At 44.7% G+C, this 144,179-nt stretch overlaps 1 protein-coding gene across 1 annotated transcript; it reads left to right on the forward strand.

Moving 5' to 3' along the window:
- The first annotated feature begins 8,668 nt into the window (after window positions 1-8,668).
- On the forward strand, window positions 8,669-114,516 carry Znf608 (zinc finger protein 608). Its single transcript, XM_042674480.1, has 9 exons — window positions 8,669-9,322; window positions 10,352-11,454; window positions 55,245-55,500; window positions 104,873-104,960; window positions 105,409-107,863; window positions 109,703-110,120; window positions 110,689-110,861; window positions 111,954-112,107; window positions 114,431-114,516. Exons 2-9 carry the CDS (start codon window positions 10,531-10,533, stop codon window positions 114,514-114,516), a joined length of 4,554 nt encoding a protein of 1,517 aa, XP_042530414.1. The 5' UTR covers window positions 8,669-9,322; window positions 10,352-10,530.
- The last annotated feature ends 29,663 nt before the right edge of the window (window positions 114,517-144,179 follow it).

Consider the following 144,179-nt stretch of genomic DNA (forward strand, 5'->3'; position numbering starts at 1 on the left):
ATTAAAAAAAAAAATAAAAGGGAAAATGGAAGGAAGGAAAAAAGAGAGGGAGAGAGGGAGGGGGAAAAAGAGGGAAGAGGAAGGGGGAAGAGAACGAGGGAGGGAGGGAGGGAGGAAGGGAGGGAGGGAGGGAGGAAGGAAGGAAGGAAGGAAGGAAGGAAGGAAGGAAGGAAGGAAGCGAGGAAGGGAGGGAGGGAGGGAGGGAGGAAGGGAGGAAGGGAGGAAGGAAGGAAGGAAGGAAGGAAGGAAGGGAGGAAGGAAGGGAGGAAGGAAGGGAGGGAGGAAGGGAGGGAGGGAGGGAGGGAGGGAGGAAGGGAGGAAGGAAGGAAGGAAGGAAGGAAGGAAGGAAGGAAAGAAGGGAGGGAGGGAGGGAGGGAGGGGGAAAAAGAGGGAAGAGGAAGGGGGAAGAGAGCGAGGAAGGGAGGGAGGGAGGGAGGGAGGAAGGAAGGGAGGGAGGGAGGGAGGGAGGGAGGGAGGAGGAGGGAGGAGGAGACAAGATGAGGGGAAGGGAGGAGAAAGGAGGGAAGATAAAAACAGGAGGGGAAGGGAAGGCCTGAAGAGAAAGGGAGGAATGAAGGGACAGAGAGACAGAGACTGAGAGACAGAGAGAGACAAAGACAGAAGGACAGACACTGAGACACAGAGAGAGAGAGAGAGAGAGAGAGAGAGAGAGAGAGAGAGAGAGAGAGAGGAAGAGAGGGAGGGAGAGAGAAAGGGCAGGAGGGCCATACACAAGAGGCACACAGTGTGTCCTGCTGCGTTTTGCTCTTTTCCTAGTTAGTAATGTTATATTTTGTTACCATTGTTTTAAATTCAAAGAAAGCAACATTCTCTCTGTAAGTTTTAAATTTGGCTTTAGGAGCATTGCTTCCACAGACCATCTTTCTGGAAATGAGAAGATGGCTGTAATGCAGATTAAGCAAAAGCATTTTGTCGTCTTTCCCAGTGACCAATTCCTTGGCTAGCTAACAGACCAGCCATTCAGAAGCAATTTTCTTCAGGCTGAAATTATGTGCTGACCGTAGCAGATCACTTCCCATAATAACCCTTCCCCCACCCAGCGCTAAATACAATCTGTCTCCTACTCACTGTAATAACGTGCAAATGACTGTAATTTTGCCGACAAGAAACAGCCCAAAGTGAAACGTGTCTAAACAGAGGTCGATTTGAAAAATCAGGGCTATTACCTAAATCTGTAAAATACATATTGTAATAAAACCAGCAACAGCAATCTCCAATAAGTACTTTTAAAAAAAAATGTAGCGTGTGTTTTGATCTTCTTTATGCACCCAGTTTCCACAAGCATAAAAGAAAAATTCCTTTTCTAAAAATGATTTCATTACATACGATGTACATTGCCTTCCTTTGCTCACTCATCTGCAGACCTTGTAGGGTACCCCTTCAGAGAGAGTAGCCGCCCTGTGCCTCAAGAGCTTGAGCCAAGCTAAGGAGTAATTTCAGACACTTAACAGTGACTTGTAGTGAAGTTCCCTCAATGGTATCTTGCAATATTTTGCTAGGTTCTTTAGAAGAGAAAGACAGAGTGGACAGTCAGCCTGCTTTTGCTTTTTTATTATTTTAAGGTGTAGGATTAGGAGAAGGAATTAGAAATTGTGTAACCATATGAGAGAAGTACTACTTTCTTCCGTTTTCCCCCCTTCCTCCCTCCCTTCCTACCCTCCCTCCCTTCCCTCCCTCCCACCTTCCTTTCTTCCTTCCTTCCTTCCTTCTTTTATTTTTTGTTGTATAATGCTGGGCATCAAACCCATGCTAGATATTCATTCTACAGCTGAGCTGCATGCCCTCAGCCCTCTATTTCAGAACCATTAGATGAAAGTAGTGTTTGTGGTGTATCATTTCTCTTTGAGTTTTACGAATTTATTTCTGTGTTTGTTTATTTTTTTGCCAGTGCTGGAGTTTGGACTCAGGGTCTGGTGTTTCTTGGCTGGCTGGCTTACCTAGCTCTCTGACAATTGAGCCATGTCAGTCTTCCTAGTTAATTGGAGATGGGGTAGTGTAGACTTCTCTGCTCAGGCTGGCTATGAACTGGCTTCTCTGGATCTCACTCTCCAGAGTAGCTAGGATTACAAGCATGAACCTGTTTTTGTTCGTTTGATTGTTTGTTTTAGGGTAGAAGATTGGGCTATGGAATTATGTGATTATATTAGGGAGAACTCTCATCTTTTTATTTCTTTCTTTTTAGATACTCATGTTCTTTCCCTCTCTCCACTTTCTTCCACCCTTTTTCTCTCTCTTTCAGTGGTGGTGATAGTGGTGAGCTCATCAGTGCTCATCTTTTAAGAACATTGTTCAACTCTTTTCAATGATAATAATCCCAAAGTGGATAGGATTAAACTTGAATTCGATTGAGTACTCAATTGTGTGGGGGCAGAGAGAGCCTTTCCCTAGAAGCTCTTTAGTAAGTTAAAGTTAAGATACTACCTGTAAGGTCTAAAGAATGGAGACCTAGCATTGGTGTGGGTGTTTGATAGATCACCCAGTTTACATTCCCTAGAAACCCGCAGGTCACCTAGGGGAAGCCCGCAGGCAAAGCAACACCCAACAATCCCATGCAGATAAGGATCTTTATCCCTCCCTGGGCCTCCAGTAGTTTCTCCTTATCCCTAAAGTAAGTTCCTTTTGCTAGAATTCAAGCCTATTTCCTCATAGGATTTAATTTTCATAACCTTTACACAAGTGTTTTCCTTTGATCTTGAGCACGTTGCAAGAGTTGCTGCTGGCCTACATTGAAAAAGCCAGGCCCAGGTACAGACGTGCCTCCAAATACACACAACTTACGAAATCATTTCTGCTCATCATGGGACCCTCTAATGGCGGGAGGCGGGGGCAGGGAGGGTCTCTACTTGAGGCCAGCCAGGAGTATACAGCAAGACCCTGTCTCAATCACCTCTCCCCCAAAGATTTTAATTGCTTATTAATATATTCCAAATCAGAAGAAACAGTCACAAGTTACTGCCTGGATTCATAAGTTGCTACTTGAAGTTCTTGTTTTGATCAACCTTGTATTCTGCTCTTAAAAAGGAAGGGAAAAAGCTAGGAATGTGGCTTAGTGGTAGCGTGCTTGCCTAGCATGCATGAAGCCCTACGTTCAATTCTTAAATACCACATAAAAAGAAAAAGCTGGAAGTAGAGCTCTGGCTCAAGTGGTAGAGTGCTAGCCTTGAGCAAAAGAAGCTCAGGGATAGACAGTGTCTAGCCCCAGAGTTCAAACTCCAAGACTGGCAAAAGAAAAAGAAAGAAAGAAAAGAAAAACCTGATTTCTTCTGGGTGTTTTGTTTTTTTCCTGTCATGAATGAAGTTCTTGGGGGGGAAACAAAGGCAAGAAATCTTTACTACCAGGATTTTTCTACTCACCTGTTAAAAATGTAGTATGTGCAGGGCAGAGATAATTTTAGGGCACGCAGAATGGGTAACAGTAGTCATTTGAGATAGGGTGACACTCCTGAAGCTCTTTACGTGTCCTCTTCATGTTATCTTCATATTTTTCCTACCCTGCCCACCTCCACCGGACTATTGTATTTCTGATTAAGACGCTAAAATATTAGATGGTAAAGTACACATATTACCCAAACTTGGTAGTTCATGCTTGTAATCGTGGCTACTGGGGAGGTAGGAAGCTGAAGGCTCTTGAATTCCAGGCCAGAAAGGCAAAAATAATGGGGCTCTAAATAAAAACAAAGACAAAACAAAACAAAAATCAAACATACCCCTTCAAAACTCAAAAGGGCTGGAGGCGTGGTTCTAGTGCTAAAGCCCACCCCAAGTGCCAGAACTTGGGGTTCACTTGCCCATTTGGGGTGGGGGTAGGGAAGTAAACAGATTAAAATATAGTGTACCAGCATCATCAAATATATTCATATGCACTTGTATGGAGACAAGTATATTTCCCATTATGAAGAGCAACTTTTTGTTTCTATAAAAAAACTTGAGCTTCCTAATTCTGTGAGGGAAGTAACTGATTTTCAAAGCTTTTAGTTAATTATCTTACTTTCAGTCACCAATTAGCTGAGAGTTCTGTGATACCTCTTGATTGGTCCCCTTGTCAAACAATAGAAAACAAACACAAGCAAAGCCAGCACAACAACACTACTGCATTCAAAAGTTTCCTGGAAGAATTTGGGAGTCAAGAGATGGGGGTGGGGTGTAAATGGAGTGTGGAAATGTTAGAACGGAAGGAAATGCTTTCATTTACCAACATGGTTCAGCTACGGAGTGGAATTGGGCGTCAATCTGTCAGTGATGTTTATCAAAAGGTTTAAAGTTTAAAATTAGTTGTTGAAGTGAGGCTAGCTTAGATAATTGGAATATTAGGAAGCTTGAACTTTGGTTTGAGTGAGACTGAATAAATCTGTGCTGCAGATCCGAGATTGTGCTTTTACTCAGGGCGTATATCCAAGAGGCTGTACCCTTCCCCAGTGTAAACTAGTCTAAATTCTCTTTGAAGTCCTGTTGTCTTGAGAGCTAACCATTGATTTCCCCCCTCCCTCCCAATCTAATATAACATATGGAGTAAGAATGGCTGGCAGAGGTTGAAATGGAGATGACACCCCAGGGACACAGGAAGTACTCCAGGGTGCCCTGCTTTTTGAAGAAGTTCTCTTCTAAAAGAAGAGGAATTTAGAGAGAAAATCACCATATGGGGCTGTGCTACTATCTTCAACCATACACAACTGTAAAATCTGCACATTCAAAAATAGAAAACATCAAAGGGAAAAGGGGGGGGGGGGACCAAGTGGGTTTTAGGCATCTCCTTTGCCCCAGTTGAGTTGTTAATGTACAGCTTCAATTTGAGCACAAATGGATTTAGGGAGATCTATCAAGGTCTATTACAGGTTGTATTCCTCTGGCTTACACAACCCAGTAAAAGACTGAAACTACTATTTGTAACTATTTGCAACACAACATCATATCTTGTTCATAGTAAACGCCCGAACACAACTCAATAACCAATACTTAAAACAGGTGACATATTTTCATTGAACAATTACATCATATGCCATCTTCTGCTAGCTCTAATCTACTTTATACACCCACAACTCAGTAAAGACACATTCTCCTATTGCAATGGTCCTAGGCAAATTATCATCACAGTAGCACTAGACCCTTAAAACCTGGTGTCAAAATGACTTCGATCAAATTCATAGCACCGGTTAGTTCTAAAATGGCCACATACGGTTCCTAAAAGTAATAGAAAGTAGCAATGAAAAACTAAAAAATCAAATGTGTCCTAAAGGTTTAATATGTAAATGCTTGGTTGAAATGCATTAGCAATTTACTTCCCATTAACCTTTTATACAGGAATCCCATTAACTTGGTTTACATTCATCCTATAATACATTGTAAAATATGTTCAGCGTTGGTGGATTACAGATGTAGCATTTAGAGGATTTAGATGCTACTGGTTCGCCCCATAGGGTTAAAAGCGTGGGGGCAAAGGGGAATTCTGACAACCCAGACGGTTTAAGATTGAAGACTGGGTTGTGTAAAAGGGTTAATCTTTCTAGTATATTTTATCTTTCCAGAAATCGATACTTTTTTTTTTTTTAAATGAGGCTAGCCCGAGGTGTTAATATGGTTGGCTTGGCGGTGGACTCTTATTTTGGGGGGGGGGGGGTGGATGGGGGCGAGGTGTATAAGACCAGGTGAGAAGGTTTGTCGCTAGTTGAAGGGGAGAACCATTTCAGCAGTGTTGGTTAAAATGTTGCCAGCGTTCATACTTGAGTCTGGAAACAAAAGGGTTACTTGTTTCCCCACGGCCGCCTTTGCCCCCCAGATCCATTTTTCTTATTTAATCCGAGAATTAAAAAGATACAAAGGAGAGAGAGAAGACAGACAGACAGAGACAGAGAGACAGAGACAGACAGAGGGAAAACTGCAGTAAGGGCAAAGAGCTGGGGGCGGGGTGGAAAGCAGAAGCTGCAACCCCGAAAATCGTTCCTGGGCCCAGGGGAGGGGCTGGCCCGGGCTCGCCGCGGCCTCCCGCCCGCGCCCAGCGATCGCCCACGGTCTTCCCCCTCGGATAACACAATCCAACTTGTCTTTACCGACAGCCTCTCTCCGCAGCCTGTTTGAGATTTGTTTGAATAAATACGTGTTTGATGGGAATGATGGAGTCATTGAAACCGACGCACCAAGTTTCCCCCTTTCCTTCCCTTTCCTTTTTTTTTTTTACCGCGGGAAGTTCCTCAAGCCCCCCCCCCCCACTCCCCCCAAATCTGGTTGGAAAATAAAACGCTTTGTCTCCACAACCACCCCCCACCGCACCCCTGCCCGCGCGCAGTGTGTGTTTTAGACGTGTGGAGATCTCAGCCCCCTCCAGTAGCCCAGAGAAAGCAGCCAGCCAATCAGAGAGCCCGGTTTCATAAAAGCTGCTCCCTGATTGGCCAGCTGCGAAAGGGCATTGGGAACAAAGAAAAGTCCCTTTCAGGTACAGAGGCTGACAGCGCGTCTGCTACACTCCCCTGTGTGTGTGTGTGTGTGTGTGTGTGTGTGTGTGTGTGTGTTTCAGTTCTGATTTCAGTGTTGCAGAACAAGCTTGAGTGTGTGTATGTGTGTGTGTGTGTGTGTGCACCAGGGGGATTTTCATTTCGTTTTTTTTTCTTTTTGTAAAAAAGATACACAGGACGGTCTGTGGCATTTGATGGTCCATCTTCTTTAATAATAAACAAAAAATTGAAGAGATTAGAATTTTCAAAATAAAGCGGCTGCAACCACACACACCCAGTGCAGTTAGAAGGAAAAGGTCACCTCGATGCAATACAGACCGTAAGTACGGTTGCGTGGTGTGTCTCTCCAGCACGGAGCGGGGACTTCCTGCCGGGGAACGTGCGAATTTTATGCATTGAAATGAGGAACTCGTTATAGGGTTTGGCTCCCCCTCCCCCTTCTCTCTCTTCCTGTTAGAACAACCCAAGAAGGGTGAATTATTCAGTGGAGGGTGAAGCATTTGTAACTTCTTCACACCAATGAAGCTTGACTGGGCGCTTGGGGGTCACTTAAAGTAAATTACCTTCGGGGCTCTAACCCAAATGGGAAGTGGCACGGTTACCCCCCCCTCCCCCGTTCTCCAGTGCACCTTAAGCCCCCCCGTCCTCTCCTAAACTAGCTGGGCAGACCCCCCCCTCCCCTTTTCCCAGCCTGGGAAATGGGACAAGGACACAACCAGCCGATGTCTGTCTCCTGTCACATCCTAGTGCCTAATAATTTAATATTAGCCACCCCTTCCATGGCATGGCTATCATGATCATTTCCCACCTTCTTTTTAAAAAGAAAAAAATGAAAGCCAGCAGCAAAGACACCATGAAGAAGGGGTTGGTGGGGGGGGGGGGAGAGCCCCACCAAACCGCCACCAAACCCGCACACAGTAACCACGGTGCGTTGATTGCAGGACCTCGGTCGGGAGCTGGAGCACAATGTTTTTCTTTGTTTAGTGGTCCCTAAAACCCCAGTGGGTAACCTGGTGTCCTCCTCCCCTCCTCCCCACCCACCCCTCCTTCCACCCACCCCCTTTCCAGGCGGCCGATGGGGGTCCCTCTGGGGAAGACGCAACAAATTGCGGGGGGAAGTTGAGGAAAGGTTTATAAGGTGTTTCCTGCCAACATCTGCTCTGCCCTCGCGCTGCTTGCATTTCACTCCTTCCCAACTTCCGAGACGCTGGGTCTCAGAGATATTTCACATTCATAACTTGTAGCTAGCTTCCCCCCTCAACCCGACTCTCCTGCGGGGGGGGGGGGTGGAGGGGGGAGGGGAGACCTTCAGCGTTTGGGTTTTTTTTTTTTAAAGACCAGATCAGTATTTTCTTGATACGCCTGTCACCATTTTTGTTCTCACGACAACCAATTGAGCCCTTGATCCTCACGTGATGCGAAAGGGTGGCACTGTAACAAAATTGCTCCTTTCAGATGGTTGGTGGTTGCTAACTCGCCCATCCCCCTCCCCCTCTCCACCTCCCTCCCTCCCCCCACCCCACCCCACACCCCCCCTCCCCACCCGCCCCGACATTTCCAGCAAAGCGACTCTGCACTTCCAATCCATCAACAATTCATTACTGCTTTTAGCTTCCAAACGCCAGCTAATTAAAAATACTAAGCCAAGCTCTAGGGCCATCTGACTAAGGGGCGGGGTGGGGGGGTGGACGGGGAGGGGAGGAGGAAGGTGGGGGGGGGGAATAAATAGAACGGAGACGCACCGTGGGCTGCGTGCGCGGAGGGGGGAGATTTGTCCTGGAAAAGGTCGTTTTTGTTGGTTTTTTTTTGTTGTTGTTTTTAATCTTTTTTTTTTTTACTCTAATTATCGAATTACCACATGACGGATTGGCTTGCGCGACAGAGGATTTTTAACCCCCACCCCAGGGACTCTCCTAAGAACTCCAGTTCCTTTTTTCTTGAAACAACATAAAACAGGAAAACATCACATCCTCCGCGTCCCACCCCACCGCCCCCGACCCGCGCCGACGCGGCCAGAGCCGCTCAGCAGCCCGCAGCCCTCGCCCCTCGCCTCCACACCTTTCCCCTCCTCGCCTGGCACCCCGTCTTTCCCCCCTCTCCCCGCCTGATTCTTCCTCCTCCTCCTCCTCTTTTCTCCTCCTCTTCCTCCTCCTCCGCCCCCACCCCCACTTTCGTCCTCTCCCTCCTCGTCCTCTCTCCCTCCTCCTATTCTTCCTCCTCCTGGTCTCTCAAGTTAGTTGGAGAAATCAAATCTGTCAGGACGGGCGGAAAAATGCCACTTCCCGACTAACAGGCGGAATCCAGCCCAGATTTTCAATCCTTTCTTCTTCTTCTTTCTTCCCTTTCACTAATTTATCGCGGTGTTAGCACATTCTGTCTTGTTACTAGCGGACGCCTGTAGGTTTGCTACATGGGATCATTACTTACTGATCACGGTGACTGAAGTCTGGAACTGAAGGCGGAATGAGAAGTTGGGAAAACTTTTTTCTCTAAGCTCTCTCGCTCGCTTATTTTTTTTCCTTTTTTTTTTTTTTAAACACCCTATTATTCTCGATGCTTGTTAAGAAGGAAAAAAACCTTTGGGGCTTCAGTTGTGAACGTGAAACATTATCTTCCAGCTGTACAGTGACACATTTTTTTAAGGAGAAAAGGACTCCTGATCCGTGTGCCGAAAGAGGGGGTGGGGACGTGGAATAATGTTATCCAGGGATTACTCTGGCTGAGATGTGTTATTCGGTTTCTTCCTTCTTGATCATTTGGTGTTTAAGTAAAATGAGGCACAGGCTTGTTTGCTGAGTGGAGTGGGAAATGCATTTTGATTTGCTGGCCTAATTAAAAATGATAAAGGATTAAAGGTAAGCAATGGCTCTGTGTGTGTGTATTTATATGTGTATATATATTTTTTTCTTGACAATCCACTGTTAAAAAGGGGCTGATCCCTTTAAAAACCATTTTAACTGCTCTTTGTCAAACACACAATCATTTGCGGTCAGGGAGGCCACGTTGGCTCAGATCACTTAAAGTGTATGTCTTAATCAGTTTCCCTGTAGTGAGTAGCGGCGTATTTAACAGACTGAGCAATTCTGGAACCTGGGGATAGGGGAGAATTGTTTAGGTGATTTTTTTTCCCACAAAAGGCAGATATTTAATCTTTTATGCAACACTGTCTTTTTAGTAAATGATCTTAAAGGCATGTATGTGTGTTTTTCAAAAATGTATAAAGCTATGGAGGGAAAGATAAGACAGGAGATATGAATGTACATGGGATTACTGGTGGCTTTTTTTTTTTTTCTGTTCCTTACTGGGAACAAAAACCAGATTGCCCAATTTGTTGTTGTTGTTGTTTTTTAAGGCACTAAAATTAGAATTTAGTAACATTCTGAAAACTAGACACAGAGAACTTCCAGGGTCTAGTCTTTTAAATCGCCGGAACTAAGACATGCTTAGGGATATTTATTCTGTGTTCCTCTTGTCTGAGTTGTTCAGGTTGTGTTCCTGAGGTTGAGCTAACCCATGTGTCAGACAAAAATTTTAAACTTAAAGACAACAGCTTCCCCCCCCCCCAAAAGCCAACAAACAGAAACCTTTTGGACTGCAATCTGGTCCTTAAGGATGATTTAATGCTTTTTTAAAAGTGATTCTCCTTCCCCCCCCCCCCCCCTAAGATTTTTAGTTACTTGTGAGGTGCTGTCTATCATATGCATCTTTTTTGGGGTGGTGGGGGTGGTGGTGATTTTCCTTTAAAACCTCACATTAGACTGTGGAGACAATAATACATCATCCACTCTACTCCCATGGACTCCCCAATATTATTAAGTGCTTTTTAATTGTTGATGTGGCAATACCCAGACAAGAAACATTCGACTTTTCCGCCCCCTTCACAGGAAAAAAGGTTGCACCTGGGCTGACGGGCGTCTTTGTGGAGCAGGAAAATAAAGAAGCTTGGAAGAATTCTGGTGATTACCCTTTTCTTTAAGAGCAGTCCCAGAGGAGCTAAACGAATGTCCCCTCATCTCCCAAGGAAAGTTCATCGGATTCTTATTCGAGAGAGTTCGTCTTCAGGATGTCAGTGAACATTTCTACGGCAGGTAAAGGTGTGGATCCAAATACCGTTGATACTTACGACAGTGGCGATGATTGGGAAATCGGGGTTGGCAATCTAATCATTGATTTGGACGCCGATCTGGAGAAAGACAGACAGAAATTTGAGATGAATAATTCCACCAACACCACTAGCAGCAGCAGCAGCAGCAGCAGCAGCTCTAAGGATTGCGGAGGTCCGGCCTCCAGCGCCGAGGGCCTCAAGTTCGCTTCCGTGCACCCCTCGGCCGCGCAGGGGAGTTCCCACAAAGAGCCCAGCAAATCCAAAGTGAAAAGGAGTAAAACTTCCAAGGATGCTAATAAATCTCTCCCTTCGGCCGCCTTGTACGGGATTCCCGAGATCAGCAGCGCTGGCAAGAGGCAGGAAGTCCAAGGGCGCCCTGGAGAGGCGGCTGGCATGAATTCCGCCCTGGGTCAAAGTGTGAGCGGCGGCGGCGGCGGGGGCGGCGGCGGCGGGGGCGGGGGCGGCGGCGGCGGGAACCCCCACGGCCACGGCCCGGGCCCCGCCGCCGCCCCCGCCGCCGCCCCCGCCGCCCCCGCCGCCGGCCCCTGCGGGAAGAGCAAGGACGAGAAGCCGGGCAAGGGCCCGAGCAGCCGGGGCGCCAAGCGCGACAAGGAGGCGGGCAAGTCCCGCAAGGACCGGCACGACCCCCTGCCGGCGCACGCGGGCGGCGGCGGCGCCCCGGCCGCCCCGGGGGCTCACCTGTACGGCTTCGGGGCCAAGGGCCACGGGGGCGGCGCGAGCCCCTTCCACGCCGGGGCCGCCGGGGAGGCGGTGGGCAAAGGCGCCCCGGACGCGGGCGTCGTGGGAAACTCTCTGTTGGTCAAGAAGGAAGAGGAGGAGGAGGAGGGCCACCGGCGCATCAAGAAGCTGAAGACCGACAAGGTAGGAGCACCGCGCAGCCGCCCGGCTGGGATGCCCTCCCCCCCTCCTCCTCCCTCTTTCGGGGTGCACCTCGTGGGGGTGTCCCCCTGGGGGGGGGCACTCGGTGCTTCTTGGCTCTCCGTGGGCGGGGATGGCCAGGCTGTGCGCTCTCGCCCGCTCGCCGCTGCCCGGGGTGGGGGGGCTCCCGCTGCCCCCCGCCTGCGGGCCTGGGCGGCTCGGGTGGCTGCTGCTGCGCGGTGGGAGCCGAGCAGTCACCGCACCTTGGGGCCCTGCTGCAGGTGGTCGCCTGGCTTAGGCTGCCAGCTTTTTTCCTAGGAAAGCTGCTTACACCCCCCCCCCCCCCCCGCTGGACTCCTGTTCTGCTTTCTCTCCCCCCCCCCCTCCCTCCCCCCACCCCAGGAGAACTGTTTTCCGTGGTCATTTACTTGTGGGCATTATTGCTAGTAATTAACGTGTTCCTGGGAGGCAGGGTTCAGCTTCCTTCCCTCTGAGGGGAGGAGGGTCCAGGGTTTTCATCACTTTTATTGTGTCCTTACTTTCTCCAAAATTTGTTTCTTCAAAGGATCCCCCTTGGATGGCTTCCTATTTATGAGAGGTGCTTGGTGTGCTGGATCGCTAGTTTCACCACTGTAGCAGAATCGGGATAGGTTTGGTGGCGGCTAGAACTTTGGGGTTCCTCGCCTACTTTTTAGCTGGAGATGCTAAGCACGTTATCACTTGGGTATCTAAGCCTTCACTGGGGACCCAGGCAGCTTTGGTTGGATTGATGCTCCTGAAATGTGAAGCCACATCTAGAGGAGTGGGAACCGAGGGGAACTGCGTGCTGGATAGTTGGTTTAGGCCATTTGGATCCTTCTTGGTCTTGGATCCATCTTTGTCATTGTCTTGAAGTCTGCAGTTAAGGCATTGACTTGGAGAAACTGTCCTCAGTGTTGTGCGGATCAGGGTTGACGGCCTGGGTCTTGCTGGTCTGGAATGGATTATTCTGTTATTGAATAAAATCTGAGAACAGAAGGTTTTGTATCTACCAGTGAAGTGGGGTTGTGAGTGATATTTTTGTAAAAGTCTTTATAGATTAAGTCTACAGGTTGTGTCTTAGAAAAGCAGTAGTTTGTTTTTGTTTTTTAAAATCATGTGTATTGTGGTGTGGTTGTTTGGAAATATGCTTACACATTGATTTGCTTTTTGGTCTTTCTGACTTGATCAGAATTTGGACCATCTGGATGATGGTTTTTGGGTAAAGTGATTCCATTCTCTATTCCAATCCTCTTAACTTTGATCAGAATTTACATTGGAGTCTAATAATAAAGTTTTGATTATAAAAGTTAGTTCAGGGATGTAAAGATTAAAGGTAAGCGTGCCAAACTTGTAGACCACCACCAAACACTTATAATCCATACTTCCTTAAGTATTTCACGTCACTGAATTTAAATGAACTATTAAAAAAATCGCAGTATTCGAGTCTGAGTGTAAATATGTAGTTTCACATCATTCCTACTAAAAGGCATTTTGAAATCTTATTACTTAGTACAGTCGGGCATTTACCTCTGTTGCCAATAGTCTTCAAATTGCAGTTCTAATCTGCTTTAACTATCTCCATGAATTGCCGTAATCCAGTGCTCACAATGGCTGTGGTTAAGGAGTCAGAGAGATTTGATTGGATTCTCCGGCTGCTCGGAATGTGGGAGGTACTGCCCTTTTGCATTCCCTTTCGCCTTTTAATCTTCCAGCCAAATGTTCACATTCAACAATTTTGTTTAGCTGGCAATCGGAACATTGCAGGATCTCAAAGGCTGCTGTCATGGCAACTGAGACTAGAGCGTGGTGTCGGCTCTCCAGTGTGTGTGTGTGTGTGTGTGTGTGTGTGTGTGCGCGCTTTTTTGCTTTCCAGTCACAGGGAAAACTGGATGAAGAATGGGAGAATTAAATTATTTATGTAGGTGTGACTCCTCTTCAGCTGAAGCAGTAGACACGGGATAAGTGACCTAAACGAAGAGCAAACAAGTTATGCTTGGTCTTGGGCCGGAGAGGAGAGATCCCATTGCTTTTAGCTTTACTTCTGGCTCTGTGTGAGGAGGAGACTGCGTCTCTAACCTTAGCCACCCTGATGTCCCGAGGTCTCCCCGGGATGGAGGCTAGAGGCCAGAGGCCGGGATCTTGCTGTCTGGGCCATTTGTGTCAAGCTGATGTTAGCTCGGAGATCTCAAAAGAGGATTTCTCAAGTCTTTCCTCCTCCCCATCCCTCCACCCCAGGAGGACTAAAGAATGCTTCCATTCTTGGCACACCAAGATGGTACTCCTGGCACACTTACCAACCGGGGGAAGTAACTGGTAATTTTACCAATGGCTGTGTCCAATTAGTCTTCAATTTAGAAAATACTTTCTAAGGATATGAAGATACCTATTTAGAAAGTAAAGATTTAGCAGGCCAAGCTTCGCCTGATACAATGTTTCAAATCTGAAGCATCTTTGGGGCAAATTTTTTCTTTTTTACATTTTATGAAACATTGTAATTTCAGCTTCCCTTGAGTATCTGGGCTTGCAAAGAGTAATGGCCTTCAGAGTAGAGATGATTAATTTTCAGCAATCAGATGTGTCTTTTAAGAGGCTCACATGTGAAAACCAAAGGAGAGTATATACATATGCTTTATTTCTTTTCTGGTTGGAAGGCTCACAGGAGATTCATAAGACTGGCTGTCACCGGTTAATTTTCACAGCATGCTTAAATGTCTATTTTTGGTCTGTTTACTTTGTTTCCTCACTACACAAAGTCATGTAGAACATGATCCATTGGACCTTATGAAACCTAATTAAATCAATGAGTGTTCTACTCTTTTATGTGAAAACCACAACTATGCTGTAAAAGTCGCCACTCCCTTAATACGTGAACAAAATCAAAACATGCCATAATTCTAAGAGGGTTGAGCTATATTTCTATAGCTCATTTTGTGGTTAAGCCACAGTGACATGTCTGAATAAGTAGATTTGACGGGATGGCTTTGGGTTGTTAAAACCTGCCTCTTCACCTTCCCTTCCCCTCCTTTAAAAACAAAACAAAACATAATAGTAGTCTACTGAAGCTCCTCTTTAAGTCCCCTGTTAGCCATCTTACACTTTGGACTTATTAAGGGAACACTCAGCTGAGTTAGTTATACTGAATACCATACATGGGATCATTTGACCACTGGAAAATTCCAAAGTACATAGAAAAATGTTAAATACTTAAACAAAATGAACACAGGTCACATGGTTGTGTCCTTAGGGTTCCTTTCAGTACATATTCTGAGAAGAGGATTATTTCTGTAATATCATGCAGTTTTCTTGTTAAGATGATCCTTGTCATTCCTAAAAGTGATATCTACCATTCCTTTAGAAACCGTTTTACACGTCACTAGGGAATTCTAGTGCATTTTCTAAATGAGTGTGAGCAGTTTAAGAACATGTTTTGATTAATGAGTTTTGTGGGTGATATCTTTCCTTTTGTTGTTGTTCTTTTGGCAAATATAGGGCTCTTTAGGAGCTCTGCCTAGTGAGGACAGTTTGTCTACAGTGAAAAGAAAAGGCAGGAAGGCCACTTGCTATAATTAAAGAACAAAGTCCATTGTTGGATAGTACAGTGTTTTGAAAGCTACATAAGGGATTTAGCTGTTACAAACAACTGTGACTAAGAGTGGTTTTCAGTCAGCCTGGATGCATCTCCTTACATTGATCTCAGGTTTCCCAGAGGGTGACAGAGAGCTATTTGAGGTGGGCTTGGGGAAAGGCTAGGCTGTCCCCTTGCAAGCTTTCTGGGAGAGCCCTTGTAGCTTGGAGGATTTGTATGGTGAGGTCCATCATAGAGTTCCAGGTTTAGCATTTGAAAACTGTTAGCTTTACTAGAGGGATTTAAAAATACGCACAATTGCTCAAGATGGAGCTAGAAAAATGATTAGCAACTTTAATAACTTTGAAGTCTGGGCAACAAAATCAGGTTTGGGGGGGGGGGGAAATGATTGTCTAAATGTCGTGAGGTTAAGAACGCTCTTCAAGTGAAATTGCTTAGCTCCAAGATGGTTTTAATTAGAGTGTTATAAAGACTTATTTTTTCCTAAGCAGCATTTTACAGTTAGTAAATGAAATGTATGCGAAAGTGCAAAGCAGAAATCTCCCTAACCACAGAGGTGTTCAATAACCAGACTCAAACAACATGGAAAGTACCATCTGTTCTTCGTTTCCAGCATGAAAACACAGGGATTGAATGGCTGAGATTTGCTCCAGTTTTGATGGTGTCTGTGGGCTTTTTTTTTTTTTTAATTTAAAAAAGTTCACCTGGTACTTCACAGAAACTTGAAATTGCAGTAATATGAGCAACACTGTGAAAACACATGTTCCTACATTCATTTTAACCAGTTCCACTTTTACTTAAAAGACTTCCAGAAGCTCAGTTATTGACCACCTTATAACGGCTATCCAGTTCCCACAGGCATGGACCAAGAGAAGGTCAGTTTTTCAAAGATCTTGACTATTTAGTCACCACCTGAATTATTCTGTCAATTTTCCTCCTGGAGGCAAGAAGGTAGTGTGTGTGTGTGTGTGTGTGTGTGTGTGTGTGTGTGTGTGTGTGTGTGTGTTGGGGGGAGTGGGGGGGAGGAGGCCAGGGGAGGCTTCCCTGGTTAATCCAATAGTGATAGTGCTGTGGGCTGGTGTTTACAGTATAAAAAACAAGTTCTTGTTTGGAGATGTAATCTAGGATGGCTGATAAGAAGCGTGGAGTTCTTTTCCGAATAACTTTTGAGTCCTGGACTTTCTAGATGCTTAAGATCCTTATGACTTTTAGACATTCAGAGGCTTACTTCTAGATTTAGTACATGGAACCTTGGGTAAAACACTATCTGGCCTTTGTTTGAGGTCTTTTATTGAAGCTAATGACTGGGCTTGTGCCTCCCTGAGATAAATGACATTATCTCTGAGTGGGCTGACAGGAAACAGACATGTTAATGGTGAAGCTGCGGGGAGGATCTACTCTGGCCCTGACAAAAGAGTGGAGAGGGGACCCCTGGTTGTGGTCATTAACACATAATGCATTCCTGTTCCTCCTAAGAGGCCCTTGATAATTGGAAAGCTATTTTAGCCACAAGCACTTAAATCATAAATCTACTAGTCCTACACAGTTCCTTTACATTCTTAAAAGTGGCAAAGTTCTATGTTTTTGTTAATAAGTGTGTGATCTGGCTCTTGGACTCAGTTAAACCTGGTTCATACTGGGAGGAGTTACAGATAAAACTATTTTTATCATTCAACATCTCTCAGCCATGCCCGCGCTTTAATAAGGTGGAAAAAGGTGTCTCCAATGCATGAGAAGTCATTTTTTTATATATTTGAAGATGTCTCATGGGAGACGGATAAAATCTTTAAATATATATATATATATATATATATATATATATATAAGCTGAGGAAAAAAAAAAGATTTTGCCAGTGATTTGAATGTGATGAAACCTGCCTTTTGAAGTATATGTTTAAAAAAGTCCCGGGTATAATTGAGTTTCAATGCAGTTTAAACTGCTTCTTGAACGAGGATAATTGCCATGTTGAACACACTCTAGAGGTGTAGGAGAGGTTGCAGGATCATGTTATTTTATTCTTTAATATTAAGCACTGGAAGTTTTCATAGTAATTATTGTAGCACAACATAATTTTGATTGCCAGCACTCTGAACTTGCCAGCGATCTGAACATCAAGGGTTTTGCTTGAATACTGAGCAGTTGATTTCTAAGTTACTTGTATCATGGTTGGGTGTAAGGATGGAAACTAGAACTAATGAAATATTGGGTTATCCTTGTTCGCAAGATCATAGTGGAAATAGTTTTTGTAACCTAGGTTTGTTGTCAATACCATGTAGCATTACATAGGAAGAGAGGAGGTGAAATCTTACCCTCAGTAATGAAGGAGATCAGCATTAGGGAGTAATTATTAATACAGAGACCATACGGTGACCCCTGACTGGTATTGCACCTATGTGTATATGCATGTTAAAATTGTATATTTTGGAGGAGATATTGGTTGGCCATATATATAAATATATACATATTTATTTATTTTTAAGATCACCTCTGGAATCATTCCACTCTGTTAAAGCTTAAATGGGGTCTCCTCTCTGTGGCCAATTCGGTCTCCTTGCTGAAGTTTCACTAGTGACTACTTGCTTTCTGTTGCAAGTCCTTTTTAATTTAAGCTTAGGTTTTGGCAACTAGAACAAAGCCTTTCTAACTGAATGCAAGGTTGTTAAACTTCTCAGGGTTGGTTGACTAGCAGTTGGGCTGCTGTAATGTTATTTTTGAGAGCTCGGGCATATTTAGAAACCCAGTGCTTCATGCTTGCTAAATCTTGCTTAGAAACTCCTATGGGAATGTACTGGAAGGGATGATGAGTTTGGCCTGGAGAGCCAAAGTGATCACAAAGCAAATACTTACATTTTTGATAGGTCAGTGGGCCTTGAGCTGCAGGGAGCTATCTCAGCTGATATTCAGAAGGATTTTTTTTTCTTTTTTCACTCTCAGGAAAGCAAAAAGAAACTCTGAAAGTATACAATATAGTTGTAATGGAAAACTCAAAAGAAGGATGTTCCAGCTAGAACAAATGGGCTTGAAATAGTGAATAAATACGACTAGCTTTTCAAAGCCACTCTTTGTCACCCCTCCAACCCCCTTTCAGTGTGATGATTATTCACTGTGACTAGTCTTGAGCCACCACTGAGCTTTCTGCCTCCTGAGAATCCTCATTGTCAGCTAGCTTCTTAAAAAAAAAAAAAAGTACCAACAACAGGAACATTTAGGCATATGAATGAAGCTCTTACAGGTTCAGTATAAATAAAAAAAATATCGATTATATTTTGTGTTTTCCATAATGATTTTAGAGAGCAGATATTTAGGCAGTGGAAATGGGCTTATTATGTTAACGAGAGAGCAGATGGCACAGTGCCACAGACGTATAATTTTACTTAAAGGGACTTTTAAGGTTTTGATGTGTTTTCTTTTCCTCTTATTTCCCTGATGGCTTCTTTTTATTGAAGGGTAACTTAAGGAGACCTGGTAGCAATTTTACTGCCTTCCCTGACAGTTTGAAATAATAGCTTGGTCTTTGGTTGTACTGATCTTCTACCAGTCAGCTTGATTCTGGTTTTTGTCATGTGGCAGTAAATTAAAAAAAAAAAAAAAAGAAGTGTTTGTAGAATGTTTTAAGAAATAGACTCTTTTATATGCTTCAATTAGCCACAGACGGCAGGGTTTCAGTTAGTCACACTTTCATAAACTCCTGTTCGTCCTTTTGATTAAAGAAAAACCCTGGTTTGATTTCTTAGAAAAGCACATCTGGCTCTCTGGTTGCCTTCCCTACACCTTTTCTGCCTTAGTCACTGCGAGTTCAAAGGTCATGTCCAAGTTGTTCCTTGTTAGCTGAGCAACCTGTATTGGAGGGATGTGTAGTGATTCCTCTTATCTCCCCTTTGCATTGGCTGGCAGAAAAGCACCATCTGGGCTCACATAGCTGTTTACAGTTTAATTCATTCTTTACCTAAAACATCCTCCGTGGGAACTGGGTAGCAACCTCTAATACTTTCTTCTTTTCTCCCTTCCTCTGTTTCAAGTTGTGCATAGCCAGACCAGCTTGCTTTTGCACTTCCGTCACCTCTGTGGCTGATTTTTTTTCTTTTTCTTTTTTCTTTTTTGGGTCCAGTCGTGGAGCCTGAACTCTGGGCCTGGGTGCTGTCCCTCAGCTCTTCAGTTCAAGGCTAGCGCTCTACCGCTTGAGCAGCAGCACCACTTCCGGCTTTTTTCTTTTTGCTTATGTGGTGCTGAGGAATCAAACCCAGGGCCTCATGCATGCAAGGCAAGTGCTCTACCACTGAGCCACCTTCCCAGCCCTGTGGCTGATTTTTATGGATGGGCTTATGTTAAAAAAAAAACAAACACACAAAACAAAACTAATTGCCATGTGGTTCACGCCTTGCTACTCAGGAGGCTGAGATCTATGGATCACAGTTCAAAGCCAGCCTGGGCAGTAAAGTCTGTGAGACTCTCATCTCCAATTGACTAACAAAAAGCCATGAACAACACTGAGACTCAAAGTTGTATAGGACTAGCCTTGAGCCCAAAAGCTCAGGGAAGATGCCCAGAACACCAGTTCAAGCCCCAGGACAACACAAGGAAAGAAAAGAAAAGGAAAACAAACAAGATCTGACTAGAAGAATAGAAAACTCCATTTTCATTCTTTCTATAGAACTGTTTGTCAGTCTTACCACAGTACGTGGATAATAGTATCATATACATCATTATATGCTGAGATCTAGCACAACAGCAAGTAGTTATGTGTTCTTGGGCTTCATTTCATTGCCAATTCTTTTTCTTTTCTTTTTTGTTGGTTGTGGAGTTTGAACTTGGGGCCTGGGCACTGTTCCTGAGCTCTTTTTGCTCAAGGCTAGTGCTCCACCACTTTGAGCCACGGTGCCACTTCCAGTTTTCTGGTTGTTAATTGGAGATTATAGAGTCTTACAGACTTTCCTGCCAGAGGTGGCCTTGAATCATGGTCATCAGATCTCAGCCTCCTGAGTAGCTAGCATCGCAGGTGTGAAGTCTTTTCAGCAGTAAATGGGAACAAGAAATAGAACCTGCGCCCTGACCTGTTCAGAGGTAAGCTGTGCTGATTAAAAAATAAAAAGGCCACATAAGTGAAAAGCAGAGAGAAAAGCATCCCTGCTTCCCATGTGACTGCTTTGACAAATGTGGGCTGTTCCAATATGCCCCTGATGTTTTAAATAACTGATCAGGAAGCCATTCACACCCCAAATCCTCACACTGCTCGGAAGGTGGAATTTCAGTTAAATGATGGTGTGTGTGTGTGCACACGCGTGTGCTCTGCTACTGGGGCCTGGCCGGTGGAGGCACAGCGCCACTTCCGGTTTTCTGGTGGTTCATTGGAGATCAGAGTCTCACTGACTTTCCTGCCCGGGCTGGCTTTGAACCGTGATCCTCAGATCTCAGCCTCCTGAGTAGCTAGGGTGATAGGTGTGAGCCGTCCATGGCCGACCTGGGTTTAAGGGAGAGCACCTGAGCCTTCTTCCTCCTCTCAGCTCCATTCCAGTTCCTCGCCAGCAGATGCAGCATAGGCCTCACTCTCCCCAGGCGGGCTGGCTTGGGCTCCTCCTCCCTTCGCCCCAAAGGAAAGCTGCTCTTCTCTCCCAGTAACGTGTGACACCCTCCAAGTTCACCAGCCCGCGGGGTGGGGGTGGGGGGCGCTGGGAGCAGACGGGGCGTGGCCTCTGGGCAGGGGCGTGGCCTCTGGGCCGGGGGCGCGGTTTCTGAGCTGGGGGCGTGGCCTCTGGGCCGGGGGCGCGGTTTCTGCACTGGGGGCGTGGCCTCTGCGCTGGGCGGGCCCGCGTCGCGCGTGCGCGCTCCCGGCAGGGCGGCGGGGGACGCGCGCCGTTTCCCGTCGGAGACCTGTTTATGGCCCTGGGCGTTGTAAATCTGTCACCTCTTCCCGCCGCCTTCGCCTCTTTCTTCACTCGCTGCCGCTTCTAGTTTGACTACGTCCCCCGGAGGCGGAATTCTGATCTGCTTCCAATCAGTGGCCGAAGGTGGCTGAAAGGTCCCCCTCGGGACTGCGGCTGTGCTGGCGCGCCCACCCCGGGACGCGGAGCGGGGCTCGCGGGACGCGCCGCCTCGTCCGCGTTTCCAGGCCCGGGCTGGGCGGGACTTCCGCAGCTGCGCCCCTCCCCACGCCCGCCAACGGCGCGCGCTCCCGCCAGAGCCCCCCGCCCCGCGCCCGCCCCGCGCCCGCGAGCTCCCACGATGCCACCGCGCAGGTCCGTGGCGCAGCCGCCCCGGGATCGTGGGTTCCGCCGGGGCCCCAGGGCAGTGTTTCCATGGAAGCCAAGTGCACACGCATCGACTCCTAAATACAAAAGCGCAGCCGCGTTCGTGTACCGTTGTTACTTCTCTGATGTTGAAGAGCCAGGAAACCCATTGGGTGATTCCTTGGCTGGGCAGACAGACAGCATCAGCTCTGAGCGCTGCCTCCGCCCTCTGACTGCGTGGAGGTCTCTGGTCCTGAGGTCCCCCTTTCCCTCCCAGATTCCGCTGGGAGAAGAACGGACTGGGCTTGGGGGTCAGCGGGGACTGCGCTCCCAAGCATCGCTTCCTCCTTTCCAGTGAACTTTTACAAAGATGTCCAGGCGCCTGATTATAGGGAAAACATTTAACTCTTGGTTGCTGAGAAGTTACTGTTTTATTCCTTTCCCCTGACAAAGTAGTTTCTCAAGATCCATCCTGTGGGGCACGGGTCGTTCATACCTGTCATCCTCTACTCAAGAAAGTTGAAATCGCGGTTGCAAGCGAGCCAGCCAGGGGATAAATTTGTGAGACTTATGTCTGATTAACCAGCAGAATGGCAGAAGTGGAAGGGTGGCTAACGTGGTAGAGCACTAGCCTTGAGGTACAAAGCCCAGAGCTTGAGGCCTTCAATTTAAGCCTGAGAACTGGTACCCAAACAAAACAAAATAGCTGTTTTGACAGTGGGTCTCTGAGGGCTTAGTATCTTCAGAAAGATGTGACTCTTCAAGAAGGTGGCTGATGAAATTTATTGGTGCATTTTATATAGAGTAGTTCTCGTGCAGCTGGGCGCAAAGATGCTAACGGTGATCATGGGCTTTAAAGAGGCGTGCTGGACTTTATAGCTGGCAAAGTGGTTATGTTGATCATGTCACTCTTGGTTTCTAAGTGCCACTTTCACGTGTAAATGGATTCATTCATTGTTTCAACCTCATTGTCAAATATCATATATAATGTGTCATTCATATATGTCACCTAAAAACAAAAACGAATTTTTTTATTCATGTATGTGCTATTTTTACTGTCTAATCAAGAGGTGAAGCATTTATTTTAATGTGTAAACCACTTACTTTGCATCACTTATTACATACAGACTAAAAATTACTTAAATAAGTTTTGTTCAAATATTACTTCTAGCTATACCAGATCCATGGAAGAAGTGGGAAATGCTTTTTGCAGTGCTTTTTTTTTTTTTTTTCTTCACACTCCATGACTGGTAATAGAAAAATAGCCAGATTGAAATCCTTAAAAATTTAAAACGTGGGCCTTTCAATTTGTAGAGACCTCCTGGGTTAAAAAAAAAAAAAAAGAAAGAAAAAGCCGCCAGAAAGAAAAGAGTAGGCCCAGAGTGAAGCTTTCACAATAGGCACGATTGTGGTCGCCCCTCTAGTCCTGGGGTTCACTAATTACCCTTTAATGAGGTCAGTCTGCCCAGCCTTTTCCTTACCTTGAGAGGAAAAGCACACAAGACAGTTGGAGTTCAAGTGGATCTTGCTGTATTTGCAACTTAGCATAACCATTCTGAAAGCCCCTGGGGTGGTTAATTGGGGCTGGGCATTTTTGCTGGGGGGGTCTGAGGGGGGGAGACTCCACACAGCTCCTCATTGTCCATGTGGAAGCCACTGTGCATCTTGGAAGCATTCCATGCTTTTGTTGATGGTGCATAGTTTTATAAACTCCAAATGAGCTTATTGCCTTTTAAACCATTGGGAGAACTAAATAATGGAAGAACCTACAAGTTTTTGGGTTGGGCAGCTGCCAAGCAGTTAAAAAAAAAAAAGACCTATGAATGGTTTAATTGTAGAGCAAACCATTTGTTTACAGATTAAGATTTATTCAGTTGGTCACGAAATCCTATAGGCTAGGAGGTTGGAAGAAGACTGGAAAGTACAGACATTGAATAGCCAGTGTTATGTTTTGTGATTATGCTCAGCTATTCTGCCTCCTCCCTGTGTCTCCCTCCCTCCCCCATCAGATGAGGCAAAAGAGGGATGAATGATTCAATGGCACAACCTGCTATCCTTAAGTAGTTTCAATTTGACATGCTAATTTATAAGTACGTCTTAGTCCACAACACCCCCCCCCCCCACACACACACACCTCTCCAGACCGCATCCATGCACTCAAGTTACCTGTTTGCATTTGTCCATGTGTACATTGAATTAATATAATGACTATATTTATTCATCCACCCTTCTTCTCTCCTTTAGTCTTCCCTCCCCTTTACCCCCTCCCCACCCCACCCTACCCACAAATGGAGGTTATTTCTTCCCTGCCTGAGCCAGACATTAAAACCCCTGTTCTTCTGAGAGAACAAGTAGAAGATGATAAATTTTCCCATTTGTTGGGGTGAAGGGGAATGGTAGGGAGATGAGTGGGGGGAAGAGAGGCCGGAGCACCTTTGTGGCCCTGACCCTAGGCACTGCGCGATCATGAATACTTGGGCTGGACTGCAGAAATCCCCCATTTCACGAGGTACTGATACACATCTGAATAGAAAGGGGCTCCCCAGAAACACCAGTGAAGTGGTGTCCCCACAGAGGGGAGCGGGGAGAGCCATTGCCTAGCAGCTAGACTTTCTCTCCCTCTCCTTCCCTCCCTCTCCCTCTTTACCTCTCCCTCTCCCTCTCCCACCCCCCAAAGTATATTTTAAAGGTCTGGATTATATTTAGCAGTAGAAGACCAGAAATGATGATATTTCTTCCCACAAGAGTTTCAGTTTGTACTTCTGATCCACTTATAAACACATAGGCGTATGGAGCGCTCTAGTAGCATGTTTTCTAGATGTGTCATTCTAACAGTCCTTGTTGGCTAGTTTTATTTTTACTTTAATCTCAGAAGTGAAACCTTTGTCTTGTGTATACACTGTCATCCTTTCTGATAACTTAAGAGACAAGTGTTGCTTTTTAACCAAGTCTTTATTTTCTGTAACATTGAAAGCAGTTGTTCCTTACTAGATGATTATTTGAGAAATTGAAATTGTAGTATCTCAGTTGGCTCCAGGGGATCATCTTTGGTCATCTTTAAGTTCTGGCACTATTATTTTTGCATTCTTGTCTTTTTGAAATGGCACAAATTTTATTTTATTTATTTTGTGCATTGGTATTGGGGCTAGGTGCTGTCTCCTAACATTTTCTGCTCAAGGTTGGCACTCTACCCCTTGAGCCACAATGCCACTTCCATCTTTTTGGTGTTTAACTGGAGATAAACATCTCATGGACTTTGTTGGCTTCAAACTTTGTTCCTCAGCTCTCAGCCTCCTGAGTAGCTAGGATTACAGTTGTGAGTCAGTGGGTCCCTGCAAGATTACATGATTTTTTTTTTTTTTTATTCCAAATAATGGCTGATAGGTTTATCTGTCTCCTCTGGGTTATAGGAGCAACTTGAATGGAGGAGATGGGAAGCAAAGGAGGTACAAAACATAAAGTCTAAGTGGTTTCAGTCTTGCCAAACTACCAGGGACTTTTTAATGTGCTTTGTTTATAGCCAGTGTTTTTCTATTTATATTTTCTGCATTGGCGAGGAAAGAGACCAAATTTTACTTCTGTGAGCATTCAATGTAATTTTAAAAGCTCCAGACTTCAAAATCTCATAAAAACAACACTTTTTATAGTCACTAAGTAGACTAAATTTGTGGGAACACATTTTGAAGAAAATCAAGCCAAAAAACAAAACAAAAAACCCTACCATGTTTTACCAGCTCTGCAAATGCTCACCTAAATTTGATCTCTTTCGGTGTATGTTTGAATGTTAACATGTGCTCAGTATAGGGTTACTTAGCAAACCAAAACATAAATGCAAAAAGTGAAAATATGGCTCTTGTAAGAGACTGTGAATGCTTGAAATCTCTCTGTTTTAGTCTTTTCTGGAAAGAAAGCCTCTTACCAAATTGTCAGTGCTTTGCACTGTGCATGCCTTCAGAAATTAAAAAAAAAAATCACCTAAATATAAAAAAGTGGCAGAGTGCTTGCTTCACATGCATGAAGCCCTGGGTTCCATTCCTAAGTACCACATAAACAGAAAATGCTAGAAGTGGTGCTGTGGCTCAAGTGGTGAGTGCTAGCCTTGAGCGAAAGAAATTCAGGGACAGTGCCCAGGCCCTGAGTTCACAAGCCCCAGGACTGGCAAAAATAAATTACTTAATAAATAAAAAATATATAAAATTTATTTAATAAATTCAGTTTGAGTGTGCATGGATCATGAAGAATGAGGAGGTAGCCAGCTGCTGGTGGTTTAATACTTGTAATCCTAGCTACTCTGGGAGCTGAGATTTGAAGATCATGGTTCAAAGTCAGCTCCGGCAAGCAAGTCTGTGAGATTCTCATCTCCATTTAGACTCCAGAAAAACAGAAGTGGTGCTGTGGCTCAAAGTGGTAGAGTGCTCTAGCCTTGAGCAAAAAGAGTTCGGGGACAGTACCCAGGCCCTGAGTTCAAGTCCCCTAACTGACAAAAAAAAAGAGTCTGTGCAGATATTTCTTCCTTCCCTCATAACTTAGTATTAACAAGCATTCCTTTTCCTGTGTCTTGCTTGGCTCTTTTATCTGTTCGTGCTTTTTATCGCCCATATAAAAGGAAAATTCAATGTGCCTAAATTTCAAAGGAAAAAAAGACGTCTAACCTAAGAAGTTCTGAAAATGATTTTTGTAAACCTGCTTACACCGGTGTCTGATGCTTGCTAATAGTAAGAATACTAATGCTTGGAAACACTGGCATGTGAACCCATAGCTTGGCTGTAAAGTAATATACGTTATTTCCTTGCAAAAACCTATGTTTTCCATTTATCTGGAGTTAGCACAGCTGTGGAACCATTCCCAGAAGATTCATCTTAGATTGATTGTAGTTCTATTTATTTATTTTCCAGTCCTCGGGCTTGAACTCGGGGACTAGGCACTGTCCCTGAGCTTCTTTTGCTCAAGACTAGCACTCTACCATGGAGTCACAGTTCCACTTCCAGCTTTTTCTGCTTATTTGATACTGAGAAATCGAACCCAGGGCTTCATGCGTGCCAGGCAAGCACTCTACCATGAGCTATCTTCCCGGTCAATGGTAGTTCTTCCTATGTACAATTAGGTACTAGAGATTGGATGACTACACAAGATCACTTGCCTTGTTGGATTTCAACAAAATATATTAAACATGTTTGAAATTTCTTCTTCTGACACGTAGTAAACTCTGGGAAGACTGGAAGTCTTAAATGTAGAAACTGGCTGGCCACAGTAGCTCCCGTCTGTAATCTTAGCTACTCAGGAGGCTGAGATCTGAGGGTCATAGTTCTAAGCCAGTTAGGACAGAGTCTTACCTCCAATCAACCACTAGGAAGGGAGGACATAAGTTGGGGAGGGGAGGGGAAGTTGGAAGTGGAGATGGCCTCATTTGAGACAGCACCATCTTTGAGCCAGAAAACCAAGCAAGAATGGAAGGCTATGAGTTTAATACATACACACAGACACACACACACACACACACACAGACACACAACTGTCTACTGTATTTAACTCACATTTTTACCAGTGTTCAACATAAAACTACAGATCTCTTCCAGTAACTTTTTATTGTGGCCAATAGCTTGCCAACCCACTAGTGGTAGGAAAAAATTAAATGGTTGGAAGAAAAAAGGGAGGGGGGGGGCGACTCTTTTATCTTGTCTGTAAAGTAAATCCCGAAAAGTTTTTGAAGAATTCCATTTTGAATTTGTTGCAAGTCACTTTGAGATGTAAATAGCAATACCAACTGGACACATAGTTGTTCCGTGTAGTTTACAGTGGGCTCTGTGTTATCTGAGCCTGAATGTGCGTGTATAATTGGAAAGATTATTGGAGAGAGGGTGTTTTGCTGTGGTGGATGTGGTTTAAATCCTAGCACAGAGCATAGCATTTAGTTTCTCAGCTTACCCACAAAATCTGTGACTAATTTAGTGAATGTGAAGATTTTTGTCCAGATGGTTAGGTTTAATTGTAAAAGCTGGAAAGATTTCAAAGCACCCTTTGGGGGTGCGGTGAAACACGTAAACAACAAAAAAAAGAATTAAAAGTAAGCATGAATCTCTAAATATAGCATATTACATAGTTTATATTTATAAACACAGTCATATATATTTAAACATTCATACACACATATAGTCAAAGAAAAGCTTAAAGGATTGACTACAACAGCATAAAAGAAAGATCTAGAGGAGGAGTGACTGGCATGTTTTTACTTTGGTTTTTGTTTAGTTTAATTTTTTTTTTTTTTTTGAGCTGGTACAGGCGCTTGAATTCAGGGCCTGAGTGCTGTTCCTGAGCTTTTTTTGCTCAAGGCTAGTACTTTGCCACTTGAACCACACCTCTACTTCTAGCTTTTTAAAATTTATTTATTTTTTGGTGGTGAGAGGGAAGAGTCTCATAGACTTTCCGGCCTGGCTTGCCTTTGAATTGCAATCGCAACCTCCTGCGTAGCTAAGATTACAGATGTAAACCATTGGCACCTCTCAGAAGTGGGCATGCTTAAGGATTCTGCTCTTTTCCGAAGTGTTTCCTGGGACGTGTGTACTTGGCTTTTTCTGGTCTCAGAATATTTCTCCTATAGTGTGTTAAGGAATCCCTTCTGGTGGTTCTTTGTAAAAGGCAAAAGTAATATTCTCACCAAACATTAGGGCCACGCCTCCTCTAGCCCGGTATTTGGTGGCCTGGTGTTCTCTTTCTGAACCAGCTTACTGTGAAGCTGGGAGCCCAAAGAGGGCCATTAGGGCCGAATCAGGGCAAGCTTCCTTCTGAGCTTCTATATCTTCTTCCCACGTCTTATGTCTAAGGGCCAAGTCAGCTTAAAACCAATAATCTGAGCTGATGCTTTCAAATCTACTCAAGGCCTTCTTCTGGTTGCTTCCTTTGTAGATCATTGCTTAAAGGGCAGACACTCTTGGCTTCTTCTTCTTATTATTATTATTACTTTTTTTTTTTTACCAGCATATATTCGTTGTGTGACGGGGATTTCATAGCTATGTTTCACACCAGAATTTAATGTGTCCCAGACATGATCATTCCCTCTATCCCTCTCCCTTGTCCCAACTGTCCCTTCTGAAAGCAATTTCAATAGATTTTACTGATCAGTTTTCATCCATGTAAATATACTATCTTCATCCTCATTCACCGGCTTCATCAGCCCCTCCCCCTCCTGTGGGTCTCCATCCCCCTCCCCCCCCAGCCTGTTTTACTTGCTAGTCATTCATTTTATTTTGAGTGTGTAAGTCATTGAACCAAGGGTTTTCACTATGGTACTTCGGCTATGCATAAACTATATTTTGCTTAGGACAACCCTTTTCGTTGACCTAAATCTTGAGCCCATAAGATGTCTTAGAAACTAGTAAGCTAATTGCAGTGTTTTTCAATGAACTTTCTTTCTCTCCGTTACCAAACCAGTGAATGACCCTTAGGTGGTTTAAAGATGGAATACCATTTTCACTGAGAGTGACTGATAAAGACCAAAGTTGTTCAGCTCAAATTATAAAGCCTATCTGGGATTATAGGCATGAGCCCTGTCGCTCAGCTCAGTAAGACTTTTATTGATTACAGCTGCTAGGAAGGGGTGACGTTGATGTGCAGGGCTGGTGTAGTTCTGGTGTTGAGCTGTATACAGGGTGGGAGAGGAGTGTCACGTACAAACTTGAGCTGGAGAGAAAGAGCAGATTCAGCGTAAAGAGCAGGGTCAGCAGATTCAGCATCTGCCTCTCGGCGGAGAGGGAACAGAGCTTGGACCCTGATTGATTGGACGTTTGCACTTTTTTCTGGATGCGCTTCCTAGTCTTTTTCTTGGCTGACTGCACATGCTGTTAAATCCACTCAGATAACACATATGGAATGTGTTTTGCACAGACCATATCCAGATTGGCTTGGGAGTCGGGCACAGACCTGCTTGCGCAGGGGCCTTTGTAGACCATCATAAGTTTGGATGCTAGTTTGATTATCATGAGGAATCTTTTCCAAAATCTGAGCAAAGGAAGAGCAGTTTTATTATTTAGTCTTTTAAAAACTTTTACTGTGTGTGTATATGTGCGTGCGTGCGTGCGTGCGTGTGTGTGTGCGTGCACACACACACATGCGTGCTGGTACTAGGGTTTGATCTCACTTGGCTTTATCTCTCAAGGCTGACACTCTACCACTTGAGTCACACCTCCACTCCCAGCTTTTTGTTGGGTAACTGGAGATCAGAGTTTTCAAGATTTGTCTGTCTGCCTTGGCTTTGAACTGGGATCTTCAAATCTCAGCTTCCTGATTAACTAGGATAAGAGATGTGAGCCATCAGTGCCTGGCTTCATCTCTTACTGTTGACTGCTACTTGGTGAACGTGTGTGTGTGTGTGTGTTTGTGTGTGTGTGTGTTGGAAAGGTGGGTCCTGGGGCTTAAACTCAGGGCCTAGAACTATCCTTGAGGTTTTTTGCTCAAAGCTAACATGCTCTATCACTCGAGCCACACTTCCACTCCTGACTTTTTTTTATTTTTTTGATGGTGGAGTGGTGGCTGGGCGTACCGTGGAGATAAAGGTCTCACAAACTTTCCTGCCCGGAAAGTTTGTCTTAGCCTCTTGAGTAGCTAGGATTACAGGCCTGAGCCTTCTAAGTCCCATGAGGAAAGACAGGCTTCTCTGATGGTTACGGAGGTGCTGGGAAGCGGGCATACATCCTAAAGCAAAGTTAAGATAGGACTTAGCTATGGAGTACTGGCAGAATGAGAATTAAAGGTAATAGCTGGATCTTCAGGTTAGGTGGGGGTCAAGGGTTTTAATATTACTTACATTTTAAATCAAATTGTTTAACTTACGTTGACTCAGTTTTAATGTCACTTATGGCCAAGTACCATTCACGTAGATGGTTTGGGATGGAGAACAGATTAGGAGAAACTGGCACTTCTAGGTTGGCTCTAGTTTATTGGAGTCAGGGAAGTGGAGGTATGGCTGAGGTGGTGTACGATGCATCTGGATCAGAATTACCCTTCTTCTCACCCATCTTCCCTGCCTTCCCATCCCATCCCCATGGAAGTATTTATAGTTCTCTTCTACAAACTGGAATACCGTAGAGAAGCACTATACACCTTCCTCTTCTCAGCTGTGTGCTGTGCAATACCCTCATAGGATTGAAGTCGCCTCCAGGAGTTTCCAGTTGCAAACACTGTTCAAGTAAATATCATTGCCTACCTCGATTTCATAAAGGAACTGTTCTCTCGCTGATTACATTTGGCATAGCTACCAAGACTATAGTGCGAGATGTTTGTATTTCTATCATTTCACACTGGATTATAATTTTCTGATTTTAACGTTAACCTGATAATTCATAATTTTACTTACTAAAATAATTTCTTAAAAATCGTGCTGATACTGAGGCTTGAGCTCAGGGCCTCAAACTCTTGCTTAGCTTGTTTCACTTAAGGCTGCTGCTCTACCACTTGAACCACACCTCCAGTCCAGCATTTTGCTAATTAATTGAAAATAAGACTATCTGGGATTTGTCTGCATACTGTCTGTGAGCCTCAATTTTCAGAGCTCAGCCTCCTGAGAAGTGAGGATTACAAGTGTGAGCTACCAGCTGCCAGCAATCTGTTATTTTAATTTGTATTTGTCATGTGTACAAGAACTATACACATGAAAGCTTTATAATACCTAATGTATATAATTTATAATGTTGACTATTTTTATCGTGAGCTGCTGGCCATTTCTTGTTAGCTTTAAAGTATTTCAATATTAGTTAGACACTATTTTTCATGTTTTACAAATATTTCCCATGTGCTTTGCAGGTATTTTCTCCATGTTCTCACTCTGCTCTTGATTCTGCTCATGCTAGCTCCTTTTCCCCATCCCTGGTGCATGCAAATATTTTGAATTGGATAATTAGTTTCATAATTTGTTTCTTTTTATGGCTCCTGGGTTTTATATTGATATAGGAAGACCTTTTTTCCTCCATGATTATTAAACATTTATTCATTTTATTGTTTCTAATGGTACTTGACTCATCTTTAAAGTTTTAACCAGAAGTTATAATACTCACGTTTCTGGTGCTCAGGGTCATATAATTATGTAACCAATTTTGATCCAGTTTCTCAAATTCTTGAGCTTTTAATGTGAATATTATTTTATTTATTTATTTATTTATTGGTGCTGGTCCTGGGACTTGAACTCAGAGCCTGGATTCTTCCCTGAGCTATTTTGTTCAAGACTGGTGCTCTGCCACTTGAGCCACAGATCCATTTCTGGCTCTGTGTGTGTGTGTGTGTATGTGTGTGTACACTTAACTGGAAATAAGAGTCTTCCTGATTTTCCTGCCTGGCTCAAGCATAATTTCTTGATCAGAACTGTGTGTCTCAGTCCTCTGAGGTATTCTTAATTTTGTTCTTTTCTCCAAATATTCAGTACCAGGCTTCCTGCTCTAATTCTGATTATCTAGTTTCTTTGTGTGCATTTAGAAAAAGCTTCAGGCAGCTAAATCTGAAGGTCTTTAAACTGAGTGCTGGTGGTTCACGCCTGTAATCCTAACTACAGGAGGTTGAGATCTGAGGATTGAGGTTCAAAGCCAGCCCAGGCAAGAAAGTCCAGGAAACTCTTATCTCCAATTAATCACCAGAAAGCTGCAAGTGGAGCTGTGGCTCAAGTGATAGAGCACTTAGCCTGAGCAAAAAGCTCAAGGATAGCACCCAGATTCTGAGTTCACGTCCCAGGACTGGTACACACACAAATAGAGTGGCACTGTTCAAAAAGAAATGTACTTGTTAACTGACCTATGTAATTGTAACACCTTGGTACATCGCTGTACAATGAAAATAACTTTTAAAAGAAAAAAAAAGTATAATTTACCTTAAATATGACTTCATTAAGATGTTTTACAGGTGCTTAATTAGTTTACACAGTCAAATGAGAGCGAGCAGGAAGGACTGATGATTTACAGCTGAAGCCCCTAGAAGTATTTAGAGCCAGAAAATCATTTCAGTGTTTCCTAGAATCCTGGAGCAGAAATGTTCCTGTAGGGATGAACTGCTTACGTAGCAGAGGTGAGCCAAGGCTTGCTTGGTTAGCCCTCTTGCTTTCATAGGTGCAGGACATTCCATGGAGGTAGGAGGTGGGTTTGCAGTCTCTTCAGCGGGCTATTGAATTGCTGCTGGAGCTCTGTGGTCTCTCCTTATCAGCTGGGCCTTGACTTCTTTTCTGACCTTGGGCTAAAGCCACTGTTTACAAGCCTTAGTTTCTTCTGGAGGGTTCTCCCAGTTCTAAAGAGAGTTCTAATAATCTCCCCCACTCCTGCTTACTGCCCTGCAGACAAATGTGATTTATCTCTACCTTTCCCATTTTGTTTTATTCTGTGATCAGTGAATGCATGCCTTCCTGGCCAGTCTGCAACCCCTGAGGACATGACTACTTGTTTTTTTTTTTTTTTAGTATATATTTATTGTGCTGGATTCTCTTGAGGTGGGGTACAGAGTCCAGGAGCGTCTTAGCACCGGCTCCATTGGCTCTTTTGTCTTTTTTCCAGGTAGAGATCAGAGGCAAAAGCAGAACTTGGAATGAGTGCTTTTCTTCTATCTCACATTTATGTGGCGTTTTAATTTTTTATAAGTGCTTCTGTGTAATCAGTTACACGGCACCTGCTTTTTATTTTATTTTTTCCTGATAGAGCCCGTCTGTTGAATTTTAAAGAATAAAGATAAAGATGATTTACCCACAGGGGTTTTGCAGTGTCAGAATAACAGATTGCCATAGCAGCCTGTTTGCTGGCAGATTTTTGTCTGATGATTTCTTTGTTACCCACAAAACCCACAGGGCTAAAATGGAAAGCTACTCTTCAACCAAAAAAAAAAAAAATCATTAGTCAAATGAAAGAGGAAAGTCCCTATAGGAAAGTTCCACCAAGTCCAACAATTTAATTTGCAAATTGAAAAATAAAAAAGGACCCAGTTTTCAGTGTGATAAGTGCTTAGGAACTCAGGCATCAATTTGCCTGTTTCTCACTGTTGGTATTTGTAGAAGGACTCAAAGCCTGTGCAGGGTTGGTATTCTATCACTTGAGACATAGTTCCACTTTGGTCCTTTTGATGGTTAGTTGGAGAAAAGCGTCTAATAGACTTTCTTGCCAATGCAGGCTTGCACCGTTGATTCTCAGCTCTCAGCTTCCTGAGTAACTCGGATTATAGGAGTGAGCCACCAGTGCACAGTGGTGTTTTGATTTTTATCTTGAAGTTGCCCATTAAATTCCGTATGTTGTTAAATGATATTTTTCAGAAAAATGTATTTAGCAACATGCATTCAGTGGATTGAAATTCTGCATGTTTACTGTGAGAGTTCTTTTACCTGAATGAATTTAGGTAAATGGTGACATTATGTTATACCTGAATCTGGTTCTTGTAGAGTTTTTTTCCTAAGACCTTAACATTTTAGACAGCTTGCACTGGAGAAGCGGTCAGAGAAACCTCAGTTACATTATAAACGGTGTTGATGATGGGTGCCAGGAGTCATTAATTGGAGGTTAGAGTTGCAGGGACTTTGCCCGCTGGTTTTGAACCAAGTGTGGCCATCATCTCATCCTCCTGAGTAGCTAGGATTTCAGTGTCAGCCACACTTGGCCTCTTGTTGGTTTTTGTGACCATTTTTAATGGTTCTAAGTCATATAATTGCTCTAGATCAGCTAAGAAACTGCGGTTTGGAACAAATGTCAGTGCTTTCAGTTTCAAACATTTCTTGGATATGTACATGCGTAGTGTCCTTGAATTTACTACTGGGCCATTTCTTCTCTCTGAAGGATTTTACTACACATCCGTGGACTATCTCCCCAGGACTCAGGAGGTTAAGATGTGAGGGTCATAGTTCCAAGCCCATGAGATCCTTATTTCCAAAAACCTGGAAGTGGAGCTGTGGCTGAAGTTGTAGAAAGCCAGACTTGAGTGAAAAGGCCAAGGGACAGTGCCCAGGCTTTGAGTTCAAGCCTCAGTACTTGCACAAGAAAGAACGGAGAAAAGAAAGGAGGGAAGGAAGGAAGGAAGGAAGGATGGATATAGATCTTTGCTCTTAGAATTACAGGCTCTCTCAGACCTCACAAAGTCTTTGAACTCCTGGTAAAGAATCTTTGATTTAAAATTGCTTGTCAACAAACCCTTGAATGATGTGCCTTGCTCAGGGGCTTAGCGACTGAGAAGCAAAAGGAACCACAGGCTTTCTTTCCTTCCCTTATTTTTTTCTCCTCTACCCCAAGCTGGTTTTGAAATGCTGTACCATAGTAAATATGGAGTGTTTTACAGCTAGACATGCAAACAGGTCTGTGAGTGGCAGGGAAATCCAGGCCATGCATTTCATGGAGGCTTATGTGCATCTATTAGGGAGCCTGCTGGAACTCCACTAAATGCTTAGTTACCAGCTGTTTGCTTTAATCTGTCATTTACAAAAATAGGGTGATCCTCTCGTGTTTGTGTGTGTGTGTGTGTGTGTGTGTGTGTGTTAAGTCCTTGTAGAACCAAAATCAATGCTGTGCCTGTATCTTACATCTTTGCAAATGCTCTCTCTATGGGCTGGGTGAAATGAATTACTATCTGTGCGATTTATATCTGTCTCCTTGAGGTAGTTGGAGAGAAGAAATTTAAGAACATAGTGAGCCCATATTGTGATTTTTTTCTTCTACACTGGAACTAATTAGGTTAATTGAAAGCAACTAATTAGTATGCAGGTTAGTACTAGTATTTTCTCCTTTTTAAAACTTAAATTTTTATAAGGAAGGGTTGCAGTTCCACCTGTCAGTTTATAAGGATGATTCATCTTGATTATATCACCCCTTTCATTATTCTCCCCCATTTCTTCTAACTCAAGCCATCCTTTCAACTTACCTAGTTCTACTTTTGCATATGTACATTACTATGACTATATTAATCCACACTTTTCTCCATTTGTCTGTCCTAGTAGTGTGGTGAATGGCAGAAGAATTTGATTGTACAAAATTTCTAATTCTGAGAGTGGGAGGAGTTGTGTTTATTTCTATCATGCATGTTAATTTAAAAACAATTCACAAGCTAGAAACCAGTGGCTCATGCCCGTTATCCTAGCTACTCAGAAGGCTGAGATCTGAGTATTGCTGTTTCCATTAGCTGGGACTGGAAAGTCTGGGAGACACTTACCTTCCATTAAACAGCTAATAGCTGGAAGTGGAAGTGTAACTCAAGGGGTAGAGCACCAGCCTTTAGAGAAAAAGCTAAGGGACAGCATCAAGGCCCTGAGTTCAAGCCATAGTATGAGCATATGTGCATGTGCACACACACACACACACACACACAAATTCAGTAATGACTTCATTTCTGTCATTCTAGCATTAAAGAAGGTGGGGGGGGGGGGGGAACATGGAGAAGGCTTGCCTGTCTTTATTCACCAAATCACAGTTTTGCAGACCTTTACAAGTTCCCATATGTTAGTGAAAAACATTTTTCAAGAAGTTGGCAGCGTCACACTTTGTAGCTGATGCCAGTTTTTTTCCTTGGGCCAATTCACCAGAGAAGAGAGAAAGAGAAAATGCCTTGTTTTAGTGGCTGAATTACTCTGACAAGCTCTCACATTGCCACTCCTCTTATTAATATTCTTTTTGATGTGAGCTTGTAAAACAGAGGATTGGCTGTTAATCTCCAAGATCTCAAGGGCTTTTGGCAGTGGCCCATAATTGATGTGTTCACATGGCTGTTGTCTGACTACTAATGATTAGACAGCAGTGTTATCTACCAGCTAAATCAGTGTTGCTTATAAATCACACTTGATAAACTGCAGTTTCGTTTCTTCAAAGAGTCTATGCATGTCTCCATACTTTGATAGAAGTGCCAGAGGCATTTCATGCTTCTATGACAGCTTAGATTAGGTTTATTTTTCATTGCGGGTTGACAAAATATTAGACTGGAACATGTGTGTGAAAGAGAATTTCTTTTGTCCCTTTAACAAGGCCCTGGGAGAAGGATAAACAGAAGAAGATTATTGGTTCTCAAGGGGAGGGATGGCAGGTTGTGTTTTTGACTTGGCTACTAATCTAAGGTGAGTGGAATGGGGCCATGACGTTCTGGGAGAAGAGCAGAGACCACCACTGGGGTAGTTGTCAGGATGGAGGCCTGTATTCAGACTGTGACATGGCTAGGATCGGCCATGTGGAGCTTGTGCAGTTGTGCCAACTCTTCGGTCATCGTAGAAGCTGAGCCTGGCATGACTTCCTTTTATAGAAAGGCCAGAGAAAGCAAGAAGGTTTTCCAAGAAGAGGTAACAGCCATAGAAATAGTATGTGTTGGCTGTCTTCACCGCCCCCATAGGGATTCCTAGCTGGCCAAAGATATACCCAGAATTCCCTAGTGCTCAGAACTCTGCACTGCATAGATGAAACTGGAATGTGTGTGTGTGTGTGTTGCAAGCACACGCACGTGCGCACGCGCACACACACACACACACACACACACACACACACACACACACACACACACACGGGCATGTACTCAGGGCCTGGGTGCTTTCCTCTTAGCTTTGTGATTCAAGACTGACACTTTACCACTTGAGACACATCTCTCCATTTTAAGCTTGCTTGCTTTTCTTTCTTTTCCTTCCTTCCTTCCTTCCTTCCTTCCTTCCTTCCTTCTTTCTTTCTTTTTTTCCTTCCTTCCTTCCTTCCTTCCTTCCTTCTTTCTTTTTTTCCTTCCTTCCTTCCTTCCTTCCTTCCTTCCTTCCTTCCTTCCTTCCTTCCTTCCTTCCTTCCTTCCTTCCTTCCTTCCTTCCTTTTCTTTCTTTCTCTTTTTCTCTCTTTCTTTGTCTCTTTCTTTCTCTTCCCCCCCACCCTCCCCGTCCTTGTTTCTTTCTGTCTTTTTGGTTGTTAGTGGCCAATTGGAGATAAGGGTCTCAAGGACCTTCCTTCTGGCTTTGAACCACAATCTTCAGCTCTCAGCCTCCAGAGTTACTAGGATTACAGGCAGAGCCATCCATGCCCTGCTGATTTTAACTAGGAGGAACTTTTTCAACATCCCTTTGCCACAAACTTCTGTGGTCTAAGTTTCTAAGATCATTTGCTGCTTTTCTGTCAGTTTTCCTTGGGCTGAGCCTTTTTTTTTCTTTTTCTTTTTTTCCCTTTATTGTGAAAATACTGTACAAAGGGCTTATAATTACATGGGCAAGATAATGAATACATTTCTTATAATGTAGCCTCCTCCTTTGTTTCCCCTTCCCATCCCTTCCCATCCTCCCCCCCCACCCCCCACCCAATCTTCCTCCCCCCCACCAAAGTTGTAAAGTTCGTTTTTGACATAACGACTTGTACATCTCATGGTTGCAATGGGTCCACCTGTATCCCTATTTAAATTATTTGTTTTTTTCCCTTCCCCTCCACAAATTATACTGACATCAAATACAGTGAAAGCAGGGGTTATACTGCGGGGGAGGGACATACAAAGCAACAAATAAATCATATTATGTGTTAGAAACAATCGCATGAAAGAAAAAAAATATTTTAATACATATCTTAGGGTTCATTTCCCTAACATCAACTTATCTGACCTTTTCTGCTTGACTCAGACATATATTAGTTATTGCAAATAAGGGAAACCATGGGACCTATGTTTCTTTGAGCCTGACTTACTTTGCTTAATATAATTTTTCCCAAGTCTTCCCATTTCCTAACAAATGGGGCAATGTCATTCTTTCTGATGGAAGCATAGAATTCCATTGTGTATATATACCACATTTTCTTAATCCATTCATCTAGTGAGGGTCATCTGGGTTGGTTCCATATCTTATGAGCCTTTTTATTATTAATCTTTCTTTGTGTTTTGATATCAGAGTTTTAGATTTCAAAGAAATAGTCAAGTCTGATTTGTGATTTTTAAGAAAGATTATATGATTGGCTTATTAAAGACACAAATCAAACTTCTTTTAAGAGTTTATATAGTCTTAACGTACATCAGAAGTTTTAGCAATATTCACAACTTATATTAAGAGTCAGATTGGGTTGGGGTAGAAGATTTTCTGATAGTTACAAAGAATTATAAAGAGCTTTAGAATAAGTGCCCTTTATTTTTTCTGCTAGTACTGGGACTTGAATTTAGGGCTACGGTGCTCTCCTTTAGCTTTTTTATTTTTATTTTTTCCTCAAAGTTGGTGCTGTCCCACTTCTGGCTATTGGTGGTTAATTAGATATGAGTCTCAGACTTTTACTTTCTGGGCTGGCTTTGAACATTGTTCCTCAGAACACAGCCTCCTCAGTAGCTAGGATTAAAGGAATGAGCTACCATTGGTTGGCCAGGAAAACATACCTAACACTAAAGCTACTGGGAAAAAATTTCAGTCATCAAACCAAAAGAAAACAAGCCAGTAAGATCTCAGAATGCTGAATTCTAGGATGCCTTAAAATAATTGTCTAAGAGCGGTTTGATTATGAACACTGTTGTCATTAAAATTAGCACTGAAATCAAGGAATGGATGTTTATTAATGAATACTAAGAATGAGTAACAAAAAGGACTTAGTTAAGTTGCTTATATCATGATGAAGTTGAACATAATGCCATTTTTATTAAACTAATTTCAATATGTTATTTTGGTTAAGGTCATTTGCTTTTGATGTACTATAAAAATACCCACGATTAATTTAGAGAAGATGGTCACTCACTTAAAGAAATGGTCCATTTAGTTTTGACAGTTAAAGCAATTACATCAGGGTCCCTAAATGCAGCTGTAAAATGGTGGGGGGGGAAGGAAAAAGCATTAAGAGGTGTGGAGGATGGTTTTCATTGTATAAAATATATACGATTATGTGAGGACCAGATGGTGACATTGAAAATAAAAATGAGTATGGTTTTGAACTTTTTAATGCCGTCTTTAAAGGATGTTTTTGCTAGGAAAAAAAGCAATGATTTGACCTACAAATTGTATAAAAAGCATCACCGTTACGGCAAAAATCAACATGCATTCTTTAATTTGAGAGGGTATCAGTTCTTCTTGGCTGATTATTTAAATCATGATTCAAATCAACTGGATTTAAATTTAGCTTGATATAAGCTAAAACTGTTTGCAGGTGTTTATCTACCTACTGGCAATAATGGAACTTTCGGGAAATGTATATACATTTATATCTTAGATCTGGGAAGTGCTGTTGACTACAGAATGATAATAGATATTAATATCTAGAATAGATCCATCAGCTATTTTGCTTTTTTTTTTTGTACCAGTACTGGGGCTTGAACTTAGGGTCTCCCTTAGCTTTTTCCCTGAAGACCGACTCTTACCACATGAGCCACACCTCCACTTTCAGCTTTTTGGTGGTCAAATGGAAATAAGATCTTAACATCTTGAATATAGCTAGGAATATAGTCTCTTAGCCAGGAATATAAATATGAAATCACCTGTGTTTTAGGGACTACATTATATAAAACGATTTAGTCATTGGTTAAGAGACCATGCGCAGTTTATAGCATCCTCTATAAAAATTGTGTCCACATTTCATTTTGGAGCTCATCTCTTATGTAGTACTTGTGAGCGATGAGATTAGGTTAATCAACTACCCGAATGAATCTTAATAATTTATTATCTAGAAGATAGTTTGAAAACAAACGCATAGGAACAAATATGTCATCTGAAAATCTGTGTGCTAAGAGAGCGTATCCTGCAAACAATCTCTTGTACCACAGCCTTTAAAGATTTTCTTTGTGAATCTCAAAATAAAGTGAATTGATAGCTATGCAATTATAAATGGATATGTCATTTTAGTTGACATTTTTGCATTCTCTTGAGTTTATTTTTATACAGTTCATTGCATTTTATGGAGGAAACCCCATAAAAGGGCTGGACAGTTCTACTGGATGTCATTTCTAGATCTTGATACTGCAGGTTCTTGGTATCAGTCCTAGACTGGGATTCTTCCCAGTTTATCATCTTCTAGAAGAAAAGGAGGAGGAGGGAGATGAGGAGGAAAAAGACCAACATGTTTCCCCCAAATAAAACCAATTATATACTTGATACTAAATAACTGTGACGATTCAGTTAGAAGACTTATTTCAGTTTTCATCACACTTACCATCCTTCAAGAATCATCCTGTTTTTCAGGGTGATAGTAGCATGGCTTTTAATATGTTAGTTTAGCATTGTGAAAAGTTAAAAAAAGGCATAAGTGTGCTATTGAGGTTCATCCTTGGGTATCACTGGGAGGAGAGGATCAAGTGGGAAAAGAAATCCAAAAGAGCTTCTTGAAGGTACTCATTGGCTTTTGGATTCAGCCCTCGTTTTCTTCTGGGCTGCTAATGGCACATTAGAAAAAATGAGGAAGATGGCACTTAGATGTAGAGCCTGGTTTCCTCAGTCACCTAGGCAAAAGAATGCTGGAGTCAAATAGTGTGACTTTACTAAGATTGGGCCAGAAGATTCCCAGCTAGTCAGAGAGCCTTACACTAACGACCAGTGACTATTGGGGTACATAAAGGGGAATGTTAGCAACCAGCGGGCTTTTCAGTGCTAACAGTGTTTCCCTTCTGGTAGATGGAGGGTAAAAGGAGACTGTGTGTCTCCTCCTCCCTCCCTTCCTTTCTTCTTTCCTTCCTTTCTTCCTCTTCCCCCTCTCCTTCCTCCTTCTCCTCTCCTTCCCCCTCCTCCCCCTCCTCTTCTACTCCTCCTCCTCTCCTCCCCCTCCTCCCCCTCCCCCTCCCCCTCCCCCCTTTGTGGGTGTGTATATGCACACGCACACCTTCCTATATTGAGGCTTGGCTTCAGGGCCTCTTACTTGGTTTGCTTGCTTATAGCAGGTACTCTACCTCTTGAACCATGTGTCTCTACGTTTAGGTGATTCATTGGAGATGAGTCCCGTCGATTAGATTGATTGGGCTGGCTTTGAATCTCAGTCCTCGGCTCTCAGCCTCCTGAGTGGCTAGGATTACAGGCCCAAGTCAGCAGCGCCCAGCAGCTGTCACCTCTTCTCTTCCCGAGGGTGGCGTTGGGCTTGACACCTCTCAGACTTCACCTTAGAGATGCGCTCCTTCAGTTCTGGTCAGTCCTCAGTCCATTCTCTGTGCTTCACGTGCTGGAAGGTCACCAGCCTGTCTTCCTCTGTGTCTTCCTCACTGGGGAGTCTACGGGTTCTGCTCCTTTCCCTTACTACTGATTTTCTCCATGGCATCTCGCCCCTTCCACTGGCTTCACTACTCTCTCTGAGTCACTGAGTCTAGTCGAAATCACGCCCTTGAATTCTATGGTTTTCTACCTGTCTGGTAGGCCCCGCCCCTCAGGCTGGCCCTCAGCCTCAGCTCCTCCTCCCAGAGAATGACCTATTTCCAACTGAAACGGACGTCTGGACTCGGCTCATAGTCCATCCCCATCCCCCGCCTTCCTGAGTCCAGCCAGGGTTCCTCATTCTCCCAGTGACGGCCAGCTCTTCCTTGGAGTTCTGTTACAGCTTCCTAACTGTCTTTCTCCCTCCCTCGGCTCCTTTCCCATAGATTCTAATATGCCTTTTGCCAGATGAACCATCCTGTATCTCAAAACCTCCAGGCTGTCTTTTAACCTGACACTCAGTCCACGTTCTTGGCCTGGCCAGGCCTCTCTGGGAACAGATTCATCAGCCTTCACCCTCCCTCCAGCTAGCTAGCTAGCTGCCAGCAGCCCCTAAACTGAATGTGAATCCAGCCTGGCTCAGCGCTGCCCCAGCCTCCCGTCTCTCCAGCAGACCCAGGGCAGCACCCTTCTTATAACCCGCCTCAGCCCACTCCCAGCCCCACCCCCTTGGTAGCTCCCATGATGCCCTGGGCTTAACTGACCATCTCAGCCCTGAGCACACACCCCCTGGTCACTCCTCTCTCATGCTGCCTGGAGTTCCCAGAAGGTTCCTGAATCAAGGCTTGGCACTTGGTGGCACCTGGCCTAGAGGGACTGGATAAGAGAATGACTTCTCAAACTGTGAGGTTTTAAGGGGCTTTTCTTAAGAGAGGGGAGCAGCAGGTCCCCAAGTTCTTCCCTGTCACACCAGCTAGCTTCCTCGCCCACCTCTGACTCACTTTGGGATTTCAGTTCTCTGTGTTGGGAGTTGAGGTGGTAACCTTCCATTTTGAGCCCTCGTCCTTGGCGGTGGTTTGTTTACTTTCACACTAAAGTACGGTAGCTAAGCATCTTTGTGCTAAAAAGTTTTTAAAGGATGTAAGTAATACTTGTGCAAGTTACTCTCTGGGTCTGTCGATGAAAAGTGATTTATTTCCTCCCTCCTGTGTATGTTATGACGTGGATAAGATTTCTAAAATAATTCACCAGAAACCGTTAGAAGAGAGGTTCTGTCTGTCTGTTCAGATGTGCTGTGTTCTCAGGAAGGAAAACAGTTCTGGACCTTTGTGTGTGTGTGTGTGTGTGTGTGTGTGTGTGTGTGTGTGTGTGTGTGTGTGTGTGTGTGTGTGTGTGATTCTCTCACTTTCCTTTTTCACCTAAGGCTGGTCACCTAAGACTGGTGTTCTGTCATGAGTTACTTTTGGCTTTTTGCTGACTAATTGGAAGTAAAGAGTTTCATGGGCATTTCTGCTCAGGCTGGCTTTGAACTGCAATTCTATGTCAGCCTCCTGAATAGGTAGGATTATAAATGTCAAACCCAATTCTAGACCTCTGAGTACTCTTTCTCTCTCTCTCTCTCTCTCTCTCTTTTTCTCTCTCTCCCCCTCCCCCTCCCTCTTTCTGTGTAGAAACTTAAAAAGTCTCTTTTCTATCCTGGTCTATAATTTGGTTGAGGGCATGACAGATGTTAACAGCAGAGTTCCTGGCTTCTAGCATTTGCTCCTGACTCTGAGAGATTGCTTTCCTCTTAAGACTTCAATTTCCTTAGTTCACAAAACCAGATGAGAAAACCTCCCCTGCCTTTCTACAGAGCTTTAGTAAGAGTGGTTGTGTCAGAATGTGTCCTTTGAAATAGATAGGTGGTAAGCATTATATATGTATGAAAATTTTATGTTAGGGAGTAGGTTAATGGTAGTCCTGTCTGACATTATCTAGATTCAGTCTACAGCATAGATGGAGATAGATAGATAGACAGACAGACAGACAGACAGACTCATGTAGATAGTTGTGGAAGAGCATTATAATTTTATTTGACTTTCACTGTTCTATCCTGTGATAAACTATGGTGAGCTCACCAAGTTATATGCAATAATTAAAATTCCAAACTATTCCTTAATTTCTTGGGATGGGTCAGTATTTGCCATCAGCATTCAGAGGGAGGGAAGAAAAAGGACCAGACATATCCCCTAAGCCTATTAGACTTGTATTGAAGTTTGTGAAGACTTTGCAGAGAGGAAGGTGAGCAATTTCTAGCCAGGAGTGGTGCTGCACACTTGGGATGCTGAGGCAGGAGGATTGCAGTTTTGAGGCTACTTAGGACTATGTAGTGAGTTCAAGGCCAGCCTGAACTCAATAACATCCTGTGCCAAAAATCTAAAACAATTGCCAGGCCTGGTAGCTTAACTTTAATCTTCTCTATTCAAGAGGCTGAGATCTAAGGATCATGTTAGTTTAAAGCCAGCCAGGGCAGGAAACTCTGTGAGACTCTTAACTCAAAGTAAACAGCAAAAAGCCAGAAGTAAAAGTGTGGTTATGTGGTACAACAAGAGCCTTAAATGAAACATCTAAGCAAGAGTGTGAGTTCCTGAATTCAAGCCCTAGTACTGTCACAAACACAGAGACAGACACACACACACACTCAAATAATATCAATAACAATAATCTGTCACTTTGGTGGTTTGTCTTTCCACTCAACACCTTATGACACTCGCTTCTCCCTCCCTCCCTCCCTCCCTCCTTCCCTCCCTCCCTCCCTCCCTCCCTTCCTTCCTTCCTCCCTCCCTCCCTCCCTCCCTCCCTCCCTCCCTCCCTCCCTCCCTCCCTGCCTGCCTGCCTGCTTCCTTCCTTCCTTCCTTCCTTCCTTCCTTCCTTCCTTCCTTCCTTCCTTCCTTCCTTCCTTCCTTCCTTCCTTCCTTCCTTCTTTCCTTTCTTCCTTTCGTGCTGGTCCTGGGGCTTGAACTCAGGGCTGGGTGCTGTTTCTGAACTTTTCTGCTCAGGGCTAATACTCTACCACTTGAGCCACAGGCCCACTTCTGGCTTTTTGGTGGTTACTTGGAGATAAGAGTCTTAGGGCTGGGAAGTTGGCTCAGTGGTAGAGCGCTTGCCTTGCATGCCTGAGGCCCTGGGTTCAATTCCTCAGCACCACATAAGCAAAAAGAAAAAAAGCCGGAAGTGGTGCTGTGGCTCAAGTGGTAGAGCGCTAGCCTTGAGCTGAAGAGCTGAGGGACAGCGCCCAGGCCCAGAGTTCAGGCCCCACGACCGGACCCCCACCCCCCCCCAAAAAAAAAGAGTCTTAGGCTGGCTTTAGATCGCGATGCTTCGATCTCGGCCTCTGGAGTAGCTAGGATTACAGGTGTGAGTCACCAGTGCCTCCATCATTTAATTTGTTATAAGCAGAGTGTATTTTGTCTGTAATTCAAAGGTTTAAAGTTTTACTTTAAAATACTCATTTTAGGTGATTGTAAATGAAATTCCCTAAGGACAGCTTTATTCTGAGAGGAGAAAAGGGAAAATGTGTGGTTTTTTTTACCCCTCCTTAAATAGATTCCATACTCCTGCACTTCCTGTTTTCTTAAAATTATGTCTGCCAACCTTTCTGAAGATTTCAAGTTGGCTTCAAGGAGAAATGGGAAGCTCCACAAAGAGACCCACCATTTCTATCAGCGGCCAGGAACTCCCAGGACTCTGGCACTGCACTCGGATGCGGGATTTATCCGGTGGCCTTGAGTGCAGTCCTGGCGGGCAGCCCTCCGCGTTTGCCCCTGAGCTCTTTGTAAGTCTCACTCTTCAGGGTTGGGAACTAGATCCAAGCGATAGAAATGGACTTCGTGTGAAGCTTCTCAGGAACTGCGAAGGATTATTTCAAGGATGCGGGTTTTCTAGTATTTTGTGACGAGGTCTTTTCCTTGTGGTTCATTTTTTTCTGTTTGTGTTTGGAAATGGGATGAGTGGAAGTCAGAGAATCGAGATGAAGATGCGGTCATTCATGGCAGCTACGATAGCACACCCAGCTCTCTGAGTGGTAGAGGATGGCAGCCGCACTTTCAGAGCTGATTAAGTATCTGTGGCTCTTCAGAGGACAGCAGTGAGGCCGGGTGGCAGCTGCGGGGGCTGGCGGCCATCCTCCAGGCCCAGGTCCCTGACCTCTCTGCCCTCAACAATGTCACTCTGCTGTGAGACTCTGTGTTTAGATGGCTCTGTGTGTGTGTGTGTGTGTGTGTGTGTGTGTGTGTGTGTATCTGTGCCCATACTGGGGCTTAAACCAAGGGCCTGGGGGGCTTTTTCTTAGCTTCCTTTGCTCAAGGCTGGTGCTCTTCCATGTGAGCCGCAGCTCCTTGTCTAGCTTTTTGGTGGCGAATTGGAGATTGCAGTCTTATCGACTTATTTTTTTCTGGCTCCAAACCATGATCCTCAGTCTCAGCTTCCTAACTAGCTACAACTGCAGGTGTGGGCTACTGGTGCCTAGCTGTGGATGGCTTTTGAGAGGAGATTTAGTTTGGCTTGAGAACAGAAAGACATTAGGCACTGAGTTGAGTAAGTTAATTATATCCTGCCTGTACATGCTTCTTGCCTTCTGCAGGGCTTTGAAAACTGTCAAGACTGGGGAATAATGTTAAACACTGTTGCTGTTCCTTAAATCACATTTCATAGACGTGGTCGGTCCTACTTGACCCTGTGATGTGACCTGCACACAGACCCACTTGTGGAGTGATCCGTGACAAGGATTCCTTTCCCCCAGTGGAACCTTGGAAGTTCTGGATCACTGGTGCTGTGTGAGGCAGCACAGCCAGGGGCCTGGCTGGATGTGGAAGCAGCCATCTTACTGGTTCGGGACCAGCTCCTTAGCGGCTAAGGTCTTCCCTGGATTTTGACTTAGGGTGGTGCTGGTTTCTATACCTGCTCATGGGAGATAGCAAGACACAGCATGGTGGAGTCCACATAAATTGTTGTAGTGTTCACAATGGATAATTTAAACATAATTGCAACAAAGAAACTGAACTGGAGCTTTGGTTTACAGAGCTTTTTGTCCTTTTGGGGGTGCTGGAGGTGGAACCTGGTGCATCAGGTATGCTAGAAGAATTCTACAACCCGAGCCCTCGGTGTGGGCTGGTTTCAGTGCTGTGTGAGACCTCGCGACCTTTGCATGGTAGCAGGTGCTCTACTGCTCAGCCACGTCTACAGTGCTGGCTGTTTTGAGACGGGGTCTTTTTTTGTTTTTCTTTTTTGCCAAGGTTACATCTTGACTTCAGTTCTCCTCTGCTTCCCACTGACCAGTGTGCTTCACTACGTCTCGCCTCTTCTCTTGAGATGAGGTGTTAAACTTTTCCCTCCCTCCCTCCCTCCCTCCCTCCCTCCCTCCCTCCCTCCCCCCTCCCTCCCTCCCTCCCTCCCTCCCTCCCTCCCTCCCTCCCTTCCTTCCTTCCTTCCTTCCTTCCTTCCTTCCTTCCTTCCTTCCTTCCTTCCTTCCTTCCTCCCTCTCTCTCTCTCTCTGTCTGTCTCTCTCTCCCAGGATGGCCTGAAACTGCATTCCTCTTGATCTCTGCCTTCTGTGTAGCTGGGACAGTAGTTTTTTGTTTTTTTTTTTTTTTGGTCTGGTCCTGGGGCCTGAACTCTGGGCCTGGGCGCGGTCCCTCAGCTCTTCAGCTCAAGGCTAGCGCTCTACCACGGAGCCACCTTCCCAGCTTTGGGGTTTAAAGGGAGGATCTCACAAGTTTGTCGAGGCTGGCTTCAAACCTCAACGTTCTAGCATTCCCGTTTGGGGTAGCTGAAATTACAAGTGTGAACCACTTCCCCAGTTCTTGGTGTATTTTTTTTTGTTTTTTGTTTTTTGAGTCCAGTCGTGGGGCCTGAACTCTGGGCCTGGGCGCTGTCCCTCAGCTCTTCAGCTCAAGGCTAGCGCTCTACCACTTGAGCCACAGTGCCACTTCCGGCTTTTTTCTTTTTTTGCTTATGTGGTGCTGAGGAATCGAACCCAGGGCCTCATGCATGCAAGGCAAGCGCTCTACCACTGAGCCACCTTCCCAGCCCATTGGTGGGGTTTTTAAGGGACATGTCTAAAGAGATTGCATTATGTACATGGAGGACCTGAGACCAACTATCTTAAGCAATAGGCAGTAAAAAGGAGTCAGGTGTGGCATCAAAGCACACAAAGGTTAGTTTTGTTTGGAAGACGTGTTCTTTCCATCTCTCCTACATTATCATGTGCAGCAGTTTGCTTTGGGCTGACTCAGGAAGATGCAAATTCTGTCAGAGCCACACCATCTTGAATGACCTTTCAGCTTGGTCTCCACAAGCTTGAGAATCAGTTTACAGATCAGGGAAGGAAGAGCCGATTAAGAGGCCCACTCAGATCTTCTGTGCCGTGTGTCCCGTGTGCCTGGTCGGAGGGCTGGGTGTGCGGGAGGGGGCCTGGTCTGGTGGTCTGAGGATCTGCCATGGGCTTTGCCTGGCAAGCTGTAAAGCACATGTTGCTTTGATCGTGGTCCTGAAAAGTATCACATTCAAGAGCAGCGGGTTAGGAGTGATCAAAGTTCAAGCCGTGCCATTCCCTGTCAGGAATAGAGACTCAAACTTGATTAATTTTGGAGAAAGAATCAGTACCTAATTTTATTTTATTTTTTAAGTAGAACAATGCTTGATGCTTCCAGTCTTTGCCTCCCAGCGAGCTGCAGCGGCAGGCTTCGGCCTCTGTGCATGCGCAGGGGAGCGTTTTCAGGCCTTGCCTACGTGGCTAATGAAGCGGTAATGTTGCCCAGATGACAAGGGGGGGTCTGTGGCTGTGGTCACCTCTCAAGGACTGAGACTTTTTTCTGTGGCAGCACAGTCTCCGTCTAATGCTTTTTAAATTAAAAGGTGGCTGAGGGCCGACTCCTAAAGCAGCCGAATAACAGCGTCTGGAGGAGATGTGAGCATTGAGTAGCCATGCCCCAGCAGGCCCATCAAACGTGAACATGTTGAATCTGAGCAAAATGAAGCCTCACTTCCCCCTCTGGTTGTTGGCAATTTTAGCCGCCTGGGATCGAGGGGTGAAGCATAGGACAGCTGTGGAGATTGGTGGCAACAGATGCGAGAAAGCACAGAGCAAGTGCTCCTTGTCAGGGCTCAGCCCGGAGCCAGGCCAAGGGAGGAGGGGGTCTCTCTGCGCTGAGGCGGCCAGGGGGTCCCCTCCCCTCCCCCGCCCCCGCTGCTCCTATCCCTTTGTTGTGGCTGGGTGGAGCAGGAGACCCCCAAGCCTCCACTGACAGCCTCCTGGTACCGAAAACCACGCTTGGCTGTCACAGGGAAATGCTCTAATGATGAGAAGCTGCCACCAGCAACACTCCAGCTCTGGAGCGGCCCTTGCAGATCAGCACTCGGGAGGCCCTTGAAAGAAGGTGAACGGGAGAAAATATTGCCAGGACCTTTGCAGATTTTCCTCTTCCAGCCCTCTGATTACACACACTAAGTGCCGCTATCTGTGTAAATAACCTTCTCCTCCCCTCCCTCCACCCTCGCTGCTCCCCGCCCTCCCCCCCCCTCCCCTGCTCTTAGGCTCTGTGGCGTGATAAATCGCCTGGCTACTGCTCAGCGTGCACCAACACCTGGGAATAATCATGCAAAAATAACAGCGAGAGCCTGCCGTGCGTCTGTTCTTGACATTAACTTTCCTCCGTTTGACAGTCTGCCACCACCAGCTGTTAGACTTATGGGTCTTTTTTTCTTCCTTTCTTTTCTTTTCTTTTCTTTTTTTTTTCCTTTTCCACTGAAGATGGCTGCTTCCCTGCTTTCCTCTTTGGCTCTCTAATAGGTTACATCGGCGTCCCATCCAGATGACAGAAAAGAGCTTTGACAAAAGAACCCCTGATAAAATGGGCCAGTTCTTTATTCTGGTTTCTTAAATTCTAGTTATTAGTACTATTGGATCAATATTTCCCCACTGATTTTTATTATCCCATTAGAACTATAGTAGGATTACTCCTTCAGAATGGTGTTCATAATTTGCTTGCTTTTGTGTTCCTTCTTTCCTTTCTCTCTCTCTCTCTCTCTCCTTCCCCTCCTCATTTGTACAGGTGTTTGAACTCAGGTCCTCTAGCTTACTTAGCTTGCTTGCTCACTTGCTTGGCTGGTACTCTACCATTTGACCCATGCTTTCAGTCTGCTTTTTGTCGATTAGAGCTGTAGTCTCTCAGACTCCTGCCTAAGCTGGTGTGAACATCCGGCTTCTAGTGGTCAGCTTTCTGAGTAGCTCACATGACAGGCGTGAGCACTTGGTATCTGACCTTGAATCACTTTTGCATGTAGCAAATCCTAACATTTGGCTCTATGCAAACAGATCACCTATTGATTTCTTTTTAGTTTGGATCTCAAATATCTTTGTAATGATGAGAGTCATACCGACCTCCGCAGTGGCCCCTATTTATTGAGTGCTCTCCTGTACTTGGCTTTCTGTCTTTGGAGTAGTCACATGAGGTAGTGGCACACAGAGCCATTGGCTGGCTTAGCTTGCCTTGGCCAATGCCAGGCCGAGGACCAACTCCGAAGACTGACGTGTGCCCCGCTCCTATTGACTTACACAAGGCCCCACGTCTTATATGCAGGCCACCAAAGACAGTCCCTTGGAAGGGGCTGTTCAATTACAGGTGTGGTTTCACTGCGTTTATGAGTGTCCCGTTGTGCTGGCTAAGCGTGCAGTGCACTAGGGTCGTGAGCAGACTGCGCACTGATGGTGTTGCACACTGATGGTGTGTAGGGTGACTGTGATGGAGTTTAGGTGAGCTTCAGTAGACGTTTGGCCCAGCAGCGTATGCAGAGGTTACATGATGTTGTACTAGTTTCGGGCTCATCAGTAGCTCCCCACAGCACTGCCATCTTTGGTAAACAGGGGTGGGTTTGGCCCACTGGCTGTTGCCAGATGCCAGTGTGCGAAAGGCTGAGCTGCTCGGGTAAGCCCCTTTCTCTTTCCACTTTTAACACACTTTAACCACACTTAGCCATGCATTTTGGGGGGATTATAGATTTATGTTAAATATAGTAGGATATAAAAAGGAGCTTTGTGGGGCTGGGCGGGGTGAGAGAACTAACTGCAATATCAAGTGTAGCAGACCAGGGGCTGCCTGGCTCTCTTTTTCTTCTTCTCTTCTCTTTCCTCTTTTCTTTTCTTCTCTTTTCTTTCCTTTTCTCTTCTTTCTCTTCTTTCCTTTCTCCCTTCTTTTGTTTCTCTCTCTGCCTCTCTCATTCTCTCTCTCTCTCTCTCTCTCTCTGTTTTTTTCTCTCTCTCCGGGGTTCACTGAGCTGTGCACACGCTGAGCACTCCCATCGGGTGAGCTGAGCACATGCTGAGTCTCCGGCAGCCTGTTGGGGTAATTCTTTCCTCAGTTCCAAACACGGAGCCTTAGACTAGCCCAGAGCCTTGCTTGGGGTCCCACACAGCAAGGGCTGACAGGGCCAGGACCTGATCCCTAAGTTTACTAGTTGGTATGCTGCTCCCTCACAAGAGGAAGGGCTAGGAGCTGGGAAGGTGGCTCAGTGGTAGAGCGCTTGCCTTGCATGCATGAGTCCCTGGGTTCGGTTCCTTAGCACCACATAAGCAAAAAGAAAAAAGCCGGAAGTGGCGCTGTGGCTCAAGTGGTAGAGCGCTAGCCTTGAGCTGAAGAGCTGAGGGACAGCGCCCAGGCCCAGAGTTCAGGCCCCACGACCAGGACCCCCCCCCCCCCCCCCCCAGAAAAAAGGAAACAAGAGGAAGGGCTACAAAACTGATGCCACCAATTATCTTCTGTGTGTGCACATATGTGTGTTGTGCACACGCGTGTGCATGCGTGCACATTTTAGTGCCAGAACAAGGGCTTGAACTCAGGGCCTGGGTGCTGTCCCTTACTTAGCTTTTTGGCTCAAAGCTAGCACTGTACCAATTGAGGTATGTCTCCTCTTCAGATTTTTTTTTTGGGGGGGTACTTAATTGGAGATAAGAATCTCCTGGGCTTTTCTGTCTGGGCTACTGTGATGGATCCTCAGATCTCAAACTTCTGAATGGCCAGGATTAGAGGCATAAGCCAAAAGTGCCCAGATACCCACAGTCTTGTTGACCCAAAAACTGATGGCTCAGTATGTAGGTCAGTGACGTGAGAAATCAGGAGGCCATAGACTTGATCTTTTCTACAAGACAAAAATAACTACTGAGGCCAGGCTCAGTGATACACACCTGTAATCCCAACCCTTGGGAGGCTGAAGCAGGTTGGTCAAGAGTCTGAGGCTACATGGTCTCAAAATAAATTTAACAAATGAGTTAGTGTTCTTTAAAATCCCGTTTTACGTATGAGCCACGTGGCTTTGTGCAGGATACCTTGAGATACCCAAGAGAATGGAAACTTCTGGAGGGATAACCTCCCAGGCGGGAAGAAGCGACCACGTTGTTTGGATTATTTCCTTCCTGCCTCCTTTTGGTGGGTACAGGTTCAGTTCTTGTGTATTCCCTCCCTTCCTGTGTCCAGTCAGCTGCTCTTCTGACCTGAGCTGCTGCGAGCCACAGTTTATTTATTACCATTGGACGGATACCGTTGCCAGTATTTTCTGTAGAATGAGAGAGCTGGGCAGGGAGTCTGCCCTGTGGAACATTCTCAGGAAAAGACTAAAGCACACACTCACGTGGCTGGGCAGGGTAGCTGGAAGGCTGAAGTCACCATCCGCTCTGAGGGGGACTCTGTGTGGGATGTGCCGAGCTCTGCCCACAGCGCTGTCTGATCTGTATCTTCAGAGTGGATGGAAACGCAGCCTGGGATCTCCCAAGCATTGACAAATAATTGGAATGTTTTTATTTATTTATTTATTTTATTTTTTTGGGTCCGGTCGTGGGGCCTGAACTCTGGGCCCGGGCGCTGTCCCTCAGCTCTTCAGCTCAAGGCTAGCGCTCTGCCACTTGAGCCACAGTGCCACTTCTGGCTTTTTTCTTTTTGCTTATGTGGTGCTGAGGAATCGAACCCAGGGCCTTGAGCATGCAAGGCAAGCGCTCTACCACTGAGCCACCTTCCCAGCCCTTGGAATGTTTTTAAAGGTAGTTGAGTAAAACGCTTCTGGGAGGGGCAGTAATTCCGCACCCCAACCCCACTTTTCATTTAGTGGCCTCTAGGGAAGAGAGGCCTGCCAGAGACCCTAGGGGTGGTCTTGTGCTCGCCTCTCCCCTCTCTCCACGGGGAGTACGGATCTGGTACTATAGACACATTTTGAGCCAATATCAGGAAAGTGGCACAACAGGAAAACTAAGAACCTAAACTTGGGTTTAATCAGAGTCAAATGTATAAGTCTATTGCCTACCAGATTTGAAGGGTTAGAGTACCATCACACTGGAGTGCTATCTATGATTACCTTCCTATTTATAGTCAAGCTGAGCTATAGCTTTCTCATTCTGGAATATCAGCAACTGTGACATTTTCGTTAGCTGGTACTGGGGGCTGAGCTCAGGGCCTGGGTGCTGCCCCTCAACTTTTTCTTTCAAGGCTGGTTACCACTCAAGCCACAACTCTCATTTCCCATAGTCTGGGGGTTAATTGGAGATGGAGTCTGATGGACTTTCCTTCTCGGCCTGGCTTTGAATCTCAGTACTGAGGCCTCAGCTTCCTCAGCAGAATGACAGGCATGAGGCGCCAGAGCCTGGCTTCTGTTCAGACTTTCATCCTTACCTTTCCCTTGTGTTGGTGGAAGAAGCCTCATTTAACCCACTATCTAGATCACCCAACGGAAGTTGTATTTCTTCTTTTAGTATTAACTTAGGCCATTAATCCGGCCATGTAAAGAATATTTTCAGAATATTGTTTGATTCAGTTCCTTTGGTTGATATGTATAGCATCGGTTTATAGCCAGTATATAGCTAGCTCTACAAATCAAGAAGACGTTAGAAAACCTGCAAAAAAAATGACGGTAACTGATTTCTAGTTTTCTTCTTTTTAAATTTTAGAAAAAGGTTTTAATCTTTTCAGCTTTTCAGCTGTGATGAGGAATACAGGGTCGTCTTGGATAGTTTTTCGGTTTAAGTTTCCTTCCTCAGAACCTCTCTCCTCATTTGTCAGCCCAATTTTAAAATAGGAACTATCAATGGGAACGTTGATCCATCTTAAGCTGCATGTACACAACAGCATAAATCATTATGACCTATAGGTTGGGACTGCTTAATGCTTTTCTTTTCTTGGATTCTGTGATGAAGAATGCCAAACAATAAAAAGCATGGAGCAGAAGAAGTTTTATAGCAGCTTTGAGAGCCGGAAATTTGCTTTCTGTAGCATGCATCTGGGTAAAGGGCTGCTGTGCATCTTGGATCACTCAGGCAAATGAACGACAGTTTATCATTTTAGTGGAATGCGAAGTGTAGTAGACAGAGTCCTTATGGTCACCTGAACAAGGAGCCACCCAGGCAACTGCTTCAACACTTAAATTAGGAGCTTATATTCTCAGCTGACACTCTGGAAATACACTCTTTGTCTATCGGTTAGTTTAATTTTTAATTTTTAACTTTTTTTGTGTATTGGTACTGGGGAGTTAAACGTAAGGCCTAGACACTGTACTTTAGCTTTTTTGCTCAAAGTTGGTACTCTACCATTTGATTCAGAGCTCCACTACTGCTTTTTGGGTTTTTTGGGGGGAGGGGAGGAGGATTAATTAGAGATGGGATTCGCTTGTCTGCCTTGCGAGTCTCATGACTAGCTGGGATTATAGGTGTAAGTCACTACCACCGGCTTTACTACTCTTTTAAAGTAACCAAAATAATATAATATTACAACTGAATCCAAATGCCTACAAAGGGTATCTCATGAAATATGAACATCAGATGAGATAGCGTTTTCCCAGAATGACCTCTGCTCCGTTATTTTCAACATTCACAGTTTGTTAGCCCAGCTGATAAAACATGCAAGTATCATCATCCATTAGTCCCAGACCCTGGCCATGTGTGACGAGAGCATGCAGGAAATGGACCGAGAGGCTTTGTGAGGCTTTTCCACATACACAAAAAAACAACTATAAAGCTGTTCTGTAGTAGTTCTACCAGGTGCTTGGTGGCCAAATGGACTGAGGTTATCTGGTGACCCACCTGTTGTCTAAGTGTGTAGATTTTGGTTGCGTTATGGCTAGACGTTTAAATTTGTGAGGAACTCCTTTGCTTCCCTCCTGGTGATCAAGGTCCAAGGGAGGTATCTGTACACCCAATTTGTCTTACACTTGCCTATCATTTCAACTTCCTGCATTCTGAGAAGGCTCCCAGGCCTTGGTCAAACCGACCCATGACCCTGAAATGTTTAATCATCAGACGTGTGCACTGGTGAAAACTCCTGGTCTGTTGATGTTGGCATGCACATTTCTTTTTTCCTCTGTATGACTTCTGCTAAACTTTGCAATAGAACACTTAATTAAGAGTTGCTGCTGAGTATATGCTAATAATATCCACTTTGTGTTTCAGTATACGCAATCAAGTTTATATATGTTGTATATTCTGTAGAGTGAGTTAATATATTTTCATAGTGATTTAATTCATTATGGTTTATAAAGTACTTGGAAAACAAATTTAATCCATTTCCTTTGCTTTAAATGCCCAATAATGCAGACGTTATTGTTTATTTATTGGGGTTTCTTCTTTGGAAAATGTTATAATTTGAAAATAAGATTTCAGTATGAGTGGAAGATAGTCTTAATTTTGCTCAGTAATTTTCATCCACCTATTCAGGAAGCTTGCACTCTTAGGCTTACCTTGTTTGACGTGAAAAATGAAAATTGCCTATTTCTGTTCCACTTTGTATTTTTGGCACTGCCAGAGCCATCGGTGCCTATGGTAATTGTAAATGGAGTTTGGAATGATGCTCTGTTCTAGAGGATGTAAAGAGATTGCATAGCGGAGCCCCGGCCACCTGCAGCCCCACTGCAATAAGCCTGTCTGTCTTTCAGGTTGACTCCCTGTTTACAGTGCCAGCACCACCGCCGCCGATCGCCAGCAGTCTCACGCCTCAGCTTCTGCCCTCCTACTTTCCCCCATCCTCATCCAGTATCGCAGCACCGGTGGAGCAGCTGTTGGTCCGGACTCGGTCCGTGGGTGTCAATACGTGCGAAGTGGGAGTAGTGACGGAGCCGGAGTGCCTTGGGCCCTGTGAACCTGGGACCAGCGTGAACTTGGAGGGGATTGTGTGGCACGAGACCGAAGAAGGTAAATACGGCCGATTTTGTTTTTATCTCCCTGCGCCCTCCTCTCCCTCCTCGCCGTCCCTCTGGGAGGGGGAAGTGCTCAGCTGCTATATTCGGAGAGGACAGGAAAATGGTGGTTTGGGCTCGCTGGGTTCTGGTTGAGGTAAGCGCCACGCTGCTCTTGGTGTGTGGCTGCTTTGACCTTCACGAGCTGGAATCCAAAGGAAGTGCTTCTGGAAGGATTCTGAGAAACCCAGGGGCAGGAGGCGCGTTCTGCACTGCCGGGGTGAATTGTGAGAACTGGGGTCTCTTGGTGTGTGTGCCAGCCGCTCTGTCTTAGCGTGGTTGATTGAGATTGCAGAGGTGTATGGTTAAGCCTCCGAACCCCGCAAGCATTCTTGCACATAGGAAGGACCCTTGTCATGAGTGGCTGGCTGTTGAAGCCAGGGCCCAGGGCTTGAACTCTAGTGGAGCCAGTCATCTCTTCTATTGCCAGAGACAGAACCTTTTCTGCGCCTTAACTCAGTCAGCCATTTGGCAAGTGCCATCTGTGAGTCACACGGAAACAAGGTGTAAGGGAAATGGATCCGTGTATCATTGCTATCGGAAGTATGAATGGGAGCATGTGCCAGGCCGATAGTGGCTTCAAATCAGGGTCAGCCATATCTCGCTGCACGTGGTCACCAGATACCATGTTTCAGATGGCCTCTCATTAACAGGCTAACAAATACTGAGAACTAAGGGCCAAGAATCTAGACTTGCTCTGTTCTGCACAGATGAGTAGGACAAAGGAGTTTCAGGGAGAGGTGTGTTCTGCCTTCCGCCTTCCTGAGGTACAAAGAGGAAACTTTCTTCTCTGCCTTTGAACTCCATTGGTCAAAGATAAAGAAGAGAGCTGGTACTGGGTGCCTCCAGCCTGTAATTCAAGCTGCTCAGGAGGCTGAGATCTGAGGATCATGATTCAGAGCCAGCCTAGGCAGAAAAGTCCCTGAGACTCTTATTTCCAATTAACCACCAAAAAGACAGAAGAGGAGGTGTGGCTTGAGCAGAAAAAGCCAACCAAGAATTTGAGGCCCTGAATTCAAGCCTCCAGTACTAGAAGGGCCGTGCGGGCAGGTACGTGCACACGCGCACACCCATATTACACACAAGGAAGAGCGGAGCCTCAACTATTAATTAGGTTCCTCTAAATCAAGAAAAATGAATGGAGGGCCAAAAGGGAGGAAGGAAGAAGGAGGAGGAAGAGGAGGAAGAGGAGGAAGGAGAAGAGGAAGAAGAAGAGGGAGGAGGAGGAGGAGGAAGAGGAGGAAGGAGAAGAGGAAGAAGAGGGAGGAGGAGGAGGAGGAGGAGGAAGAAGGAGGGGAGGAGGCAAACTATATACAAAAGAGTGTGAGGGGTGGGATAGGGGAAAATCTGGGGTAGGCGCAGTTGCTGAACAATAAATAGTCCCAACTGGTTGAAGGAAGACAGAGATTCTTAGGGACGTCTTGGAACGCAGCTTATTACATTATAGTGTATGCTTGTGTGATAGGTTTTCACAAACTGACAAAACATTTTGCAGAGAGAGCCTCTAAGGAAGAGAAAGAATTATACAAGTGAAAGTGACCGAAAATACTGGCTATGGTATACTCTCTTGTACCTCCTTGTGAAAAGAAACAAACCTTTATTTAGTAAGTCACATTTCTTTCAGGTACACATCTTTTTTTTTTTCCTGAACAGCAAAAAAGACTTGGAAAGAATAGAGTCTAACTTTCATAAACTTGATAGTCATTTTTTTTTTCTACTCAGAACATTTACTCATGGGGACAAACTAGCATCTGTCAGTTTACTGCTTGTCAAGATTTTACTTAATGTAAATGTGGGATAAGATAGTGGCTGATATATATTATAAAACTAGCCACATCTTTTTGTGTCAGCTTGGGTTATTTTTCCCACTTGCTGATTTAGTTTTGGCTTTTAACTTTAGCCTCTAGTAAAAGATGGGATTATTTAGGATATAGAAATCTGAGCCATGCACTGGTGGCTCATGCCTGTAATCCTACCTACTCAGGAGGCTGAGATCTGAGGATCATGGTTTGAAGCCAGCCTGGACAGAAAAGTCTGTGAAACTCCTATCTCCAGTAACCACCCAGAAAAAGCTAGAAGTGGCACTGTGTCTCAAGTGGTAGAGCACTAGCTTTGAGCACAAAGGAACTCAGGGACAGTATCCAGGCCTTAGGGCCAGCAAAAAAGAAAAGAAAAAAGCAAAGAGGAAGAAAAAAGAAAATATTAGTTTAAAAAATACATGTTTGTGATATAATGAATGAAATGTGTAAAAGGAGAATAATGATACTTGGTTTATAAGCTTCAAGAGCTTTGGTGCGTGTGTGTAGAGTCCCTGAGAAGTTGGTGTACCCAGAAGCACCTGCGCTTCTGTGCTGTTGCCTGTTCATCTCTAGGTATGTGTTCCATTCAAATACTGATCCCCACCTTCGGAAGGCAGGTGTTTAGGTACTTAGTCCAGGACCTTGGGCAGTTCCAGGATTTCCTCCCCAGCTCACATTTTGTAGGATTTGGATTGTGGGGGATATTTTCCTGTAGAAATAAGGAGTTAGACTGCTAATACAAGTTATTTTTTTTGCTGAATAAACCACTGTTGAATTTAAGAACCTGTCTTGGTAAGGCCCTGGATCACAAAATATATTTACTGTGCAACCATTTTCAATAGCATTTCACTTGCATTTTTTTCATGGTACAATGTGTTGAAAGCCTTTGCACGAACTTAAAAAGTTAAACTCACTTGATCATTAATGTTTTTCCCTTTCAGGAAAGAGACAGACACACAGACACAGACACACACTGACACACACACACACACACACACACACACACACACACACAGTAGTTTGTCGTTTGAGGTTTTACTAAACAAAGAACTGCCAATGGAATGCATATAAAACTGTAGGTGCCTTTGACTCAGGTCCCATTGGTTGAGTTGAGTAAAATCCCTGATGCGCTGATTTTGACAGGATTATATAACTGGTTGTGTTTTTCACAAACCTCATGTGTGATTTGCTTTCACACGTGTGTGAAGATTGTGCATGCCTGGGTTTTGAGATGCTAGAATGTTAAGAATTTTTATTTGTGCTCTTTGGGGGATGTTGATGGGGCTCAGCCAGATTGGAATGTGAAATCCCAATTTAATACTTCATTGTTCCTGGTGCTTGAAATTCATTACTCAATGAAAGCTCGCTCAGGCGTCCTTGCCCCAATGCTGTTGCTAGTACGTGAATTTCCTAGTTGTCTAAGAAGCAAGCTGTGCTCAGGAAGAGTTCTATGAGTGAGGTTCCCTCTGGAAAAAATTAGTGGGCTTCAGATCCTGTGTAACAAGAGAGGAAAACTATAATACGGTTGGATGCTTGCTCATTTGACTCTGATCTTTCTCCTTTAAGGTGGATGCATAGAAGTGATGATGTATAGTTCAAAATTGCTCTCAGATGTTGGAAAGTATTTCCTTAGCATTTTGTTCCTAACATTGGGGACGCACATGCCTATGTATAGTTATTTGTTTGAAAATTGGCTCTATTTTTAGGAGGGGAACTAATGAGAAAACCATAATGTATCTAGCAATATGTGTAAATACACGTGCTGACTTGGCTTCTTAGCTCTTTTGAATGTCCTTTCTTTTTGTATCTTATTGAATCCTATTTTTTTTTTATTGTGCTGTTTTTCCTCTTTTTTGATCACACTGGAGAACAGACTTGGTTCAAAGACGCTCGGTCACCTCTCATTCTGCCTTCATTCACCACTGCTCTAAAACCTGCTCTGTCCTTCTCTAATGGTTGAGCAAAGACATTAAAGCAGCAAGAAAAGCAATGCTGGCATTTGCTAACTATGGTCTTTTAAGCATGCATGGTGTGTTTCTCTGCTGTGCCTTTGAATAATCTGAAGAACTTTCAAAACATGCAGATGCTAAGCACCCTCCAGGCTCTGCGCTGTGCTGGGTTGGCAGCTGGGTCTCTCTGGTGAGCAGACATTGGTGTTTTATCAGATTTCCAGAAGTGATTGGATCGGGCAGGCAAGGCTGATGATGAGAGGGAGAGAGTGTTGCCTGCGACCTTTTCAAGCTCCTTCACCTTCTCTCTTTAAGGGAGCCCTATGTATTGTATTGCTTCGTGTTCCCTAGCAGAGCACGGAGACATCTACTCTTTTACTTCACAGAGACAAAGAAGCTGAAGTGTGGCAGGTGAGCATAGTTGTTTATCCACTAAGGAGAGAGAGGGTCTAACCTTGGACCTCAAGGTGAACTCCAGGGGATTTGAGGACCTTCATGAACAACTGATTTATGCTAACTTGGCGGGGCTGGACCTTACTGTTGATATCTCAAATGAGCCTGGCACAATCATTTCATCCTAAAGTCTCTGCTGACTCTGTGTGTGTGTCTTTCTGTCTGTCTTTCTGTCTCTGTGCCTGTGTCTGTGTCTGTTACAGGGTTTAAATTAAGGGCTTGTGCTCTCATGGTTGGTGCTTTACTACTTGAGCCAGCCTTTTGCTGGTAAATTGGAGATGGAGTCTTGTGGACTTACTTCCCAACACTGGCTTGAACTCCACATAATCCTTCAGGTCTCAGCCTTCTGAGTACGTAGGAATACAGGCGTGAGCCACTGGTTTCTGTAGAATTAATGTTTTAAAGGTAATTAGCTAGAGAAATAAGTGCATTCTCTTCTAATAACTCCAGCTGCTCTTAGGCTCTTGCGCTTCTCGTGTACCTCCAGACTCATAAAGGCGGCAAAGGCGGGGTTCTGCGCCACATCCTCGCCAGTCATCTCATTTCAAGTAGAACATTGCTCTTGAAATTCTGATAAATTTGGAAGAGATTAAATGTTAATCCAGGATTAGTTTGTATCTTCAGTACCTGAATTTGAAAGTCGTAAGAAAGATATTTAACCAAGTGAGGCATTGTTGAGGTGTATCTCTGTGTTTTTGTACATTCAACCGGGCTTCTTAGGAGGGAAGCCAGTCCTTCTGACGTGCATGCTTCCTCACCCCTCAGCCTGGGCAGTCTCCAGTGGCATTGGGATGGCTAATTGGCACTGCTCCCAGCTGTTCTGATTGGGGTAACCCGACCCACCCAGCGCGTGTGTCTGGCAAATAAACAGTGCCACTGTAGACTGTGAACGCGAACTTGCCCCTTCCTGGCCATTTTGCCGTGGGGGCATCTTGTGAGAGTGTCGATGGATTTTCAGGTCTCGTTTCCTCGTGTTTCAGCCTGGGACTGGCCTGGGATGGTGATACCAGGCTCCTGTGTGGCTGAGATCACAGACCCACCTTACCTCACCCTGTGTAGTTGTTGAGATGACATTTCACTGCCCTTTGGCCTTGAACCGTGAACCTCCCATCTGTAACTCCCAAGTAACTAGGATTACAGCATGAGCCAATGGTTGACTTGGTTTTCTATCCTTGAGATGGGGGTTGGGGTGGTTTATAGTATGTTGTCCAGGATGACTTTGAACTCTGGAGCTCAAGCAATTCTCCTGGTTCAATCTCATAAGTACTTGGCATTCTGGACACATACCATTTTGTTAAAAAAAAAAAAAAGAGGGAATGAACAACAAAATTCAGCAGAAATTTTTCTTTTCCTTTCTTTTTTTTTCTTTTGTGCCAGTCTTGGGGCTTGAGCTTTGGCCCTAGGCACCGTCCCTGAGCTGTTGGGCCCCAAAGCACTACTTCCAGGAGCCAGAGCTTCATTTCCAGCTTTGTTTGTGGTTTGGTGGAAATAGAAGTCTCATGGACTTGCGTGCCTAGGCTGGCTTCAAACCATGATCCTCAGAACTCAAGTCTCCTGAGTAGCTAGGATGTCAGACATGAGCCACTGGCTCCTAGCAAAAGACTTTTCTTTTTAAGATGGAGAAAACGGATGTTACCAGCTTCGCAGAAAGACCTCTCAGGAGATGAGGTCCTCACCTGGGCAGGAAAGTCCATGAGACTCTTATGTCCAATAAACCACCAGAAAACCAGAAGTGGTGCTATGGCTCAAGAGGTAGAACACTCGCCTTGAGCTGAAGAGCTGGGGGACAGGGCTCAGGCCCAGAGTTCAAGCCCCATGACCAACACCCCCCCCCCAAAAAAAAATCACCAAAGCAAAAGAAATATAAAAAAATCTCCTCTCTTCTCTCTTCCTCCCCTCCCTTCCTGTCTGCCTGTCTGCCTGCCTGCCTGCCTGCCTTTCCTTCCTTCCTTCCTTCCTTCCTTCCTTCCTTCCTTTGCTTGCGCTTGCCCTGTCTGCCACCAGCTCAAACCCTTCCTAGAAAGGAAAGGAGACTGTCCCTTTGGAGTAATTGTCACAGTGATTGAGCAAGATAAATCACCTGTGCAAGTGGCCCTGCTGCGGCTGCGCCTCAACCCAGGACTTGGCTCTGTGTGGCAGAAAGGTTTAGATACCACTTCTGCCTCTGTCTGGAGTGTGGTCCTGTGTCACCTGCCCCCATCCCCCTGCCCCCCCCCCCCCCCACACACACAAGTAAGCCAAGAACAAGACGTAAATATGAGGAAGCACAAACCCGGTGGAGAAGATTAGTGTGTCCACCGTCTACTAGGAATCGGGGAAGTAGGAGCCTCTTGTGTTTGTGTCGCTGCACGTGTTGCACGCGTGTGCACACGCACGCGTACGTGCACACACGTGCCTGCAGGTAGTGGGGCTTGAACCCAGGGCCTAGGTGTTGTCCCTTGGCTTTTTGGCTCAAGGCTTGCATTCTACCACTGCCCAACCACTCCACTGCTGGCTATTTGGTGGCTAATTGGACTGGTTTTGAACTGTGGTCTTCAGATCTCAGCCTCCTAAATAGCAAGGATTTGCAGGGTGAGCCGCCGGCGTCCAGTAGAGTATTTCCTGACATACGAGAGCAGTGTGCAGAGTTCCTGGTGGCACACCTGCCCTGCCCTGCGCAGTGTTGCTCCCGCCGCGTCTCCTCTCTCCAGCTCTCTTCCCCTGGCAGAACTAGGCAGGCCATTTTTCACAGTACTACTCCCCAAGCATCCCCGCACGCCCCCCTCCACACGGCCTTTCTGGTCTCAAATCAGTTTGGCTTGTATTTCTCTAGAAAATGGAAAATAAGCTATACTATGATAGAATGCAGATCATAGGTTTCCAAAAGCTTGTTCTCAGCACAGAAAGTTGGCTCCTGGGCGTGATTCCGGGGTAGCTGGCAGAGTCTGACATAACCCAGTTAGGAGACCCAAATGGGGCAGAGAGAAAGTGCTGTGAGTTTAGGAGAAACCCTGATGGCTCATTTCATAATTTCTTATAGCGGAATAGTAAATCTACCCAGGATAGCCTGATATACTTCTTTCGTATTTCGGCTTCCAATTGAACGTGCAGCCACAGCTCTTGCCTAGTGATTCAGACTTCTCAGCTGACATGTGGCACTGGTGTGTCTGAACTATTAAAACACTTTTGTCTGGGGACATGGCAAGCCTAGTACTCTTCTGGAAAGAAACAACGACAACAAAATCGGGGTGCAATCTAAACCAAATGGGTAGAGAAAGAGTGCATTTCTAGTTTCTATCTACAGTGACTAGCCTTCCTTAGTTGAGTCTGCGTACGTGTGGATGAATATAAGTAGCTATTTTTAAAATATGCTACAAAGCAAACATTTGCCTGCCAGTTTGAGGTTTTGACTGAAATGTGGGAATTCAATTCAGCTTATAGAGTGAAATGTTTTTCTTTGAATTTAATATTCACCAAATATTTTTACAAAAAATAACCCGAACAGAGTTTTCAGCTATGTCTTTCCTAGCAGGAAGAAAATAACCAATCAGTTCCCCCACCCCCCACCCCCATCTCCCCGCCCGGGGCAGCTTGGATGTGGCCAGCTGGAGTCCCTGGGGACTCCCATGTACAGCTGCAGGGCTGTAGGTTGTCATGCAGATGTCTTCTTGAAAACCATGCTGACAGACAACATTTGAAATAAGTCAAGTCAAAAGAGCCACTGAGATGGTTGCTGTGTCTTCCTTTGCTTGAACAGCTTGTTTAGAAATCCAGCAAAGGCCACCACCCTGAGTACTAGTCACTTTGCAGGTTAGGAATAACCAACCACTGCATGCGTGCGCTGCTTCCCATTGACATCTGTCAAACTGCTGCTGCTGCTGTTGTTATCATGATGATGATGATGATGATGATGATGATGATGATGGTAGTGGTACTTGAATTCAGGGCCTGGGCCCTGAATCCTTAGCTTTTTGCTCAAGGCTAGCACTCTACCACTTGAACCACAGCTCCACTTCTAGGTTTTTACTGGCTTTTTCTGCCCGGGCTGCCTTTGAACATCTATCCTCAGAGCTCATCCTCTTGAATAGCTAGGATTATAGACACAAGCCACAGGCACCCATCATAAAACTGTTTCTTATCTAAACAAAGAGGGTGGATAGCAAAACCAGGCAGAGCCATAAGAGGGCTTGAAGGCTTTGGCTTGCTGCTCTCTGATCCCACAACCAAGACAGCTGCAGAAAGGCCCGGGCTGAGAGACCCTGGAGAAAACACATGCATCCGGGTACTGGAACACAAAGGAGGTCAGAGGCCGTAGGGCGGGGACTGTGAGCCTCTTGGAAAACACTAGAGCCATGTTGAATTGTCTCTTGAGAAGAGAAAAACCACCAGGGATCTTTTTTTAAAGTTCTGAGATGACAGTGGACAGATGCCCTAATGGGATGCAAAGCAGAAAGAGCTGGTTTTCAAAGAAGCAGAATGTGTGAGCAGCTCTTCAAATTACCTGGGGCTCCACATTAACTTTCAGTGAATCAGGCGGCCTGTGTTCCCCAAATCCCAGTGAATTACTACAGAAGACCAGAAATGTATACCTTTCAAGAGTTCACTTTATATCTGGCTCTTGAGTAGAATGTCTTTTTGTGTATGAGCCTTACCTCCACTTCCAGCTTTTTGCTGGTCAATTGGAGATAAGAGTCTCATGGACTTCCTTGCCCAGGCTTTGAACCGGGATCTTAGCTAGGATTACAGTAATGGCTTTTTAAAAGGAACATGGTTAGCTGAGCTTGCAATTTCTTGTGAGTAGCATATTTCTAAGTATAGGATTTCAACAGAACACATCATATGTTGAATGTAACTGTGAAGTATTTGAGACTGTGATTTAACATCACCATCTTTATTTTCTCATACTGAGCAAAATAAGGTATGGGTAATTTAGGAGTTGCGGAGGAGTCAAGATGGAAAACTGAAAAGCACAAACTTCTTAAGCTTTAGTGCTGCCGTTAGGAGGGGTCCAGGGACCTTGTCCACAGGCTGAGGTGTCCCTTTAAGGGATTCACCCAGGCACACAGTTATGACTCATAAAGCGTTGGTTAGTTCGGAGCCAGACATGGTAGGGAATACCTCTAATCCCAGCACTCAAGAGGTGAAGGCAGGAGAATTGAAAAATGAAAAACTCTGAGGCCAGCCTAGGTTACACACATAGCAAGACCCTGTGTCAAAAAAGAAACATAAATAAATTGGGGTCAGGTAGAATTAGTCCTGATAGCTAAGCCAGTTCGTGGGAGTTTAGATTTTGGTTTGTTGAGCTTTTTTTTTTTTTCCCCCCTGTGGGTTTTATTTTATTTTGTGTCTGCACTAGGGCTTGATCTCAGGACCTGTCTCTGGGCCCTGAGCTTTCTTGCACAAGGCTGGCAGTCTACCAGTTGAGCCACAGTTCCACTTCTGTGTGTGTGTGTGTGTGTGTGTGTGTGTGTGTGTGTGCGCGCGCGCGTGTGGTTAGTTGGAAATAGAATTTGACAGACATTCTTGCTCAGGCTGGTTTTGAACGGGATTACTGGGATCTCAGCCTCCCGAGTAGTAGGATTACAGGCATGAGGCACTAGTGCCCTTTTTCCCTCCTCTAGATTTGACTTGTATCCTGCCCCTGCTGATGGGTAGAGTCAGGCTTGACATTGAACTTCACTTAAGGAAGGTGGGATGTGGCAGATAAGTTCCCAAGGGGCATGCGTGGCTAACTTGCTAATGTACTTTGGAAGGAGAAGAGAGTAGAGGGCTTCGCTTGTAGGTCTACCTTTGTATTCCTTTGCTCTGCGAACTCTGGCAATCTGAAGTGTTAGCATGTGCACTTGGTGCCACCCTGGCGTTTGTTTCCTTCTGCTCATTAATGAAAAGTGACAAAGGACAGCAGGTGTGCCGAGCCAGTTGGGAAGCACATTAAGATTGATTGCAATCCAAAATGGAAATGTTAACATCGTGGGAAGGTAGCTGAAGCCATCTATTGCACGGGAATGTTTTGTTTTTCTGGAGGTGACTGGGTCCACAGTACCCAGTTTAAAAAAGAGCATTACAAGTGGTGTGTCTTTCTAAGCCCTCCAGAGAACTAAGCAAAAGGAGTGCTCTATATTTCCTACTGAATGCTCTGCTTGTGACACCCTCTTTTGGAAAGTGCACAATTCCATAAACTGGCAAAAAAATGCTGTCATATTTTGATTTAAAACTACTTGTGTTTTTTCAGCACTGTTCTGATCTCTTTGTTTAGCAGTGGTTTAGAAATAAAATGTATTGTTGCGTTCCTGTGCACTTCAGTCACAACTACCCCTGTCTAAACTGTTGAGAAGTGAACTGTAGCAAAACAATCAGAAAAACCAAATTAGAATAGTGGCACACTTGCCATACCTCAGAGGTAACTTTTTTGGTGTGAGTATTTCATTACTGGGGCTCAAACTCAGGATCTTAGATGCTATCCTACAGTGTTTTCAGTCAAAGCTGGGGCTCTACCACTCGATCCACAGCTCCACTTGTAGCTTTTTGCTGGTTAATTGGAGATAAGATTCCCACAGACTTTCCTGCTCAGGCTGGTTTTGAATTGTGATCCTCAGCTCTCAGTCTCATGAATACTTAGGATTACAGGTTGTGAGCCATTAGTGTCTGGCTGAGGTAACTTTTATAAGAAAAGGAGACTGGCTACAAGGAAAGGAAAACCCTGAAACCATTTAAGTTTTGTTGTGATTCTCATTTCCCACTGTCCCCATTTACTGTACCAGTAGATGGGTGTTGGCCTGGTGAAATTCTTTTCCTCTGCTTTGGTAAACACGATCCCATTCCCTGTGTAAAGGAATGCATTGGACATAACTTGAATAATATGATGTAGATCAAAAACGCCTTGGGATTTGTGTGGAGGCTTGATCTGATACAAGGGGAAAGAACTCTGATCACAGGACTGGATTAGACAACCAGGCTATTGCTGATCATGGTAGCGCATGCCCTAAATCCCAGCGTGCTTGGAGGCTGAGACAGGAGGGCCATGAGTTCAAGGTCAGCCTTAGTATCTTGCTATGTACCAGAACCCTGTCTCAAAAAAACAGAAAAAAAAAAAAAAGGGAGAAGAAACAGAGAGGGGAGAGGGAGAAAGAAGAAGCGAGAACAACTGTGTATTCTGACTTCTCCCCATTTGGCTCGTGCCAGACTCCCCTCTTCCTCATGAAAGCTGGCAGAGGGCAGAGGGCAGAGGGCAAGGTGCGTCTGGGTAGCAGAGGAGTGTAGCATTCTTCAGCTGCTGTGAATAGCAGACTCATTTCTGACGTAAAAGATGCCGAAGACAATTCTTGGGAGATAGTCAACCACGCTGCGGTGGCTCTTTCCGTACCTGGGCGAGGGCCAGGCCGTGCAGTGGGCATGCGCGGCTCGAGCCTCCCCAGAATGCACCGGCGTGCGGCGCTCTACGGACCTGGACTGTCTGGTGAGCCCAAGGTCTGGATCGCTCACTTCCGGCTGGGAAGCACGTGCCTCGGCAAGGCCCCCGGGAGGAGGGAGGTTCCTAGGCCTTGGGTCCAGGTCTAGGAGCAGACATTTCCCCACCCACCCCGCCCCGGTGTACTGCGCATGCCCCACCCCGCCCCGGTGTACTGCGCATGCCCAGTGCCCTGTTCCTCCGGCTGCCTGGACACCCCGCCCCAGTGTACTGCGCATGCCCCACCCCGCCCCAGTGTACTGCGCATGCCCAGCGCCCTGTTCCTGGACACACCTGCTCGGATGCAGAGATGCGATCGCATGCGCAGTCACCGCAGAAATGCAGCTCTGCGACCTCTTTCACTTGGGTTCGAGTGACACATGCAAATCGTTTGAAAGGCCTTTGAATTCTGAAAGACCTTCACAAAAAGCTGGTTTCCTTTGCCACCTTTCCCACTTGGCGTCCTTTTGACCCCCCAGAGACAGCTAACTACTTTGAACTTGCATTTTTCGCTCTCTTTCAACACATGTTCATAAGACTAGTTCTGGATGTGCTTTTCTCTAGTTTGGTTATTTGGGAAGATAATGATTTAGTCCTCATATCTTTCCCAAGACAACGGTTTTCCCACCATCTCTCCTCCCAGGGTAGTGTGGATTATGAAATGTCTATTGCAGTGTGACAAATGCTTCCAGAGCACAGAGCCCCGAAGCCAGCAGCCCGGGCTCTCTGGGTTGGGACTCTGTGAGGAACTTGGCTATGCTTCTAGGTCAAGTTGTCTTGGGAGTTTTCACTGAATAGAGCTGAGGACAGTTGGAGCCGACTTCCTCGCTCACTTACACGCTTGCTGGCAGGCTTTAGTCCCCCTGGGCTTTGGGGCTGAGGGCCTTAACTCATTGCTAGACCACATGGGCCACTCCATAAGAGAGGAGCTGCCCTTAGCATGGTAGCTTGTTTCTCCATGAGACGAGAGGAGAGAGACCAAAATAGCATCGATCTTTTTTGTTGTTGCTGTTGTTTTTAATAATTTAATGTTAGAAATGACCAGCCCATGACAGCTGGGTACTGGTGGCTCACGCCTGTCATCCTAGCTACTCAGGATGCTGAGATCTGGAGGATCATAGTTCATGGCCAGTCTAGGAAGAAACGTTTTCTAGACTACATTTCAGCAAAAAGCAGAAATGCAGAGGTGTGGCTCAAGTGGTAGAGCGTCAGCCCTCTGAGCAAGTGGAAGGCTCTGAATTCAAACCCAGGTTAAGGAAGGAAAGGAATGGGAAGGAGAGTGAAGGAGAGGGGAGGGGAGAGGAACATAATTGTGACTCTGAATGTATTATTCACAGAAAGGCCTTCTCCCTGGAGTTAATACTGGATGTTTTTTTTTCTAACTATTTTCTCACTAGTTTATCATCAACTGTCTTGTTCTCTGTGTGGAAATTCATCAGGTTCCCTATGCATTCACTTTTGAGACTCGTTTCTCCCAGTCTTCTGACCTGCTCCTGTCTCCACTGGCTACACAGGCTTGATTCTCACTGCAAGATCTCTCCTTGAGGGCTGCAGTGAAGGTGGCTTCCCTCTCTGCCTCTTTCGCTTCATTGCTGTGGATTCTGTCTTTTGATAGCTTCCTCATGGGAAGAAACAATTGTGAAATCCCGAACACCTAAAAACATTGTTCTTCTCTGTTCTGCTTGGTTAATAATGTGGTGAGAAGAAGAACCAGCAGGCAGACATCTTTCCCCAGGCCTCTGGACCTGGTGCTGGCTCCCCAGGGTGGTCTTGGAGAACTCCAGGGTGAGTCATTCCTATCTGAGATAGTTTGACCCCCGTTGCCTGTGCATAGCTCTTCAGCTTTGTCTCAGCCTTGACGTGGCTCTGTGACCATCTTTGTCATGCATCTTGTAAGAAATCTCTTGTGTTGAGCTTCATCTTCTCATTGGACAGGGAACCTGTAGAGTGACAGAGATGTGATAGGTTTCTGTGGACAGAATATAACCTCCACTCATGTTCTCTCCTTTAGAACTCCTTTATTTAGAACTTTCTGTGTCAGTCTTCTGATCCTTCCTCTTCTCCTTCAGAGTTCTGACTTAAAGGTATTTCCTGGTTTCCAGGGATTCTTCCCCCCCCCCCCCCCCCCACTTATCACTGGTTGTTTTTTTTTTCCACAGACATATCTAGTCTAATATTTTCCATTTCTGAAAGCTATTTTTAAAGCATCAGACTTGTTCCTTTTAAGAAGATGCTTCTTCTTGTATGGTGAATCCAGTTTCATTTTTCTGCAACCTTTCTAATGACCTTTTTCTCTTCTTTTTTCCTCTCAGAACAATTTTTCATTCCTCTTAAGTTGTTATTTATTTATTTATTTTTATGCTTGATTTGACCTTCCTATTTCATGCTGGTGACCTTCCCAATCCTTAGCTGGCTTTCTAATACTGCTGTGTGAAGAAGCTGATTTGAGATTTTGCATGCTTGGTTGGAACTTGTTGGTATAACCATGGTTTGCATGGATCATTTTCCTACAGAGTCCTTGAGCTGTGCCTTTTGGAACTTGAACTCAGGGCCTTGCATTTACTAGCAAGCACTGTACCAGTTATACCACACCTCTAGCTCTTTTTCCCCCCTGTAACTATTTTTTCTTATAGAAGTTTGCATTTTTCCCTGGGGATGGCCTCCAACCTGATTCTCCTACCTTCCTTCCCCTCCCAGCCGGCACACCTAGCTGGGTGACAGGTGCACTTACCTACCTTCCCCTCCCTGCGGCACACCTAGCGGGCGACAGGTGCTTTTATTTGTTGAGCTAGGATCTTGCTTTTTGCTCAAGCTGGCCTTGAATTAGACTCCTTCCAAACACTGTCCCTGCAGTAGCTTGGATTACCAGCATGCTCCACCATGTCTAGTTGTGCATTATGTAAGTCTCCTCAGAAACAGTTCCTCTGTTTTGCTGACTCCTGTCATTCTTGGTATGGACTTTAAGAGGAACAAAAGAAGAAGATTTTACTCTTTATACTATAAACTTTAACTTAATCTTTCTGTGCTTTTTAAAAATGATCATAATATCCTTGTTTTATAGATTAGAAAATGCTTAGATAGCCCAGTTCCTTTTTGAAATTTCTCCATAGTTGCCATTTATTCCATGGCCTGAGACTGAGGTCATTTTGATCTATGTAATCATAATGATCATTCCACATCTGGAGAGGTCATATAATTAAATTTATTGTTATAGCTTTCTTCATCCTTTTTTTGTTGTTCTTCCAAGCGTAGCTTTAGTTACACTTGGTTTCCAAACAGACTATACGTTTCAGAATTTAAAATCTGACAACAGCAGTAGACAGATAAAAATGAAACTTTTTTTTTCCTTTGTCCTTGGGTGGGGGTGAGGCCTCGCACCCTGTCTCTCTTTCCCAACGCTGACTCTCTATCACGTGGATCACACCTCCATTTCTGACTTTTTGCTGGTTAATTGGAGATGAGAGTCTTGTAGCCTTTTCTGCCCAGGCTCCCTTCAAACATTGATCCTCTGATCTCAGCCGCTGAGTAGCTACGATTGCAGGCGTGACCCACGGGAGCTGGCACACATGCAACTTTCTTTAAAAAAAATTATCTTTGAGTAGTTGTGCGAAGGAGTTTCAATTCACTGTCAGTTCTCTGAGTACAATGCATCTTGATAATCTTTCAATGTAGCCAAGTGGCTTGTTTGTTTGTTTGAATCCTGTTTATCTCAATAAAATGAGCTTGGTAGACTTTAGAAATCAATAGATCCCTCAAACCTGAACCTACCTATCTTGCCGGGTCATTATTCCGGGCTTGAACTCCGTGCCCTTGATTGTGCTAATTGAGTTGTTCACGCAGCTGATTTTTCTCCCTAATGTATATAGTAAAACTCTCACTTCCTTCTTCATTGAGCAAAACCCTTGCGTATCTGCACCCGTAAAAAGCTAAGTCTCAGGCATTTTCCTTCTCTAAGGCAGAGGCACTGAAGCCGAGAGCAGCTGCTGGGGCGTGGGCCAGGGCCTGGGCAGGATGCGGTCCACAAGAGATCGGAGCTCTGCTCAGGGAACCACTGCACGTGCAATTCCTTGTGCTTTCCAGCTGAGTTCTCAGCCCAGAGAAGTGCTGTGTCCCTGAGTCTTCTGCTACCTGCCTTCCTCCATTAGCACAAAGGCCATAAAAGATGATGGTGAACGTCACAAGGCTATCTTCTAGGGCACGATTTCTGTCTGGCTTCTTCATGAATGTACCCCCCGTGTGGAGCATGTGGGCAGACCACCAATCACCACTGTTGTCTGAGTGGATAAAGGAAGAAAAGGAGGTCAAGGAAATCCACGGCCATGTCCCTCCACCTGGAGCTTGGTGACTCAGGTCCCTCTCCCCTCCCTGGCCCTCTCGGCTTGTTCAAGGACAAGCTGACAGGCGCCGGCCCCAGAGGTGCTTGTGTGGGGCTCACACCGCTCTGCCAGGGGAGCCAGGGAGGTGACATGCGGTAAGCTGGAGGAAATGATTTCATATCCTTCAAAGTGTTATCTTGGAGGAGCACAGTCTGTAATGCTGGCGGGAAAAGAAGCCAACTTGCAGAGGGCCAGCTTGTTGCAGGCAAAGCTGCTAATTTGTTCTCAGCTTCCAGGAGATTTAGAGCCTTGGCCTCTAAGGCAGTAGCAGTAGCTTAGGGTGGAAGTGTTTTCTTGCTTCTACTGCTAAGCGGGCTACCCGGCAATGGGAGAAGCTGAGATGTTTACCAAACAGGCAGGACTAATTTCCTCCTTTGTAGACAGGGCTGGAGATTTATTGCTTGAGTGCCCTCCCTCCCTCCTTCCCTTCCTCCCTCCCTTCCTCCCTCCCTCCGTCCCTCCCTTTCTTCCTCTCTCTCTCTCTCTCTCTCCCTCCCTCCCCCCTCTCTCTCCTTCTCTCTCCCTCCCTCTCTCCCCCCTCTCTTCCCCCTCCTTTTCAATACTAAGATTATAGATGGGAGCCATCAGTACCGGGCTATCCTCAGGACTTTTCTGACTTGATTGGTAGTCTTGGGTGAAACACCCGCCCTTTTTGTCTCTGAGGACAACCACAGTCCACAGAAGGACGAAGATCTAGAAGCCACCTTGCTGCCCGGAAGGGACACACAGAGACACAGGAGAGAAGCCCCTAGTCTTCTGGCCTTGGGCAGAGCTGATATAACTGAGCCGGAAGCAGTCAGCAAACAGAAAATACACACATTGCTAAGGAGAACTCTCAGAAAATGCTCCTTGTACTTAGCTCTCTGGCAAGTCCTTAGCTGGACTCAGTAACGGCCTAGCTCTGCACGTGAGAGCTTCGGTGCCGGTGGTCTTGGCATAAAGATGCTGGCTGGCTCAAGCTGTTCTTAACTGGCCACCACTTAAGCCCTAAGTAGGATGTTTATTCTGTGCTTGCTTATCAATGGCACTTCAAAAGAAAGTGTAAACTACATGCAGTACTACTAGCTACTCAGGAGGCTGAGATCTGAAGACCAAGGTCTTGAAGCCTGGACAGAAAAGGCTTGGGAGACTCTTTTCTCCAATTAACCATCATCACTACCGCCACCTCCACCACCACCACCACCACCAATAGAAATGAACGTAATGCTCAAGTGGCAGAGCACTAGCCTTAAGCAAAATAGCTAAGGAACAATGCCAAGAACTCTAGCACTAGTCCTGGTACTTGAACTTGTGCACATGTATGTGCACACACACCCTGGTACATGAGCAAGCCAGTGCATGCAGATGCATGCGTGTGCTCACACACACACACACACACACACACACACACACACACACGGAAACACATAAGTGCTCTGTTGGTCAGAACTTCCATGATTATGTACATTATACAGATTATATGACTCTCCTTGTTAATTAGACTAATTTTAGTCCATTATAATTCACTGAGATCCCCGCCTCCACCCTCCCCAAAAAACCCACGGGGCTTTGGATACTGAGAGCTGACGTTTTAAAATTTCTCGGTAATGCCTGGATCAACATTCTAGGAACTGCTTTGTTGCCAGCCTTTTTCTTTTGGCAATGAAAAAAAAAAATGCACATATAATGCCTTCCTTGAAGGTTTAAGGCACACAGTAAGCTAAGACCTCTCTAATTGAACTTTACAAGCTAAAGGAGCTGTTGGAGAGACTTGGAACCGCTTCCAGTCCCCATAATTTAGTAAGGGTTGGCAGCCAAAAGCCATGGCCAGCTTTATTTGATCCATTTATGAATTAAGAGCCTGCCGTAAATTAATTACCACATATTGGGGCTAATAAAATGGAGCAGGAAGGGACCGCCTTTGGGTTCATCTGCAGAGAAGGGTCGGGATGGCTCCACTTCGTGGCACTGAGCGTTGTGGCCCCTTTTGGCTCAGGTCTTTCCACAGCTCTTGACAGGGATGTGTTTGCTTGCTGTCCACCCAAGAGGCATTGCTGGCTCCGAAACTGCTGGAAGGCTTTGCTTTATTGATCATAATAAGCTGTTCTGTCTTATTAAAGTTGCATCATGGAGTCTGGTTTTTAGGAGCCCTATTGAGAATTAGTTGCAGAAGAAGTGATTTGCTTGTATTTTCCGACAGTTAACAGGCAAGCAGATGGAGTAGCAGACCTGAAATCGTTGGGTTGGCTACCTGCCACTGTTCTATGAATTTTGATTTGCACAGATATGTAATAGTTTTATTTTCCCCTGTCTATACACACACACAAGTATATATCTATGTATATAAATATAATTTTTATTTATTTTTTGGAAGTAGTCGCCTATGAGCTGGGGGAAAATGAATCCTCGTAGAGCCCGGGCTGTGTCATGTGTCAATTAGCTCTGGACACTAGAAAAGATTCTCCACCAAAGACAGGAGTGGGCACTTCAGTTTCTCAGGGCCTTTCAAGGGAACACTATCTTCATTCAGAATTTACTTTGAATTTTCGGGTGTTTTGCCTCTCATGGGATTGGATTCCTTTTCCTTTCCTTGAGGTTGCCTTCACTAAAATATTGAATAAATAGGAGAAGGATGGGGCTGGGAAGGTGGCTCAGTGGTAGAGCACTTGCCTTGCATGCTCAAGGCCCTGGGTTCGATTCCTCAGCACCACATAAGAAAAAAGCCAGAAGAGGCGCTGTCGCTCAAGTGGTAGAGTGCTAGCCTTGAGCTGAAGAGCTGAGGGACAGTGCCCAGGCCCAGAGTTCAGGCCCCACGACTGCCCCCCCCCAAAAAAAAATAGGAGAAGGATGTCAAACAAGTTTTAAGAAGAAATTTGTGTACAAATGCCAAGTGAGCAAGGGTGACATTTAAGCGGAAGAAGATCTGAACTCATTTACGAAGTAAATCAGTTAAAAACTAATTTTTTTGTTTGCCAGTACCAAGATTTTTGAATTCGTGGCCTCAAGTTTTCAAACAATTGGTGCTCTGCCATTTGAGTCATGCCGCCAGCCCAGCATTTTGCTGATTAATTGGGGGAATTCTTGTGGACATTTCTACCTGAGCCGACTTCTGAACCTCTGTGCTTGGTTCTCAGCCTTCTGACTGGTTAGGATTCCATGTTTGAACCACCAGTACCCAGCTAAAAACACTAGTTATTTCTAAATTTTGAACATAAGTAAAATGATATTTTTAAATCTATGCATAAAATATAAAAAGAAAGAGGAGAACAAAAATACATTTTGTAGCACTTACGGTAAAAAGTAGAAAAGCTCTCAGGACCTTAGTCCTGCCCTGCCTCGGTGTCTGTCTGACTGCTACTCTGAATTTTGTATTTTTATTCTTGTGTTTTATCACAAATCTCTAAATTCTTCAATAATACAATACTTAGTCTAGCATAAATGGAATCATATCCAGTACTTGGCATTAAGCTCAATGGAGTTTATTGTCTTTACCTTATCAGATCTTTCAGTACACTATTAGTTCTTCATTCTGATACCCAGCACCTTGGGGCTTGGGGCCAGTTCGTTGCTAATTTGAGCCTTGTCCTTCATCCAGTTTCCAAACCAAGTTTTTTTTTTATTTTGTTTGTTTGTTTTTGCCAGTGCTGGGGCTTGAACTCAGGGCCTGGGCACTGTCCTTGAGCCGCTTTTGCTCAAGGCTAGCACTCTACCACCTGAGCCACAGTGCCTCTTCTGGCTTTTTCTGTGTAGGTGGTACTGAGGAATCAAACCCAGGGCTTCATGCATGCTAGGCAAGTGCTCTACCACTGAGCCACATTCCCAGCCCCTAAACCAAGTTTTAAACAAACCAATCTACTTTAAACAGTACGCTGGCATTTTTTTTTTTTAGTGTTTGCTTTGCTAAGAACGTGCGTCACAAAATATTTCAGATATTAAGAGATTTTTAACCGGCTGCTTATTATACACTTCAAAAGAAAGGCCTGCATTTACATAGCAGTACCTTTGTGTTTCCCTCTCAACAGCGGTCCTGATAAAAGTCATTGTGTCTGTGAAATGCATTGCATTAATATTTGTTAACACTACATACAGCGTGAGGAGTGAAGTGGAATTTCAAGATCAAAAAGATGTAAACATAAGGAGAAGAAAACCTCCACCAGGAAAAGCTTGTTTCCATGTGTTGATTTTCCTTCTCAATCTTTGTTTCACAGAGTATTGTTCTGTGTGTTTGAGTTGGTACCAGACCTTGAACTCAGGATCTCATGCTTGGTTGGATCGTTTGCATATAGCTGGTACTCTGCTACCTGAGCCACGCCTCCAGGGCAGCACTTTTGCTCATTAGATGTAGTCTTGCGGACTTTTCTTCTGGGGCTGATTTGGAGCCTCAGTTCTCCTGATCTCAGTCTCCTGAATATTTAGAATACAGCTCAGGGAATCATTATTGCTTTCAGTGGCCTCAAAGACCTATCTGGGGTTCCGATTAATTTTTCCAGGCCCATTCACCAAACGCTGTGGATGACATCCCTTTGGTTTTGAGTCAAGTTGAGCTACACTAGGTTTTCAGTGAATATTTACTGCTCTTCAAGCCTGTCTCTCAAGACAAGCTGTGGTAAGCAGAGCTCCACACCTGCTTCTGCTGCCTCTCCCCACACTGCCCCGGGGCCTTTGCCAGCTGCTTCCTCCCGCCCAGCCCTCAGCCCAGGTGTTTCCTGGCACGCATTCCTGCACTCGCGCAGCTCCAGAGCCTTCTTCGGCTTATTTTCTTCCAGGATGTAGTGCCTGGCATCTCAGCTGAGCCTCTGGCGCTGAAGTCTTGTCCTTTGGGGCCTGGCTCCATCGTGACTGAGGAGCTGGGCATGGGGAAAACGTGGTTAGGAAATTCATTTTACTTAAGCAGCAGAAGACATTTCTAGATAAGTGATGGTTGTAGTTCCATTCTATGAGTGTGTGTGTGTGTGTGTGTGTGTGTGTGTGTGTGAGAGAGAGACTGGTTTGATCTCAGGGCCTCACACTTGCTAGGCAGGTGCTCTACTACTTGAGTAAAACTCCCACCCTTTTGATGTCAGTTATTTTTTAGGACTTGGCACGTTTTGCCAGGGCTGGGTCTAGACTGTAATTCTTATGCCTCTTGTGTAACAGGATCACAAGCATGATCCCCGTTACCCTGATTACGTGTAACTAACTCTTCACCTAAGATTCTCCGCCCTCTGTCTCCCAAATCCCCGGTGTCACAGGCAAAATGATAAACATGTGGTACAGAATTTCCCCAATGTAAAAGCCACAGCCTTCAAAGATCGGGGATCAGATTGGAAAGCTCCCAAGAACACATTCTTTTTCTCAGACATTTAACTCCAGGTCAGCACCAAGGATTTTCATCAAGCGTCCACACAGCTGGGGATGGTTTGGAGTCGACTAACATGACCTAGAAACCTGAGAACACTTCCAATTTCTTCCCACTGAAGGTGATGAGTTTCATATACATTAGCCTTGCCGGTGCTTTGTCATTATAATGAGCTCTGTTCCTTTCACCCACATGTGTTATCTACCTGGCCAGATGAATCTTCTTCAAAGGATGATAGAATCTTAGGGATTGTTCTGCCAGAGCTAGCCTCGAACCTGCATCCTCAGTTCTCAGCCTCCTGAGTAGCTAGGTGTACAGGTGTGAGCCACAGGTGCTTGGCTGATTTTGCTTTTTAATCTGATGTATTTGCAATTAAATTTCACGCTCTGCAAAGAAAAAGTGTTTCTGTAAAAAGCTTCTTGTTTACTGGGTACTTAATTAGTGGCTCAGGCCTGTAATCCTAGCTACTCAGGAGACTAGGATCTGAGAACCATGGTACAAATCCAGCCTGGGCAGGAATGTCCGTGAGACTCTGATCTCTAGTTAAGCACCAAAAACCCGGAGCTGTGGCTCAAAGTGGTAGATGCTAGCCTTGAGCACAGAAGCTCAGGGACCGTGCCCAGACCCTGAGTTCAAGTCCCATGACCACCACCAAAACAAAAATCTTATTGTTTAAATACATTTTGATACTCCATGGACCCATTCTTCTCAATCCATTCTAGACACATTCTAGAATAAATGCAGGGGCTTACGTTTCAGGGCCAAATACTCTGGTTCATCGGATTTAAGGTGGAGTTTTAAGTAGTGACAAAAGTTATGTCTGTGACTACCCCGTGTTGCTGGGCAGGGGACTCATGAAGGTAGAATAGCTCATAAGCACGCTGGCCACCGGAAAGTTAGAAATACAGAGGGTCCCACTCCTCAGACTCTCACTCAAGTTAAGATCTTCACTTTAGTGCTACTGGGGTTTGAACCCAGGGCCTCATACTTGTCAGGCGGGTTCCCTGCTGCTGAGCCATACCTCTGTCCCCTTTTTGAGTCAGCTATTTGGAGATGGGAGCTTGAAGTTTGGTCCTGATTGGGCTGGACTGTGATTTTACTGTTTAGGCTTTCTGCATACCTGGGACTACAGGCATCCATCAGCACACCCAGCTGTGGATTGAGATGAGGTCTGGAGACGGTTTCACGGGGTGGCTCACACCTCCGCCCTCCCTGTTCCCACTTCCTGGGTAGCGAGGCTGACAGTCTTTCAGTTGACACATCACCTCCTAGGTGCCCCTCCTATGGGGCAGCTTCTGAACCGTTGCATTTCCTTGAAATTAGTTCCTGAACTGGGTGCCAGAGAAGCAGGTGAATCCTTCCCTGGCTTGGCCTGTAACGCTGACAAAACCACGGATTCCCGGCCACCCTGCTTGGAATCTACAAAGACAACACAGTGCAGGCCACGCGCCCGGCCTTCTGTAGTGTAGGTGGGAGGAAGGTGGAGCAGGGAACACTCATTTCCTTACTGATTTTTGGTGGGATTAAAATGGTTGGTTTCCCTCTGAGCCTACAAACAGGCTTTGTGGGCGCATTCTGTATTTTGAATAATTAAGACAAGACACTTTGATATTAAGAGAAAACATATAAAAGCAGCAAAAGGTGTCAATTATGCCCTTTCAGAGAACAATTATAATGGCGTTCTTTCTGTAGTTAAATCGTTGTAAACTACATGCTGCGTGAATCCTTGAAATAAACAGCCAGCTTAGAGATGGTGTTTGATCAGAGGAAGACGGTGTATGTTTCTCCTGCCTTATAAAGGAGAAAGACATCACAGGTAATTAAAAGCCAGAACTGAGGAAAAGACTCATTATATGCCAGGACTCTCCCTCCTCCTCATGTTTCTTTGCTTGTATATGTTTGTTGTTGTTGTTGACTTGAACTTACCTGGTTTGTGTTTGCCCTATGTTGTTTCGTGGAGGTACTCATGGCTGGATGAGGGTGGCTTAGGTCTATAATCCTACGTGCTCAGGAGGCTCAGGTCTAGAGGGTCATGGTTTGAGGCCAGCTGGTGCAGACAAGTCTGAGAGGCTCCAGCTCCAATTAGCCAGCCAAAAGGCTGAGCAGGAGAGGGCCAGCTGTAAGCAATGAGCTGAGTACGCAGGAGGATTTGAGTTCAAACCCTGGCACTTGCAAAACAAAACACCCTGAAAGGTGGCATGTTATTTACAAACGAAAGAGAAAGGAACAAAAACACACACACAACAAACAAACCAACCCACTGACTAAGAGCCAAGCCCAGTCCCTAGAATTCATTAGGGTCACTTGATGCCTAGCATTGTGTGAACTCCTGGAATAGCACATGGAAAGTACCAGACCATCCCATGCGGTGAGCCATGTCTGAATCCTGCTCGGTTGTGCAGACGCTTTAATGTTGCGAATTATTTAATGATAAGCAAGATGACTTGGAATCTGAGGGAACGTGCGAACTCTGTGCAGTGCTGGGAAAAGAGTTGGTGTGTTGGGAACTGGACCCCTTTACTGCAGGTGGGGGCTCCAGGAAGTTACCACCTTCACCGGCTTAGTGTCTCAGGTCACGCCCCTCCCTCCACCCTTAACCCCACAGTTTGAAAAGAAACTTTTGGAAACCAGACACTGGTACCTCACGCCTGTACTCCTAGCTACTCAGGAGGATCAAGGTTCAAAGCCAGCAAAGGCAGCAAAGTTCCTGAGACTCTCACCCCCAATGAATACCAAGAAGATGGAAGTAGGGATGTGGCTCAAGTGGTAGAGCACTAACTAGCCTTGAGCAGAAACAAATCAAAGACAGTGCCCAGGCCCTGAATTCGAGTCCCAGTACTGGCACACACACACAAAAATAAAATTAAAGAAAAGAAAATAGCTTGTTGGTTGCTTCTTATTTTTTTCCTTAGAGCGTTAACTTTGTTTAGTAGTACCTTATTACCACCCTGTATGGGCTATGGGCCTGTGATAAATGACTTGGGCTCATTGTTCCCAATGAAACAATTTCTAGGAGACATAGTTGTTTTACTCTACACTTTCTAACATTGTTAGGTGTTTTTGTGGTTTTTTTTTTTTTTTTTGCCTTTTAACATTTGAGACCTAACATCAAAAGGCTGTTCCTTCAAAGAACTTCTTGTTGCTATTTAAATGGTAATTACTTTCCCCACTGATTTAGCTCTGAGCTTAATAAATTTAATAGGCTCAGTAGTTTTTTATTTTATATTGTTGGTACTGGGAGATGAGTGTTTGAATCAAATCACCTGTATTTGGATAAGAGAAGCTGGGTGGCTAGATGGAATAGCTCAGCCCGGGCTCTTGAGGAAGCATCCTAGATGTTTATATTCCAGGGAAAGTAAGGGAGCAGGGGTTCTTTTGCTTTTGGTAATTATTTACTACTGCACACATTTTTCAGTTAGTGTCTGGGGACAGTGTTCCCAGTCAAGGTAGCCCGCAGCCACTGAGGACCAATGTGGAGTCGTTGGCTAGTGATTTAGCGTAGTTTGCTCGTTCTTTAGTGCCTCACTTTTCAGTCATGTTGCTGGGAAAGAAGCTAGGCCATGGTTTTCAACTCAGGCTACACTTTAGAATCATCGTGTGTGTGTGTGTGTGTGTGTGTGTGTGTGTGTGTGTGTGTGGAGGGAAGGGGGGGGTGGTTCTGGTAGCAGGTCTTGAACTGGTTTTTTCCTCCAAGCTGACACTCTACCACTTTGAGCCACAACTTCATTCCACTTTTTGGAAGTTAATTTGTGATAAGAGTTTCACAGAGTTTTCTGCCTGGGCTGGCTTTAATCCTTGATCCTCAGATCTCAGCCTCCCAAGTAGCTATGGTTACGAGTGGGAAGTACTGGCACCCAGCTCGAAGGTTGTCTTTTAAGAGCTAACCTGGAACCCAGATCGACTAATTTACAATATTTATGGGTCAGCACATAACGCGGTTCATTAAACAAAGTAAAGTTTCTCTGATTATAATATACAGCAATTTTAGGAACCAGAGACTCAGACAAAGCAAGTGTGTGTTTTATTTAGCTAAGAGAGAGTTAAACCGAATTTATTTAATTAGGTGCCTATGAGTATTTTATGTTTGTATTTCTTAGTAGTGTTTTTAGGAAAAGAATGAACCTGTTTTTGCTTTTTATTGATTATACTGGTTAATTTCTTTTAATTATGTGATCCTTTCTATGTAAAACTGGGTTTCTGAGATGCATTCACTCTTCTATACACTTCAATGATAAAAAAAAAAAAAAAAGATATAAGAACACTATATGATGCTAGTATTTCTGGCTCCATAGATTATTTTTTAGCTTTCCAATTAATTTATTACGATTTATTAAGGTTGCAAAAATATGATGTGCAACCAATCAGGATATTAATCATTGTATCCCTAACAAGTCAAGGGAAGATACAGTACTACAACTCTTTAGCAAATCATGAGCAGCCCAAATATTTCTTAGAGAGATGAAATGAATATCTTGTCCACACATCAGGAATGAATTACTGCAGTCATGGTCTGGGCTCTTGAACTCAAGGCCTGGGCTGTGTCTTTCAGCTTTTTCACTTAGCCTGGGGTTCTACCACTTGAACCGCAGCTCCACTTCCAGATTTCTGGTAGTTAATTAGAGACAAGAGTCTTACGGACTTTTCTGCCTGGGCTGGCTTCAAATTTTGATCCTCGGATCCCAGCCTCCTGAGTAGCTAAGATTACAGGCATGAGCCACTGGACGCCTAGCAAAAAGAGAAAACATGTGTGGTTAAGACATATTTTGGTTTGCCTTTTGAGGCAAGGTGTGGGTGGAGGTCTTTAGAAGAAAGGATGGGAGTGGAATCCGTTGTAATTACTGTGTACTGTAATAGTTATTAGAAATTAATGTGAATGAGGCTTGTGTAGTTTCAGCTGGCCTTTGGATATGGAGTAGCAAAGTAAGTCTTGGCACATTACTGATCTAGGAATTAGGCTGGCTAGACACAGACAGAAAAAGACCTTTCCCCCCCCCCTCATCCCGTGGGCTTTTCTCTACATTGTGTATCTGTTTTCTGACCATTTTTTGCTAGAGCTTCCTTTGAATATTTTATTATCTACTTGGTTCATAATCAAGACCACCCACCTGATTTTAGCCTGCTGACTTCTTTCCCTGCCTTTTTATTCCATCAAGCCCACGGTGCATGTGTATTCATGTTTTTGCTTTCCATTCACGGAGATCTCCAGCTGGGAAAATATAGTGTGTACAATACTCTGTGCCTTCAGCTGACATTGCTCATAAATTGCAGCAGAAACCCTGCGATCAGCAGCTTAATAGCAGGTAAGATCCGGCTCTCCATATCACACCCCAGCAGGACACAGAAACTATGCTTACCAAATTTCCAAAGGAGATGGTGGGGGGGGGGGGGGGGGAGAAAGTTTTCTCTCTAAGAATAACTGAAACAACATTGAAAATTGATTCACTGGAAGCAGCTATTTGAAAAGGACTTGTGAGGGCTGTCTCCGCGGTGGCCCTGCCGTCACTTTTTGCCGAATTGTTATTTTTGAAGACCTCACAAGAGGTTTTTGTGGTGGAATGGTGTAGAAAAGGCCGGCCTGTTTGCCATTCCACCCCCCCCCCCCCCCCCCCCCGCCCCAACCCTCTTTCTGTCCTTTAAAAGGAAAAGAAAAGGCAGGGCTCCCGGGAAACTTAATGAAGAGGCTGCTGGTAAACAGAGTCACAGGGAGGGTATGGGTTTCGAAGTACACTCACCTCCAAATGCAGACACCCAGAACAGCAGTCTCGCTTAGGACAAGGAGTGGGCGTTGCTATTCATTGTTGCTATTCATTTTGTTTCTGAGCTACCACCATTTATTTTCTCCTGTACAATGACCTGTTCAGTTATTTGACTTAGGGAACTAAAGCGAGCAATTGCATGGCATAAAGATGTTAATATTTTAGGCTGTAATAGAGATCCTTTTTAAAGTGGGGTTTTTTTTGGAAGAAAAGAATAGATAGCTACTGCAGTGTGAGAATTTCCAGTGCTTTTAGCGCATCGTTTTATCTTAATGATGAGATTATTATTAACATTATGAAGGGTTCCAAATTCCCCTCCCAGAAGAAAGGATTGCGGGGCTCCGTCGTCTTCCGTGAGTGGCCACAGCACTGCTCTGCTCTTGCCAGGAAAGATTAGCGTGGAGGGGGTCATAATTCTTTCCCTAAACCAAGCAAAGCTGTGCTATTAATACTCCTGCGCAAGGGCTCCGGCAGATAAAAACAACCTCACTGCAGGATCCTTTGTGACTTTTTCACCCACAGTCCTGCCCAGGCCCCCGGCCCACAGTGCTCGCAGATAATTCACCGAAGCCATGACACAGCTCATTTCTTTCCTGAAAAGCTCAGCATAGTTCATCCATGTCTTTTTTATATGGCAAACATTTTTTTTTTTCCCCCACAAAGTTTGTTCTCCTTGTGTGTATGATGAGAAGCACCTTAGAACTTGAAGGTAGACTTAGCAACCGGTGTATTAGTAATATTGAGGCTTGAACCGAAGGCCTTGAGCATGCTGCTCAGGCTCCCTCCCACACCCCCACATCACAGTTAAGATGTTTAATGAGTATTCCAAGATTTTTATACTGTGCATTAGAATTTGATAGGCCTGGATTTGAAACTTGCTATCCCCGAGAGGAGAGATTTACATCTATATAGTATATAGTAGTATAGCCAGGGACTTGTGCTTAGAAGCATACTTCCTATAAGTAAGGAGCCTAAGCCAGGTACTGGTGGCTCATGTCTACAACCTTAGCCACTCAGGAGACTAAGACCTGAAGGATTGTGGTTCACAGCCAGCCCAGGCAGCAAAGTCCACGAGATTCTTCTTTACAATTAACAGTAAAGCTGTGGCTCAAGTGGTAGAGTGCTAGCCTTGAACAACGCCCAGGTCTCGAGTTCAAGCCTTCGTACCATCACAAAAACTAAAATAAGATGAGAAAAGAAGCCCTGATTCTTTGCTCTAGGCTGTGCTGTGCCTCTTGAACACATTTCCACTTCCAGAACCTTGACTCTTAATATGCCAAAAAACAAAAAGCCAGCAGCTCACAGCCCCTAGAGCTGGCTTGCCTGACCAGATCCCCGCCTGGCGTGGGAACAGGTCCCCTCCGGGGCCTGCCAGGCCCCTGGGCCCTGTAGGTAGGCACATGTGGATGCCTGAGGGTGCGAATGCACCTTCCCCCCCATCAGAGGCCCAGATGCTTAGGGCTCCTGGCTTACCCACCACAGCCCTTGGGCCATTGCCCACGGGTGGGCTTTATGGCAGCCACGTGCTCCCTGAGGGCCAGAAGAACGTTGGAGACCCAGGTCCTGCTGGCCCTGATTAGGGCTCCGTTCTCTTTATTTTATTATGAATTATAGTTTATGATTTTCAGAATTCTTTTGTGTGTATGCTGGTTCTGGGACTTGAACTCTTCTCTGCCTGGTTTTGTTCACCACGGGCACTGTCACTTAAGCCACGCCTCCGGTTCCAGCTGCTTGCAGGTGAATTGCAGGCGGATTCGTGTGCCTGGCCTGGCTTTGCCCTGTGCTGTCCTCAGCCGCAGTCTCCCTCCTAGCTGGGATTATTTGTGTGTGCTACTAGTTCCCAGCTGAGCTCTGTTCTCATTAATCTTGGGGTCTAGAACCAACCATTTAACCTCACTTGATCGTCTTGATAAAGAGAATAAGTTTGATTCCAAGTCTTTTTGTGTGTGCTTGGGAATGACATGGTGTTCCTTGCTGGGGATCTGCATGCTCGGATGCAGCTTACAGTGTGGCCGCTTTCACTGGCCACACACAAGCAGCGCCCTCATATCTGGTATTGAGGGCCAGGATGGCTACTACCCCCACCAGGCTCTTAGCACCCATGTCTTTCTTCTACCTAGAAATATCAAGCACTTGGCACAGCCAGGAGCCAGTTCTACAGCTTACTTCTCCAGTGACCTCGGGCCCTTGCTTGGTGATGCTTTGCCCTGAGGTGCTCCATGGAGTTACCACACTTCCTCTCTTTCTCTTCAAGTGGTCAGATGATTTTGTATTTGTGAGTGCCTGCCTTGTGACCAAAGGTGTCTCCTCCTTCCCTGCCCTCCTCCCCCCCTCCCCCCTCCTCCCCCCTCCCCCCTCCTCCCCCCTCCCCCCTCCTCCCCCCTCCCACCCCCCAGGATATTCTAAGTTGGGATTTCAACAGACAAGCTCATGGTGCCTGCCATGACTAGCTGCAGCTAGTTCAACTTCCAATGAAGCTGAACATGAGGAAAAGGGGAAGTTGTGGTCAGGAACCACAACTGCAGGAAGGCAGGAGCAGTCACATGCAGCTCTACACACACACACACACACACACACACACACACACACACACACACACACACACACACACACACACACACACACACACACACACACACACACCCCGTCACCATGCTTCCCATTATCCCGAATTCCAAAGCCATGTCAATACATTTTTCCTTTCTCTTTTACTTCTTTCATGTAATGACTGGAGTAATAAATGCAGGCTAAGTAGATGTTATCTTGAATGCTTGATCCTAAATCCATCTTGCACTGAGGGACTGGGCAGTTTATTCATGTGTAAGGAGCGCGATCTGCATTTCCGTAATTCCCTGCTCCAAAGAGGATGCTGATCTTATTCAATTCATGGATTGTTTACTGGGTTCACATTGTGGCTGCTTTTATGGCCATGTTTGTTTGTTTGTTTAATAGACTGACTTTTCACTGAAACCTTTTTTTTAGCATTTTTAATACATTTTCATTGTAAAAATGCTGTGCAGAGGGGTTACAGTTACATGAGCAAGGTAATGAATACATTTCCTATTGAGCATTGTTACCTCCTCCTTTGTTTTTAGCTTTTTTTTTCAGTTCCATTTTGAATAATACTTATGCTTGCATATTAGGATTTCTCCCTTTTTACCAAGGTGCTATTTCAAAACATGCCTCAACATAAATTTAGGCTAATTTAATTAACTAGGATTAAATATTAAAGGGCATAATTTGTTAACTAGATTAAACACACACACAGCAAACCTCATTTGTATTTTGAGCATTTGCGTGGTGAAGAGATTAGTCAGTATGAGTTACCAATCTTTTGTGGGGAGGGGGATGTGCCTTTCTTGCATATCATAAAGGCCAGACTATGAAGCCATTCCCTTTCTACATCCTCCCTTTATGTGAGGGCCAGGTACAGGATTCCTAACATTTAAAAAGAAGTTCCTATGTGTGCCTTTGGAGAGTCTGAGGTAGGTGGGAGCACATTGGGAAATCCTCCCTGGGTATTTCAACTGGCTCCAAGAAAGCTCCTGTTAGAGGCTTGCACGGTGCGTTTAGGACAAGCCAGGCACACGCCCACTTGTAGTCACACCATGCTCATCCAAGGCAAGTGAGCAAGCCCACTGTGTGACGGTCACGGTCACAGCGGCCAGCGTCCTCTGAATGGAGAGCTTCATTGATAAGCAATGTGGCAAATGATTGGGTTTAAATTTCCTCCGATAAAGCCATGACTTTAAGATTTACATCTGGCAAATAAAATTTACGGTCCTTGGAAGGCAAGGAGGCTGAGGTTTCATGCTTCCTGACCTTCATTGTCTGTTTTCCTTTGGTACACACAAGCAGCTTAATATGCACAAATATGCACACCTATTATGGAGAGATCGCTTTCTGCTCTGTCACCTTTGTTTTATAAAAGCTCTGTTTTCTTTATTGCTTTTATCTATTACATCTGTAAAATTTATTTAAGCAATGACAAATCTCTCTTTAGGGCCCAGAGTCTGGGTGCATAAGAGCTGGCAGGCTATTGGGAGGAGATTTGTAGGATATGACTGTTCATTAAATTGCAAGTAGTGGGAGAGGCCAATGGTCTGCATCAGCTGCGGCTGGCCAGGTTATGGTCTGTGTTTAGGCTTCTGTGTCAGGTGAGCGACAAATGTACCTTATCAATTGCTTTTGCAATCCTTCCATAAAAGTGGATGGCTTCTGGAATCCCAGAGGAAGGGTGGACGCTTTCACCTGGAAGACCACTTATTCCACTCAGCTTTTCTATTCAAGAAGGAGGAGGGGAAGGGGAGAGATACCAAGGCCACTTGTGCATACCTTTAGTTCTCTCCTATTATTTTAGAAGTGGAGATGGCTCCTTCACTCGGAGTGACCACAGCCAGCTGATGAATAATTTCAGCGTTGCAGCTTTCACTTTTATATTTTGACCTGCGTATATAATTACACGACAGAAACTCTTTGATACGTTCCTACATCTTAACATGTGTGTGCGTGCATGCGTGCGTGTGTGCGCATGCGCATGCACTGCTTCTGAGCTTTTTCCCTCAAAGGCTGGTGCTCTACCATTTGAGCCATGGTTCCACTTCTGCCTTTTTGATGGTTAATTGGAAGTAAGAGTCTCCTGGACTTTCCTGCCCAGGCTGGCTTTGACCCAGAATCCTCAGATCTTAGCTTCTTGAGTGACTAGGATCACAGACATGAGCCAGCTGTGCCTGCTTTCCCCTTATTTTCCTTTTTAAATGGTTGAGTCCCTACTCTTTGCCAGACATTTGAAAAGACAGAATGCTTAGCCAGCAGGAGAGGATGGCAGATAATACTCAGACATTCTGAACCTGAAGGTAAGTGCTCTGGTAGAAATAAATGTCCATAGGGACAGGCAGAAGCTCTCTGAGGGTTGGGGAAAGGCTTTCTGAATGGAGCTTAGTGTACCCGAACTTGGACTCCAGGAAGGAAGCCAGGAAAGGCAGACCACTATTTCCCATGCACAAGATGAAGGTATGAAAGAGTGTGTACTCATGGGAGATTCCCAGCATGGTAACTCATCAGAGATAGGCGTAGAAATACACATGGTAACTGTTGGGGTTTAACCAGAGCCTGACTTGGAACCTGGTATGGAGCAGGAGGAGAAACTGGTGTCAGGAGATAGGAAGAGGTCAAAGGAGGCCTGGCTGGATGACTCACCGGATGCGATGTGAGCCTTTAGGGAGAGCCTGGGACTGGGAGCTGTGAGTCCTTTGACACAGCAACCCAGGTCATAAGACATCAGAACGCGAGTCCATGGTGAGCATGAGAATCAGATCCCTCAGTCTCCTGTTAAGCATCTCAGCAGTTACACATAAATAAGGCAGGATTTTTCGCACTCCACATTTTCCCCAGACACAATTCTGTATGACAGGGTACGTTGTGTGAGGGAAGAAGGGCATCTGAAGAAATCACTGTTCCCACTGTTGGTGGCAAAGCCCCGGCCTGTCGGGCTGGCTGCCTCCTGCAGTTTTAGTTACCAGTGCAAAGGCTGCCCAACGTGGACTTGGGTGGGGTGTGGTCTCCAGCGCTCGTCTCTCACTGTTTAAAGAGGCTTGTTCACCCCAGTGTATGCGTGGTTCCTTCATGAACTTGTGTTTTTATAAGCTTAGGTTTGCATAACCTTACTCAATGCGTGTAGAAACAGTGAGGAAAGACAAGACCACCTGTGTTCACAGCTCTGACCTTCTAACCTGGGGCCACGTAGTAAGCACTTTGAGGTCATTTGTTCTTGGGTAACATTGTGATCACTACCTATGTAACTCATAGTCATGGAGGAATAAATGAGATAATCTGTGTCAAAGCACTAGTTGTAGTGACCTACACGTAGCAAAGCTCCCCATTAGTTCCTTCTATCCTCTAGGGACGGTAACACAAATGTTAACTACGTAGTGTGCAAAATATTGTCATTTTATTAGATTCGAATTGCCTTGAAACTTCAGAGGAGGCCACAAATTGTACCCCCTCCAGATTCAGTTTGCAGGTAGTGAATTTATTTTGTTTGTAGGTTTCAACATTTCAGAAGTCTCCATTTTGTCTCCGTTGGATTATTTAGCGTTGCTGTAACTGACTACCTGAGATTGGATAATTTATAATGAACAGATTTATTTTCTCACAGTGAGGGGATGTCTAAGATCAAAGGGTCTGGCATCTGGAAAAGGGTCTTGCTGTTTCCTCCCATGGTAGAGGGTGGGATGACGAACAAGGGAATGAGTTCCCTTTGTCCAGCCCTGTTCCAAGGGTACCCAATCTCATTTATGAAGACCGTGAACTCTCAAGTCCTCATTTCCTAACATCACATTCACGACACTCGTATTTTGGAGAGGTTACATCCAAATTATACTGTTCACCTCGCAGCTTTAAGTCTGATTGACCCAAGACTTACATAATTCATAGTTGGCCCTTCATATTGTGAGTTCCGTATCCTTAGATTCAACCAGCTGAGGATCGATAATGTTGAAAAAAGTCATCTGTGTGAACATGCCTAGAACATTTTCCCTTGTCATTGTTCTCTGAATAATACAATGGCTATATTTATAGAGCATTTATGAAGTATTAAATATTTTAAGAGAATGAGAGGATGTACGTAGGTGTTTTGCAAATACTGTGCCCTTTACATAATCTACTTGAACACCCAAGAGTTTCGGGTGTCTGTGTTTAGGGTGGGGAAGGTTTTTCCTGGAACCAGTCTCCCGTGGAAACCCAGGCATGACTGCTAGATATGGCAGCTACTGGAGTGTTTCAGTTGATTTTTTTTCTGACTCATTTCTGATCATATTTCTGGGCTTCAAAAAAAAAAAAATAGAGCATCTCAAGAAAGTTTTTACATGAGAACAGGCTACAAATTAAATTTCATTTTGAATATTAAAAAACCACATTTTTTTAGTGTATTGTCTTTGTGCATTTACTTTGGCTATGACTATAGTGGTTTGCAAATGAAGGCATTCTACAAATTTAAGCGACAGATACAACTATGATGTATAGACTGAGTCTTGTGAGAGTTTTTTTTACTTTTTGATTAGTAATTTAGTGATAGTAACTGTACAGAAGAGTCATATCAACCTACGAGTACAGTACACCTTGATCAGCACCACCCCTTCCCGCCTCTCCCCTTCTCTCGCCCCACCCCCATCCATCCCCGCATGACTGATTTTAGAGAAAAATTCTATATTAATTTTTCTTGATCTCATTCTCTGTAAAGTTCAGTTGATTGGACACAGTAGTACTGTGAAATGTCATGTCCCACACCAAGAGGCGATCAGAACAGACCGCACTGTTCTCGGCAGACCTGTCCAGAAGCCTTATCAAATTTAGGATTTCTGTCACTCATCCTTGTACTACCTGCATCTATATGGATTTGAATTTTAAAGTGGCCAAGGAAAAAATGGCGGTTGTCATTTGTTTGAGAAAAGTGTGCATTAATGTAGAGATGGCAATTCTTGCACAAAGCAACACAATCACCTGGCAAAATGGGCAAAGGTTTTCCTGGGCCAAATTTCTTCATCAAAAGTTGTGTATTCAAAAATATTGATTTCCAAGATGTCCACCTGTGACTTCCGCCCCACAATTCCAGTGTGACTGTTGCCATTGTTGGACAACAAAGATTTTTTTTTTAAGCTTATGCAGATTTCATACAAGGGAGAGTTTGTTGGGAAATTTCCACACAGGCGTACTTGGTACACGGTCAGACGACACCTCCCCCTCCCCCCATCCCCTTTCTACTTTTCTTAAAAATGGTTTTGTTTTCCTTTTTAATTTTGGAGAGTTTTCCCCTGTGTTTTCATAGATTGGGAAGTGATGGCGTGGGGAGGGTTATAATGAAGGTTCAAAGTCCTTTGGAAGCAGAGCGTGCTAGACATGATAGGTTCCTGTTGGGATGACAGAGCCTCTTTTCTTTTTTCTTTAAAAAAAAACCATTGGTATGCATTACTTACATTTCCACTCATGGATACAATGTGTCCCATTTAATTTTACCCCCTGCATTCCTCCCCCCCCCCCCCTTCCTGAAACTATTCAACATGGAAAAACAATCTACTTCAGCCATGTTCACCTTCATTCACCCCGCTTGGAAAACAAGAGGCATGGAGGGCTTCTGTGCAGTAGGGTTGCCTGGTTGGGCCTTGGTACAGTGACAGACAGACCCGAGCTAGGCCTTGGGTGCTAACCTCCCACCTGCCTCTCTGTTCCAACACTCTCCCTGGAGATGTTGGCTCAGGTAAGGAACAGGTACGGACAGCCGGTTTGTCCATCTCAAAGGGAGCCAGGAGGCTTTGGACTGGTAATTCGCAACCCTTGAAAGTGTGGGATTGTTGGAAGAGGCCTGGATGGACTCTTGGACTCTTCACCCTGAGGCCATCCAGTCTGCCCCTGCTGCTCACAAGTTCGGCCAACCAGTTTCTCCTGAAAATCACCTGCAATTATTTTAAGCAAAGAACATCAGAAGGAAACAATAGATTTATACACCATTCCCCATCAGGCTTTTTCTATCCAGTGTACTAATCCCTGCAGCCATTTGCTGTGGGGGAACAGACTTAGTTATGGCTCTGTGTTCAAGTCACCTCCCAAATGTCAGCCATTGTCCAGCCAGACATTCCGTGCTTGTGTTTTCATATTGGCATTCGATTCAGTAATTTGGGAACTGTTGTGGATACAAATTGTGTGTGTGTGTGTGTGTGTGTGTGTGTGGTGAGAGAGAGAGAGAGAGAGGGAGGGAGGGAGGGAGGTTGAAATCATTAGTCAGTGAGCAGAGGTGTGTAAAACCCAGCCTGATGATAAGCAGCAATTAACAGTGCATTACTTTCTGGAAAAGACTTGAAGTCCGTGCCCTGCAGGTCAGAGTCAATAAAGACTGAGTTACTAACAATAGCCTTTCTTTCTTCTCTGAAGACTTGGACTTAACCCTAACTTCATCAGACCAGAGAAGGAGAGAATAAGGGGAACAATAGGAGTCTTGGAGGTTGGCTTGTACCTAATTCTCAGAAGCTGGAACAGCTGTCGGAGCGTTGGATTGATTGGCTCCCACGCCCTGGGCCCGGCGCTCTGCACTAATGCTTCTGCCTCTTCTGAGAGAGCTGTGTGCGTACCTGGGGTCAGAACTTATCAGCCAGTCGGGCTAATGTTTCAGATGAGGCCAAAGAGCAGTCAATGATTTATTCAGAAACTTGTGCTTACACTCACAAGGAAGGCAGGTTTGGGCCGGAATGCCTCTCTGTCTCTTCATGAAAGAAGGCGGAGCGAACTTCCGATGTTCCTGTGAACAGGTGTCATTGTCGAGTATGTAGCTCATGATTCATTGAAGAAGGGAATTGGAGTCACCACGGATTATTCATTCAGCAGTTAACATATTGATTGTGAAATGGGTTAAGGAAATACTAGTAATTTTTAATTTGCTAAAAAAAAAAAAAAAAGCTGGTATCACCTCAGTGTGACCAGCCAGTCAGGTGAAATCCAAGAGATTTTGGAAACCATCACCAAGTGTCCTGGGGCCTGTGTGCTCCCAGGCTCTGACATTGAGGTTCAAGGTACTGACAACAATGGAGAGCAATGTTAGGTCATATCAAGGACTGGGAGAGAGAAATGTGAGGGAGGAATTAGATGTGCAGTCCATGGCTGGAATACCCCATCCGATTTGCTGAGAAACAGAACCAAAAGTTAGCTCAGTGGCTGTGTGTGATGGCGTGTGAGCAGAACACCTTGGTAGCCATGAAAAAGCAGGAATATTTGTGGAAATAGTACAGCCGTCCCCTGAGCAGGGCTGGTCAATCAATAACCAGTGAAGTTTTGTTCTCATCTGGCTCACTGATGACTTTGCCCCAGTAAGTGCTAACAAAGGCCCTTTACCTTCCTCCTCTAGGAGATCACTATTAGTCACACTTCATTAGTCTTGTTTACAGAAAAGAGCTGCTTGCTAAGCACGTTATTGAAATACTTGTTACTCTGTGGGGCTTTTTTTTTTTCCTCCTTCCTGAAAGATAAGAACTTTGGAATGTGGAAAAGGGGGAAGGTGGGAAGCAGTTTCTAACCATTGTTCAGAAACTGGGTTTGCTCTGATGGGGAGTTGGGAAGATAACTTGATGTTCAGAACCTTGCTGACAGGTCTCCTCTCTGTTTGTTTGAAGTGGGAAGCTTCAGTTTTGCCTTTTGTCATATAGGAAAACACCAACAACAACCAAAAAATCCCCCCCCCAAAAAAAAACAAAACCGCTAGCCTGTTTGATTGTCTGTTTCCAAAAACCTGCAATGAGGTGGGCTTACCCCTAAGAAAAGTTCAAAGATCAGGCTGCAGGTGATTTGGTTTGCTCTTTTTGTCTTTGTCTTTGTCTGAATCTGCATTTATTGTAGTTAGATGCTTGCATGGTTGACTCTGTTTTTAATTATTATCTTTAAGTAGTTGTACAAAAGACTTGTAATTCAACATATCAGTTTATATCTTGCTCAGTATCACCCCTTAAAGCACTCTCTACGGGTGATTTTGAACTGCATTTCTTAATTCACTTTATGGTTGAGTAGTGAGATGAGGAGATGTTGGCTTTAAACACTGAATGTGTTAGGAAAGGTAAGTTCACATTGATAGAAATTACTGAATGGCAAGGTTGAAATGTGCCGCTCAGCCTGCTCACCAGGCGGTGAGAGGTTACCGAGGGCAGAGATGCCCAGCGAAAGGTGCTTCTGAGGGTGGACTTTCCACTCCTCACTGGGGCCCTGGCTTACAGGAGCTGAAAGGCTGTGTGAGCCAGAGTGGATCTGCTCAAGGAATAGTTGATGTCCGCGTTAAATGCTTTCCATACGTGACGGGGCACTTCCGCATGGCGCTGATGATGCTGGCCCTGAGTAGAGATGATGGAACTGGAGCCCAGAGAACGTTCCACCGGCTTGAGAGGAAGTAGCTGCAACATGGGACCAGGAGGTGGTTTCTACATTCAAATGTGCTCCATTTGAGAGTCTCCCCCGCCCGCCCCCCTCTCTCTGTGCCGGTAGCTTGGCTTGAATTCATGGTCTGGGCTCCGTCCCCTTGCTTTTTAGCCACAGCTCTGGCTTTTTGGTGGTGAACTGGAGATGAGAGACTCCTAGACCTTCCTGCCCAGGCTGGCCTGGGCACCATGATGCTCCGATCTCTGCCTTTTGAGTAACTAGGCTTACAGGCCTGAGCCGCCGTGCCTAGCTTGGTAAGCCCTCTTCACCAGTCTTCTCAGTGTTCACAGTGGAGTGGAGACTAACTGGGACCAGGGTCTGTTTCTTCCGCCTTTCCCCCACCCCCACCTCCAGCCCTCGTTTAAGTTGTGAGGGTAAGCTCTGGCTGCTTCTAGCCTGACCAGCCCAGGTGAGAGCTGGGCGGGGCTAACCTTGCCCCGCCCTCCCTGACTGGGAGAGCGTCCCGCACGGTTCGTCTGAAAGCCTCCTTCCTTGTTTCCTTTCTCGCTGGGCCCAGATGCTAGCTTTTGGTGACATACAAATGTCCCTCTTTGTGTGCTTTGTGCCTGCCCCCTCTCTTTTCTTTCCCTCCCTCCCTTTTCTCTCTCACACACAGTTAAGAGAAGCAGTTCCCTGTTTTAGCGGCGGTTGTAAATTGCTATTTTAAATTTCAGTGAGTAGAATAATAGCAGAGTGATCATCTCCAGTAAATGTTGTTGGCCTTTGTAAAGAACGGCTCCTTGCGAGGTTTTATGATTTACCGGGGACGCAGCTGGTGGCCAGCCGAGCTGCCGGAATGTGTGCTCTCCAGCCTGGTGAGCTGGAGATGAAAAGAGCCCAGTGCTGGCACAAAAGCAAGTAAGCGCTCTGACTTTAAATAAAGCATCATAATTTATAGGAAGCCTGGCTCTTCAATCCCAGGGAGATACACGGATCAGTAGCAGCTTTTTGATGTGCAGAATAATTGTCAATTGGCTCCCACTGTCTCCTTATAACTCAAGGACTGGGAATGGAAAATATACATATATATATATTACTAGAAAACACAGTTCTTGTAATCTACAATTGTGCTACAACTCTCTTGACAAGCAATTCAATAGTATTTAAACCTGAAACTCTTCTCCACACCTATGATCTCCATCCGCTCTTGAGCCAGGAGGGGGGAGGGGGGGTTGAGAAAGACCTCCTCATCCCCCCTCTCCCCCAAGTCTGTGCTTGCAGTTTATTTCCTTGCATCTTTTGGTTTCATTCATCTCCATAATTACTTTGTCTTCCCAGGAGCCGCCTGTTTCTGGAGCCAGAGCTTGCGCCAGGGCCTGATCCCAGAAAGCAGGACGCCACGAGGAAGTCCAGCCTGGCCCCTAGCATGCTCCTTGGGGGCAGAAGGGCCTGGAGGGTGGCTTTCTGCACCCCCCCTCCCATCCCCACCCGAGACAACCGATTTCTGTCCTGTTCTGCTGCTCTCTTTTTGACTCCAGGGCTGGTGGTTTGGTAGGGGAGGCTTAGCTGTGCTGTTGAGTAATTACTGTGAAGTATGGGGAAAAAGGGCGGGTGGAGGAGCTGAAAGGCTGCATTCTTTCAGTTTCTTATCTCCCATGGTGGGTGAGTTTTAACAGTGAGAGTGGGGAGAGGTTGTGTTCCTTACTCTAAGCACCAGCCACGTGCTGTGTGCCTAGGGCCACCAATGCATGTACTTAGAGACGCACTTAGCCAGTCCTAAATAACATTCTTCAGAAAGGAGTGAATCACTGCAGTGGCTCAGTTAATCAAGTTCCACAAATATTTATAAAATAACCTTTCCCCCAGCTTTTGAATGCTTTTATATAAAGGAAGAAAAATGTCTCCTGTGGAGCTTAGGAGATGGGAGGAGGAGGGCGGGGGGGGGGGGGGAGTCTGGGGGGGAGGGAGGGGGAGGAGAAAGGTACCATCCTGTGGAAATAATGCTTGGAGAGGATCTAGGTGTGGGAATCTATCTGCCTGAGGCTTTAGAAGTAATGGACTAAATCCTTCAGATATCTGGTAAACTTGGTTGTGCCTGGGAAATTCAAATTAGAGGGGTACTGGGGCTGGGTGGATGGCTCTCACGTGTAATCCCGGCTCTCGCGTGTAATCTTGGCTGCCCCACGGTGCAGATCGTAGATCCAAAGGGTTAAGGTTCACTGCTAGTCTGGGCCTAAAGTGAGCAGGACCTCTATTCAACCAGCAAGCCTGTGGTCCCAGCTAGTGAGAGAGAGAGAGAGAGGCGGGAAGAGTACAGTCGGAGGCTGGTCCCAGGCAAAAGTAAGAGACCCTATCTGAAAAACTGCCTAAAAGGACTGGGAGTATGACTCCCGTGAGGAGGCACAGGCCAGGAAAGTGCAAGGCCCCTGTTCAATCCCCCACATTGACCCCTGCCCTCAAAAACAAAACCAGCATGGTGCCACTGCTATTTCCAGGGCACCAGCCCTCCACGGGGGCGGCACTTAGGGAAGTGAAGCCTCTTTGTACCAGGTCCTACAGACGCTATGTATAGATCTCATGTATCTGCTTAGTTCATTAAGTTAACAAATGTATTTCAGCTACCAGCTAGTCTCAGAAGATTGCTCCCCCTCGCCCCCCCCCCCCATCGCTCTTTGTCCTTTATCCTGCTTTGTGCTTTCTGAGCCTCAGGACCCACACACCTTGGGGGCATGTCTGTCTGCCCAACTTCAATGCTAATGTTTTTATTACTGATCATGCTTAAAACTACTTTCACACAATCTCTGTGTTCTCTTCCCTCCCTGGCCGCCTCCCATGCTCTTGTAACATAAAATGTCTTGAAGGACACCTAGGACATTGTGTAACTAGGAAACCTGTTTGCTGTAACACGAGCTCTGAGTATTTAAAAGAAGGAAGGAATGCATCTCTGCAGCTAGCATTAATTGATCTCTAATGATCCCTTTTGATCTGATAGTTTCTCAAAAGCTCTGTCTTCGGTTATCTCAGTTCCCATTAGTGCTTAGGCTTGCATAATATTTGGCTAGAGAAAATATTGCCTCCCTTCCCCCTCCCCCCATGATGGCATGGGGTGCAGGCTCCCATGCAAATCCAAGGGACAGCATTTTAGTGTTCCTGGTGATGGCTGACAAAAGCCTTTTCTGCTCGGGGCATTTGCCCGCTGGCCCTCATAACAGGCCCCATTGTATGGTGCAGAAGAGGGAAAGGATAACATTACTTGGGAAGCAAGAGAAAGAAAAGCAGCCAGGGCTTCTTTGAGCCGGCCAGTCAACTGGATATTGACCACCTGTCTTCATGGGAAAGAAATAGATGGCAGTGCATAGGCGAGAGTCTAGTTTTCCAAGACGCTCAATGATTTTGCCAAATCAATACAGCTCATCAGGCCTCAGAACAAAGGCTGCTGGGAGGTGGCGGTGATGGGGGTGGCTCGGTGTTCTTTTGTGTATTAAACCAGAAGGCCCAGGGGAAACAAGATTTCTTTAGCGGTGTGTTTTTTAAGGGCTTATTCAGTGTATGGGGGAAGGGAACCCTTTCAGATTTCTCTCTTTATTCTCCGTAGATTGCATACTGACGCCCAAATGTCCTCTTTTAAAGAGGTTAAGCGCAATTGAGTAAGAATGTACACCATCCCTTTCATGGAGATTAAAAGCATAGTTTGCCATTGCTCTTTGGTACTGGTAAAGGTTTCTTTCTTTTTTTATTATTATTGTCATTTGTGGATAGTGTTTAGATGACCCAAACATCTCAATGTACAGATGAACTCCTGGCAAATAAAGCGGTGGAACTCTGTGCCTATACATGAATCCTGTCCTGATGGCCTCAAAATAGCACCAGACCCTGGGTGGCGTGGTACTCTGTGAAGGAGAGCTTATAATGAATGTCGCCGGAGCAGGCATGTGGTAGCTGCAGAGGGAGGCTTGCCTCTCTCTAAACCAGCAGTTTCCAGTCCTCATTCTTTCATCTCTAAGCTCAGTGTGCTTTCACAAGGCAGTGCATTAACACCAGGCAGTGTGTCTCTGGAGTGTACGGCTGGGGTGGCAGCACACCGGGGCACAAAGTGTTTCATTACACTTCCTTTTGTTAGGCTGCCGTATCTCGCAAGCCCCGCTGCCATACACTATTTGTTCAGATAAAGCCCCGTGTTCAGGGTGACTAATCGCAGCCCTGAGTTCCAGATGGCTTGATTACAGGATGTGGTTAAAGTGACTCTTCAAACATTCAGCTCAGCAGTAGGGCCCTTAAAAAAAAAAAGACCGCATTTTATGGTCATGTGACATTACTTACGTTTCTTGTGCTGGTGTTCCATATGCTCTCGGCCTTAAGTAAGAGGGAAGTCCCTTTGCTCTTCTCTTCACCTGGCAGGTATTTTATAGGCAAACTGGTGGTACATCTCGAAATGTCCCGAACAATGAACTCAGCTTTGGCTTTGGAAGGTGGATCTGTCTGAATGCGACCAGGGTTGAGGCCAGAAAAAGAAGTAAACGTGCTTATTCATTTTAGAGCAGGACAGCAGCATTGCTGGAAGGACCCCTCACATCCACCCAGGGGACCAGGAGGAGGCAGGCAGGCACAGGAGAAAGATGATGACAAGGTTTATTAGAGGAGCCCTATTTCCCCCAGAGAGGGAGCACATGGCAGCCTCCACTCTCCAGGTAGCAGCAGGGTCTGGGGGTAGAAGTGAGGAAGATGGGAGCTCAGGTGGGTCTGGGCGGAGGGAGGAACAGCTGTATGGTGGGAACTCCAGGGCAGGGAGGGGCTCAGGTCTGGGTGGAGCTGAGGACCACAGATGGGCAGGATGCTTATGATTGCTTTTTCATATTTTTAAAAATTATTTTTAAATTTCCTTTGCCGGTACGGGGGCTGGAACGCAGGGACTTGTGCTCAGGCTTGGCTTTTTCTTCTCAAGGCTGATGCTCTACCATTTGAGCCACACTTCCACTCAGCTTTTTGTTGGTTAATTGGAGACAAGAGTCTCACAGACTTTCTGGGCAGGCTTCCAACCTCCATCTCCAGATCTCAGACTCCTGAGTAGCTAGGATTACAGACAGGTACCTGGCCGGTATCACTTTTGAATACAATCAAACAAAAACAATGCTGCTTCAGCAAAAGGAATGCCAAACAAAGGAAACCTGTGCAGTCATCACCTTGAGTGAAAATGTGGGTTGCTATGGGTCTGAAATAGAACTGTTCTTGTCTTCAGGGAAGTGGCATACTCTTTATTCTCATGAATGTTTCACTGGAACAGATTCCAAAAAGGAAAGAAATGTGTCAACTTAGAGAAATAAGGTGTATGGTGTAAATGAGGTTGGGTGTTGTTAGAATGAGGTTTTTCTGTTCTCCTTGAGTGCACACCAAGTTGCTCCAGATGTGATAGTCTGAATAAGAGTTTAAAAAAAAAAAAGGAAAAAAAAAACTCTGATTCCAAATTCAGCATTTGCAATGCTTGGCAAAGAACTCTGTCCTAGGGATGAAGGACTTGAAAGACTCCGAGACAGTCTTTAAACTGTAATATAAACAGAGTTATGCTGATCTACTGGGAAATCAATATTTGCCCAGTTCTTGAGGAAACAGTTTCCCAAATACCAGAAATGATCATTCATAAGCCACATTTATAACCTCTTTAGAATAAAACTCTCCACAGACTTGGCTTCCTATCATCTACCAGCTAATGAGAGATTAGGCTTATTGAAACAGTTTAGTAATAATGTAAAGTTTTAGTAATAGTGAAATAGCGAGCATTGGCTGAGATTCCAGTCAGCTCCCAGTGTTCAATGAACTCACAGTTTTCCAGACACTGCATTCCCAGGGGCCGGGTCTCCTCTACTTAGAAGAGACAGGCTCACTTTGTCTACCACTGGAATGAAATGTAGAAGGGACTGTGGATGGGAGAAGGACACACAGCCTCACCCGGGTTTAAACAAGGTGACAGTTTATTTGCTGCTTGTCTCATAGATTTTCAGTTGGTTATTTCTGATGGTCCAAGGAGGTCCTCCTTGGAAGTTGGAAGGATAAGAACATGTTTTACCTCCGAAACTAGATTTTTTAAAGATACTCTTTTAAGTCAAAAAATTAATTTTAAAGTTCTTTTTGAGGTGGGTACCAGTGGCACATGACTGTAACGCCTCTCAGGATGCTGAGATCTGAGAATCACGGAAAAATCTAGGAGACCACCCAAAAGCTGGGTGTGAAGCTGTGGCCGAAGAGGTAGAGTGTTAGCCTTGAGTTCAAAAGCTAAGGGATAGTGTGCCCTGAGTTGAAGCCCCAGTCCCAGCACACACAGAGAGAGAGAGAGAGACAGAGAGAGAGAGAGAGAGAGAGAGAGAGAGAGAGAGAGAGAGAGAGGAGGGTGTCCTTGTCATTTAGGGCCTCAACAGAAGAAGACTCTGACTCCTTCAAAACTCGTGGCCTTCCAGGAGGTCATTGTGCCATTTCCATTTTGGCCAACTCGGAGGGAGAGGAGGCAGAATGTGCTGGGTGGAGTTTGGGGGCAGGCCTGGGAATGGTCTGCCTTCCTTCACTTTATTTCCTTGGGTACATGGCCACTGGTGCGAAGACTGAGGAAGAGTCCAGCTGAGATGGGAAAAGGAAGGCACACTGGATTCTATGGAGGAAGCATTAGGGAGAGGCCTGTAGAAGGAGTCTAGTTTGGGATCCAGGTGCGAATGACCACTTATCAGAGGAGGAGGATACACATAGATTGTGTGTGACTGGAGAGAAAACTCACAAGTGTGCTAGGATTTGTCTCCATTTGGCCCTAGTAAATGAGGACCTTCAACTTTCCTTGGGATTTGAAACAAAGACATTTGGTTGAAGATTTTATCCCAAGAGATTTTTTAAAAAATGTGACAAAAAGAACAGTTGAAGAAACTTAGATCCATGTTTGCAGGACAAAAAAGAGAGGGTGCCCACGGGTGTGAAGTGGGGAGCGGGGGATGGCCTCCAGCAGGGCCCGCCAGGACCTACGTTCTCAGCCAGGCGCTCTGCCATGAGGCCAGAGGGAAAGCGCCCCTTCCACAGAGAAACATTGAGAGCTTTGCTCTAACACTGGCTTCTTGGTCTCATTCATACATACTGCGTTCTTGGGGCTCTGGCCCATTGTGCTCCTCTCAGCTTCTCTTTCTACCAACCTCCCAGAACTTAAGTCCAGTTTTCTAATGCCGATTTCCAGCCTGGGATCCAGGTGTCCATCACGGGTCTTGTCTGATTCACAGGGGTGGGACTACTGGTCAACCTCAGAGTAGGACCCAAGGCTAGGATAGGCAGCAGGACAAAGGGCCGGCTATGTAAATGCAAGTCTGTACTTCAGCTTCTGGGCTCTGGTGTATGCCTGTGTTGGTTTTAAGACTGTAGAGTCTTGAAGTGGAGAATTTCAACAAGAGTTCAGAACTGATTTACGAGCTCCAAACAAGTACCTGATATACACCCCCACTGGACACAGCAGCTGCCTGACTAGGGAACACAACACTGGACGAATTCTAAGGTCCCAGGGCCTTCTATAATAAATACTGTGATTGTTTAAAAGTCTCATAGGTTACATTTCTCTCTGGGCTGACATCTTAGATTCTGCATCAGTATCTGAGACCCAGTGTTCACAATACACAGAACACCAAGTGTGGCTAAGCATACTCTCAGACTGTCCACTTTGCTATATTCTTGCTTTATTAGAAATAAGACTCTGATATTTTTTAAATATTAAATGTGACAGGACAGGCTTTAGCTCCTTGAAAGAGACTACACCCCACTCAGGAGGGAAAGGGAAAGGCGATAATCTGGGAGATTCTTGAGAATATTTAAAGCATTTCATTCAAGACCCCAGAGCCCAGTACTGAGGCTAGACATTTGAAAGAATGTGTGTGCTTTGAAGGGAAACATTCTGTCTTTTGACGATGAATATATGTTTGTTTCTAATTTATGTAAATGAAGAATGCAACTTTAGGTACAGATTAATTAAATTCAGATTTGTAATTTTAGATGATTAATGTTCTTCTTCAGCATTGATGCCTACAAGTCGGAGTAATCCACTTTAAAATGGATGTGTGTTCCAAAACATCCAAGATGTGAGATAAAGCAGAAAGATAAACCGTTTGGACGTTTTAGCACCTCAGTCCTACCTTAGGAGCTGGCCATTCATTCCTAATGGGATGTTGGGATGTCGTCTAGGACCTTACAAAGAAGCTGGGCTGTGCACTTCCTACGAGGGGCTTCCTGGGACCTGGTTCCAAGCCGGAGGCTGTGTGAACACGTGCCTGCCTACGTGGGTACATGGGTCTATCCAGACTCACATACGGGGTGCTGTGTACAGACAGACAGACCCGCCATGCTAATGAGCTCCGCTTGGTGGAGAAAGTCCCTGGGCCTGGGGCGTTTTGTTGTTGTTGTTGGTGGTGGTGGTGGTGCTGGCCTCGCTATTTTTAATACACAGTGTGTCCACAAAAACAAGGTCTTCCAGAGTTGAAAACGGGCTTTCCTTGTTCTGTCCCCGCCGAGGCGAACAAAGGCCGGGCTGCGTGCAGAGGGGGAGCAGCGGGCGGGCTGCTGCGGGCCGGCCGGGCCGGGAGCTGCGGCGGGGCCTCCGCGGCCCAGACCTGGGGCCGGAGGGAGGGGCAGGAGGGGGGCAGGAGGGGGGAGGAGGGGGCAGGAGGGGCGCACCGCCCATCCCCCCAGCATCCTTCCCACCGCCCAGCCTCTTTCTCCCAGGCCGCTGCCCGGCCGCCCGGCCGCCCGGCCGCCCTCGGCCCAGCCAATCAGACGTCAGCATTGGCAGCAGGCGCCGGCCAATCGGCTGCCGGCATTCGCTGGAAACGCCAAGCCCTGAGGGGAAAAGCAATAACAAAAGCCTTTCACTGCAGACAAATGTTAAGTGTCTGCGCAGACTTTTCCTGTTTTTAATTTTATTACTGCAAGAATGGAGGGTTTGTTGTTTCTTTCATGTTTCCTTTCAAGCAATTTTAATTATACATTTGTGCTACATCAGGGGACTCTGGAGCGCAGTGATTTCAGCCTATTGCATCTAAAGCTAAAATGCAGTAACCTTCTGGCAATACAGATATATTCCTGCACTGTAAATATAGCTGACATGCTAACGAATTTTAAGCAGCTGTGAAGGTCTTTGACACCACACACAGTGCCCCAGAGAGCAGATGATGAGAAAACCAGCCCAGCCCTTCCCTCCCCTTTCCTGAAGGATATGCTCATAAAGAATCCTTTCCTCCAATTGTTCTGTGACTTTGACCAAACGCCTAATTGCCATTGATTCTCATCGCAATATGAATTTCTGTACTAAATGGTTTTTTTTTTAATGAAAACTTCCTGAGGGAATTACAAACGACTCAGCCAGGATGTAAGGAAATGCTTGCCTTGCTCTCTCCAAGTTTTTCTTCCTGTACTAGACCACTGCTGAAGGTTGAATTTACTCCCCGTAAATTCAACTGTCACATAAGCAGTAACAACACAGACCATATGGGAAACAATTTTAAAATCTCCATTTAATACTTTTAAAAGAAAATCTTTCCCCACTGCTTGTGTCCCAATCATTGAAATGTTTTACTTGCTGTTCAAAGATTTTCAGGGAAATGGGTCTTACACTGTGAGATTTCCCTTTCAATGAGTGAGTTTAGGTCAGGTGTTCTGTAACATTTAAATAGACATGAAACATGATTCTAATTATGAAAGATGAGAGGAAGGGAGAGGGGAAAGATGGAGGATGAGTAATTTCAAGATACAGTTCCAACTATTTCTGAAGACCGAGTAAGGAACCTCAATGAAAGCTGTAGATTAGTAAGAGCTTGGGGATGGGGGAAGGCAGGGAAAGTGAAAGAAATAGAGTATTATTATGAGGAAAAAATATGAACACTAGAGTAATATAAAACACTAGATTAAAATCCCTTGGTATAGTTAATGCACACACACACACAAGATAGGCTCTGATAGGGGCAGAAAGGGGCACCAACAAACAGGGTGGTCTAACAAAGAGGGTGAACATCAGATATGGTTGAAGTAGTTTATTTGCATATACGAAAATAGAACAATGAAACCTGGTGAAATTGTTTTAGAAGGACAGACTGGGTTGGGAGAAGGCCACAGAGGTGGCGAGATCGATCAGAATGCACTGTATACGTGTGTGGAAATGTCATGATGTAACCTCCTTTTGTACAACTAGAGTATTAAAAAGAAAAAAAAAACAACTCGAAATGGCAGTGGTAGCACAAGTGAGCAGGCTAGCCAAGAGCAGTCTGTGAAGTGTGTGTGGAGGGCTGGGCTGAGGAGAGCAGGGGAGGAAAGCAAAGGTACCTGATTGTGTGTTATATATGTCTCGGAATCAAGGTTCTTTAAAAATATGCTTTAAAGGAAGTTGTTTTTTTTTTTTTTCTAAGTGGCTCTTGTCCTCAAGAGAAATAAAGAGGATGCCATATTTTGTTTCTCTGTGGCATTTGGTATACTAAGTGCACTTAAGTTTAGTAATTCACAGATGCAGTGCTAAATTAAATTGTCTGTCTGTAAAGCAGTGGGGAAAAGCAGAATGGCTTGCAGGAAACAAGTGTGTTGGTTTTGAGATTTCTTTTCTAATCCTCTGTGGCAAATGCTTACCCAAGTTGATTCTAAAGATAACCCCAAGAGCAAAGCTATTGTGCACATTTATTTTCTTAAGAGGGCTATTTTGGGAATCCTTAATATGAAACAAGTCCAAGCAGTGAAGCAGAGACTGTACCACGGCTAATCATTGTCTCACAGAGTGGAGGAGGGAAAGATTAGAAAGGAGAAACGATAGCCGTGTGTTTGCTCTCTGGATTCTGCATTTCCACATTTCCCCTCTGCACCACTTTTTATGCACATGCATAATTTTTTTTCTTAACAAAAAAAATCAACATTATTTTATGTTGTTGAATTGAAAACAAAACCAATTCCTTTCCGTCTTGTTCTGGTTTAAGCACTGGTAACTGGCGCTTAGTTTATGTTGGCTGCCTGCCAAACGAAAGCAATTATGTGTAATAATAGAAAAATTAAGAGGTGAGTGTTGCTGTTTTACAGCAGGACATGGCAAAAACCATTTCCTTCTGTCAGCAGTATCTTGATTACACTCTCACACACAGTCTCGCCCCTTTGTGCCACATGCGCATGCGCATGAATACACACACACACATAATTTCCTGTGGGTTTTGACTTGAGGTCACTGAAACCAGAAAGGGGAAGAATGAAAACCACAGCGTTTGAAAGCAAATGAGAACAGATCTTTGCTGGTAAAAATAATAATAACCGTAAATGAAGTGGAAATAAAATAATCTGTGTTAAATGCGGTCCCTTTTCATTCCCCACCCCCACCCCACAGGTGTCCTCGTGGTCAACGTCACATGGAGGAACAAAACTTACGTGGGAACCCTGCTGGACTGCACCAAGCATGACTGGGCCCCTCCCAGGTATGCATCTGGTATTCCTGGCTTTCCCCCACCCACTCTTTTGCAAGGAAACTATAGAGAGAGATTAATAATACATAAACGTCTTGCTGTAATTGAAACCAGGCAACAGAGAAATCCGCGGTTCAGTACTGAACCCAGTACAATGCAGATGCTGGCTTTCTTTTCTGTCAGGAGAGCTCCACTCGCCAGCCCTTCTCTCTCTCCCTTTGTTTTCTTCTTTGTCAAAATGGGAGCTGGAGCTGATTGGAGCTAGTGAGCTACCTGAACTGTTTGTCTTTGATTTTTTTCCTGAGGACAAATATAAGCTCGAATAGAGCCGCCTTCCTTGGCCCGACACGGGCCCCCAGTTCAAAGGTGTTGGCTCCTCTTTGTTGTACTGTTTACCTTGTGATTTCACCTGGCTCTTTGGGGACAGGATCATTGTAACATCTGTTACTTGCTTCTCTAGGTTTTGTGAATCACCAACAAGCGACCTGGAGATGAGAGGAGGCCGGGGCAGAGGGAAGAGAGCCAGGTCGGCCGCGGCGGCCCCCGGCTCTGAGGCTAGCTTCACGGAGTCCAGGGGGCTGCAGAGCAAGAACAGAGGGGGCGCCAATGGCAAGGGGAGGCGCGGCAGCCTCAACGCCAGTGGGCGAAGGACACCCCCAAACTGCGCTGCGGAGGACATCAAAGCCAGCCCCTCCTCCACCAACAAGAGGAAAAACAAGCCTCCCATGGAGCTGGACTTAAACTCCAGCTCGGAGGACAGCAAGCCTGGGAAACGCGTCCGCACCAACTCCAGGAGCACTCCCACCACCCCACAAGGAAAACCTGAGACTGCTTTTTTGGACCAAGGCTGCTCTTCCCCGGTGTTAATTGACTGCCCCCACCCAAACTGCAACAAGAAGTACAAGCACATTAACGGCCTGAGGTACCACCAGGCGCATGCACATTTAGACCCCGAAAACAAGCTGGAGTTTGAGCCCGACAGCGAGGACAAGATCTCAGACTGCGAGGAGGCCTTGAGTCATGTGGCTCTCGAATGCGGCGAGCCGAGCACCAGCGCGTCAGCCTATGACCACGTGAAGGCACCCGTGTCCCCTGGGGCTGGGAACCCTCCTGGGACCCCCAAGGGAAAGAGGGAGTTAATGAGCAACGGCCCAGGGTCTCTAATTGGCTCGAAAACTGGGAAAAACTCTGGGAAAAAGAAGGGTCTTAACAGTGAGCTGAACAACCTTCCGGTCATTTCCAACATGACAGCCCCGTTAGACACCTGCCCAGTCCCCGATGGCAGCTTGGCTGCGGAAATGCCCAAGCTGGAAGCAGAAGGCCTGATTGACAAGAAAACCCTGGGAGACAAAGAAAAGGGTAAAAAAGCTAACAATTGCAAGATGGATAAAAACCTCTCCAAACTGAAAAGCGCCCGGCCCATTGCCCCGGCCCCAGCCCCCACGCCCCCCCAACTCATCGCCATACCCACCGCAGCCTTTACCACCACCACCACGGGCACCATCCCGGGACTGCCCTCCCTCACCACCACCGTCGTCCAGGCTACACCAAAGAGCCCTCCGCTGAAACCCATCCAACCAAAGCCCACCATTATGGGAGAGCCCATTACTGTGAACCCCGCTCTAGTGTCCCTCAAAGACAAAAAGAAAAAGGAGAAACGAAAGCTTAAGGACAAAGAAGGGAAAGAGACAGGAAGCCCAAAAATGGACGCCAAGCTGGGGAAACTGGAGGACTCGAAGGTGGCTGGCAAAGACTTGCCTGGGCATTTTTTAAAGGATCATCTCAGTAAGAACGAAGGGCTGGCCAATGGGCTGCCGGAGTCTCAGGAGAGCCGGATGGCCAGCATCAAAGCTGAAGCCGACAAGGTGTACACGTTCACCGACAACGCCCCCAGCCCCTCCATCGGGAGCGCCTCGAGGATGGAGTGCAGTGCGCTGGTGAACGGGCAGGCGCCCATGGCACCCCTGCACGTGTTGACCCAAAACGGGGCTGACAGTTCAGCTGCCAAGACCAGCAGCCCCGCCTATTCCGACATATCTGATGCTGCGGAGGACGGCGGCTCCGACAGCAGGTCAGAGGGCATGAGGTCAAAGGCCAGCTCCCCGTCAGACCCCATTCCTGGGAAGGACGGTATTGTCAAAGGGCATTCCTCCACCACAGCGCAATCGTCACAACTGAAGGAGTCCCACTCTCCCTATTACCATGGCTACGATCCGTACTATTCTCCAAGTTACATGCACCCAGGCCAGACCAGTGCCCCCATGGCTGGGAGCAACGGGAGCAGCCAGGGAATGAAGATCAAGAAGGAGTCGGAGGAAGATTCAGAGAAGAAAGACAAGACAGAGCAATTAGAGGCTAAGAAAGTGGACCACCCCTCTGCCTCCCTGCAGCCTCAGCACCAGTCGGTGATCACGCAGAGACACCCGGCTCTGGCTCAGTCACTGTATTATGGCCAGTATGCCTATGGACTTTACATGGACCAGAAGTCTCTCATGGCTACCAGCCCCGCCTATAGACAGCAATATGAGAAGTACTATGAGGATCAGAGGCTGGCAGAACAGAAAATGGCCCAGACTGGGAGGGTCGACTGTGAAAGGAAGTCTGAGCTCCCCTTGAAAGAGCTGAGCAAGGAAGACAGTAAGCAGAAAAACATACCATCAGCCACCATCTCAAAAGCCCCCTCTACTCCAGAGCCTAACAAAAACCATGCTAAACTAGGGCCGTCAGGGCCCAGTAAGAGTGAGGAGACAGGTAAATCGCAGCTCCTCTGCAATCACCAGCAGCAGCTTCAGGCCGACAGCTTCAAAGCTAAGCAGATGGAAAACCACCAGCTAATTAAGGAGGCTGTAGAAATGAAATCTGTCATGGATTCTATGAAGCAGACAGGTGTAGACCCAACCTCAAGATTTAAACAAGTAAGATTGTGGAATGTGGCCCCAACAGGGAGAGCGCAGGCTGACACGTGTGCTCATGTCTGGGCTTGATCTGGTTAGACTTCTTCTATAGGAGGAAACCCATAGCGGGGTTTTTTGCCTCTTTCTCTTGAAATGTATCTTAGCGGATTCTTGGGAGTTATTGTGTCACTCTAAAATGTACGCGTCTTGTCATGGTGTCCCGTGAAGGGTCCTGAGGATGCACTCTGCAGATGTGTGTCCCACACCATCTAACCCTGAGTCCGGGGATGAAAGCATTCCTTCTCAGAACTGCTGACTTCTCCCAAACTCTGGAATTCGACATTAATTGTTCTGTATTTCTGAGTATTTACATCTACTGAGAATTTTAAAACCGAATTCCTGAAGGCACATTTTCAGTGTATCATTTTAATAAAACGTGGGGCTCCTGTGTCTTTCACATAGGGTCTGAAGATGCCTGACAGAGATGCCTGACAGCTCTTGTACTTTCAGCATTAAGTACCCAGAGCAGAGCTGAGTGACATCCATTTTATGAGGAAGGTCAGATGTTGGGTGATGGGCCTTAACCGTTGTCCCAGAGCCCCTTGGTCAGCCAGGTTGAGAACTCCTGAATTCAGATCAGTCACCATGAGACCACACATGTGCCAGCATTTTGTGTCATGGTCCAGATGTCCTGACTTGCTGCTGTCTGGCGAGCATGCATTCTGGTTATTTCCCAGCACCCTCTGCCCCTAAACCTCCTGCGCTCGCTGTGTTCAGACCCTGGGTGAATCAGAAGATTCCCCATCTGCATTTCTTCCCTAGAGGGTGGGATTCAGGCCTGCATCTTGAACGCTCGCCTGGACTCTAAATGTCCTGTGCGTCTGTACCGGGCGTGGGGTGGGAGATCTCAAGGAACACTTGGTGTTTTCAGTTCCACTTCTGCTGAGGCCTGAATGAGGCTGCTCTTTCCCAGGGGTGCATCAGTACAATTTGGGGAGCTTGTAGTTGGCTTTGTTTTATGATAGAGAAGCCATAATGTGGGCTATTACTTTGAAATTTTGTTTGGATTAAGTTGTTAGAACATAATGAGAAGTGAGCCAATATATTAAGCCTCAGCTGTAGTACATGAAGAAAATGTATTAGGAAACCAAGAGTTTTCCCTTCTAAGTGACATTAATAGCTGTAGTAATTACTTAAATTTACTACTGTTAGCTTGAGCTAGAGTTTTTAAAAAATCCTTTTTACCTGTGTGAGACATTAAAAGGGAAAATGAGGATTGGATTAAATATGTCTGAGGGTGTTATTTAATGTGAAAAATGACATTCAGAGCTCTGATTTGAATTCCAACAAACCTGTGTTTGAAAGCCCTGATGTTGCTTGAACTTTTAAAAGCGCTGGTTTTGTCAGGCATTGGCGGCACACACCGATAACCCTAGCTACTCATGAGGTTCAGACCTGAGGTTCGAGGTTCAAAGGCAGCCCAAATAGACAAATCCAAGAAACTCTTACCATCGATTAACCAACAAAAAGTTAAGGCAGAAAGTGTGGCTGCCGTGGTAGAGCTCAGTCTTTGAACAAAAAAGCCAAGGGTCCTGATTTCAAGCACTTGCTACCAGCACACACGTGTACACGTACACACACACACACACACACACACACACACGCAGCTTTAGTTTTCATCTTCTGTGTAATGACTTCACTATTTTATGAGAGGAAGAGTAACCCAGTGCCCAGCACAAAAACAAATGTTGTCTTAGTATGAGAAGTAATCGTAGCAGTAGCAGTATTGTCATAATGATTAAGGGGGTTGCATTAAAAAGTGAAATTTTAAGACACATCTTTTTTTTTTTTAACCTCCAGGATCCAGATTCGAGGACATGGCATCATTATGTATACCAACCCAAATACTTGGATCAGCAAAAGTCAGAAGACCTTGACAGAGAGAAGAAATTAAAAGAAGATAGTCCAAGGAAAACTCCGAATAAAGAGAGTGGCGTGCCCAGCCTTCCCGTGTCACTAACAAACATAAAGGAGGAGCCCAAAGAGGCCAAGCGTCTTGATTCTCAGTCCGTGGAGGAAAACAAGTTGAAAAATGATGATCGAAAGACTCCTGTGAACTGGAAGGACTCTCGGGGAACCAGAGTGGCTGTGTCCTCCCCCATGAGCCCGCATCAGTCGTACATCCAGTACCTGCATGCGTATCCTTACCCACAGATGTACGACCCCAGCCACCCCGCGTACCGGGCCGTGTCTCCCGTCCTAATGCACAGTTATCCTGGTATGTGCCGGGTTCAGATGGCATTGGTAGGGGAAAGGCTATGTTCAAATAGTCGCTTTTAGAAACTCAAGATAAATTACAAGCTTCAAGAATGATGTTTGTTTTGCTTGTTTTTATGCTGCTCATGTTCCAAAGATGAAACTGATTTAATGTTTGTTTTTGTTTTTGTTTTTTTTTTAATGAAATGTCAGGATTCTACAGCTTTCTTAGGCTTTGATGGTCTGCTGCAGACATTAGGCTGACAGATACTTTATTGCCTAGGAGAATATCCTAAGTACTGACTGTCATAATCATTATAGTTGCTATTTCTTTCCCTCAAGGGGACACATAAAATGTACAAAGTGGCTATAAGCTCAATTCTGTTTGTAACCTTTGTTCATCGGGATGAATTAACTGAAGAAGAAAATCAGGACCTAGATACAGTTAACAACGATGTAGCCCATTCTTCATACAACCCTCTTTTTAAAAAGATGTCTGGTCCTTATCCCAAATTCATAGAACCCAAATGGCTTTTTCTTTTTAAAGATGTAGCCTGTAACTTGATGTGGCATTTGTTGTTTATCTGCAGGGGCCTACCTCTCTCCAGGATTTCATTATCCTGTTTATGGGAAGATGTCAGGAAGAGAGGAGACAGAGAAAGTCAATACCAGCCCCAGCATCAACACGAAAACAACCACTGAATCCAAAGCGCTGGACTTGCTCCAGCAGCACGCCAACCAGTACCGCAGCAAGTCTCCCGCCGTAAGCCTCCTTTTATTGCTCCTTGAAAGGCCTGGCTTGTGGGAGGGGGCAGACAAGGGCAATCTAGACTACACAGTCTTGAAATACAAATGGTTTGGGAACCCAGCTGTGATTTCAGGATGCTGTTTTATTCTAATGCATAAAGAATAAAACGTAAGATGATCTCTCACAGAACAAAATATTGTTGAAGCATGCATAACGGCAGTCAGCTTTTCTCTTTCAAAATACAGCACACGTTGCTGATCCACAAGGGAGCTTGTTAGGTAGAAACTTCCACGACAGGAAATGACTTTGGGTGAAAATTATCATGGACAAAGGCTTGAGAAATAAGCACGAGAGATTATAATACCCTTGTAACTAAGTAGTTAAGAGGCTACAAACCAAATGTTGAACTATTGGGTAAATGGATCTTTTGGGGGAAAAAAGTGTGTGTGTGTGTGCATGTGTGCATGCGTGCTGGTCCTAGGGCTTGAACTCTGGGTCTGTGCACTGTCCATGTGTAGTGTGTGTGTGTAGATACTACCACCTGAGCCACAGCTCTACTTCTGGCTTTAATGATGCTTAATTGAAGAGTCTCACAGCCTTTACTGCCTGGGCTGGCTTTGAACCATGAATCTCAGGTCACAGCTGCCTGAGTAGCTAGAGCCACTGGTGCCTGGCAAGAATTGCTTTTTGATCACTTGAGGAAAACATGGATGCCACTTAGCTTACCTTAGAAGGGACTGTTCTTTATTGTAGGTTTAATTACAATGGAAAAATCATGCATGTCTTTTGAAATTATCCTCAATTAATCTAGTATTTTAAGGAGATAACTCTATTACATGAGCCACAGCTCCACTTCTGGTTTTGGATTATTCATTGGAGATAAGGGTCTCGAGTACTTTCCTGTCTTGGCTGGCTTTGAACCAAGATCCTCAGATCTCAGCCTCCTGGGTAGCTAGGATTACAAGGTGAACCTCCAGTCCCCAACTTCTTCTCCCTGTCCTTTTGATGAATGGATACAGGATTGCTGCGGCATTAACAACGGTTTCATACTCTTGCTTATTGGATTTTGAAGCTTTAAAGGGGCGGAAATGTCTCTTTCTCCTGCAGCCTGTGGAAAAGACTTCGGCGGAGCGGGAACGGGAAGCAGAGCGGGAGAGGGACCGCCACTCCCCCTTCGGCCAGCGGCACCTGCACACGCACCACCACACCCACGTTGGCATGGGCTACCCTCTGATCCCTGGGCAATACGACCCTTTTCAAGGTCAGCAGCTGTCTTGTTCTTCTATCTCCTTAAATGAGGCTTTACTAAAACTGCCGGTCCCAGTGTTAAAACAAAGGTAACATTAGCTCCTGAGGGAGAGGGGCAGGAGACTCATGCCTGCACACGCGCGCGCGCGCACACACACACACACACACACACACATGCACGCACGCGTGCTGAGTTTTGAACTCGGAGCTTTTCCATTGCTGGGCTGGTCCTTCACCAGTTGAGCCACACCACCCCTGGAAGCCCGAGGTAGTTCTTGCAGCCCTTATGGGCTCCCGAGACTGGGGAGCATTTTGAACTTATTTCCTGGCATTTCCTAGTGACACAGATAAGTCCATTCCCACATGTAGAAATGGCGGCCACTTAATAACTGTCACTGGTTGATGTTATCAGAGGCTTACTGTTATCTCCAAGACTGAGGGTGGCGGCCGGTGTCTGGGGCATTGAATATAACAATCAGAAGATCAGATATCTACTTCTGGGAAATTGTAGAGCAGAGGAAGGGAGAGGGAGAGGCTTGGGTGAAATTATTTGTCCTGATATCTGTAGGCTTTTGACGTTGCTATTTTCCCATGCAAGTAATGGTAGGAGTTTAGCAGGTGGTAACACTTGGTAGCCAAATCCAGGAGCTGCTCCAGCCCTTCACTGCTGTACAGGCTCTTACTAAACACGAAGGTCTAGAAAGAGAACTCTTCTGTGAAGAAGCTCTGATGTGACATGAGGGCATCCGTTGGTGGTGCACTAGTTGAGCGTGCGTTACTTGTCCCACTCTGCCTTCTTGTAAGGGCAGGCAGTGACGATCGTTTCCAACTGAGTAATCTGCCCGGGGTCTTGTCTTTCTCAGCTCAGGCAGTTATAATGAAGCACCGCAGAGTTCAACAGTAGATACTTATCTTACAGTTCTGGAGGCTGGAAGTTGGAGATTGGGGTGCCAACTAAGCTGGTTGGTTTTATTATTATTATTATTATTGAGTTGTTGAGGTACTGGGGTTTTAACTCGGGGCCTAGCCCTTGCAAGACCACGCTTCCAGCTCTTTCATGCACTGACTATTTTTGAAATAGAGTCTCCCTTCCTCCCCAAGCCTAATCTATCGATTAGGCTTCTTTTTGTGCCTGAGATGGACCGTGACCAGCTCCTTCCATTGAGATGGAGTCTCTTTGTCTTTTCTGATTGGGCGGGTCTTCCATCCTCCTGAACTTGGCCTTTTAGGTAGCTAGCTAGGGTGACAGGTACATTCTACTATGCTCAGCTGTCCCTTGGAAACGGATCTTTTGAATTTCCCTGCCCAGGCTGGCCTCAACCTCAATCAGTTCTCAGCCTCCTGTTCTCAGCCTCCCAAGTATCTGGGACTCTAGGTGTGAGCCACTGTGCCTGGTTTTCTGACTGCTTTTGGTGACTCTCACTAGTAGGTGAGATATCACACACATGGTATTCCTATGTGCGAATGTGGCCTTTAGTTTTGTTTATTCTCGTTACATGATATTAAATGAGAGTCTCCCTTTTTCCTAAGTGAAAGAGAAAGGGACTTTATTTCTAATCCATTACAGCTATGTATATATGAGAACATGAGCATATCTTCTCATTTTCATATGTTATTGTATATGCTGTTACTGCTATAGTGTCTTAAATTATCTCTGGGGGAAAAAAAGAAAATACGTCCAAGTAAAGAACATAGAAGAACATAATTTTCTCTCTGATTTTAATTACTCTATTTTCCCCAGAACTATTTCCTGTAGAAGATTTAAAAATTCTCTCTTACACAGCTTAATGCAATTTGGAACTGTTGCATTTTATCTTTACTAATGGAGACTATTTTGAAGTTTGATTTAGAGCTAGAAAGCTTGTTAAATTTGATTTGCTGATTCCACATATGTTATGAGATATGTGTGTTTAAATCACCGAGGGAAAAAATGTCAGTATGATAAGAATTATTATAAAAGCATTCTAAGTAAATAGCAGGTTGCTTCTATAATTCTCGGTGACTTTCGCTTCCTATTGTTAGCTGGTATCTTTTTTCTCTCTCCTGAGCTTTCTATTCAGGAATGCATGCAAACCATTTAGCACCATGAGAGCCAGCGAGATGGAATGCTATATCCCCTTTGAATAGCGATTGAAGAGACCACAGAGTGTTCCTTAAATGGATATTGGGTGGAACAAGTGGTTTCCCGTCTGCCCTTGCTGCATAGAACACGTTGTATGCCCAGAAACGGACACAGGTTGCTGGATAGGCTTTGCCCCCCTACCACTGGCAACGTACATACTCTTCTCTTTCTAAATGTCATGGAAACCCTATGATTTTTTCCCCCACCATTATAGGCTTGACCTCGGCTGCCCTGGTTGCCTCTCAGCAGGTGGCTGCCCAGGCCTCAGCATCGGGAATGTTCCCTGCACAAAGAAGGTAAATATCCACAGGGCATTTGAAATTCCCTTTGTAGACAGAGACATCTTAAGGATTCCCAGGAAGCAAGTACACCCTTGTTAGATGAAAAATATAGTTCCTTTTGGTTTGTTTTTGGGTTTTGGTACTAGTACTAGGGCTTGACCTCGGGACCTGTCCTTTAGCTTTTTCACTCAAGGCTGGGGGCCTACCACTTGAGCCACAGCTCCACTTCTGATTTTACAGGGTTAATTGAAGGTTAAAGTCTCATGGGTTTTTCTGCCCTGGCTGGCACCGAACCATGATCCTCAGTACTCACCCTCCTAAGTAGCTAGAATAACAGGTGTGTGACCTCCTGGTGCCCAACTTATTTTAGTATGTTTAAATAGAAGCAGAAAATGGATCCACCCATTTATTATAACACTAAAGGCACTGGTTCTATGATATCTTAAAATCCTAACTGCACGAGAAACTAAGATCAAAAGGATTGCAGTCTTAGGCCAGCCCAGGCAGAAAGAAATGCACAAGATTCCGTCTTGGAAGAAGCTAAGAGTGGTGGCAGGTACCTGTCATCCATGCTATGCTGGGAAGCAAAGAATAGCAACCCAGGCATGGACCCCAGGCAGGAGGGTACAGTGAGACGCTATCAGAAAAATAATCAGTACAAAAGGGATGGGAGGCATGGTTCAGCAGCAAAGCACTTCCCTTCCCCCCCCCCCCCCCCCAAACACCCAAAAACCAAAGAGGAGGATAATTTAAACGAATTAACCTATTGATATAAAATTAGCATTTTCTCCAAAATGTATACTATTACTTTCTCTGGAATGGCATTCGACGAATTGAATAGAACTAAATAAACCTTTCAGTCTCACTGTTCTGAGAATTTTATGATAGACACTGATGGAACCCTGGGCTAAGATGTGCTTTTCTTTTGCAGAGAATAACAAGATTGGCAGTGTACGTTGTCATGTGACTGGATCACATGGAGAAGCGCTTTATACAGACATCAGTTCCATGGTGTTAATTTGAAATGCCTTAATGGCAGGCAAAAACCAGTCATTTCATTTTTGTAAATTACAGATTTTATCACAGAGTAACAAATGTTGCTGTAATTAACTTCTGTTTTATATATATATACGTATACATATCTGTATATATACATATATATATATATAAATATAAATATAAATATATTCTTTACTTTTTGTATCAGTAACCAGGCTCGCACCACACAGGGTCTGTTGCCAAACCACTCAGTAAAGGAGAATTTAAAAAAAAAAATGTATTTGTCACATTGCGAAGTGTTAGCCACAAAAGGCTGCTTACTTTTCTTTTTCCTTTTCCTTTTACATTGTAAATAAATAATGTTATATATCAGTGTGCCTGAACCCAGCATACCCTCCATCCATTTCCCATCAGCCCCTCAGCAAGGCGAACTGTGATGATGACACTTGGTGCAGTTGACGATGCCCCGGATGTGAACGTTCTCGTAGTCACTGTTTGTACTTGTGCATTGTGGAAAGAAGTACTTTGGAAGGCACGGGGTTGCCAGTACCACAAAAACTGTGTTGTATATAATGTAAAGAGTAAAACGGGGAAATGATGAGCATCTGTGAATAATGAAGTGTCATTGTTTTGATAATCCTGAATGGCGGATAACCCAATAGCCTGCACACCAGAGACATCTGTGATTGTTCTATTACTTGAATAGTCCTGCAGTCTTTTTTTTTTTTTTCCTTAATGTTTACAATTATCCAGTTTTAGAAGAGAGAGACTTTAACGCCATTGCCTGGTTACTTGTTTTATGCTGTAATCTAGTTTATTTTATGTAAAATGTATATTGAATGCTTTCCTTTTTTATACCTGCCTTAAATAATTTGGCAATCAGAATTAAAAAGGTTTTTTTTTTTTAATAATGCCTTTCTGTCTGTCTCATGTTCTTTCTACTTGACTGATCGTGATTATAACTTTCAAAGAAGGGTTTTTGTGGTTTAGTTTTAGTTGTGTATGTGTGTGTGCATGTGTGTGTACATGTGTGTACACACATGTGTACACTCATCCTACAGATTCAACTGGAGGCCTGGGTTCTCTCCTTGAGCTTGTGTACTCGAAGCTTGTGCTCTACCATTTGAGCCACTGTTGTACTTCCAGCTTTTTAGTGGTTGATTGGGAATAGGAGTCTCATGGACTTCCCTGGTTTGGATGTAGACTGTGATCCTCAGATCTCAGCCTCCTGAGTAACAAGGATTTTACAGGCATGAGCCACCAGTGCCTGACCTAAAGAAGAGCTTTTTTTTTTTTTTTGGTCAGTCGTGGGGCTTGAACTCTGGGCCTGGGCGCTGTCCCTCAGCTCTTCAGCTCAAGGCGAGCACTCTACCACTTGAGCCACAGCGCCACTTCCAGAGAAGAGCTTTTTAAATAGTAACTTTTAAGATATAGTACCCCTTCCTCACGTGACACAACTGCTGTACTTAATTTTGTGAACGTATATTGACAAGATATTTACTTCAGGGGTTGGGAAGGTGGCTTACTGGTAGAGAGCTTGCCTCACATGCATGAGGCCCTGGATTTGATTCCTCAGCACCACATAAGCAGAAAAAGCCGCAAGTGGTACTGTGGCTCAGATGGTAGAGCACTCGCCTTGAGCTGAAGAGCTGAGGGACAATGCCCAGAGTTCAAGCCCCATGACCGACAAAAAAAGATATTTACTTCAAACATGGAAGCACAACACTGCGTTCTGTGGTATGGAATCATGTTCCAAAGATGCTATTCTTATGACATGTGGACAGGAGATACAAACACACAGAAATTCGGTCAGTTGGATGATCACTACAATGATGTACTAGACTATTTTATGCCAGATTTTAACTCCTTGCCTTTTTCTTTCTTCTTATCTTTTTTTCCTTCCATCTAACAAATACCTGTGCCAGGAGCTCCTAGCTCACATCTATAATGCTAGCTATTCAAGAGGACATCTGAGGCTCATGGTTCAAAGCCAGCTCCAAGCAAAAGAGTCCATGAGACTCTTATTCATTTATTTATTTATTTATTGGTGGGTTGTGGGACTTGAACTCTGGGCTTGGGCGCTATTCCTCAGCTCTTCAGCTCAAGGCGAGCACTCTACCATTTGAGCCACAGCACCACTTCCAGTTTTCTAGTGGTTTATTGGAGATAAGAGTCTCATGGACTTTCCTTCCCCAGGCTGGCTTTGAACCGTGATCCTCAGATCTCAGCCTCCTCAGTAGCTAGGATTACAGGCGTGAGCCACCGGCGCCCGGCTCCATGAGACTCTTATCTCCAATTAACGACCAAAATGCCATGTGGCATCTCTCACATGGTAGAGAACCAGGTTTGAGAATAAAAGCAAAAAAAAAGAATACAAAGCCCTGAGTTCAAGCCCTAGTACCAGCATTCACATGTGCATGCACATGCACACACATACACACAAACACACTCTTGAGAACCTACCCTAGTTTAGGAGGACTGTTCAGGGTCCTGGGATATCATTACAATAAACAAAAGCAGACACAAATTCCTATCCTCATATACCTTGTATTTTCTAGTGGGTAGGACAAACATATAAAGTATATAAGGAATATACAAAATATGTTAGATGGTTCATGAATGCTTTAACAACAAATAAAAAAAAGGAAGCGTAAGGGCCTTGTGGTACACACGAGTAAATAGAGCTTTCTAGGACATTGCTAAATTCTTATCAATTTACTAAATTGATGAAGAAAGAGGTCCAGGCCTACTTCAGCAGGAAAAGCATGCTGGGAGATGGGAAAGTAGGCCTGCAGTCCTCAGGTGAGAGTATGCTTGAGTTTTTGTGCAATTAAAGGGATGCTAGTGATAACCCCCAAACCCAAAGCCCCCTGCGTCCTAACCCCAAGCCCCACCTCATCCAGCTAGATTGATTTCATTGATTGCTTTCAACTCACAGTTTTTATGACTTTACCATAATTGCTAATGACAGTTCTTCCACATGGCTCACTAAAGAGTGCTTTAAGTGACAAAAGTGCTCTTAAGTAACAAATTTATCTAGGTATTCTTGGCTAGTTCTACTTAGACCCCTTGGCTTCACAGTTGAATTGATTTTTGCAATTGCAAAGAAATGACTGCTTCAGATAGGCCACCTTAGACGTAGCCTTTGCCTTCTGCCTCACAAATTGAATTCCTGTAGAAACAGGAGAGTGTCTTTCAACTCTTTCTCCTCTTGCTCCTCCTCCTCCTCCTTTTTTTTTTTTGCACCAGTACTGGGCTTGAACTTAGAACCTGGGTGCTGTTCCATTTTTAGTGAAAGTTGGTGCTCCATCACTGGAGCCAAAGCTTTTGGTGGTCAATTGGAGATAAGAGTTTCACCGACTTTTCTGTCCAGGCCGCCTTTGATGCTCAGATGTCAGCCTCCTGAATGGCTAGGATTAGACAAGTTATCCATTGGCACACAGCCTGTTTTTCTTTCAAATTTCATCCACATATTCATATAGAAACACATGTTTGTGATTTATTCCTATTTATTTTTGCAGTTTATCTTATGTGTTTATTCCTACACGTGAGAATATCTCACTTATTTTAACCATTTTTTTGGTTTTGGTTTTTTTGGGGTCCGGTTGTGGGGTCAGAACTCTGGGCCTGGGCGCTGTCCTTCAGCTCTTCAGTTCAAGGCTAGCGCTCTACCACTTGAGCCACAGCGCCATTTCCGGCTTTTTTCTTTTTGCTTATGTGGTGCTGAGGAATCAAACCCAGGGCCTCATGCATGCAAGGCAAGTACTCTACCACTGAGCCACCTTCCCAGCCCATTAACCATTTTTTAAGACACATTTTTTTTTCCAGTTCTTAAGCCACATCTCTATACTTCCTGCAGACTTGACTCTCGATGAGTATATGTTTATGTGTTGAGAATAGCATGTCTACTCTGTCTGCTCCAGCCCTTCATGCTACTCCACTTCCCGAAAACCCCCCCATCACCAGAATAAATACAGGAGCAGGGCTGAGGTCAGCTTTCAGTAGTTCACTAATCATATACCTGTTATTTGCTGGGCCCCTTCTGTGGATTCCTGAGCATTTCCTAGTTCTCCATACTAGCATTTATATCATGCACGTGGAAGCTAGTCTTGCATTTCTGCAAAATGAATGGGGGCTTTTCATGTGAGTGTGTGTGTGTGTGTGTGTGTGTGTGCGTGCGTGTGCATGTATGCTCGCATACCCATGCCAGTACTATGGCTTGAACTCAAGGCCTGCGTGCTGTCATTTAGCTTTTTTGCTCAAGGCTGGCATTCTACCATTTGAGCCACAGCTTCACTTCCAGCTTTTGTTTAATTATAGATAAGAATTTCATGGACTTTCCTGCCTGGGCGATCTTCAAACTGTGAACCTCCCATCTCAGCCCTCTGAGTAGTTAGAATCACAGGTGTGACCCTCCAATGATCCAGCTCCTATTAGGCTTTTTGATCACTTCAACTCAGATAGTGAAATGAGCTGCATTATAAATAGGAGCATTATACCATGCTCAACTCTGCTACTATAAGAGAGAGCAATGCTGTTAAATAGAGACACACGATTAAAAGTACAATGTGATTTTAGTAGTTTTCCCCAGTAGGCTTTACTGGAACACTATTTGTGAGTGGTTTACATTAACTACTAAAGGAAATTTTGTTTTCTTTTTTCTGGTTAGTATTGTCTTTGGTAAAGAATACAAATCTCAAGTCTGGGGCTTTTTTGTATTATGTGTGCCACTTTTTTTCTGGCCGAGGATCTATTCAGTACTGAATGGTGAATTAAAGATTCCCAAAAGACAAGCCTACTTGGCACCATTATATTACTATGATGAATCTGCCATTAATATGCTTCTAATTGTTTTACTTTTATAGACATAAAATCAGTCCCCTTAGTGACTAATAATAGGGTTTATTGATTTTACTAAACATTATTCATTCCAGGCCTGCTCCGATCAGGCTGTCCTGAACATATGCAGAAAAGCCTGCAATGCTGACCCAGTGCAAATTAACTTGGAGAAATGAGAATGGAGAGTTGTTTACAGCTGTGGCCCCATTGAATACAGAATATTAAAAACAGAGGAATCGGCTCTATATAGAACCATTTATTCCTAGATGAGGGTCTCAGATGGCTTTTTCATGAAAAGTTGCCATTGATGTTCAACCCAGGTTATTAACACACAGTGAAAGGCTGGCTTTAACCGTTCACACTGGCAGTGACCCTGATTTAGTGTGGTTTTAGCCCCAGGGTCTGTGAGTAACCACTATGAATAGCTCTGATACAGGATAAAACAGCAGTTTAAGTGATAATTACTGGTCAGTTTATTCCCTCTTTGACTCTGAAAAAGAGCTCAGACTGGCAAAGCCATTTATGATTTTTTTTTTCTGTCATTCAGCACAGTCCTCCAGTCTCTGCTTGCGGCAGGAGTCCCATTACAAATGCTATTTATGTTGTTAACTTAGGAGAAAAAACAAAGTCAAGACCCACAGTTCAACTGCCGGCAGGGCCTCAGCCTTAGATTCGTTTCTTTCTTTTTTTTTTTTTAAATTTAAATCATCTTTTAAGGACAGGAATGAATAATTCTCAGCCTGACCACCACTGACATTTCAAGCAGTTAATTGTTGGGGGACTAGCCTTATGTATTGTAAGACGTTTTAGTGGTATCCCCTGGCTTGTCCCCAAAGGCAGCAGCTGCACCCTCCCTACAAAGGTTTTTGTTGTTTGTTTCTGTTATTTGTGTTGTTGTGTGTGTGTGTGTGTGCACGTGCGTGCGCGTGCCCGTACTGGGGTTTGAATCTACAGCCTGAGTTCTGTCCTTTATCATTATCACTCTACCACTCTAAGCCATAACTGCACTTTTGGCTCTTTTGCTGGTTAATTGGAGATATGAATGTCACAAACGTCCTCAATGGCTCTAAACCTTGATCCTCAGATCTCAGCCTCCTGAGTAGCTAGGATTACAGGTGTGAGCCATTGCTTTCCAGTTCCTCCCTACAAGTGTTAGGAGGTCATACAAGGTTTAGAATTCCCTGCCTGGTCCCTGCCTCGTAAGTAAACCCTTGCGTCCTCTCTTTCTCCCTTCTCTTGGTCTCTCTCTTTTGGTGATACTAGGAAGTTGAACTTACAGCCTTGCACTTGCTATACTGATGTTCTACCACTTGAGCTATACCTCCAGCCTTGCTTTGTTGCTTTAAGAACTATGAGATCCATTAGTGCTACTTGTAGCTTCACAAAAATACAATGGGCATTGTCATTTTTCCAACATGGATATAACTGGAGCAAGAATATTTCTAGGATCCTCAAGCAAATTGGATTAATACAGATTTTAACACAATAATTAGTACTTTTTTTTCTCCTGTCCTGGGGCTTGAACCTCGGGCCTAGATGCTGAGCTTTTTCTGCTTAAGACTACACTCGGCCACTTGAGCCACAGCTCTGCTTCTAGCTTTTTGTGGTTAATTGGAGATAAGAGGAGCTGGGAGGGTAGCTCAGTGGTAGAGTGCTTGCCTAGCATGCATGAAACCCTGGGGTTGATTCTTCAGTATCACATACACAGAAAAAGCCAGAAGGAGAACTGTGGCTCAGGTGGTACAGCTAGCCTTGAGCAAAAGAAGCTCAGAGACAGTGCCCTGACCCAGAATTCAAGCCCCAGGACTGGGAAGGGGGGTGGGAAAGAAAGAAAAATAAAAATAGATAAGAACCTCACAAACTTTCCTGCCTAGGCTGGCGTTGAACTGAGATCCTCAGGTCTCAGCTACCTGAGTAGCTAGGATGACAGGCCTAAGCTGCTAGCACCTGGCTCACACAAAATTAGTACTGATTTTGCAGGTTGAAAATTAGTTCAATTCTGAAACTATATCTTAGAGTTAAATTTAGTTCAGTCTTATCAATTTACAATATTATTAGCCCTTTGAGATATTATTTTCTCCTAGAGTAAAGGCTGTTAATTTGGAAAACCTAGAAAATCAGGTAAATGTTTTTTAAAATTATTTCTTATTTAACTTGATATATCCAAACAGAACCTTTCAACTTATAAAATGGTTCAATGAGGTGCTTTCATTCTTTATTATAAAATTATCTTTAAGTAGTTGTACAAAGGTGTTTTAATTCAATATATCTATTTATGAATACAATGTGAGTTGCTACGATTGAACTCAAATTTCCTTCTCTTAAGGGAAGTCATTTATTTTGTGTTAAGGAATAAACTCTAAAATATCAGAAATACTAGAGTTTCTGTGGGTTTTTTTAAAACCTTAGATCATTGAAAAATTGGACAGAAACATACTAAATTTGAGATATGGAGAAAATGCCTCCAAGGCTCAAGGCCCTCACTGTAATACCCCTGACCTGTGCGGGTCACATTACAGTCTCAAGTCTTCTGGGCCTGTGTCATGAGCCTCTCATACAGATCTGCAACCTGAATTCCCCTACATACAACCTAATATATTCATGGATTCTGTAGATCAGAATATGAACACCCTTGAAGGGTCATTATTCTCTCTACCAGTACACCCAGCACCATTTCCTTTTTGCCTAACTATAATAGCAAAATGGTGGGACACTACGGCCATAGTATATAAAATACCATAGCTAGTAGAAGATCAGCGTGTATGTAGTACTTACTGTGTAGTAGGTGCTTCTCTATGCATTTCATATGTGACTACCCTCTCGTTGTCATCACCAGCCTGCGTGCTAATTTAGAGTTGACAGCATTAAAGCACTGTCTTGGTCTGGGCCTGTGGTTCTAAACATGGGAGGCTTATTTGGCTTATAGTTCTGGAGGCTGAAAAGTCCATAATTGAGGAGCTGTTTCTAGTCCTTGCCTTCTTGTTCCATCACAGTGGCGTGGGTAAGAGAGAAGGCGTGCACTAGGCTTCTCCTGAGACAGCTCACTCCCATCCCATGACAACAGCCCTGCAGACAGGATAGCTCAGGAGTCATGCCGTGACCGGATCACCCCGGTCAACACTATTATACTATACACCCTCTCAACACTATTATACTATTATACTTTCAACACGTGAACTTGAGGAGACATATTCCAACCACAGTCCTGGTAGTTGGCTCAAATTCACACAGGCACAGGATTTACTAATTTAATGATGCTATGCTGCCTTTGAGAAAAGATCCCGAACTCTCTAAGCTATGAGCAAGACCTATTCGGCATTCCTCTGTTCAAGTGCTACTTTCAGAGAGCGGACTCAAGGAAACGCTAACTTCTGTGGGACAAAGGCCCCATCTATATAAACCAAGCCTCAGTCCTGGCCCTAAGGACTGGAGAATCTGTAGTGCCTGGCTGCTGTTACTGCGGGAAGCTTGACCGTCTTTTCTCTTTATCACCGTGGCCTTCGCTTTCTTTAAGTACCCTATATACCATCTAATCTTTGGATGCTCAGGGTACCAGAGCTGGGCTGGGTAGAAATATGCCTGAGTACCAGAGGCAGATGGAGCATAGAGAGACGATTTTGACAGAGACTCGTGGCTTACAGCTAAAGGCTGTCCCCATCCTCTGACAAAGGGACTCAAATAGGCACTTTTAATTACTTCCCAATGATACCACACTTCCTGTTCCAGAGGACTTCTAAACAGATTAGAAGAGAAAGGGGGCCAGGTACGGTATTACATTTGTAATACTAGCCACTTAGGAATCTGAGCTCTATAGATGGCAGTTTGAAGCCAACTGGGGTAAACAAGTCTGTGAGGCTCTTCCCTCCAAGTCCTCAGAAGAAAGCCACGAGCTGAGCTGTGGTGCAAGCAGAGGAACATCAGCCTTGAGAGAAAATGCCAAGGGACAGAGCCTAGCCCTTGATTCAAGTAGGGTCACTGGTACAAAGAAGAAGAAAAGAAAGAAGAAGAAGAAGAAGAAGAGGAGGAGGAGGAGGAGGAGGAGGAGGAAGAGGAGGAGGAGGAGGAGGAAGAGGAGGAGGAAGAGGAGGAGGAGGAGGAGGAGGAAGAGGAGGAGTTGTTCAAACCAGGCTTTGAACTCATTTTCTAGCACCAGAACCTGCACTACTGCGTTTTGTATATGAGAGGAAAAGTCACTTGCAACACATAAACATTCAAACTCTAGTTTCTGTAATATTTATTTGTATGGCTTTATTCTCATTTGACAGTAGCCTCAAAACATAAATGGCCTAGATTTTTCTTGGCTTCTGAGAGTGGTTTGTTTCAACCAGTATTTGCTAGGGGGTATACTATGCTAATTGATTTTTTTAAAGTTTTTCTTAATAAGAGTGGCAGGGGGCAGTGGCCCAAGGCCTCTTGTCCCCATTCAGTCACTAAAGAACAATAGGTCAAGCTGGGAGCCCATGACTCACGCCTGTCCACTGAGCTATTAGGAGGTTGAGATGTGAGGATCATGGTTTGAAGCCAGTCCAGACAGCCAAATCGAAGTGTCTCTTATCTCCAATTAACCACCAAAAAGCCAGAAGTGGAGCTGTGGCTCTTGTGGCAGAGCTGTAAACTAGAACACGGTATCTTCCCATAACTCTCCAGTTCCACTAACACCTGTCATTGTAGATCAGATCGGAATGTTCAGCGTCCACTTCCAGAGTGCTGTTTGGAAGTGGGTAGGTGGGGCGGGATGTGCAGGCTAGCAGGGGGTGATCCTTCAACACAATGACCACGTAGAGACACCCCGCATGTCGAGCGAGGAGGATATACAGTTGGATGCTTCGGCGGCATGACACAGACACTGATTGAACCTCTCTTCACCCATGAGGAAATGTCTTCTTCCCTGAAACATGAAGCCAGGTGAACTCCAGACACGTCATCTTTCTTGAGGCTAGGTCTGCGTCTCTGAAATACTACGCTTGATCTTTCTCAGCTTCCCTGCTGTGTTTATGGCCATAGCACTTCCAGAAAACAGACTCTGTCTGAGACATTAATGTTCAGAATTTAGGGGAAAGACCTTTCTCTTTCTCTATCTCTCTCCCTCCCTCCCCTCTCCCTCTCTCTCTTCCTGCCCCCCCCCCTTCATTTTTCTTTTCTTTCTTTAGAGTCTGTACTGGGGCTTGAATGTAGGGCCTGGGCATTATCTTTTCACTTATGGCTGGTACTCTACCACTTAAACCTCAGCTCCACTTCTGGCTTTTTGATTAATCAGAGATGATATCTCACAGAGACTTCTGCATGAGCTGGCTTCGAACTGTGATCCTCAGATCTCAGCCTCCAGAGTAACTAGGATTACAGGTCTATCTCTCAGGTTTTTTGAGATACAATCTCACTTTGGACCTCATGCTAGACTTGAACTGTCCAAAGCTGGTCTTGAATTTGCAACCCTCCTGCTCTACTTCCCAATGGTGGGATTACAAAAGAGAACTACTGTACTTGGCTTTTCTACTTCTCTTAAGAGGGAGAAAACCATTTCTAGTTATTTCTTTGGCCCAAATGAGGTCCCGTGCTCCTTATTAAACCCTCAGCAATAACAGTGAGACTTCTATGAAATCCCTCAGGCTCAAAGAGTGAGACTAACCCTGGATCTAATGGTAACAGAACCATTAGGCTAGAAGAAGGAGACAAATGACTTGTCCTACCCAGAAACCTTTCTTCAAGGCCAAAGGAAATGGCAGATTCTCCTACAGCCCTCCCTATTCTCCAGATGTTAAGTCTGTATAAGAGAATATGGGTGAGCCTGGCACGGTGGCTCATGCCTGTAATCCTAGCTACATCAGGAGGCTGAGATCTGAGGATTGCAGTTTGAAACCAGCCCAGGCAGGAAGGTCTGTGAGACTCTTTTCTCCAATAAACTAGTCAGAAAAAGCCAGAAGTGGTGCTATGGCTCAAGTGGTAGAGCACTAGCCTTGAGAAAAAAGAATCTTTGGTACAGCGTGTAGGTCCTGAGACCATGAGTTCAAGCTCCAGGACTGGCACATGCACACACACACACACACACACACACACACACACAAGATGATGTGGATGGGAGGTAGTAACACTCAAACAACTCAGACACACCTCAGTTATAACTAGCTCTCCACTAGTGAACTCAGTGTGAGGCACCCATGGCATTGGGGCTATTGAAGAAAGAAATTGGAAGGGACTGTCCTCCATGAAACAGTTAAGTGGATGCCTCTATAGGTGAGAAGAAAATCATCACTTTATACTACTGCTCCCTAAGAGAAGTACACACTTCTTCCTCCTCAGACTTCAAAGCCAAGCAAGCAGCCTAGGTCATCAGGATGATTCTTACAAGAACAGAGATACATGTTGGGCGTAGTGGGAACACATCTACAATTCCAGCCCTCAGAAGGCAGAACAGAAGAACTGAGGGATCAGCCTGACCTACATAGCAAGACCTTGATTAAAAAAAATAGAGATACAAGTCTGGTGCTGGTGGCTCACACCTATAATCCCAGCTACTCAGGAGGCTGAGATCTGAGGGGTGGGGTTCAAAGCCAGCACAGGCAGGAAAAGTCCGAAAGACTCTTATCCAGAAAACTGGAAGTGGAGCTGTGACTCAAAGTGGCAGAGCTCTAGCCTTGAGCAGAAGAGCTCTGGGACAATGCTCAAGCTCTGAATTCAAGCCCCTCCCAACTTATGGAGAGAGGGAGGGGCACAATTAGGAGGGTGAGGTAGACTGGAATGTTAATGAGGGTGTGTACTGGGCCTTGCTAGGCCAATAGGTGCAAACAGAAAGAACAGATTAGGCCACTTGCAGGAGGAGAAACTCCGGTGAGGAACAAGGAATCCCTTGAGCAGGAAGAGAAAGCAGGTTTTAGAGTTTTTGACTAAGAGTTATTGAAGGCGGTTGATTGAGAAAGAGCCTTATTCTGATTTCAAAAATCTTCCATCTCGCTATTGAGAGGAAGTGGGTTAGTTCCAGGTGCAGAGAAGAATTATTTTCTTTGCTTTGTCCTCTCTGTACTTGCAGAAAGCACAGCATAATTTGTCTGCTAGGGAGGAAGATAGAGGAGTGACCTTAATTTCCTACCAACTCTCCCAGCTTGATAGATTCCTTCCATACGGGACTAATATACATACAAGGCGAAGAAGGCAAACAAAAGGGTCCTGCGGGGGAGGTGTGTGTGGCTAGTGTCCTGCTTAGCAGGTCTAGCGCCATAGATCCCCTTGGGATGCAAAGTCGGGGACAAGGACACACGAGGCAGAATTCATCCGGAGAATAGTTCCCAAGTACCTACCTAAGGACTAGATGCTCCTCTGGAGGACAGAGGACTAGGAGGCTCTGCCAGCCTCCTAGAGATGAGAAAGTGCTTTCCTCTGCAGAGAAGCCAGATGCTTCTGCTCTGCTAAGCAAAGGCCTCTCTACAGACGGTACTGCGTGAACACGCCCTGACTTCAGTTCTCTTCGAGGAAAGCCCAGATGCTCTGAAGCCCATAAGCTCAGCCTATTTGTCTGCTGTCTCCAGACACTGCTGAGCAGCCCCCCCACCCCATGACCTCAGGGATATGCCGGCCACACAGACATGACAAGAGCTGGTGAACATGCTGTCCTCCAGCCAGGCTGCCTCCCATGTGAGAACTACCGCAGGATGAGTCAGAGGGAGGCTGCTGCCAGGCAGCTCAGGGAGGCCTCTGTGATCACCATTCTAGCTGGCCGCTGCAGAGTGGCAGAGGGTCCAGCCATCGGAAGATGTGACTCATGCCCATCCTTCTCCGGCAGTGTTGAGAGTCCTCATCGGAATGACCTAAAGAAAGGCAGAAGAGAGCTACATAGCTGATTTCCACCCAGTACCTTTTGGTAGCCAATCTACAGGAAGTTTCTAGCTTGAATCTTTATTCTGGGGCAATGAAGCTTCTGGAGCCCTAGACATTCCTCTACTAACTCTGGTGGGTGATGGTATATTGAGGGTGTGGAAGGGAACCTGCCACACTGCAAGCTCGGAGGGCCTTCCTTCATACTGTGATGGAAATGGAGGCCTCGGTACTGAATATGAAGGTGTTATTCCTCTGGAAGGCAGGCATCTCTAATCTCGTCCCACACAATGGAAACAGCTACATGAGCCCTGCCACTTCCCCTCAGTGGGGCCTGAACTCAGGGCCTGGGCGCTGTCCCTTGAGTCGCAGCTCCACTTCTAGCTCTTTGTGATTACTTGGAGATAAGAATCTCATGGACTTCCTTGCCCAGGCTGGCTTTGAACCGTGATCTTCAGTTCTTAGCTTCCTGAGTATCTAGGATTACAGGTGTGATGTACTAGTGCCCGGCACCAGCATACTTTCTGTTCACCACTGTCACCATGCTTTGGTCAAGGTCTTTCCAGTTTAAGCAAAATAGACATTTAACTCAAAGGCAAGGGATTCTTATGGGAGCAATGGGAATAGTGCCCAAGCTTCAAGGGAGCTCTGACTGGGATTTGTGAGCTCTTTAGATATCTTGGGTAGCCTCTCTCTCTCCCTCCTCCCCTCCCTCCCTCCTCTCTCTACCTCCCTTTCTTCCTTCCTTCCTTCCTTCCTTCCTTCCTTCCTTCCTTCCTTCCTTCCTTCCTTCCTTTCTCTACTTCTGTCTCTCTTTCTCCATGTCTGTCTCTTTTTTCACCTCTTCTATCTGCTTACTCTCCTCTTCTGCCACATTCTTCCCCTCTCTGTTTTTATAAACACAGACCTTTCATGAGTCAGCCTTGACTAATATCTCTTACTTCCAATTGCAGATTCCCAGGAGGGAGGATGGCACAGGCTAGAAGGAACTCACTTGGCTAGAGTAAGAAATGGGACTAGGTTGCTAGTTGGGGCCTCTTTTGAAACACCCTGTACCACTGCCATCTAAACCTAGGGAATATTTGTGGCCAGAAGCAGAAGCCCATTCAAAGCAGCTGAGTTACAAAGAGGGCTTATTGAAAGCCTGTAAGAGTGTGTCTCATTACGTCCAAGGACAGGGAGGTAACTGGCAGGCCACCGCTTGGTGTATGAAATGTCTCCTCTGGAGTATCATGTAACTTCTTACCTCTGTTGCTCTTAGTGAAACTGTCCCCTTCTCTTGTTTCTGTTGACAGACTATTTCAACCCTTCATGGCCTCCCTGCTCCTATAATTGAATGTACTGTGGGATTTCTGTGGCTCTTATTCTGGCCTTCTGTTTACCATTATTGGACTGGCCAAGTCTTTCAGTTCATACTTGCAATTCCTGTGCCAAATGTGGTGGATTTCTGTTGCTGGAATAACCAAATGTGGCTGGGCCAGACATGGGAAAGGTGGGCAGAAGAACATAAAGCTTGCTTATAATCTAGGAAATTCCAAGGCTTTTAGTAGCTCTGTGCCAGGAAAGGGGTTGGTATAGAGACAAAGACAAAATGTATGTGTGTGTGTGTGTACATGTGTAAGAGCACATGTATGTGTTCAAATGCCCTTTCTGGGACTTGAACTCAGAGTTTTGAGTTCTTGCTTGGCTTTTTTCCACTCAAGGCTGATGCTCTACCACTTGAGCCACAGCTTCATTTCTGGCTTTTATTAGAGATAAGAGTCTCAGGGATTTTCCTGTCTAGTCTGACTTTGAGCAAAGATCTCAGATGTCAGTTTCCTAAGCAGCTAGGATTACATATGTGAGTCCTTGGCACCTGGCTGTGTGTTTTGTTGTAATAGAAAAATAGAATATTTTCCCCTTCTTCCTGAATGCTTGCTCTCTCCTTTGCCCTATTGTCCTGTTCTCTGTACACCAATACCATCTGACCCGGTATGTGAGTATGTGTTTATATATATATATATGTATGCATATGTATTTTCATATTTGTTTATGGCTTTCTCCTCCCATTAGTATGTCAATACAGGAAAGTCAAGTATTTAATCTCTTTATTGTTCTTATCTCCAGCACCCAGAGCAGAGTTACGACAGGGAATATATTTATACAGTCAGACAAATGAGTGGATGGAATGTTAGGATTCAGTAAAGACCTGTTTTGAGCCTCTGCCTTGCCACTACCCGTAGAGGGAGGGCTCCCTAATTCATAAGGGATCCCTTCCACCTAGCCCTGCAATTATGCTAATGAGATGACGTGGTTAGGTGCCATCCCTTCCGGTTGGAGCCTGGGATCCTACTATGTAAATAGAGGGTTGGAAAGTTTGGAGGGAGAGGGACTGGAGCTTGGCTCCACAGTCCAATGAGGGAACCGCTCATGCCAAATAGGTCATTTTGTAGAAACTTCATGGATGAAGTTCTAGAAGCTTCTGAGTTGTTCCTCGTGTCACAGGGCTCAAGCGTGAGCTGCCTGGAGAGTACCTTGTAGTCCTTCCCACACCGCCTGTCCCCCGCTCCCTTCTACAGGGCTCTTCTTGGCTGTATCTTTTATAATAAAATCGCGATTGTAATTGTAATTTTTGAGTTCTGCATGTCCTTCTAGGTGGTTAGTGAACCGGAGGCAGATGCTGGGTTGAAGGGTGTGAACGCCTCAGGTTAGTGGGGCAGACATACAGGTGGGTTGAGGACCGCTTTGAATGGCTGGCATCTGCAGGTAGCACTCTTGTGCAATGGATGGTGAATTGTAGGCCCCTATTGGGTGCTGGGATAGCAGAGAATTGTTGGAAAATGATGTCATTTTGTATCAGAAGTCAGAGAAGAGATGAGAAGGAACTATGGAACAGGTCTTGTAGACTTATTCCACCCCTCCCCCCACATGGAGAAGGATCATTACTCCGAGCCAGGATGAAAGGAAATGGACGGGCTACCCCTCCTCCCATGGGACACAGTGTTTCAGACACAGTTTCCTACTGATGATATGGTTTTAAGGGTCAGAGTAGAGGGTGAGGAAGAAGGAAGAGTCTGGCATTACCACCTGCCTGTTTGGTTGGAGAGCCAGGCCCTCAGAGCTGCTACCAAAGAGCGGTTCAGGTTGGGCCTTGAGGATACTAAGTTCTTTATGTCCTCATGTATATTTAGATATTCAGTGCTTCCTTCGTGTATATTTAGTGCATCATGAATATTTAGTGTGTACTTGCTTTTTTCCCCCATTCCTTTCTAAGTTCACATATACATGCTCTACTTACTTGTTCCATCCAACATCTCTCCCAGGTAAATAATTTAATTGTCTCTGCTTAACACAGCTAATGATTTCTATCAATCAATCCACTTGTGCTGTCTTCAACAGCAGAACTGAATATTCTCAATTCAGAAAATGCTCACTGCTTACACAAGGGAGTGTGTGTGTGTGTGTGTGTGTGTGTGTGTGTGTGTGTGTGTGTCGGGACATGCTAATCAGGATCTTGTAAGCTTTGAAAATGACTTTGTTTTACTCTGAAAAAATAAGGAAGCTGCTTGTTTAGAGGAGCCTTCTTCATTTTTTCACATGTGTGGAAGATTCTGAGAAAGGCAGGAGGGAGGAAAGATGATGGAGGTAGGTAATAGCAGGTTCTTAGTAGTGTCTTATAAAAGGTTCTGAGAATATAGGTTGGCTCAGGGACTGGGGATTGTGGATAACCTAACTTGTTTGCCTAGTAGCAAGATAAGAAGGCTAGGCAGCCTTCCCAGGATACAGATAAAGGAGGGACTGGGCAAAGGGTTGACAAGTGTCAGCCTGGAGCAGACAGTCAGCTCTGGACAGAGCTTTCACAAGGGAAGTTTGCAGTGTCAGAGGAAATAAGTTAAGAGGCACTTTTTGTTGTTGATGATTTTTTTGTGTGTGTGGTTGTACTGGGACTTGAACTCAGAGCTTGAGTGCTGTCCCTTAACTTTTCTAATCAAGGTTGGTGCACTACCATTTGAGCCGCAGCTGTGTGTGTGTGTGTGTGTGTGTGTGTATGGTGGTTAATTGCAGATAAGAGTCTCATAGATTCTCTTGCCCAAGTTGGCTTCAAACTGTGATCCTCAGGTCTCAGCTTCCCAACTGGCAAGGGTTACAAGTAGAAGCCACCAAAAATAAATTCCAGACAGATCACACCTTTAGTGAGATTACCAGAGTGATAGAGGAAGAGGCAGAGATGTTAGTTACTTTTCTTAGAGGGTTGTTTTGGAGAACCCATAAAGGAAACAATAGATCATGTGATCACATAAAAGGAATTGTATTTGGGGAGTAAGGTTATAACTGAAGTCAAATAGCAAGCAAACAATTGAGGAAAATATTTATAAAATAGATCTCTGGCAATTGCTCAAGTTTTGTACTCAAATTATTTTTTCAGAGCACTGAGCCAGAAACCTTACAGAAAACAATAGGCAAAAGGTATAAACAAATATCAGCAAAAGGAACTGCATAAAGTAAAAGAAATATGAAAATGGATCAGATAGAAAGTTAAGAGGAAGGGCTGGGAAGGTGGCTCAGTGGTAGAGCACTTGCCTTGCATGCCTGAGGCCCTGGGTTCGATTCCTCAGCACCACATAAGCAAAAAGAAAAAAGCCAGAAATGGCGCTGTGGCTCAAGTGGTAGAGCGCTAGCCTTGAGCTGAAGAGCTGAGGGACAGCGCCCAGGCCCAGAGTTCAGGCCCACGACCAGACCAAAAAAAAAAAAAAAAGTTAAGAGGATAGCAGATTAATTTTCAAGTATCATTATGACGAAGATCAAGAAGATAAAGTTGATGAGGACATAGGTTTAAAGATCTTTCCATTGTTCGGGAGAGATAGGTGCAGATTTGGCATTGTTTGTTAAAAATATAAATGTACATGGTAGAAATTGCCTACAGCCATTCTCACACCATTGTACAATAACACTATACAAAAACGCTTATTGTATCACTCCTATATATTAAAAACACCTATTTTAATATGTGTTTTGTATGCTTTATATGTATATATGAATGTGTGTTTGCATTTGGGTAGTAAAACCAGGAAGAACTTAAGATGAATGGGAAGTGGAGAAAAGTATCTCAGCAAAGAAGGTGATTTTTATGGTCAGTGACTATATTTGTGAATTACTTGATTACTAAACATGATAGAAAAATAAACTGACATTTCTCTCACCTATAATACATGACATGGATGGCTTATACTTGTAATCCTAGGTCCTCAGGAGGCTGAGATCTGAGAATTGTAGTTCAAAGCCAGGTTGGGCAGACAAATCAGAGAAATTCTTATCTACAGTTCACCAGCAAAAAACCCAAAGTGAAGGGGTGGCTCAAGTAGTAGAACTTCAGCCTTGAACAAAAAGTTAAGAGACAGCACATGGCCCAGAGTTCAAGCCCTAGTACACACACACACACACACACACACACACACACACACAGATAATAAATTATATATAGCCTGCTCTCTCGCTCTCTCTCGCTCTCTCTCTTGCTCACTCTCTTTCACAGGAACTTTAATATCTGTGACATAAAATCCTCTGAGATACAATTCGTCTTTTCCACTCTGCCTCTGGTCTGTCTAGAGCAGGCAGTGAGGTTGACAAAGTAGTCTACTGAGTATCTTGACACAAGCCAACTCCCAGTGTAGATAGAGGTATCCAGGTTCCTAAATAGTGACAGCTGCTGTGGCTACGTCATCTGGGATGTCCTGGTGATTCTGGGTTAAGAAGATCACTGCATACACCCTGGTCCTGTATGCAAGGCTCTGCGGTGGTGCACATGAGGCTGTATCTATGGGTCTCTTCAGGCAGGGACAGAGCTCCCTGAATACCACGCTCAGGCCTACGCCTTGGCATGCCTCATGGGCTAGTGCCTCTTGAAGGAAACTCTCTAGACAGCTGCACTGTGTCCCAAGGGAGGCCAGGCTGTGTGAACTGTCCTGGGAGGGACATAGATAATCCAAATCATTGCCAGCAACCAAAAGAATGAGGTCCGAGCTGTCCAGTAATGTCCAGCCGTAGCACTCCGCCACACATTCAAGGAGAAGATGGACCGCTTGCTGGCAGATTCTGTTGGGCTTCTGTGCGCTGCTCCTTGTCGAGCTCGGAGAACTGAATCCTTTCCTCCAGGAAAGGATGGGTGAGACGTTCATTGTGTCCTTCTGGAGGTCGATGAAGGTCCTACGCTTCCTGGGCCTGAGCTGGGCCAGGTAGCGGATGTTGAAGCTGCCCAAGGCCTGCTGAAGCTCTGTGGTTTCCCATGGTTGGCTGGGTTGGAGAGCCATGGTCCATGCTTGTATCATCCATTCATGTTCTTGGTAAGCACAGATCAGACTTCTAGACGACTTCATCCCTGCCACACTGCAGGCTTTCTGCAGGATCGCAGGTGCCTCGGGGCCCATTTTTCACGGAGGATGAGAGTGGGCTGGGCTGAGGCATGGGGTGAAGAAGGACTCTGACTGTCAGCAAGTCTGGGGCCTCCACTTAGTGCTCAGAATCCATCTGGATCTACGGCAGAGGCTGAGTATCTCTAATGCAAGACTCAAGGGTGGTTCTTGAGCGTAGGTAATGCTACAAGTGGAAAATTCCACTTCTGACCTCATGGATTCAAAACAGAAGGGGACTGAGAATATTGGAGAAAACAGAACTGGGAGTGTAGTTCCTTTGAGTTTGCTCTCACTCATTCTCTCTCTCTCTCACTATTATGAGGCTGACTGCATGCATCTTTGATTAGTTCACTATAGATCACATGAAAGGAGAATGTTTTTTACTTATAGAATCTTTCACAATGATGTGAACATATATACATAATTTGTTCTTGAATATTAGTAGATGATGTGTTATTTTAGGAAAACATTGTATGCATTAGCCTACATGCCTAATGAGGAAAGTACTCAACTGGAAAGTACTCGAGTGTTTGAGGAAAAGCAAACAAGTAGCTGTCTTTACAAATAACAGGTTAAGTACTCTCATGAAGTACTTAATATCTCACAGTGATCATAGAATCTATCATTTGTGAGAACTCTATGTAAAGTTCTTTTAATAGAGGAATTATTTCTTCTCTTTATCCTTCTTTCTTTCTCTTCTTTCCTTTTCTTCTCTTTTCCTTCCTTCCTTTCTTTCTTTCTTCCTTCCTTCCTTCTCTTCCTTCCTTTCTTTCTCTCTCTCTCTTTCCTTTCTTTCTTTCTTTCTTTTTCTTTCTTTCTGTGAGTTTTCAGCTCCAGGCCTTGGGCTCAGTTTCTTCAGCTGATGCTCTACCACTTGAACCATGCCTCCAGCCAAGTTTTTTGCTAGTTATTTTGGAGATGGAGTCTCTCAAACTTTTCTGCTCAGCCTGGCTTCAGCTGGTCCTCTGTATCTCAGCCTTTTGATTAGATAAAATTATGGCCATTAGCCAGCAGTGTCTGATTAATAGGTGATTCTTTCATTGGCAAATAATTGATAGAGTATCTCATAATCTTAAGAAACCCAGTGGTGACGGGCACTAGTGAGGCTTAGGCAAGTCTAATGAGTAGAAATGCAGTGGAGTAGACTGTATTGTATCCTAGCCTGCCATTTGCAAAGGTTGGTTTACAGCCCTTGCAGAGAGAAGAGGTCCCGTGGCTTAGGTGTGCAGCCAGAAGTTAGTTTGGTGAGGAATTTGAGTTAGATAAGGTTCCTATTCTCTTTCTGCTTAGCCCCTCAGCGCTGCAGTAAATGGTGGAAGCTGGGCATGCTCCAGCAGTATGCCCACACATAGTTCGATGTTAACAAAGCAGGACTGCATTTGTCAATATTTTGCCTTGGCCCAGAATACCTTTTCGTTCCTAGCCTTTGGAATCACTGGTTTGTAATGGCTTTTTTACACAGAGTAAGAATTAGGTCCTTAGCATTCGAACCTAAATATCTATTCCTTTTAATAAGCCTTTTAGTGTTTTTTTATGCCTCTGAAAAATAGCTGATTTTCATTTGGTCTATTTTTTGTGCTATATTTTCTCTTATTTTAATATTACAGTAATTCCAATGTTTGAAAAAGTTTGCCAGGTGCTGGTGGCTCACACCTGTAATCCTAGCTACTCAGGAGGCTGAGATCTGAGGATCACGGCTCAAAGCTAGCCTGAGCAGGAAAAGTCCATGAGACTCTTATCTCCAATAAACGACCAGAAAACTGGGAGTGGCGCTATGGCTCAAGTGGTAGAGTGCTTGTCTTAGGCTGAAGAACTGAGGGACAGCGCCCAGGCCCAGAATTCAAGCCCCATGACCGACAATAAAAGAAAAGAAAAAGTTTATGGTTCTCTACAAATATGTTATATTTTCACATAACTCTATTATATTCAAGATATAATAAACTTCTTTCCAGGACTACATAAGTTATTGACTACTTTTTCCACCCCAGTTGTGGTGTTTGAACTTAGAGCCTGGGCGCTGTCCCTTAGAGCCTGGGCGCTGTCCCTGAGCTCTTTTGTTTAAGGCTAGTACTCTATCACTTTGATCCACAGCGCCTCTTCTAGTTATTGAGTGGTTAATTGGAGATAAGAGTCTCATGGGGACTTTTCTGCCCAGGCTGGCTTTGAAATGGCTACCTTTTAGTAACAATCCTAATACTCTTGGTTCCTTATTGTCATCAATGATGAAATTCATATCTATATCTCTGTGCGCTTTCCTATACCAAATTTTGTGTTATCTTATCTCATCGTTATCTTCATCGTGTTCATTGTATTTGCACTTTCACCATCTGCTTTGCTAATAGTAAATGACATCTTTTTGTACTCATGAATTCTCTGTCTTCTATAGCATTAACAGGAACCTTATATAACTGGGCACTAGTGGCTCACACCTATCTTCCCAGCTACTCAAGAGGATGAGAGCTGAGGATTCACAGTTCAAAGCCAGCTAGGGCAAACAAGTTATCTCCAATTAAGCAGCAAAGAACTAAAAGTGGAGGTGTGGCTCAAGTAGTAGAACACAGCCTAAAGTCAAGTGACAGCACCCAGACCTTGAATTCAAGCCTCAGTCTCATCACACACATACACACACACACACACACACACACACACACACACACAGAGCTTGTACAGTGTTCTTTATATCCAAGGTTTTTAAATAGTCTTAATTTAATTGACTGATTTAAAAAATTACTGAATGATTAGTAGTGTCCAGGAAGTGAGGAGATATTCAGAACCAAACTATCACTTTGTTTAAGCCAGAAACATTTATTCCCATAGGGTATTTTCAATTCTATTAGGCAGGGTTTTTCTTCTTTGCATAAATCATATGTAACCAAATGTGATTTGGAGAAATAAATCTTCCTTACTGCTCCTCCCAGTGCTTTTTTAATTGAAAATAATCCATAACAAAATATTTCCTTAGGTGTGTATGTGTGTGTGTGTGTGTGTATGAAATTATTTGAGTTCATGTCTTTAATCAAGAAAAGAATCTTTCTTTGGTTACTAGCCATACCCAGGAGGTGGTTTTGCCTGTCTTCTCTCTCCTTCTTTCTGTCTTTTACCTCTCTCTTTCTCCTCTCTTCTTTCTTTCCTTCCTTCTTTTCTATAAATGAGCTTCTTGTGTAATACTGTCTAGACTGGAATTTGCTGTTAGCCAGGCTGGCCTCCATTTCCTGATCTTTCTGCGGCCCCTCTCTCCAGTGCTCAGGTTAAAGGCGTATGCCACCATGCCCACCTTTCCCTCTCGAATGCACGGATTATAGGCACGTTCAATCCCCTTGCTCATCCTGCCATTAGCGTTGTTGTTATCCATTCCATAGTTGAAAAACTTGAGAGTAGAATTGTGGAAACACATCAACACTCCTTCTACCTTTAAGGAAAAGATATTTAACAGAACTTGAACATTATGATTTTTGAAGTTTTCTTCATTTTCCCCCCTCTAAGCTTTCATTTAAACTTTTCTCTTTCCAAAATCTAAAAGAATTGAGGTCTGAGTCTTCCCTCCCACCCATCATTCTCCTTTATTTCTAGCAGATTGCAGGTCTGCTTCTTATAAACTTGTGATAGGATTCTTTTTTGGTCAAGGCTCTTCGGGAGAAGTGGACGAGTTCCCTCTCTCCCTTTCTCTCACTGTAAAAGTATTTTCATTCTTCTGTGCAGTTAACACTTTAAAAAATAGATAGTGATTTTTATTCAAATGCTTAATATTTCCAGGGAAAATATTCTGTTGCTTTAATGCTTACACAATTTCTTATTCTCCTCGTAACCATAAAAGAAATATCTTGCCAGGGACTAGTGGTTTGCATCTGCTCAGCTTGGGCGAGAGACTCTACTCCAAAAGAATCACCGAGGAGAAGCAGGTGTGGCTCAAATGGCAGAGCGCAAGGTAATCAAGCAAGTCAAGTCAGAGCCTGAGATCCTGATTCAAAAGCCAGCACCACCAAAAAAAAAAAAAACCAAACATATTACATATCAATTTTCCCTTAGTCATCATACATAGTCCTATATGAAGCGAGATGAAAGAAAACTTAATTTTAGTAGAGTACCTCTTTGTGCCAGATTCCTAAATTAGATACACTAGTCATTCCTTAGAACACTAATTTTCTTGTGCCAAATAAAGAACAGACATCACTCATGTGGCTTCTGTGTTAGTCATCCAATTGAAATGTTGGTTTTTAACAATCCATCATTTGGACAAAATAGCCACTTGAACCATCCAGACTTTCAGTGTATTCCCATAAAGGAAGGGTAACAAATAGGTAGATAAGAAGGAATCTCCATAATCAAAATCACTTAAGGAAAAGAGATAAAGGGAAAAGAAAATTTGAAATTGTTTCCCTTAGATAAGAAAGGAGGCACTTTTAAGACTATTTTTTCTTTCAGAAAGATTTTTCTACTTTCTGTGTTATTGATTGAGCCATAGGGACACATGGCCCTTCCGAAATGACAGGCAATATTTTTCATGCCCTGATCACACTGACATAATTTTGGAGAAAATGATCTTTAGTTTTCATTGAACCCCAAAGATTTCAATGAATGAAATCAAGACGTGTTATTGCAGATTCTAGTAGCTTACTACAGTGTGTATGTGTGTGTGTGTGTGTGTGTGTGTGTGTGTGTGTGTGTTGTGGTTATTGGTTGTCATCTCTATCTAGAACTCATTTCTCTAATGTCCCCCCTCATTCTCAGTCCAGCTGGAAGAGGCAGGACTCTTTCCCTGCTTTAGCAGGAGCCCAGGGGTTATGTGTGGTTACTAAGTATCATTACCCTCCTGGGTATAAGCAGATACGGTATAAGCATAGGTCTGAGAGATGTCACCATAAGACGAAGGCTCTTCTGGGAGTAAAATTGGGAGAAAGTGAAATCCACCCATGACATGGAGTGAGCTGGGCATGGTGGCTCCTGTCTCTAAATCCACCTACACACGAGGCATAAATAGGAGTGCAGTGTGAGGCTGAGCAGACACTACCTAAAAACCAAGGCAAACAATGGTGGAGGTAGTGGCTTAAGTAGTAGAGCTCCTGACTAACAAACAGGAGGATGTGAGTTCAAACCCCAATACTGAAAGAAGAAATAGAGAAAACAGGAATACCTCGTGAATCCAGTAGTGAGATAGGACAGCCTCCTCCTTTCCAGTTATCTGTATCATTACCGGTCCCGACCAGGTCCTTTGCTCGCTTATTTATTTATGCCCTTATTGAGGCTTGAACTCAGAGCCTGGGCACTGTTCTTTGGCTTTTTTACTCAAGGCTGCCTCTCTACCTCTTGAGCCATACCTCTACTTCTGACACTTTGGTGGTTAATTGGAGATAAGAGTCTCTCAGACTTTCCTAGCTGGTCTGACTTGGAACTGTGATCCTCAGATCTCAGCTGTGTGAGTAGCTAAGATTATTGGCATGATCCACTGGTGCCTGGCTTGTTTGTTTGTGTGAGTGAAAAGATTTTTTTGTCACTTGAGCGAGAAAGAGTCCTAAAGGAGACCTCTATTCTGAGTATATGTAAGGTTTTGGAACATGTATGGAAATAGCCTCTATATGTTTTGATATGTATTGTAATATACCAAAAGTTGTTTGAGGGATGTAATTTACCATTTTGCATGTTTAAATCTATTGACATGAAATACATTTTGAGAACCAAGAAAACAGAAACCTCTTCAATTTGCTAACCTGTAATTACAGCTTATGTTTTATTCTTGGTTTACCAGTTTTTGCTTCTGAAAATAACTGCCTTTCTGCCAAAAATGCTGTGCATATTCACTGAACTTCAGCTGATATTTGAAATAGTGTGAATAGCTCCATAGCTCCCAGTGACCCAAAGAAGCAAGTGGAAGAAATGGGCAAGTGGGAAGGTCCCCATCTGTAATATCTAGCAAACTCTTATTTCTTTTATTTGCAGTAAGAAAGAGTGCTTGTTCTGTCTAACCCAATGAAGTTAGGAGCAAGACGCAAGAATCATTTTTTTAAATGCTCATACTTCAAACAATGTGGGTTCCCATCTAAGTTGCAGCCACAAGAAAGATGGAAAAACCACCTGGACAACTATGACTCATGCCTGTCATCCTAGCTACTCAGGAGGCTGAGATCTGAGGATTGCTGTTTGAAGCCAGCCAAGGCAGGAAAGTCCATGAGACTGGAGTCAAAAAAGCTCAGGGACAGGCCTTGAGTTCGAGCCCCAATACACACAAACACACACACACACACACACACACACACACACACACACACACACACACACACCACAGAAGACAAACTCCCAAATGCACTCAAGTACATTTTTAGTTTCTGCAAAAAATCAATACTATATTCACATGAATGTTTGGTTGTATAAAATATTGACCTTAGACACGATTCTGAGTCCATAGGTAAAAATGCCCGTCTTAATCATCAGATGGCTTCTAATTGCCTTCTAACCCTCTTACAGAAAGAGTAATGAAAGGAGAGCTAAAAGCAGAACTATATAGTTATTTTATAACTGGCACTAACAAATCTCGCCAATTACAGAGTCCATTCTGTAAGCAATGAATGTGTGGCTCCCAATTAATCTAGTATACCTCCAGGCAAGGTCTAAATCAGCTGGATACAGCTAAAGCAATTTGCACACGGCTGAAAGCAAATTGGAAAATAAGTGTTCCACACTGCTGCCTAGCTTTCCAAGCCAAAGACACAATCAGTATTCTGGTAGCGGCCCTGTCATGTTATTTGCAGCTATCAATTTTAATTATAACAATTATTGATTAGTTAGGAAAGTGAATAATCTGAAGCTCACACTAATGACTGCTGCTTTGGATTTCCTTCCTGACTCTTAAGTGAGGGTGTTATCATTTGAATTTGTTTAATTCTTTTTTTTTTTTTTAATTTTTGTATTTCTTGTCAGTACTGGGGTTTGAACTCAGGGTCTCAGTGCTATCCCTTAGCTCAAGGCTGGCATTCTACCATGAGGGCTATAACTCCATTTTCTGGCTTTTGAGTGGTTATTTGGAGATAAGAGTCTCACAGACTTTCCTGCTCAAGCTGGCTTCGAACTTGCAGCTCTCAGATCTCAACTTTCTGAGTATCTAGCATTGCAGGGGTGATCCACGGGTACCTGGCTTATATTTTATTTTTGATCTACCAATTTTCGCTTCCCAAAATAACTGCCTTCCTGCCCCAAATGATCTTCATATTCACTGGGCTTCAGTTGATAACGTTAAGTAGTGTGACCCTATGGAACCCTGGGACCCAAAGAAGAAATGGAAAAACTGGAGGTCTCCAGCTACAGTCTCTGAGTCCCACACAGAGAGGCCACCTGGGCATGTGGGTTACTCTGTCCTAATCTCTCCTCGCCCTGCTTCACCACATGAATGGTTTCACATTGCAATTTGGCATAAGACTGCTCTGCCCTGAAATCCAGCCTGGTAAGCAATTTGTTTTAATCAGAGCATTTAGAGATAATTAATGAAAACTGAAGTTGGACTTTGAGAATTTGGAGTTGATTTTTTGTTCCGATGGGAGAAGAAATGAGAAGCAGAAGAAAGGAAAAGAGAATTGTAGATCAGAAGAAGAAAACTAGTCACTGGTTTTTCAGTGGGTGATCCTAACACTGTGATTAAGCGGGTGAAGACAAAGAGGGATGTCTGGCGTTTGAAAGTATAAAAATATCTTTTCCTTAAAATTATTGCAGGAACTTATTTGAGGAAAATCAAATCACATTGCAAAACCTTTATCTTGTAATCTGCAAAGTAAGAGATGTGTCCGTTCCATTGACTCACATCTATAATTCTAGTTGCTCAGGAGGCTGAACTCTGATGATCAAGGTTCAAAACCAGCCTAGGCAGGGAAGGCCAGACTTTATCTCCAATTAACCAGCCAAAGCCAGAAGTGGAGCTGTGGCTCAGTGGTAGAGCACTCACCTTGAGCTGAAGAGCTGAAGGACAGGGCCCAGGCCCAGAGTTCAAGCCCCATCACCAACCAAAAAAACAAAACAAAAAAATATTCTCATTATGTTATTCTCCTCTGACTCCTTTTTTGTGCCCATAAGGGAGCTTTGACTCAGACTTCCTCTTTCCCCCTAGCTTTAATGCTCAAGGCTGCTCCTCTACCACTTGATCCACAGAACCATTTCTAGTTTTCTGGTGGTTAATTGGAGATAAGAGACTCATGGATTTTCTTGCCCAGGCTGGCTTTGAACCACAATCCTGAGCTCTCAGCCTCCTGAGATTACAGGCATGAGCCACAGGCACCTGGCTTGAGAATACTTTTAAAGCGGAGGTGTTGCAGTTGGGAGGCAGCAATATTATACTCTCATTTGAAAAGACTCCTTAAGATGGTTATAAATGTTATGCTGAGGTGTCTTAAACAAAGCCTACCATATTTGTTGAATTAACCACATTCTCCTCTGAGTCAGTTTTCTCCTGTCTGTATAAAATAAGCCACAGAAAGGTAGGCACATGTAAAGAAGACATACCTGAACTCAGGTCTCACTTTATAAAGTACACAGTAGCAAATGTGGTTACAAAGTGAATTTCTGCACAGCAAATCCCTTTTCCCTGTGGATGTCTACTAAAGAATCGGATATATACGCGTGGAAAAGAGTTTCCCAAGAAACTTCATCAGAAATGGCTCCAGGACAGCGGCAGTTACTTTGAAATGTGTTCAGAATTTCGAAGTACTTGGCATGACTAGCTGAAGAAAATATTGGTTAATGCCTGAGAAAGATCAATAACTCAGTGTCCTTTTTCTTTTGGGGGTAGGTGTTTATTGCAAAGACTATAGAAAGTAAGTGCACTTTTGTGTATGATTCCTTGATGAACCTAAAACTCCGTACGTTGACCTTATTCATAGAAGACTGGAGAGGGACGAACTGTATTAGGTGGTTGGGTCTGAAGGTTGGAACTCTTGTCCAATGGGCTAATTGCAGTCTGAGATTTTAGAACATCATGAAATCCAACTAACAGGAAGATCACAGCTGTGCTATTCTTAGTAATTCTTATAGGAAAATAATTCAAACTTCAGATCATTAATGATTAATCTCTGTTCTTATAGGAAGAGTCCTACATCTGAGAAAGCATGCTTACATAACCCCAACCCCATAGAGAAAACAGTCAACTTCATTCTTGAACATCAGGTTTGTCTTTTTTTTTTTCCAATTTATTACTTGGAACTATTTTCATTTTTTTTAAAGCTTTCACTTTAAGGAAAGAATTGAAATACTTTAATTTTTCTCTGTTATCAGATAATAAGTTTTTTTTTAAAGGGGGGGAGACAAAACAGAAGATTTCCATACATAAATACTAAATACCAAATTATATGATATATTCTAGCACGAAATACTTAGTAGCAATAAAAGTATGATACCAGTCAGACACTGGCGGCTCACGCTTGTAATCCTAGCTACTCAGGAGGTTGAGATCTGAGGATCAAGCTTCAAAGCCAACCCGAGCAGTGTCTAGGGGATTATGCCACAGGCTCACACGGGAGTGCCTTTTTTTGGTCATAGGCTTTGAGCTCCAGACCTGGGCACTGTCCCTGAGCTTTTTCTCTTAAGGCTAGAGCCCTGCTACTTTGAGCCACAGCTCTACTTCTGTATTTTTTTGGTGGTTAATTGGAGATAAGAGCCTCAGGGACTTTCCTTC

Source organism: Dipodomys spectabilis, unplaced genomic scaffold (genome assembly GCF_019054845.1).
Source record: "Dipodomys spectabilis isolate Male_0828 unplaced genomic scaffold, ASM1905484v1 ptg000019l, whole genome shotgun sequence".
Classification (NCBI taxonomy): domain Eukaryota; kingdom Metazoa; phylum Chordata; class Mammalia; order Rodentia; family Heteromyidae; genus Dipodomys; species Dipodomys spectabilis.

Bases quoted from the DNA above. Each gene is read 5' to 3' on its own strand.
- Znf608 (XM_042674480.1), top strand. From the start codon at position 10,531: ATGTCAGTGAACATTTCTACGGCAGGTAAAGGTGTGGATCCAAATACC. The intron at 55,501-104,872 runs GTAAATACGGCC...CCCACCCCACAG, and splicing joins GTGGCACGAGACCGAAGAAG to GTGTCCTCGTGGTCAACGTC. The intron at 110,862-111,953 runs GTAAGCCTCCTT...TTTCTCCTGCAG, and splicing joins ACCGCAGCAAGTCTCCCGCC to CCTGTGGAAAAGACTTCGGC.